Source organism: Festucalex cinctus, chromosome 6, assembly GCF_051991245.1.
Source record: "Festucalex cinctus isolate MCC-2025b chromosome 6, RoL_Fcin_1.0, whole genome shotgun sequence".
Lineage (NCBI taxonomy): Eukaryota > Metazoa > Chordata > Actinopteri > Syngnathiformes > Syngnathidae > Festucalex > Festucalex cinctus.
The window spans coordinates 18,864,753-19,008,238 of NC_135416.1; the positions used below are offsets into that span (position 1 = coordinate 18,864,753).

General features: G+C 39.4%; 8 protein-coding genes across 18 annotated transcripts in view; 5 read left to right on the forward strand and 3 right to left on the reverse strand.

Annotated features, from left to right (window-relative positions):
* Nucleotides 1-1,143, forward strand: part of cant1b (calcium activated nucleotidase 1b) — a 7,055-nt gene extending 5,912 nt beyond the window's left edge. For all 3 annotated transcript variants that reach the window (XM_077523882.1, XM_077523883.1, XM_077523884.1), the window contains exons 4-5: nt 52-255; nt 332-1,143. In XM_077523882.1, the coding sequence (XP_077380008.1) occupies nt 52-255; nt 332-702 (575 nt within the window). In that variant the 3' untranslated portion in view covers nt 703-1,143. The remainder of the gene's footprint in view (nt 1-51; nt 256-331) is intronic.
* A 937-nt stretch (nt 1,144-2,080) lies between these two features.
* ogal (O-GlcNAcase like) lies at nt 2,081-12,269 on the reverse strand. 3 transcript variants are annotated; one of them, XM_077525433.1, is made up of 17 exons: nt 11,888-12,269; nt 11,640-11,691; nt 11,328-11,425; nt 9,858-9,988; nt 9,399-9,570; nt 7,459-7,557; nt 7,057-7,196; nt 5,711-5,855; nt 5,529-5,627; nt 5,220-5,464; nt 4,967-5,141; nt 4,795-4,880; nt 3,255-3,347; nt 3,068-3,156; nt 2,705-2,825; nt 2,511-2,637; nt 2,081-2,394 (listed from the first exon to the last, which is right to left on the reverse strand). In XM_077525433.1, the coding sequence occupies exons 1-17, from the start codon at nt 11,958-11,960 to the stop codon at nt 2,258-2,260; spliced, it is 2,082 nt and encodes a 693-aa protein (XP_077381559.1). In that variant the 5' UTR covers nt 11,961-12,269; the 3' UTR covers nt 2,081-2,257. The 3 variants fall into 3 exon arrangements, with proteins under 3 accessions (XP_077381559.1, XP_077381558.1, XP_077381560.1); XM_077525432.1 differs by having other exon boundaries at nt 4,967-5,464; XM_077525434.1 differs by lacking the exon at nt 11,640-11,691 and having other exon boundaries at nt 4,967-5,464.
* A 2,298-nt stretch (nt 12,270-14,567) lies between these two features.
* LOC144021291 (uncharacterized) lies at nt 14,568-24,584 on the reverse strand. Its single transcript, XM_077525445.1, has 11 exons — nt 24,424-24,584; nt 21,936-22,034; nt 21,661-21,822; nt 19,707-21,072; nt 19,560-19,613; nt 17,269-17,902; nt 16,992-17,180; nt 16,118-16,175; nt 15,906-16,027; nt 15,674-15,825; nt 14,568-15,251 (listed from the first exon to the last, which is right to left on the reverse strand). Exons 1-11 carry the CDS (start codon nt 24,517-24,519, stop codon nt 15,154-15,156), a joined length of 3,030 nt encoding a protein of 1,009 aa, XP_077381571.1. The 5' UTR covers nt 24,520-24,584; the 3' UTR covers nt 14,568-15,153.
* A 5,810-nt stretch (nt 24,585-30,394) lies between these two features.
* ldb1b (LIM-domain binding 1b) lies at nt 30,395-58,103 on the forward strand. Of its 5 annotated transcripts, none has more exons than XM_077524812.1 (11): nt 30,395-31,012; nt 48,551-48,653; nt 52,897-52,941; nt 53,143-53,218; nt 53,305-53,407; nt 53,524-53,696; nt 53,790-53,912; nt 53,999-54,082; nt 54,980-55,103; nt 55,575-55,723; nt 56,239-58,103. In XM_077524812.1, the coding sequence occupies exons 1-11, from the start codon at nt 30,985-30,987 to the stop codon at nt 56,467-56,469; spliced, it is 1,239 nt and encodes a 412-aa protein (XP_077380938.1). In that variant the 5' UTR covers nt 30,395-30,984; the 3' UTR covers nt 56,470-58,103. The 5 variants fall into 5 exon arrangements, with proteins under 5 accessions (XP_077380938.1, XP_077380937.1, XP_077380941.1 ...); XM_077524811.1 differs by lacking the exon at nt 30,395-31,012 and adding an exon at nt 37,870-37,978; XM_077524815.1 differs by lacking the exon at nt 30,395-31,012 and adding an exon at nt 44,845-44,895.
* A 1,933-nt stretch (nt 58,104-60,036) lies between these two features.
* Nucleotides 60,037-81,912, forward strand: LOC144020543 (armadillo-like helical domain-containing protein 3). 3 transcript variants are annotated; one of them, XM_077524129.1, is made up of 26 exons: nt 60,037-60,176; nt 61,891-62,000; nt 62,075-62,131; nt 62,607-62,753; nt 62,849-62,956; nt 63,021-63,113; nt 63,204-63,278; nt 63,350-63,436; nt 63,622-63,678; nt 64,700-64,743; nt 65,121-65,181; nt 65,277-65,323; nt 66,454-66,529; nt 66,817-66,910; nt 68,147-68,248; nt 68,363-68,421; nt 68,511-68,576; nt 70,266-70,335; nt 70,563-70,623; nt 70,711-70,799; nt 71,666-71,748; nt 72,712-72,838; nt 73,238-73,313; nt 74,759-74,837; nt 81,131-81,247; nt 81,380-81,912. In XM_077524129.1, the coding sequence occupies exons 2-26, from the start codon at nt 61,899-61,901 to the stop codon at nt 81,470-81,472; spliced, it is 2,070 nt and encodes a 689-aa protein (XP_077380255.1). In that variant the 5' UTR covers nt 60,037-60,176; nt 61,891-61,898; the 3' UTR covers nt 81,473-81,912. The 3 variants fall into 3 exon arrangements, with proteins under 3 accessions (XP_077380255.1, XP_077380256.1, XP_077380254.1); XM_077524130.1 differs by having other exon boundaries at nt 60,061-60,171; XM_077524128.1 differs by lacking the exon at nt 60,037-60,176 and adding an exon at nt 60,277-60,438.
* A 1,226-nt stretch (nt 81,913-83,138) lies between these two features.
* Nucleotides 83,139-93,259, forward strand: LOC144021162 (Kv channel-interacting protein 4-like). Its single transcript, XM_077525227.1, has 10 exons — nt 83,139-83,245; nt 84,032-84,191; nt 90,240-90,338; nt 90,410-90,534; nt 90,617-90,686; nt 92,294-92,364; nt 92,570-92,677; nt 92,756-92,860; nt 92,940-93,002; nt 93,077-93,259. The coding sequence occupies exons 1-10, from the start codon at nt 83,192-83,194 to the stop codon at nt 93,122-93,124; spliced, it is 903 nt and encodes a 300-aa protein (XP_077381353.1). The 5' UTR covers nt 83,139-83,191; the 3' UTR covers nt 93,125-93,259.
* Nucleotides 93,260-94,179: 920 nt separating this feature from the next.
* Nucleotides 94,180-115,067, reverse strand: LOC144020735 (junction plakoglobin a-like). The gene is made up of 16 exons (XM_077524488.1): nt 114,850-115,067; nt 104,192-104,230; nt 103,714-103,875; nt 103,380-103,630; nt 102,128-102,366; nt 100,631-100,832; nt 100,109-100,253; nt 99,821-99,924; nt 97,790-98,128; nt 97,487-97,639; nt 97,297-97,416; nt 97,062-97,212; nt 96,596-96,717; nt 96,457-96,496; nt 96,086-96,224; nt 94,180-95,051 (listed from the first exon to the last, which is right to left on the reverse strand). The coding sequence occupies exons 2-15, from the start codon at nt 104,202-104,204 to the stop codon at nt 96,088-96,090; spliced, it is 2,178 nt and encodes a 725-aa protein (XP_077380614.1). The 5' UTR covers nt 104,205-104,230; nt 114,850-115,067; the 3' UTR covers nt 94,180-95,051; nt 96,086-96,087.
* Nucleotides 115,068-130,782: 15,715 nt separating this feature from the next.
* Nucleotides 130,783-143,486, forward strand: part of hap1 (huntingtin associated protein 1) — a 20,243-nt gene continuing 7,539 nt past the window's right edge. Inside the window, exons 1-10 of the mRNA XM_077523730.1 lie at nt 130,783-130,823; nt 131,006-131,325; nt 131,572-131,760; nt 140,945-141,021; nt 141,232-141,348; nt 141,442-141,536; nt 142,536-142,644; nt 142,899-142,977; nt 143,066-143,196; nt 143,297-143,371. Coding sequence (XP_077379856.1) covers nt 130,783-130,823; nt 131,006-131,325; nt 131,572-131,760; nt 140,945-141,021; nt 141,232-141,348; nt 141,442-141,536; nt 142,536-142,644; nt 142,899-142,977; nt 143,066-143,196; nt 143,297-143,371 — 1,233 coding nt within the window. The remainder of the gene's footprint in view (nt 130,824-131,005; nt 131,326-131,571; nt 131,761-140,944; nt 141,022-141,231; nt 141,349-141,441; nt 141,537-142,535; nt 142,645-142,898; nt 142,978-143,065; nt 143,197-143,296; nt 143,372-143,486) is intronic.

The following is a 143,486-nucleotide window of genomic DNA, read 5'->3' on the forward strand; positions in this document are numbered from 1 at the left end:
ACGCCCATTCTTGATCCAGTTCAATATTCTAACTTAAGTGTTCATTTGTAGGTTTCAAAGCAGAGTGGCTTGCAGTTAAAGATGAGCAACTATATGTTGGCGGTCTTGGCAAGGAGTGGACCACCACAACTGGAGAGGTAGTCAACCACCACCCAGAATGGGTGAAAGTCGTCGGTTACTATGGCGACGTCGAGCATAAAAACTGGGTGCCCTACTACAACGCCCTGCGGAGCGCCGTGGGGATCAAACCACCAGGTCCTGATAGTTCCCAGTTCCATCAATCTCGTTATTGATTCATTCATGCAAGGTGTGAATTGTTGGTCTACTGCAGGCTACCTTATCCACGAATCCGCAGCATGGAGCGAACGGCTTCAGCGTTGGTTCTTCCTCCCTCGCCGCGCCAGCCACGAGCGCTACGAAGAGAGTGCAGACGAGCGGCGCGCTACCAACTTGCTGCTGTCCTGCCGGGCTGATTTCAGCGACATAAGGAGGCGTCGCGTCGGACCTCTGAACCCCACGCACGGCTTCTCCTCGTTTAAATTTGTCCCCGACACAGACGATCAGATTGTTCTGGCCCTGAAATCCGAGGAGGACGCAGGCCGGATCGCCTCCTACATCATCGCGTTTACGCTCGACGGCCGGGTGCTGATGCCCGAGACAAAGATCGGAGATGAGAAGTATGAAGGCCTGGAGTTTATTTGAAGCTGACAAGGCTGCTTATTAGATTTTTTAAAACATGACCCCTGGTATTGTCATAATGAGGAATGAAAAGACTGACTTCACTAATATAGGCACACTGGTATGTTTGATCAATGTTATCATTATTTAATCAGAAAAAAGATGCAATTTGTCTCCTGTGTGTGAACTCTGCTGGTCAGACTCTCAGGGGAACATATTGATAGTCAAAACCTGTATAACATATGCACACTATTGAATGTTGATCAACTACTTGAAATGAATGGTCTTACTTGTAGCTTTGTCTTCAGAGGCTATTTTCATATTTATAACTGAGCAGATTTGAAATTTTTATTTTAAAGGAATTCATCCGTAAAGCAAATAAGCAGATTTTTTTTTTTTTAATAAACCATTAATATATTTCTTTTGTATCTAAGCCACACAACTGAATAAATGTATCCCCTATTAGTGATGTGTTTTGGCTTCCTTTGAACGCCTGTCGACTGGATTTGTGCCTAGTGTACTTTTTTTTTTTTTTGTAAACCTTTATACACATCAGAATTTATAAATATGAGAGAACAGATTTTCACGGTTCCATCTTCAGCTTTCTAAATAATACTATTTCTGTCAAATTGTACCTTTTGTATTTATAGTGGCCACACTTGATAACAATTTGGGTAAAATTGGGTGTCATTCTTGACGTTACAATTGAAAATGTGTTTTCTACCCGAAATCAAAATTTGGACGTAAATTTCATGCAATATTTTGTGAAATAGGCATTTAATATATCTGCACTCCAATGGAATAAATAAATGGGGTATATGCCACGGAGGTTGCGGGACTTCCGGGTTTTCACACCAGCTTTGGTTCCGGTTCCGGTTCGCGACGTGTGGGCCGCGTCCCACTTCTTGCGCTTGCGACTTTGTGCCCGCGTTCCCGTCGACAGGGTGCGAGTGTGTTGTGTGTCTGTCTCAGTTGTCCGAAGCATTTTTAGAGGGCTGAGGCGCCCTGCACTCTCCCGCTCATCGGCCGGAACGCTCGGTTTGGGGGCGCGAGTGTTGGAACGCGGCCAGCCCAGCAGCGGCCTCAAACGGCGCTGCTATGTGAAAACCCGGAAGTCCGTGGCATGTGTCGACCCCACTGACTTGATTTTAAGAAGTTGGAGATCGTCACCCTTTGCTTAGCATGGATAAGAACAAAATTTGTATTTAAGAAGTAGAAACTTTTTGGTGACGATTTATTTAGCACTGTAAGACAAAAATCTGAAGGCTTTAAAAATAATATTTTGTACTAATGGTAAACAGACACAAACAAAATCTTACAAATGACAAACCAGTGGCCAAAAGGGGCTACAAACAAGCTGAAAGGGCAGTAAAACACAAGGACTTAGTCCAACAAATATTAATGCAATGCAACAAATGATTAGTTTTATTGTGCTGAAAATTAAAAGAAAAAAAAGAAAAAGAGAGAAATTACAGCACTTTCATAGTTTATTATGCAAATGCAATTTTCGTAGCAGGCGTTGACTGCTTCTAAACATTACATTTGAACACAATAAGACCATTTCTGAAGCAATTTGAGATTACAGGCTTGTTCCCATGGCGATGACATCTGGTGGAAGACCACCCATTTTAATGGGTTGGAAGGAGCTACTTTCGGTGTAGAAGTCCAGCATCCGCCGGTCACTGTGTCTCAACATACAGAATACTCCTCTGGAACCTGAAACATCAACCCAAGTGTTTTCATTAACAAATGTGTTTTTTTTTTGTGTGTGTGTAGAAAGGCTTCCCAGTAGATTAAAAGTTGATCTACTCAAAAATCATGTGTCAACTTACCACAACTCCTCATAGTGGACAACAGCTGTCCAATCATACGCTTGACCGGAGAGGGGTCGGTGACCCTCGGCAGCACTTGTCCAGTGATTAATGAGGGGAAGTCCTCAAGTACACGACCACTTGTGTCCTTATGGAGGTAAAACAGAATAAATCATCTTGCTCTTTCATTGGATTTATTAACTCCAAAGTGTCACCTGAATGGAGGTTGCAGCTGCTTTGGCATCTGTGAGTGCCAGCATGTAGCCACACGGGCCAATGTCATCCTCCAGGACAAGCGCACACTGAGGGCTTGGTGGGATTTCACCAGTTGACAGGCTGCAACAGACATGCAAATTTATGTCGCAAATCAGCTTTCCCCATTCAAATGAATGGAAACGCCATTGATCCGTTCCAGCCCTCTTCTAAATGTTTTTTTGAGCTGTCAACTGAACATCAGCGGAACTTTTGTTTTTGCACTTGGGCACCAAAATGAAGTCATTCTGCATTCAATGAGTCTGCGTAACTTCTTGTGGATGTATTTCCTCACACATTACAATAATAATCTCATAGCAACTTACATATCACTAATAAGAGGTGGCTCCGTCATGGAGGCGTCTTCAATCTGTCTTTCCTGTTGCATCTTGACAAAAATTCTCTGCACGTCCATCTTGAAAAGTCAACAGAAGCAATGCAAGATTGACAAAAAAAAAAAATAAAAAAAAAAAAAAAATCTTGAGCTTATTTAAGCAGATTTAATAACCTCACCTTATCCTCGGTGCAGTAGGGCCGTATGCAGTATACCGACGTCTTGTGCGGATGTTTGTACAGGTCTCGATTTCCATGGCCCGGCAGCATTCTCTGCAAGGACATAAACGATGTGTCATGCAACTAGGGCTGTCACTATTGAATATTTTTAGAATCGACTAATCTGATTAATTTTAATTTTGCATTAAAGTGTATTACAAAAGTATTTTTTCTCTGATTACTGTTTATTAACCAGTGATTAGTGGTTAATTTGTACTTCATATTCGCGTAGCAAGTGAAAATAAAAGGGGGGATTGATGTTGTACTATGTTCCCGGTTCGGTCCTTGTTTTCCAAAGTCAAAACCGATGTTTGCAAATTTTTTACTTTGATAAAACACAGAATTCAAAAAAAAAAAACAATCACACAAAAAAAAAACACACACACTATTTGTCCCCGAGGGGCAATTCAATGGCATACGAGCAAGTTAAAAAAATCAGGCATTAAACCAATACATTAAAAATAACACATACATAATAAATACTATAGCTAAAAACCATTCCAGCTAACTAACAATAAAAACAAGAGAAAGAGCTCTGTGCTTCACACTAAAGTGCTACATGCGTTCCGTCTGTCGCAATTTGGGCAAATTGGGGTCACTGTTCAAGAAGATAATCAGTCTTCTTTCATGAAGGACTACAGAAATCAGTGAACTATTACTGTTGACATGCTGAACTCAGAGGATTTGGACAATTTATCATAGTTGGGGAAAAAAAAAAAAAGTCTCCAAATGATTACTCAATTGTTACAATAGTTGATGATTCATTTGATAATCAACTACTGTCGATTAATTGATTAATTTTGACAGCTCTACATGCAAGGATTTGACAATATGTTAAGCCAATCTGTCCCGGGCCCTCAGATTCAGTAGTACAGACTGCTGATATAATTATTATTATTATTTTTTAAACAATATGCTTTCAAAATATTTATTATTATATTATTTTAGTTTTTTTTTTTTACCAACATTCATTTTATATATATATATATATATATATATATATATATATTGAAATATCATGCGATACAGTTGCTGTATATAGCGATATTGATATTATTGCGATATTTAACATGTACTTAAAGAAATTACATTTCTATTATCTAAAGAATTAATTTTTTCACGCAACAAAATTTAGCAAACTCAATATATTCTTAGGAAATTAATTGTAATTACCTCTCAATAATGTCTAACTATTGGATGGCGGTGCACATTTTAGTTAGCGGTTGACTGGTCAAATTTAGATAAACATAAAATTCCATATGAAACTTGATTGCATGTCTGTGCGATATGCATATTGCATGTGCCAATATCGCAATATTGCTAATTTCTCGCCCTAATATATATAGTTTTATTACCTTTTTTTTCCAACCAATATGGTTTCAAATTAGTCCAGCAGGGCCAGAGAGAGAAGTCCTTGATGACGACATTTTTCCCCACAAATAAAAGAAAAAAGCCCCTTGACGTACATTCCTCTCAGGTGTCAACAAGCCGGTTAGCTCACCTGAAACTCTCCTGAGAGGCCTCCTCTGAATCCCCACGGTTCAGGATCATCGCTCATTAGCTGGGCCGATGGTTTGCCAAGCCCTCCTGTGGCGAGGAAACGTTCTTGTGAAGCCAGGAGAGTTCAAAACGAAACTCATTTTGTCTTTCCTGCGTGTAGCGAAATGCCTCACCTAGCGATTTGACGTAGGCTTGCGCCAGATTGACGCCGCTCTTGATATCACAGATGTAGTTGTAGAGGTCATAGAGAATGCGGCGGTTGGGCGCGTTGGACAAGCGGTTGAACATCCGCACCACCGCTTCGCACATGTCGTCGAAGTGCCGCGCTCTCGAACACCACTCGGCCGTCTGGCAACACGCAAACGGGCGACGCGCTTCAATCTCGGGGGGGTCAAACGGAACCAGTTTGTCGAAGTGAAATGTGACCTGGTCCGACTTGACGGCGGCAGCGTGACTGTGGCCTTTGAGCCAGTCCAGCTCATGCAGCATGCTCTTTGCCGTGGGGCCGTATTCGTAAGGCAGGTAGAAGAGGTCGGACAGCAGCTTCAGGTCGTCGAGGGTGAGGGGCTCGGCCGTGTAAAGCGGGTTCTCTCCCGGTCCGGGCACGTACGAGTGTTCGCCAAGGTCCGTCTGCATGGGTTCCTCGTCAGACGAGTCCTTCTTAACGCAAGCTGGAAGACAGATGGATGGAAAATTCCATATCTGTAAACGCTCACATTGAAAGAGATGGTCTACCTGTCAGCTGATCTGTAGACAGAAACTCCTCCAGCCAATCAGTGAGGGCCAGCGTCAGGGCTTTGTGGGGGCTATAGCAGGGGTCTTGCTCTTCATCGCCTCATGTTGGACACACAACAACGACAATAACAACGTGGCAAATCTTACATACAACTCCGTCACCGCCCAACAGGAGAGCTCACCCATTTCCACATCCTTGGTTGCTCCATCAGCAGAAGCTTTGCACCACGTAGCCAACGTATGGATTGCCACAAAGTTTGGATAAAACTCACAGTTGGGATTCGTGAGCACACCTCTCAGTTTGGGGATCAGTTCAGTTGGACGATCCTGAATGGAGAAGATAAACATAGTCAAAAGCTTTTTATATACAGTGTTCCCTTGTTTATCATGGGTTCATTTTTCGCCGTTTCACAGATATTTTTATTTTTTCTGTCTTTGCTGGGCAGTATCTCAATCTGGAACAATCTGGCATCCGCGGATTCGTCTCGATGAGACCTTTCCAACACCGTCTGTCCCGTTGCTCTACTTCATTGCATTCCGGAGATAGAAAATAGATACTGTGCTCCCTTAATCTGTTGGAATTTAGAGGTTTCTGGGGTTGGTGTAAGATTCTGGTTTTTGTAACCATGTGGGTGGCAGGTGGTGTTTAGTTGGTGCTGCATTTCACTTTGATTCATCTTTCTTTCCTTTGACCTTTCCTCTGGTCTCCTGACCTTCTGAACTTCACCACTCTGGTGAGACTCTGAAGTATCCAGTCAAGAAAATATATACTGTACTGTATAAACCATATATATATATATATATATATATATAAACAAACAAACATACTTTTAATAGAAAAAAGACTGTAAATGAAAAAAAACCCCCGAATGAAATAGCATTCATAATAAACTAAAAATCCTAAAAACGAAAAAAAAAAAAAAAAAAAAAATATGTACTGTGCTTTATACTGTAATAAGTAAATAAAAAAAATTTAATGGAAAAAATTAACGTAAATGAAAAAAAGAACATATGATAAATGAAAAAGCATTTATAATAAAGTAAAAATCTTACCAAACCAAAAAAAATAAAAAAAAAGGAAAAAAATGTACATAATGGGAGATATATATATACATACATATATATATATATATATATATATATATATATATATATATATATATATATATATATATATATATATATATATATGTACATACATATACACACACACACACACACACACATATTAACATTATTAATATTATTATTGTTATTATTATTTTTTTTAAATAAAGCGGATTTCCATTATTGCGTGTAGTTTTGGCACACAACACCCGCGATAAACGAGGGAACACTATTTTGTATTTGTGCGTGTGGATTAACCCTCCTCCTCCCCTAAATACAACCCTGTTGAAAATTATGAAATCGCCAGCCCTTAGCCATGTTTTTTGCTGTTCAATTTGAGTCAATCATAAAGCTTATAAATCAAGTTACATCTTCTTTTTTTTTAAATTGTGTATCATTTATTCAATCAATCAGTACTTACCTTATAGGGTCCCATGAAAATTCTTTGTGGGTCATAGTCATTGGCGTGTATATTGTCCCAAATGACTGGCGCCCTCTTGAGGATGGAGGACACCTCTTCTATGGACTCCACTGAGATTTTATGGGATACCACCTTAGGACCTAAAAGCAAATTTGATTTGTGTGAGGTTGTGTACTCTTTTGTGTAGATTTATTTTTATTTTTTTAAGCTTTGTACATTTTTTTTCCCCTGAAGTCAAATCACCATTTAAAAACAGCATTTTATGTTTACTTTGGTTGTCTTTATGTGATTTATGCATTTGTTTGATGATCTTAAACATTAAAATGGAGACACTATGCTAAGAGAGAGAATTTTAGCAGGGGTGAAAAACATTTTCACTGTTTTGTTTCTGCATGAGATTACCTGTCCATAACACATCTATCCCCGGTAGCAGCTCGTCTCCTACCGTGTGAAGGTAAGATGACTGCGTCACGGTTGGAGTGCAGAATGCAGCACAATAATCTGGAGTTTTGGGGAAGAACATTAGTTAGTGTGCAAAACGATGCATCCAAGACTTGATTGACTGTATCAAAATGTGTACAGTGAACCCCCGCTAATTCAGGATTTGAGCTGTTCCCAGTACAGTATTGCACTCTAGTTCTTCCTTCAGTGTTTGATGTTTCGCCATCTTTTTGCATTGCTATCATTCAGGACTGCTATATCTGTCACAACTGTTGTTTTCTGATGTTTATACACCATCAATATGTCTATGCCAGTATTGTCAGTCCAACCATTGATTTGTTTTCTCAATATCAGCCACTTCCTCCGTTTGTCGGTACATTCTATGCAGTGGTTTGTCTTTCCATGACAGCCCATCTGGCTCCTTCTTACTTGGCTTCTGTTGGCTGAGGCATTTAATAAGCAGCGAAGAGCAAAGCGTGATCACTAACAATTAGTGGTCCAACGGATCACAAAAGTCAGATTGTTTTTCTGATCAGCAAAAAAAAATAATAACAATAATAATTAAATAGTACTTTGTCTTCATTTATTTTGTAAAGTGCTTTTTCCATTAACAAAAAAAAAAAAAAGAACATTCAAAATGTCTAATGCAGCCGTATAGGTTTTAGCGTCTTCATTTATTTTTGTAAAACGACTTTTCCCATTAAAAAATAAATAAATTCAAAATGTCTCGTATAGCCATTTATGATTTAGGAACAACCTTTAAGTGTAATATGAGGCAGAAACATTCTTCTTTTTAATGGTTCATGTGTAAAATCAGGTACTAAAGGTTGAAAGTTGTGTTCCTATCATCTAAACTGCTAAGTTTGACATTTTGAGTTGAATGATTTTCTTTTTTTAATGGTCAAAAGTTTTTTTTAATAAAAATAAATGAAGACAAAATTCTATTTAGACCTTAACGTGCAATTTAAGGCACATTCCCTTGAATGTGTGCCGGTGTCGGTACCATATGTGTTCGGCCTGCCAGACGCGAAGGCCCCCGAATGGATCTGGCAGGCCGAACACATATGGTACCGACATCGGCAGCCAGACACTCGTTGGTCATGCTAACAGTTAGCAGCTAGCCACTTATGTCGGAGTATCATGCAATGACGGCGTAATTAGTTAGCGGTTTCTTTGCGTCCTAAATTAGCGATTGAACATGAATTTGGGATAGCATTGTGTTGATGTCGGTCGCAACTACAATGTCAATCAACTATGATAAATAAGTAAAAAAGGGAAGTCAAGTCAAGCTATCAATCCCGCAACGACGTGAGTGAATTTCAAAGTATAAGTGTACTAAGGTTATTTACATTGCTGTTATTGTATTAGTGCAGGGGTGGCGAGATCCGGTCCTCGAGGGCCGCAGTCCTGCTGGTTTTGGATATTTCCCTTCTTCAACACAGCTGATTCATGATCAGCTCATCAGCAAGCTCTGCAGAAACCTGATAACGAGCCTGTTAATTAGAATCAGCTGCGCTTCGAGTAGGGAAATCTATAAAACCTGCAGGACTCCGGCCCTCGAGGACCGCAGTTTGCCACCCCTGTATTAGTGTATTTGGTAAACTTTATTTTGAAGTTAGTCTTAGCGTTTTACGTTGAGTATGTTTCAGCTTCCTTGACATGTCAAAACGGTATCGACTGCAAATGTGCACTTTGTTTTTTGTTTTACCTAGGGTTCAAATTGTTAATATTAAAAAAAAATTAAAAAATAAAAAAAATAAAAAAATAAAAATAAATACTCTGCTTGGTCCCTAATTCTCATGAATAGCAGGGATTCACTGTAAAACAAATTTGACCAGTCACCAAAAACTAGATCTGGTCAGAATTTGACCAGTTGGTTTCAACAGTTTCTCGAGTGCAACCTGTGGGACAGAAGAGGAAGGTGCTCGGTTCTCCCAAATGCTGGAACACCTCGTTGGTGATGGCCACCTGCGCGTGGGCGAAGGAACTGAAGGCCTGCTTGTCGGCAGGACACATCTCCGTCTCGATGTCGTCAAACAGTAATGAGAAGGAGTTGCAGCCAAAGTCTCTCACCTGGAGAGGGAAGGGACAACATTTGGCACCCTTTTTTTTGTTACTAAGGCTGCCTTCAGAAAGAATCACTCCCATTCCACTATATAGTGTGCGCCATTTTGTAGTACTGTTGGAATGTGTAGTGAGTATAGGTTATCTCCGATAGGTAGGTTACATCTGAGATCTGAACTTGACTTCATTGCTGGAAAGAAGGCCGTGCCCCAGATACTACTCCCTCCTCATAAAATTTGCCAAATAAAAAGCAATAAACATGGCTCCGCCTTCTGATATTGCATCCAAAGTCCTACCTGATCCAGTTTCCGCTTTAGGGCAGCCACCTCTTTGCGGTTGGAAAAAGTGATGTCCAGGCCAGGAGAGATTGCATAGACAAAGTCAATGTTGTGCTGTTGCGCTGCCGATATCAGCGCTATGAGTTGCTCTGCACATGAGACAAAGATGAACATTTTTTAAATAAATGTACAAATACGGTCTCCAAGTGTTTAAAGGAATGGACGAATGTTGATTTGTTATGATTGTATTGTATTGGTGTTAATGTTTTATGTTATGTTATGTTTGTTTTTTGTGTTTCTGTAAAGCGCTTTGTGAGAGCTCAGGCTGTTTGAAAGCGCTATATGAATAAACTTGAGTTGAGTTGAGTTAAAGGAGACATGCCATGGAAATTTGACTTTTTAACCATGTCCTATAATTTCAATCACTATTATTATTAGAGACATTTAAAAACAGTACAAAACAAAAACATACCTTACTGAAATTCATAGGCATGTCTAGCCCATTTTTAGGGCTCATACAGTTTATATAGGCCTCTCTGTGCTCTCTTTGTAACATCAACCAAAAGGCGGATAATAACCAAGGAATGTTTATACCCAATAAGACGTATAAACTGACATATTGATCCAACTTGCATCATTCTTGAACACAGGTGTCGATCTTTTTTTTTTTTTTCCCAATCCCCTCTCAAAAGTAAATGAAATAAAATTTGAACTAAATGGCTTTAACTCTCATTTCAAAACGAGTAATTCATCACTTTCTTGACTTACCCTCTTTGAATTGAGCTAGTTTGTGCTTCTAGAATTGTTCAATCACCCAACGTTTGTTCCTATCTGGGATTAAGTCACATTTATATGCAACATCGACTTCAGCAGCTCAATATTGGCAATTACTCGGAAGCCCATTAAGTCCCGAATGTATCTACAAGCAGACAGCAGGTGGGCACAAAAAGTTTCACTTTGCACACAACCTGAATGCTTTTAATTCTCACTGGAAGCATTTCAAGTACCGTAGATGCCTCATTAGTCTTATTATGGCCTTGCAATCACTGCTCATGCTGATGTTGACAATCTTACTGGGCCACTCTTGGTATTAAATTCAGTTATCTACTATGTGTATCTACACTCTTGACACTTTGAAATGATATTGTCTTGTCTTTATCAGCACAAGTAAAAGAGATGGCTTGATAGACTCATTGGGTCAAAGTTTAAATGAACACCTTTCCGATGTCTCCGCAGAGATAATGATGACAGAGGTCATATTGATACTTTATCAATCTAGAATTTGAGAAACGCCCAGTAATTATAGTGACAGCTAGGGGATACAGTAAAGTAGTCATGGATGTCCACTAAATTAGTCAATATTTGCTGGTTAAGATTTTGCTCAAATTATAATAATCCTACTTACATCTAAGATCATATTTTAGGCTGTTAATGATGCATGCAACAAACAAATAATGCATTTAGTAATTGATGGTGGCACAGACTCACCTGCCTCCTCTGGGGAGTAAAGGTCACGCCAGTACATGCGGTGTTTGTAGTCATCCTTAGGGGCGTACAGGTATGTGTTCAAACCCCACTTCTGTTCCCTGAGAAAGTAGAAGCAACATTTACACAAACGTATTAAAAAGCATTGTCAGTCACTAAATACAGCAAAAATCAAAATCGACAAATATATGTTGACCACGTGATGTCACCATGGCAACATATACTCTTTTTGTGGAGGGGAAAAAACAGTTATTCATTGTATGGTGAAAATATTGTTCAAAGTTTGGAGACGTTCGTACTTTGGAGCCATTCTACCTTTTGAACAGCTCTGTTCTTTGCTCCATCGTCCAGGGTCGGCCATAAAATCCTGCAACCAGCAAAGGTCGGATTTAAATGAGAGTTAATAAAATAATAATAATCCTGTCAGTCATCATGCATTTGTAAATACTCGTGTTTGTTGATATTCGTTGGGGGAGGGAGCGGCGGCTGGTTCTCCATGCGCCCCCGCGGACAATAACCGTTTATTGTCGACGAGGACCACCGAACCCGGATTGAAAACTCACCTTCGACCACGCCGCCGATGAAGCGCTTGGCCCCACTCTGTGCTTTTTCGCTGACTTCGGTCGAAGTTGCCATCACTGACTGTCCGTCTGTTGGACTCGAGTTTATCTTGGCGTAGTCGAGGTGTCAAATCCTGAGACTGTCACTCATGGTTTGTTGTAAATCCAGAGTGCCACCCTTTAATTTGTCCTCTGAAGCTTGTGCGCGCGCATACACACACAGTTGCGTAATGCGGAGCTTGCCAAGCTCTAAAGTCTGCACTTGTAAATATGTAGCGCATAAACAACCACACGTGAAGATGAGTGAAGTTTACCACTAAATGGGCCGCGGCTCGCGACTCCCGCATGGACTCAACGTCACTTGCTGCCGGATGAACGTCTTAAAGTGACAGTGTATCAGCTTCTTAAAGGGACAGTACATAGGCTACTAGTACTATAAGACTTTGCCACTAAGCTCCTGTTTCTATTCCACAAATCATCCTTAAGAGGTTTCATTCAGTTGATTGTACAGTACATGATTTGGAGAGGCACACAACTTTGTATATGGACAATTCCGAACATCAGGCATTTCTGATATTTCCACACCCTGTGAAATAGGGGTGTGCTCAAAAATCGATACGGCAATACAGTGATACCTCGGCTCACGAACTTAATTGGTTCCCAGAGAGTGTGTGTAAGCCGAAAAGTTCTTCTTCCGAACATTTATTTCCCATAAGAAACCATTCAAATGAGAATAATCCGTTCCCAGGTCCCTATAAAACATAATTTTCTACTAAATAAGCCTTAAAACTACACAAAAATATACCTTATTTTATGTATAACAAATGTGCTATTGTATTGTAATTAAAGAAATAAATTGTACTGTATAATAAAGTCGTTTTATTTTACTTTGTGATGGTAGTTCTTAAGGATAGTAGCAATGGTAGACTTACTTCATTCGCGAGCGTTTCACCGTGTAGAGTGTTTATGGAACGGTTGTCGCTCATTCGCACTTTCGTGCTCACCGGAGCGGAGGAGGTGTGTCCCTTGGTGAACAAGGAAGTGGAGCACTTTAGCGAGTCAACAAAAAGTGAGCACCGCCAACTACTTTCACCTCTTTCCTGGCACTAAACAGTCGTGGCACGATTTTCTCCTTTTTTGAGGTACGTGATGCCACTTTCGCTTTTTTTAGTGGCGCGAACTCCATTGACTACAATGCAAACGCGCCGCCGAATCGCCGTCCCTCGCTGGTAAGCATTAGGCTTAACACTAGCCTGTGGTGGGGTCTTTTTCGGTCCCATAATAGCAAAAGTACACTCAAAATGTCTATCAAACACAAACCGCGTCCGCACTAAAAGAAAGGGGGTGACGAACTGGGACGCCGGGAGCGTGCGTCAGCTTCTTGTGGCCGCCACCGTAGTGCTGTTCGACCGCGTGGTTTGGTTCGTCCGCCGAAAAGTAGTTCGTCAGCAGAGACTAAATTCTCGCGAATTTAATGTTCGTGAGGCGAAAAGTTCGTGAGCTAAAGCGTTCGTCAGCCGAGGTATCACTGTATAGCTTTTCGAGCCGCAGGTATCAAAATCAATATTGCTCGTTAACTTTAAATAGGCAGTTAACGTTTGCCTTTGCAGCTTGTATTGTACTTAAAAAATCAAAAACAGCAGCGTCTTTGAAGTTAATTGCCTTCAATTAATGCAAAAATAGCTCACCAGTGATTGGACACTGTGTCTTGCTAAGGAAAATTAAAGCACAGGAAGAATGTCAACATTTATTTACTTATAAACTCAACAACGCACATGTGTCTTTAATGTACCAATATTCCTATATTTTGTTTAAAAATGAAATAAAATGTATTTTAAAATTTGCTGTTTTTATTTCTCCAAATAATAACCTTATTTATTGATTGAATTTAAAAAAAAAAAAGATTATTAATTCAATCTCTGGTGTAATAACCTTATTTATTGATTGATTGAATTCTTATTTTTCATTTTTATTATTATTAATTCAGTCTCTGGTGTAATATTTATTGATTGATTGAATTATTTTTTATTTTATTATCTGTTCTCATTGCTGCTGGACATGTAAACTTCCCAGGGGGAGTCATCGCAAAGGGATCAATAAAGTAAAGTCTAAGACTAAGTGTAATAAATTTTCCTTGCTCTGCAGTGTGTACACATTTAGACCAGGCGTGCCACTTGGTGGTAAACTAGAAGAGCTACTAACAAAAACATTTTTGTCGTCCAGCATAATAAACATGTCTTTAGGTATGCATGACTGTTATTATAAAATGCAAGTAAATTAATGTAAATATCAGGATACGTATCGCCTTGAAGATCATGTATTGGGATAGGTATCGTATCGTGACCCCTGTATCGTGATACGTATCGTATGTTGAGGTTGGCGGCAATACCCAGTCCTAATGTGAAAACAAATGGCGTATTGCATTGCTTTCCATGTGACTAGCATACAATCTAGGTACTGTATATTGTAACGGTAGTCAAATGACATTTCATCATATTTTGAAATCAAAATAATCCCCACAGTTTACAAATAAAATTACAATGATCCTAAATCCAATGCTTTTCAATGAGAAGAGAGATTCCTTTCACAAAATTAATGTTGCATTTGAGGAAGGTGGAAAGTTGGATTGATCCTACTCTGATTGTCCCACTTCAATGTGTAAACAAAAATTAATAACACAATAGAACACATAACAAAAGCTTTTATTTGTTTTTACATATAAACATTTTTCTGTTATGGAATGCAAGAAATATTTAATGGTTCTGCTATTGCATGCGGTGGTAAATGAGTACAACAACCGAAACAAGAGCTTAAACAAGGGCAAGACCGTACGTGTGCACGGCAGAGGCAGGCCTCACCACATACGAAGTGCAAAGAAAAAAAAAACAAAAGAAAAAAGAAAAGAGGAAAAAATACAAAGCAATAATTGCATTAAATTCTATTCCATTTTCATTCTGTTGTGTTGGCCATATTGATTTTCATTTTGACCTAAATTAAATTTATGCTTACTTTGTAATTAAAATTCTTATGACCAAATGTGCATGAAAAGAATGCTGATATAGTTCTGTAAACATTTTTTTTTAATGTCTAACAACTCATTTAAAGGCAAGTACAAAACTTATTTTGGCTTCTTTTTTAAACCTAATATCAGTGCCATGAATCTCACAGGACATCCCTGTTCGGAAAGTGGGGGGCGGTGGGGATCACGTAAGTAAACAAAAGATTGCTACATAAATGCAATGGCTTTCTCTCTCTTCTCCTCTCCAGTGCTACCTCAGTCCTCTTTGGGCTTGTTTCAGTAACGAATCAAAGTCAAGCTCCTGAAACTTGCTCTTGGTTGCAGACGGCTCTGGATCCAATTTTGCATCTGCGGGACACAGTTTGAAACATGTTCAGTGATCGAACTGTATCTAAGAACGAGTTAATGATAACAGCCAGCATGCATTCTAGAAAAAAATATACAGTACAATAGAACCTCTAAATTCAAATGTCCTTCAAGTCTTATATGCGAGTATTATTTATGGAAAAAAAATGCCTCTGAATATGCACAGGACTTTGGAGCTCAAACCACCGGTCACTTCAGCAGTCTCAATTCTTTCGTTCCTTACGTTTTATTATTTACATTGCTTTTTTTTTTTTTTAAGTCAGTTTATGGCAATAATACTTTAGATTCGTTTTTTTTATTTCCACTCTTTCCTATGGCAAATAGCAGTTCTGAAATCCAAGCAGCATCTATAAACACATTGTGCTAGAGGTTCCACTGTACTTGGCACGTAGTTACACTCTCACCTAGATCAGCATAGTCTGAATTACAAAACTGTCTTCTTCCTCCAAAGCAGATGTCAAAGGGCAGCTCATCAGGCCTTCTTAGTTTCCCACCATTGTCGATGGCCGCAAATGCATCATCCACGTGGTAGAATGTGACAAAGCCATAATGGTCACTTGAGGAAGCAAACACAGTCATTTCAATACTTCACAATATGTACTCAGAGTACACAGCAAATGTTCTCTTTGGATTTACCCTTTATCTCTAAAGTGCAGCGACACACATTCTACTTCTCCGAAATGAGAGAAGCGCTCTCTCAATTCATCGTGCGTCATGGATCTGCGGATGCGGCCGACATACACAACTCTGCGCTCATCCTTTAGCAAAAGATGTTAGACGCAATTTAGCACGTGTTGGACATCAATTACTAAGAGACACAAGGTGCTATACAGTACTTGTGGACTTACCATGGCTTTCAGCTTCTGAAGCCTCGCCTTGTGCTCCTTCTTGAGCTTCCAGGACTCTCTGCAGGTGAATAAGATTATATTTGAGTGATTAAAGAAAAAAAGGTTTTTTGGGTGACTGTAATGGTTTAATGGCATTTCTATGTAAAAGGATTAGAGCCAGCGAAGTGGGGGGAAAAAGCGGTGGCAGGATTCTCACTTTATACTCAGAAATCTGACTTTAAAGTGAGAATTTTGACTTTAATCTCAGAATTATAACTTTAAAAGTGAGAGCTCTCACTTTAATCTCAGAATCCTGACTTTAAAGTGACAATTCTTACTGTGACGTCACACTATGAATTGTGGGGGAAGACAGAAAATTAGAATTCTGAGAATAAAGTCAGAATTCTAAGATTAAAGTCACAATTCTCAATTTAAAATCAAAATCCTGAGATTAAAGTCAGAATCCTGAGATTAAAGTCATAAATCTCACTTTAAAGTCAGAATTCTGACTTTAAAATCAGAATCCTGAGGTTAAAGTCTGAACTCACATTTTAAAGTCATAATTCTGAGATTAAGGTCATAATTCTGAATTCTCACTAAAGTCAGAATTCTAACTTTAAGTCAGAATCTGAGATTAAAGTCATAATTCTCACTTTAAAGTCAGTATTCTGAGAATAAAGTGAGAATCCTGCCAATACTTTTTTTTTCTCTCACTTCACTGGCCATAATCCTCTTCCGTACATTTAAATTCATTTCAATGGTGAAAATGTGTTTGATAGACAAGCAAATACATGTATGGTCGTGTAATAAATTCAACTTGAATGTCAAGCTACCATTCGATTTTTATCACTACTGTGTTGTGTGGCTATTGAACACCCTTCATTTGCAGACTCACCTGTAAACGTTTCTCCTGCGAGTATGAAAAGTTGGCGAGGAGGGCGACGGTGACCGAGAGCGAGACCAGGATTGGGATCTCGATCTGTTACGCCTTAAACGTGTACAAGACAGGCGAGGCGGCGAACGAGAGAGAGAGCGAGAAGGGGACGAAGACCAAGACCTGCTTCGGGAACGCTCGTGATGGGACCTGCGCACACATATACGACTGCAAATTACAGTTGAATACAAAAATGCAAACTGAAGATCAAAAGTGGGCATAATATAAACATGACTACCGTCGTCTTTTTGGAGAGCGGGATTCCGAGCTGGAGGATGATGAAGACGAACGAAAGCTGTCTGCGAGGCGGGATCTTCTCAGGTATCTCCTCTTCTCTCGTCCTCTGCTTGGAGGGCTGGGTGGAGGTGTAAGTGGGGTACATGAAAGTGCAGAATCTGTGCTGGATGAGCTTGACTGGTGTTTCTCATCAGCTCTGATGGGAGAGTCACATTTCTTCTCCACCTCACGAGTGTTCTTGAAAAGAGGAGGAGCACTTGTATGCAAATAATCCACAGGCACACAATAATCATGATCCACGAACACCGATGAACACATATGAGTAGGTGCTGCCAGCTCTGAACCGTTTGTCTTCCTGGATGGCAGAGGGCGAGGATCAATGATCTGGATCCCCTTGGACGGTGTTTTCCGTCTTATACTGACAACTTCCTCAGTATCGAGAATGACTTCGGTGCCGACAGGCTCAGGAGTAACGTGCTCCGACTCCTCATCATTTTCGTTGATTTTTGGTCTGAGCGAGTACAAAGTTCTGTCAGGTTTGTGTTCTTTAGTGGAGGTCTGCATTAGCGTTGAGGTCCTTTCTGAGTCTTCGTGCAGATTTGGAGGTAACACATTTGAAAAGATAGCTGGTTCACCTGAAATAGAGACAACCCAACAGGTCATTAGTGCAGATACACAAATATACTGAGGGAGTTCACAATTAGGGGTTATGTGTTGCAGTCTATCGTCTTGACAAATGTGCTAAATACATTAAATATGTCTGAAGTGCAGAAAACGTGCCAAGACTGAGAACAATGTAGTATTGAACTGCTGTAACAGCGGTAAAACTTTTTTTTCTTTCTGACCAATAACCCTTGCAACAGCCTTACTTAATTTTTTGTATTCCTACAAATTTGGAAGGTATGTTACCAATCTCTGTATTGTGTCAAATTTACAAAACATCCCCACACAAAGATCCCTTGACAGACTACAAACTACATTAGGACAGAGGTCACATTTAGGCACTGTCCTATTGTTCCTTGTGTTTAAGGGAGGGGCGGGAGTTAAACATGTTTGTGGGTTCCAAGGGAGTGGCTGTTATATATGTTTCCAGGTTCATAGGGTTCAAGGGCGTAGCTGGCTGCTTAAGGCCCTGTTTACACGGAAGCAAATTCCTCAAACAAACCTTGTAGAGACAGAACCATCTCAAGACATGCGAGCGTCCAAAAGAAGACGCCTAGGACGTTTAACGACTGTAATTTATATGCCAAGTCTGGAGTGGCGCTGTAACACTGCCTTAGGGAGTTAAGGGAAAGCGTAGAAGAAGAATCTGTGAAGAAGACTGATCTCAATAGCCGGTTTATAGCCGGAGCCGCGAGGCCGCCATATTCCTCCTCCCAAGAAACGTTTCTCGGCATACCATCCTATAGATTTACAGTATCAAAATTAGAGACAGTACTTAGTAGAAACAACAAAGGTCTAGCAACTGAGTGATAAAAGAAAAGGGGTCTTCAAAGTAGTTTAAACGGCAGTATACTCGTGATGGGAGGAGTAAGATGGCTGTCCTACAGCTTCATCGGCTTGCACAGGCGTGTATGGGCTATCGGCTATCCAGTATCATATTACAGATCAGTGAGATGAACACAACACAGGAGACGTGACAATGCCAAGTGATTCAAGTACAACATCACGCAAAACATTTTGCTGTAAAAACATAAACAAGCTAAAGGAGGTTGCGCAAAACAAAGACACGGCTATCCGCCACCGTTGTTGACAGACTGTCGGTTCGTGCACAGTCACGGGAGAATTACGTCATCACCAGAGTAATAGCTATCCTGCTATGGTGTCCACATTAGAACGTACGGGGCGTTTTGCGATAGCGTTTTGAAATCTTTCCACTCTGGAGCCCGGTTTCAAAAGTGATCGGTTTCAAGCTCCGAAACCACGCCGGCGTGTGGACGAACTGTCTAAAGGGTAATAAATTTATGTCAACTAATGTGTCAGTTTTGTTTTGGAGCGTAAAAAGACACACAAAAAAGACTAGCCTTTGTCTCTTCATCTCCTTATTCGCTGCATCTCCACATTTGGGATCTTTAGACTTTTCATTAGTCACTGGTCACACTACGCAATATGTTAACGTGATATTGATTAGATACTGACAAATACACTTTTGGTTAATACTCTCTTAAGGACAACAGTGCAAAATTCGTCATCATATGCTGTTAATTGCTGTCAGTCAGTTAAGGAAAACACAATAAAAACTAAAATGACGAAAAATCTTTTCAACAAAAACATTATATGCCGGCGAATTACCTTGTTTCTCCTCAAACCGCTCCAACAAGCTGGTAAGATCACAGGCTTCAATCCCTTAAGCAGAATAAACAGACCACAATGTCAACAACCTGTTCATTTCTGTGCTATATGTGGATAAGAATTTATAAAAGTCTGTTTGTTGTGTACCTGACTCAGCTGCAGCACTTTGCTCGTCCAACGTGACAGAATCTGGCCTTTTTGGCAGAGAAGTCTTTGGCACTAGCGTGAGGTTTTGTGGTTTCCTGTGTTCTGAACTGGGTTTTGTTTGAGGTGTAACTAGGAATTGGCCATCCACTTCTTGACTCGTATGAGGGTCAGCACTGGACACTGGTGAAGAGTGACAATTTGCTGGGGTGGCTATCTGGCTAACAGGCAAATGAACGATGACAGGGTTTGGGGGATCAGTGCTGAGCAGTGGCGGGTTTTTTAATGGACTTTTCTTGCTTGTAGCTCCTTTGTGCTCGGAATTGGACTTTGGGCCATCAAGTGATGTGTATTTAGATTTAACTTGAAGAGATTTGAATCTGCAATTCCTACCAGCAAACAATGGCTTCTTCTCTTCTGGTTGGGAAGGATGACGACATGATGTCCTGCAAGTAGCTCTTTGAGGTGTATAAGTACTGTTTGTGGACTTCTCTATCAGATGGGGTGAAAGCTTTACCTCAGAGAGGTTTTGGCTCTGCCCATTTGAACAGAGAATGGGGGTCAGTTCTTTGGGGGGTTGGGGAACTGAAGGCCACTTGGTGGTGTTACTCCCCGTTTTCTCCACCAGAGGTTGCCTTTTCTGTCGTAGCTGTCTGTACTCTTGGAGGCTTAACGATTTGGCTTTGACTTTAGCTTTTGCCGGTGCATCGTCAGCCGCGTTATTCATTTCTAATGATATAGATGGGCCTACAAGTATTAGACCAGCTGGACCTTCGGGTGTGTCTGCAGATGCTACACCAGGGGGAGTCTTCTCGTTGAATTCAGCTTCCAACGACTGATCAAATGAAGCCACTTGAACAGAGCCAAAACTGACTCTTTTCTTTGCCTTGGGGAACAAACAACTGGATGATTTGCCAGTGAGCAAGGCGCTTTTTAGCAGTGGACTATTTTTTTTTGCAATGCCGTCTTTGTCCTCCTGTGTCTCTTTCAGGGGTGTTTCATCATCGTCAGATACAACATTTATATCTTCATCACTGTCTCCTGTGGGCTTCTCATATTTCCATATTTCTCCCTGAGAGAACATTGTGTTTTTCTTCTGTATTTTCTCCCATGGCGATTGTGATGGTCCATCTGTGCTCTGTTGGCCCTTCCCCTCTTCCTCCACACGCATCTTAAGGCAATAGGGGTGCATGAGTTTCACCAGGTTGACCAGAGAAGAGGAAGTGAAAATATTCACTTCAGTCTCTGCTTTCTTATTTGGGCCTTGAAACAATGTTTGTTGCTGAAACACCGGCTGAAGTCGGGCGACTTCTTTTCTTGCGTCATTCTTGGCTCTCGGTCGAAGTTTGGCAGCAAACGCTATTTTATCCTATAGACAGATGGACACAGGAAAGAGTACAAATGTTTTAACAAATCTGCTCCCTGGCATTGTTACCAGGAAATGACATTTTGCGATACGTATGCTATTTGATAAAACAACAAACAGCAAAGTGTGATTCTCAAGGAAAAGCTGACTGCGCTGGCCGCTGTAGCTATTTACAAAGAAAAGAAAGAAGAAACTGTCTGTCTCCAATTTCAGATCATGACAACCCCAAATATAACTGGTCATTATGATTGACCGTTGTCAACATCTGCGCTGTTGCAACACCATTTACGAGCGATTCAGCATTTGGAATCACAGCCTAACTAGTTGCAGATGGTCAGCAACTCATGAAAACTAGTTTCAGAACCCCGTACAGCGCACACGACTGAATAGTTTTCTGTTGTGTTTGGTTGCATCCCATGGTGTGCTTTAGGACCACTATTCTGGTGTTGCAACAAACCACCATTAAGAATTTTGAGTAGTTTTCATCGAAAGTAGTTGTCCAATGCAATGTATTAATTACGTCAGTTTGGAGGGGCAATTACGTTACTGAATGATTTGATGACGAAAAACCAAAATAATAGTTGCACTTACTGTAGTCATGCTGTTCCCAAGCTCCTGACAGTTGAGGAGCTTGCTATCTGGCAGGGTGTCAAAGGGAGAAATTGTGCTGCCGACATCATCCTCCACACATTCTAACATCTGAGTTAGAGCCGACAGCAAAGTCTCGTTCTCTTCCTCCGCTTGCCTTGTGTCCTGTAATGTGTAACAAAAGCTATTGACTATTTTGGCTCAGGCACTTTTAGCGAGAGCACATGAACACAAGGCTATTTCTCAGCGCTACTGCCATTCGTGACTTGCACTCTGACCTCTGATGAAACAGTGGAGTCCTCAAAAATGGCCAAGATGGAGTCTTCCATACTGGATTGCATGTCCTCCCCACCCATGTTGCCTCCACATGGGCTGATCTACAGAGACATGGACAAAAAACAAACAAAAATAGAAACCTATTCAATACTTCCAATTGCAAATGATTTGTGATCTACACTGAGTTAGAACTCTGCAATATTGTGAGATGGAACAGAACAATAGAGGGTTCGGAAGTGACCTGAAGTTTTGAAGCTTGCACTGTCTTTTGCCAGGCACAAATATAACTGGTTGAATTTGTGGAACGTGTCTCTAAGAACACTTGCCACAATAAAAAAAAAATATATATAAATAATAATAAATAAGCAAAAAAAATAAAAATGAATAAATAAATAAATAAATAAAACATGTAAAGACAAGGAGAAGGGATTGAAATTTCAATGTAGTTAGCGGATAACAATTAGCCAATTTATCCTATGATTTATTTTCTTCTGGGTTAGATTACCAGCTGGTATGTATACAATTAATAGGTGCATTTCTGCCCCCTAATGGACAGTTTTACAGGCTTTCTAGCATGTATTACAACTTTATTCTCTTTTCACAGCTCTACAGTTTCCATCAAAAAAAAAAAAAACGAATTTTTTTTTGTACTACTCTTTCTTCACCATTGTATTTTCCATCAGTTGTGATGCAATGACACCATACTGCCTCTACCACGTCAGTCTTTACCACAAACGTGGTTTGGGGAGGTGACTCACAATTGTAGGTTGAGATATGTGCGCAGTGTGCACTGTGCAGGTCTTGACATTTTTTGCTCACCAGACACTGTGGCTAATGATTTCCCAGAATTACTAGCCACTCAGCATTTTCACTAGTGATAAATTTGTGGTTGGATAATAGTGGTTATGTGCAACCAATTTCCGCATTTAGCAAAAAAAGTTCTTCCGGTAAAGAAGATTTGGCGAGGTATTCAACCAAAATTTAAAAAGGTTCACATTGAGAAATTTTCTTGAAGCAACGGTACGGAAGGTCATATACTATGTCAATTTATTGTAATCCATATTAACGGAGAAGTCAAGTAAAAAAAAAAAATATATATCTTTACAAAAACATTGTGTTGCTTTACATGTGTGCCCCCACTAGTCTGGGCTAAAGGTATTCTGATTAATATTGCATTTGTGGAATATGAATTGGCAGCAAAAATCCACCCACTTTAATCTATCTCAAGGGATTGCCCATTTTGTCACTTGCTGTCAACTGCAAGTGACATTGAGGTGCCTAAGGGCTCAGGTAATGACCAATCATATCTCACCTGTTTTCTGCGTTTGACCATTAGACATTCACAAGCTGAGTTCATTGGCACTGAGATGTCGAGTTCACTTGACAGAAAATGGCAACATTCGCCACCACTTGGTATGGATAAAAGTGGGTGGATTTTTCTGATAAATTCATTTTCCACATGCATAATATGAATTAGAATACTGTGATAAGACTAGTGGGTCTGCATAGAACACATTGTAAAGTAAATTTTCAAAAAAACTCACCTAATGACATTTTCCCCTGAAATCACAAGTTTAAAGTATTTTTAAAGTGAAAAATTATATGTTTAGGGATAATTGTCCATGGTAAATGTATGGCCTAAAACTAAAAAAATAGACAGTTATAAACACTCAAAATTCAGACAGTATTTAAGGGATTTGATTACTAAATCTTAGTAAAGTGCATTGCATAAGTTGACACAGATGAATTAGATACAATTTGCTGTCGAGTGTAGAATTATGTAAAGTTGTGAACCATTATACTGTAGCACAACAAAAGAGTGATGACAGCTAATATCAGGGATTCTGTTGCCAGTACCACCAACTGCTTTAATCACATTTGACACGCTACAGGTATTTGTAATCAGTTATCAAAAATAAGGTGGCCCTGGAAATTATATACCACAGTGGTGAACCAATACACACACACAAAAAACTTTTCTCTTCCGCTACATAATTACCCGTATTAAATGTGACGGTTTTAAATAGAAAGGGATTAAAATAAAACACAATGACGTGTTCAAAAAAGGACACCAAATGTCTCTTCTATGTCGTTAGTCTTGGAACGAAAAACGGTACGATACGCCTGATTCGGTGGATAGTAGTCAGCACCGGTTTGAATTAACCAGCGCAGTCATAAAATGCTACACTACTGCTTTCAGCACTCCATTGTTAATTCCAGTTGTAAGAAGAAAGACCAGAGCAGTATAGCCCGAGTGTTGATTATACGTGACATATAGCTGTTTCTGTACTTTTGGGGGCCAAAAAGCCTGTTCGAGGTCTAGCTAACAGTTGATCGCTAACCTTCTACCCTGCTGCCAACTCAAGCCCGGTCTCAGCCACGTGTCGCCACGCGCACATGTGCCGGTGAAAGAACCCCCTCTACGATCCCGAAAAACCTCTCCAAAATCCTACTTGATCAACATAGTAGCTTAATTAGCGAAATCGATACCTGGTAGGGGCTTCTGGTGCTCAGAAAATCTACGTTGCCGGCATTTAAAGCCCCGTCTATGGGCCTCCACTGCGCCGCCATCTTGCCGCTCCACATGGTCGACTTGGCAGTGGACACGTGGTCACCGGCAGCGCGCGAACAAGGTGGCTGACCTGAGACCAGTTTGGGACTCACAGCAGATTAGGAAAGACATGAAATCAGATCCGAGGTCGGATATCTCTTTTCCGCTCACAATGCCATGTTTGGTTCGGGATGTTTTTGTTTCATCATGTTGGCCCGTTTCTGACAACGTTTCTTAGTAGCTAGTACATTTGCGTCTTGGTTAAGAACGTTAAATTCACCAAATACGAGCTTCTCTAATGCAAGCGGCTTTGATTGCGCCGAAGCGACATCTATTGTTCAATCGACAAAATCACAGTTTCACCGACGGTACATGGCAGAGTGACTGAGACAAATCTATTTTTATTTACGGTATCTGTACTTGTACTTGAGTTAAGTATCTATTCTTTTATTCCACACATTTGAAATCAGATATCTGTTCTGTCTAATTCTTAGTACTTTGTCAAAAAGGCTTGTTACTTTTTTAGTATAAAGAGAAATTGAAAGTCAAAAGCGTTAAATATGTTACTTGAACGTGAGTATTTATTTATTTATTTATTTATTTATTTATTTATTTATTTAACTTAAGGTAAACGCGATGAATCAGATGGTCCATGTCTGTAGTAATTGGATATTACGTTTGGAAACAGGTATTAGAAATAGAAAAAACGACTATTATAAGAGCTCAGCTTGTCAACATCACATGAGCAGACCCAGAAAAGAGGTGAACCATGATTGGTTGTTACCTGAGCTCAACGGTACTGTGATGAGTGATGACTTACCTGAAGGAAACTCGAAAGCAACATTTAAAATGATCCCTTTTAACGTCTCGATGAATATTTGCCAATAAGAAATAGAACTCTACGTTACAATTCAGTGCTTCTAATATGGGTGTTTCTTAGTTTATCCACTAGATGGTAGTATTGACTTATACCATTGGCACTCCTTTCTATTACAGTATTAGCTCTCAAAAGTTGTGTTTGTTCATGGGATGATTGCCCTCGCCACCTATCCACAGAAAATACCAATCAGATAGTGGATACATAGCAAGTGCAATGCATAACAAAGTGAGGCTCATTGGCTCGTTATACTTGTGCTGTTATCTTGTATTATCTCCCCGTTTTTCATAGAGGACGTTGCATGTGTCTGGCCTGTTATCTCTTGCATACCAGCAAGGGGTTGACCTTTCTTCTGAATGTCATGCCGGTTTACAGAGTCAATGGCTGTGCAAGATTAATAGGAAATGAAATAAAGTCACATGAACCACTTGTATAACCTGGTGTACAAGCTTTCTCTTATTGTCTTCTGGTGGGTTGCTTGTTGTATGCCTCACCAGCCAGGATTACATTGCTGTTTGTTTAGAATTAGCGTACACAAAAACTGCATACACAATTTTCACAAATTTCTCCCCAATGTTTATTGCTGAATGGGAGAAGTCTGCAGAAGCTATTTGAAGGTGATTCTTATCCTCAACGTGGTATGGTTTTGTTTACTGCTGTTTTGTAATTTTAAACCCTTAAACTCCTCTGCTACTGTTATTCCCCAAGCTCTCACTCATACACCCACACATGCACATACACCGCACATCTCAAAACACATTCCCGTCTGAAATGGGGCCAAAGCCTCCGTCAGTCTCCTGCGGGTGCAGTATGTTCAGGAGTATGTGGAGACTTGTGTTGAGGAGGGGCAATCCGGTGTAAGTGGGTCACCTTACTGCAGCATTCCACACCAAAAACAACCACATCAATACCCACTCCACTGTCACATTCTGTATTTACCCCACTGGGACCAGTGTTTTTGTATGGCAATAAAATACACGCTAACTCTAAAATGGACACCTACCCAAAGTGTGAGTGCTTCTGGGACCCATCACAATGAGTAAAAGCCTGGTTACAGTATTTCCCATCGTGTTTCTCAATGCCTCACTCTTGACCTCCAAGGAGGTCTGTGAGCTTGTTTGAAGACTTCATGAAATATATGTGTGCACTTCAGTGACCTGCAAAAACACTCTGATCTTTAACTTGACACCTTTTCTGTCGGGAGAGCAGGACATCAAGCATTACTTGGTGCCTCTGCTGTCCTCATTGGACTCATCTTTGCCTCAAGTCCCTTTGCTTTCACAGCTGAGAAGAAGAACGCTCTCCCCCATGGCACAGAGAACATCTATTGAAAATAATTGAAGGTGTGAGAGAAACAGAAGAAGGGGGTTTGGTTAATAGAGAAAGAACAACCAAGAAATGATGACAGGGATGGTGAAAAGACTGGAGAAGACCCTGTCTACAGAACAACACAAGAGACAGAAGTGGGTATTCAACGGTGCACACATTCACTTACACACAAACACGGCATGGTTACAGAAGCGCGAAGACTTAAAAGAAACAAGATGCTCATTTTATATTACATAAGAGTTTGCATCACTGCATCCTTAAACTCAATGTACAATTACAAAACGCAGCATGTAAAGCAATAAAAAGCTTTTTAACTTGACTTTGCAGACATATCTTTCTGTAATTGAAATGATGTAACAGTATTCATGTAACAGGTGCACATAGAAAAATGTTCCAACATAATGACTGTGAGACATTGATGACTCGTTTATCTTTGCAATGGGAATACAGCTGTGGTCTGCATTTGTTGTGAATGTGCTGCATATGCAAATAAAATGTAGATAAAGATTACTGGTTTTTCCATGACATTTTAGGAAATGTTTCTACAATGGATATAAAAAGTTTACACAATTGCCATTTTTATATAAAAACATGAGACCAAGATAAATCATTTCCAAACTTATTACACCTTAATGTGACACATAACCTGAACAACACAATTGAAAAGTAAAAATCTTTTCAAAAGAAGATGTATTGAGCTTTTTGACTTGTACATGCAGGTAACATTGTAGGTTAGTGGAAACAGTTTTGAAATGATTTATTTTGGTCTCATTTTTTTTATCTCACAAAAACCTGGCATTTGAACAGGGGTGTGTACTTTGAAGACTTTTTTTGTTATTTTAATACCCGCAATAATTCATCTCCAAAAGCACACTAATACTCCGCAAAAGTGACGTCATCAACGGAACACATTAGCGCATGACCAACACATTCAATGTACATACAGTAGATCCAAGTACAGAAAAAAAGCAAACAATGAAACTTGGATAAAGGGAGTACAACTATGATACTCCTATCTTTTTCCACTGCTCTCCTTTATCATTGCATTCTCTGTAGTTTTTTCTTCCCCTCTTGCTTTGTGCTTAAATTTTTTTTCACATTCTGTGGCATCAATAGACTGTTATTTGTCTTTATTACTGGAGCGTTGATAGTTCATCAGTAAATGTTACAATGTGGTTTGATGTGCTTGTATGTGTGTTAGTAGAGCTTTCAGTCATGTACATAAGATCCTATGAACTTGTCAAAGCGTCTAAAGAGACCGTGTATATGGACAGATGACAATTTTTTTTACTGGCAAATGTGTGTGTATGTGGTCGTTGAGAAGCTGATCATGCTTGTGCTATCCTTTTTCTGCCACATTGCCATGGCGACAGTGCCCTCCCGGGGTAATGGGGGACGAGTGTGCTAGAGCTATTTATTCTCCCTCCCTCACCCTTGCATTTCCTCCATCTCTCGCTCACTCCATCTTTGCCCTCTCCCTTCTGCAACCTCTCCGTCGCTCTCCTCTCGCCATCTCCCTCCTTCCCTTGCTCTTTCTTCCATTCTCTGATTGGCTTAACACTCCCCTCCTCAAAATGAGATACTGCCTAATGAGACGAGGGTGAGGATGAGAGCAAGGGAGACAAAGAGCAAGTCTCTTGTAAAAAAGGAGAAAAAGAAAAAAAAACATGGGGGTGGTGATCTATGCAGACTTATGTTCTTCTTTGTATGTGAAGAAAGAACCTGTTTCAACACAACTCTGTGATATGAATTTGGAAGCAAACAGTGGACAATGATGATAACACTTGCCTAGATATGTGACCTCCTCTCTGCAACAACAATATTGAACAACATTCTTTTTCACAACTCTCTGACTTTCAAATGTTCAGTGTGTATGACATATTTGATTAACTTTTAATGTATGATTGTTCCTCCTCATCCATCCATCCATCCATTTTCTTGACCGCTTATTCCTCACAAGGGTCGCGGGGCTGCTGGCGCCTATCTCAGCTGGCTCTGGGCAGTAGGCAGGGGACACCCTGGACTGGTTGCCAACCAATCGCAGGGCACACAGAGACGAACAACCATCCACACTCACACGCACACCTAGAGACAATTCGGAGCGCCCAATTAACCTGCCATGCATGTCTTTGGAATGTGGGAGGAGACCGGAGTACCCGGAGAAGACCCACGCGGGCACGGGGAGAACATGCAAACTCCACCCAGGAAGGTCCGAGCCTGGACTCGAACCGGAGACCTCAGAACTGGGAAGCGGACGTGCTAACCACTCGACTATCGTGCCGCCAACCTAAAACATTTCTTGGTAATATGTTATATGTGACCTCACTAGTCTAAACGACATTCTGATTAATATTTCATTTGTAGAATATGAGTTTTGAAGCAATCTCAGAGGGCGGCCATTTTGCCACTTGTTGTCAACTAAAGATGACATCACAGTTGCTCAGGGCTCAGGCAATGACCAATCACAGCTCACCTGATTTCTGAAGCTGAGCTGTGATTGGCTGTTACCTGAGACCTGAGCAACTGTGATGTTATTTTGGCCGCCTTCTGATATTGATTTAAAAAAAAAAAAAACTGCTGGAGTTCGCTGCTTAACTCATATTCTACTAATGCAATGTTAACCAGAATACTGTATTTACACTACTAGAGACCACATAGAACATATTTTTGCCAAAAAAAATTTCCCCTGGGGGGTTCAATCCCCTTTAAAAAGAGGAACATCCAATCTTTAATTCAAGTGCATTTATTCAGTGGGGGGGGGATCCTACATTCTGAAATAATTATTTTTCGTCACAATTATTAGCACCCCTGGTGTTACTTTATACAACTCCCGTTTGCCATGAGCAAAACAGCACCTGATCTTCTCCTGTAATCGTTCACAAGATGAGAGAATACAGAAAGAGTAATCTTCGACCATTACACTTTGCATGACAATTCTCGAAATCATCCACTGGCCTGGGTCCTCTTCTCTGCACTCTCTTCTTTAGCCCCCTTCCACAGGTTTTCAATGGGGTTGAGGTCTGGAGCTCATAACTTGGAAGTTATAATCATTGGTTTGTTCATTCATTTGCTGAACCGCATACCCTCATTTATGTGCTAATTTTGCTGGATTCCTTCATGTGACTTTATGATATTCAAAACTATACACATGAGCAGACAAAATTGTGAGCACTTAATTTGTGTCATGTGATTACCTGGTTCAACAACTGTGAACTTCTGACACAGATGGACCACCACATGCAAAGTTGCACATCTATATCTGGGAGACACAAATGCCATACATAGTGATAGGAGACAGATTATAAACAGTGGGAGGGAAAAGAGAGGCAGCGAGTGAAGGAGATAAATGGCGGAGGAGGAGAGAAAAAAACGATGAGTGAAGTGAGAGAGCAACACTGTGTGACATACTGCAGACAGAAAGACTAACGGAGCGAGAAAGGGAGATGACAGAGAGGAGAGAGAGAAAGGAAAGAGCTGAGGCACGTCAATCGCCCCAACCTCCCTGCTCCTCCCCCCCCTTTTTTTTTTTTGCCTCCCCCTACCCTCCCTGCCGTGTAGCAGACCTTTGCTAGATGGTAACAAGCCACTCAGACGGCTGCAGCACGTACACAAACAAACATCATGTGAAGGAACATGCGTGTGCACGTTCTTGCATGCGTATGTGTGTCATTGAAACAGCACACTCGCTACATATTTAAAGGGGTGAAAGGACCCACATCACGTGGTTGTTTTCGCTCAAATCTTTCAGGTCACTTTGACACACTCTTATACACACACCATATACACACATACGCACACTGGCGCTCGGCCTCATTCCCTCCCTCGCTCTCCTTCTCTCCTCCCACCTGAGCTGTAATTTGCAGGGCTGATGAGGGCAGAGCAGAGGCAGGACTGAATTCTGCTCACTCTATATAACATTCACACACTCACACATCCACAGTGTTCTCTCTCTTACTACTGAGAGAATCTGATCCTTTGTGTCTGTGTGTGGAGGGGTGAGTGCGTGCGTGAGTGTGTGCGTAAGCTCTCTTTTTAACCTCTTCTTCTCGTCTGTTGCTTTTTGTCACTCTTGTCCTCCCTCCACACTCTCCCTCCATCTCTCTCTGCTCCCCGGCTGTGTGTGTGAGTGTCTATGTGTGCGCGTGTACGTGTGTGTGAGAACCGTGGGGAAAACAGACGCTCATGTGAGCAGCAGCAGTGACTGGTGAGAGACAGGAAAGAGGAGAGGAAGAGAGCAGGGATAACAGAGCCAACACCGTCATTCTCATCGGATTCCCACCAGACATGTGAGAAGATGTCGGTGGGCGGCTGCGCGTGTCCCGGTAAGTAGCCGCCGTTGGATGTGGTGATGCTCGCCGTTGACAACAGCTGCGGCGGCCGCCGCTGCCATTGTCAGCCGATGACTTTTCCACATCATTTGTTGATGTATTTTGAGTTGGAGAGCGCCGTTCCTGCTGTGGCGTGACTGAGGCACAGAGAAACAGGGAGCCGGGCGCCCTCGGGCCCTGGGCTGAGTTTGCAAAGGCTCATGGGATATTGCCTTGTGTGCTGGCCTGAGAGGAGGAACAGAATAGATGGGTCAACGCATATCTGCTTCTTTTTCACTTTGAACTTCAACATAACTTTTTGCAGGATGTTGTTGGAGTTACAAGATTGATTATGAACAGATGTTTGTGACACACACACACAGCCAAGAAGTTGTTGCTATGGTGCTGCTAATATTCCTGTTGTTGTTGATAATAATCATTTGTGAGTGATGAAGTCTTAACATGTACTACAGACAGACCCAATAGATTGCAGTAAGGAAGCTGAATGTGCTGTTAGAGGTCAAAGGTCACCGATTGCAAGAGTTGCTCTGCTTGGGTAAATAAAGACCGCTGCATTTCTATTATATGAGGATGCATGTACAAAAAAAATCACATTGATGAATCACTTCATTTGTTTGGCCTTCAGAAGCTCACAGCCTTGCCCAAACTTTCCCTAAAGTTTTTATTTATTTATTTATTTAATTGCTGGTGGTGGGGTTGGTAGTTAGTAGGGATATAAGATGTATTCAAATATCCCAATATATTATCACGATATGAAGGTCACGATACGATAATTATCACAATATTGTGGGGAGGTTGGAAATATTTAAAAAAGGTCACAATATTGCACAAAAAAAAAGAGCTCATACAAAAAAAAAACAATATTGTGCTTTTGTACATAACAGCAATACAAATAAACTACCTTCAATCTCTAATAACACTTAATATTGAGGCACTTAATTGCTAATGCAAGCCCACACTGAGTTCCTCCACATATTGACTCAGTTCAAAGCATATTACAATCCCCTCCATCTGACAATTAGTGTATTTTAAACATAGAAGGGCCAAAATATACCTAATGAAATTTAAACTGCACTAATAATCTAGCCACCAGAGGGTGCTATAACTGCACAAATAGAAATCAACCTGAATTTTTTAACACGTGTAGGTTTTAAATATCGTGAACATGACGACAACGATATTGTGGCAGTTTTAACATCACGATATGACGATATTGCTGGTATCCTTACATCCCTAGTAATTAGCATAATAAAAGGCTGTAAATTTATTGCATATTTATGTGAAAGGAGCCTTTAGTTAATGTTTGTAGTGAAAAACAACCATCTTTATCTTGACTCTATCATTTACAATCAAACTTTGTGTTGTGGTGAAAAAAAATTACACCAAAACTCCAACTCTCTTGTATTACTTTGCAAAATGGCTTAGTTTCTACCCAGAATTCCTTTCTTCCCGAGGTCATGAAAGAGGTCACGTATGCATGTATTTACATGCATACGTGACTATGTAGAAAACTGGCATTTGTGTGTTGTTTAATCATGCATTAATTTTATTGTCCTCCTTATTAAGCCTAAAACAATGTGAGAATTAAAAAAAAAATCATTTCAGATGGTTGCTTCTTACCTATTTGAATGTGGTTCATTAAGTAATAGCTGGTTGGTTTGTGGGAGTTCAGTCACAGACAGTAAGTTGGTGGAAGGAGTATCCATCATACTTGTATTAATGTGCATACATGACTGTGTTGAAACATTGCAAATTTGCGGGACTCTGTTTTATTTGTGTCTTTTTAACCCATGGATTTATGTTTCTTGTTGTCTTTGCTTTAATCTTAAAACAATGTGGCAGTGTTGCTTTTTGACTATTTAAATATTTTTTTTCTTTTTAATTAAGTAACAGCTGCTTGGTTTCCTGCAGTTCAGTCACAGACAGCAACTTGGTGGAAGGAACATCCATCATATTAAAGTACTATATTGGAAAGTGTATGATTTGTCCACTGTCTTTGAAGGATGAGGAACTCCCTGCAGGCTACATATGGTTGTATTTGGGTTCGGAGAGTCTGACAGCAAACAGATAACTCCACTCATTTTTATTGACTCTAATCACACATGCTAGGGAAGAAAAGAGGAATCAAGGTCTAGAAATAAACCCTGTGCTGGTGCGCCCAGGGCAATATATTATTAAGTGTTAGCGCGATTTATGTCCCACTGCTCATAGCACGTGTAGACATGAAATATAATCCTGTAGCTGAAAACGTATTACTACATATTACTTGTACTGTCATGCAATATTCAGCCGCGGGGGAGTGCAAGTCAGTGTGTTTTCAGTCTTTTGGAGGGTTCAGTATCACCCTGACATGGCCTCTCGTCTCCCCTCCTGACTTAACAGACCACAGTGACTGCGGTGGTCAACAGCCTGGATGACGACTGAGACGTGTGGCCAGCCACAGACTTTAATCATGAGAAGGATCGTAACACTAAATACTCTCATGTTTTGTGGTTTGGAAACTATTTAACTGGTAAGTTATTCTAGAGCCAGACACTTCAGAAGGGGCAACCAAGTTCAGACTCACAGACATTGGCTTTATCATCCCAATGGATGAACAAATAGCCAGCATTGTTGGGGAGATGCAGTAGATGCAGAAATGTGTCCGGCTGTGTGATTAAGCCTCTGTGTGATTAAACCTGCACGTGTGTTTCCAATCTCTGGGCCCTGTGCTCCACAAGGCAAATAGTGCTGCCACTTCAGCCGTTAAACAAGCTTGCACAGCCGAGGCTGGAGCTCTTGTTTAGAATGGGTCCTTAGCTATCTTGCGGTCAGATTGCATACTTAATCAACATGGTCATGGAAATTTCCAAAAAGACTTATGACTGCCCCGTGGCGAACCTCCCCTTTTGCTCTCATTTTCTTTTCAACAGTGCTTCAAATAATTTCTTTCCACAGCATATTATTGATTTTATGTCCATTCGCATAGCAAATTATTATAGACACTCATTGAAGTTGCTCCATGTAACAATTTGCCCCAAAATATCTTTACAATAGCTTTTTTATTTGACTATTTATGACTGAAACATTTTCTGATTAGTAGATTAACATCTGTCCTGCAAACCAATAGTTTTCAGACTGGATTCGGGTTCAAATTTTCCACCCTCTGTATGTGGAGGTTACGTCATGTGTGTCTTGTGTATGTAAAGAAACAAGGCACGTGTAGTTTCATTTTTAGGCCACAGGTGGCAGTAGTGATTCGAAATTTAGTGATACATGACTTATTTAACCATTTTCAGCAGTAAAAAGTTTATTTTTTGTCCAGAATTAATTCGATAACTTCATTATTTTTCATGTACAATTAATACCTTCAAAAAATAATTTTCCACTTGCTGTCTACTGAATATGACATCACCTGTGCTGAGGATGTAGGTAACAACCAATCATGGCTCAGTTTGCTGACCATACCCAGAAAACAGGTGAGCCATGATTAGTCGTTAACTAATTCCTCAGAACAGGTGATGTCATCTTCAGTCGACAAGTGGCAATATTTGTTTTAAAAGTATTAATTGTTCATGAATAATAATGAAGTTATCACATTAATTATAGACAAAATATTATCTTTTTACTGCTGTAAATGGCTCAATGAGTCAAGTATCCCTTTCAGCAGTTAAAGTAAGGTCATGATTTAAAAAAAAAAAAAAAACACTTGTTATCTGTAATTCACATTGGGGACTGCCTCGCAGTTCTGAGGTTTGACTCGCCTGAGTTCAGGTCAGGTGTGATAGGCTCTACATCCCCGTGACCTTGAACTGGATGATGATGGTTGAACTTGAAACAAAATGGAGTGCACTGCGACTTTAGCTTGTGGTCCAGAGAAGAAGAACACAACATCACCTATATGAGCTACATTTAACCTGGACTTATGACAACATTATTCTGCTCAGATACAGCCATCGAAACCGGAGCTCAGAACATTCAAATAGGACTGGACTTATCACATCATCACAATTCCATTTAATGAAATGTTTGTGATTTTTTGCCAACAAAGCTCAAACCAATGGTGGCTCGTTTCACCAGATGCCGCATTAGCTGTGGCAGAAATCATCAAACTGCAGTCACCCAATAGTTGGTCCCCTCTCTGTCTCCCCTTCTGGCTTGTTTACATTCCAGTGCCATGTTCAACAGCAAAGGGTCCTCCCCTCCTTCTTGTGTGGGCTCAGCGTTTGTGCTGGAGTGTGTGCGTGCATGTGGATGTACACGCAGCATGTGCCCCAGCATGTGGATGACATCAACACTGGAGCAGAGTGTGTGGGGATGTGGTCCAAGCTGTGACAAGAGAAAGAGAGGATGTGTTATTGTTTCTGAACTCGCAGATGCTCGGATAATTACATGAAATGACCCCCCCCCTCCCCACTTGACAGTGTAGACTAACCCATTTGTTCTCAACTTTATTTGTCACCCCCCTCACCTTTTTCATCCTCCTCTTTTCTTTTTGATGCCCCTGATTGCTAGCGTATGTTGCCTGGCTTGTTGGCAAGATGAGGGGAGAGGAGGGAGAGAAAGAGAGAGAGAGAGAGGGGGTGGGAGGGACTGTGCCCTCTCATGCAGGGAGTCACATGGTGTCCCTGATTGGAGGAAAATGAGTAAAGACTGCAGCCTGGCTGAAATGGCAAGAGACAAAAAGGCACAAAGGCTTAGCTGTTTGGAAACGGGTTGCACAACAAGAGAGCCTGAAGAGGAGGGAGGGAGGATTATGAAGGAAAAAAGAAAGCGAGAGTCGAAAGATGTGATTTGCGAAAGGAAGAGTTAGAGGGAGGGCTGAGATAAGAGAAAACAGGAGAGGGTGATGGAGGAGGGAGAAGTAAGAGGGATGAGGAGCAAATGGGAGATGAAGGCTGCGGGAGTGCATGAGGAGTGGGGAGGGAGGGAGGTTGAGACTGAGAGAAATCAGACTGTTTCTATGTTTTCTGCAAGGCTGAGCGCTGACGTGATTGGCTGGAGGGGGATGGGTGTGTGGCGGGGGGTAGACCTGACTCGGAGATCAGAGACAGACAAAATGGCTCCCAGAGAACAGAGAACGCAGCATCAGGCCACTGTCACATCCCCTCACACAGCTGTCAGCTGACTCTAGTCTCTGACACACACACGCGCGCGCGCACGCACGAAGAACAGTGACAATGATTGATAACGATGACGATCAGAGAGCACCCCATCGGCTACTTTTTTTCTTCAAATTTACATTTTTATTTAAATACAGGTGTACAATCACCCACCACAACGTTATAACCTCTTGCACACATACACTAGCTAATACACGAGATTTATTAAATAATTTGCTTTGACAAAAACAGTATAAGTTCTGTTTGAGAGTACTGCATGAGGGCCTAATATTCCAAATATTTTGATTCATTACCTCTTCTCATTACAGTGGAGTACAGTCCATTGCAAACCACACATGAACATATTCAATTTGCACTTTCGGAGTCACAATTTTGCAAAAACAAAAACTTTGATACACATCTTGTTAGAATTATATTGAGAATGAAAAAGTGGTCATAATGTTGTGGCTGGTTGGTTTGACTATACAGGGTGCCTTAAATTCACTGACATGTGACAGTGACACATGCCATTGACTTTGTTGTGGTGGTATGTCGTTGCTCACCTGAAATTCTACGCATGGGTTCGAGAGAGAGGCAAAGAGAGGCTATTCATGTTAGATTGAAACACATTTATACAATGCGGCCACAAGAGTGCGCTGCTACCAAAGGTCCGACAGACAAGACATGCGCTGCCTCTTGACAGTGTTAAGTCGACCCTGCAGGTTGCAGTGATGTAAGTTCTTTAATGCTTATCCTGTTTATGGTCATGGGTAGCTGGAGCCCTTTTGCTTTTTGGAAAAGGGCAGACAGCACCCTGGATTTGGCCCCATAGTCAATCAAAGGGCACATAGACTGTATACTGCTGGCAAATTTATTGAGTCACTTTTATCATATGGCATTCTTTAAATGGTGCTGGTTTTTGTTAAATTTTTCATATCACAAGTGCAAGTGGTATTGGTGGCTACTCAAGATTTGAGTAGTACTTGTTATGAAAAAAAAAAAAGGTACGCCACTTGAACGTCCCTAATTATTATTATTAGGAGTAGTCTTAATATTACTAGTATTACTAACATTGTTAGTAATTTTATTCACACTTACATGCACACCAAAGTCATGTGAATGAACGTTGCTACAAAAGTAGTATGATCCCATCCCCCGCGGCATCATTGTCACACATAATTTAGGCTGTAATGCTCATTTGTAAAACATTTCTTCTCTGTATTTAAGTAAGATAGTCATATCAGCAATATAAAATTCTGAACGCTTGACTGAGTAAAAGTTGCATTGTAAGCATGGCTTTTTAATCACTGAATACTTTACAAAAGAAATTTAAAAATACATTGTGATTAAAGTTTAATCTACAAACTTGTGCAATATGCCAACATCCTTCCATTTTCTATTGCGCTTGTCGGGTCACAGGTGAGCTAAAATCTTCCCAATTGATTTTGGTTGAGAGACCTTGAGCTAGTTGCCAGTCAATCAGGGCACATAATGTTGAGACAATGAGTATACTATTAGAGAAATCAAGTTTTTTCATCATAATGTTGTACAAAATATAGAAAGCAAAATGTGTATATTTAATGGAGAAAACATCCATTTGGATTAGTCAGCTGACTTAAGATGAGTGCGGAAGGAGGGTAAATGGGATGGTTGTTATCAGAACTGAGGCAGACGTTCAGTTTCCTGTTGACTCGTGAGGGGAAGTGCCCCCTCCTCACCCCCCAATGCCTCTGAGCTGACAGTCTGGACACTGGAGATATCACAGAGAGGGAGAGGCATGAACACACGACACAGGGTGTAGGAGTTTGAGCAGTGTATCGCAATCAGCCTGACTTTATGGGTGACAAAATGGCCATGTCACAGCTCGACACCGAGGGAGGTAAGATGACCTTTTCCTTCTGGCCTCTCGCACAGCTGATTCAGCAGCACATGACTAAGGAACGTTCAAGCCAGACTGCTTTTGCTGTGGCTTTTCGCAGCTCTGGGTCATTTAAATCTGCTTTTTCCCCACATTGTTCTTGCTTTGATTAAATTGGATTAAAGTTAGAGGTCAACTTCACTCAGCGCACATGAGAGAGTTTACTCACTGTGAGCCCCCTTTAATCACTTATGAAAAAAAAAAAAGGTTGCACACACACCACTTTAAGTAGACGTCACATTAAATGTTTGCTTGGCCACTTGTTGCTTTAGATGAATTCATAGGAGTTAATCACACCGTCCCCTGAAGAAAAAGAAAACTAGTTTATGCCATCCATGGCCACTTGGTTGTGTTAATGGCAAACTCGGGTCTGACAGAAAGTCAAGGACGTAAATCAGATAGACAGACAGACAGACAGGCACAAGGGAATTGCTTCATTAACATCCTGATCATCATGAGAAATATTTGTGTAAGCATAATTCCATAATGGGATCACTGTTCTGTATTATATACAAACTATAGAGGTATCTTTAGCTACGATGTGAAAGTGCCACCAAGAAGTTTTCTTGATGCCTTCACTGGATTTAATTATTATTTATGCTTTATACTGTCTTTTTAACACAATTGATGTCTGTGGTCAATATAACATTTGTTATAAATGAGATGCTATATTTGAGTTATGACATAATATTTCATTTTAACTAAACTAAGGCAAGTGTTCATATTCTATTGTGGTACATTTTCTACACCTTTGGCAGTATTTTCGTACATCGTAAATTGCTCGCTGGGATATAACATGCTCCATGGTCCTCTATATATCTCAAGGTTAAGTTGAATTATATTGTGTTTTAATTAGAATTGAGTGGCTGTTAGTGGAACAGTTAACATATCTTTTGCATGAGTTGACTTCATCACACTAAAGGCCGTTAGCTGTCATCATTTACTACCCATTCTTGACAGAGCACAAGCTGTTGCTTGCAGAAGCCACTAGTGTCTACAGTGAAGTCTGGCAAGCAAACACAAATAGAACTTGTAATCTTTTTTCTTTTTTTTTTCATTAAATGATAAATTATGTCAACATAGTACATAGTAGTGGATTTCTGACTTCAGCTGTGAGGCTAGCCGGTGCAAGGGAGGTTCGGCAGCATTTGTGCATCTATGTGTAAGTGTGCATGTGTGTCACTGGTTAGGGTGCTGCTTGAAGATAAGGTTTGCCCTGTGCCTCACAGCGAAAGAGACGGTGTGTGTAAGCCCTCAAAGCCTTATCCTGATACACCTCCCACCCCCACTGCCTCTCCATCACCCGACACATACACTTGCTCTATGGATTAACCCAGTCATGTAGCATTTCAATGGCAAAGCTTACAACACACACACACGCACATGCACACGCACAAAGGATTAACCCCTGTGTGCCCATAGATGATTCTTAGTCACTCTCCAGTTGTGAAAACTTGCTTGTGTTACCATGGCTACTGTGGCCACAGTGTAAATTAGACAAATCCACATCGGTCACACACGCACACACACAAACTGCCATGACACTTTAACCCAGCTGGTACTACACGGAAATGGATGTTGCCAAAAAGACTGACAGAAGCTATAATAATGACATAATAAATTATTTTTTAAAATAATCTCACCCAGTCTGCGGCTGTGACGTCATGTGTGTGTTATGTACGTGAGGAAGAGAAAACGCGGTTGGTCCCTGGGTGGAGATCGTGGAACCGTCATTTCCCTTCGGTGCCGGTGGCGTGGGTTAGCTTCCCCGCCTGGGAGACCACGTTTGTTTGTGTGCGTGTTTGTGTAAGTGAGTGGGAAAAAAAGAAGCATATATTGAAAAAAAAGAGAGAAAATGCAGTTTCATTTTTCAGCCACAGGTGTCAGCAGCTATTCGAAATCCAAAATACATTGATTAAATACAAACACTGCGATTGGCTGGCAACCAGTCCAGGGTGTCCCCCGCCTACTGCAGAGCCAGCTGAGATAGGCGCCAGCACCCCCCGCGACCCTTGTGAGGAATAAGCGGTCAAGAAAATGGATGGATGGGTGGATGGATAAATACAAACACCAATTCAAATGAAGTTGGGAGGTTGTGTCAAATGTAAATAATATAGGTGAATATACAACAAAGACAAGATATTTAATGTTCAAACTGTTACATGTTATTGATTATTTAATTTTGGATTTGTTGCTGCGACATGTTCAAAAAAGTTGGTACGTGAACAAAAAGACTGGTAAAGTTGAGGAATTCTACAAAAAGCTGTTTTGGAGCATTCCACAAGCATGTAGGCAAATGGTCTAGTAGTTTAAGAATGTTTCTCAGTGTACAATTTTAAGGAATGGAGGGATTTCATAATCTACGGTCCACGATATCATCCGTGACCTCAACAACCTGAGGTAGCACTTTATGAATCAATGTGTAAATCAGTGTTTCTCAGCCCTGGTCCTCAGTAAACACTATACTGCCTGTTTTCCATCCATCCATCTATTCATTCATTTTCTTGACCGCTTACTTCTCACAAAGGTCGCGGGGGGTGGTGGAGCCTATCTTAGCTGGCTTTGGGCAGGGTACATCCTAGACTGGTTGCCAGCCAATCGCAAGGCACACAGAGACGAACAACCATCCACACTCACAAGCACACCTAGGGACAATTCGGAGTATATATATATGTATATATATATGTGTGTATATATATATATATGTATATATATATGTATATATATATGTATATATAGTGCCCAATTAACCTGCCATGCATGTCTTTGGAATGTGAGAGGGGACCGAAGAAGACCCACACAGGCATGGGGAGAACATGCAAACTCCACCGAGGAAGGCCGGAGCCTGGACTCGAACCCGAGTCCTCAGAACTGGGAGGCGGACGTGCTAACCAGTCAACCACCGTGCCGCCCACTTCATCTACAAATGCAAGTTAAAAGTCTACTATGCAAAGTGAAAGCCTCTTCTAAGATGAACCGACGCAAAGTGGAACAATGTGCTGTGGTCTGACGAGTCCAGATTTCAAATAGATTTTGAAAAAAAAAGGGCCAAAGAGGAAAAGGACCATTTGGATTGTTCTCATTGCATAATGTTCAAAAGCCAGCATCTGTGATGTTCGTGTCCCAGATTTTTTTTTTTTGAATGTGTTGCAGGTGGGCGGCACGGTAGTCGAGTGGTTAGCACGTCCGCTTCCCAGTTCTGAGGTCTCCGGTTCGAGTCCAGGCTCGGACCTTCCTGGGTGGAGTTTGCATGTTCTCCCCGTGCCCGCGTGTGTCTTCTCCGGGTACTCCGGTCTCGTCCCACATTCCAAAGACATGCATGGCAGGTTAATTGGGCGCTCCGAATTGTCCCTAGGTGTGCGTGTGAGTGTGGATGGTTGTTCGTCTCTGTGTGCCCTGTGATTGGTTGGCAACCAGTCCAGGGTGTCCCCCGCCTACTGCCCAGAGCCAGCTGAGATAGGCGCCAGCAGCCCCCGCGACCCTTGTGAGGAATAAGCGGTCAAGAGAATGGATGGATGGATGTGTTGCAGGTATCAAATTTAAAATGAATGAATATTTGCAAAACAAAATAAAAACAAAAACTGTTCTGTTTCAACATTAGGTATATTGTTTTTGTTGCGGATTCAATCAATTATAAGTTGAAGAGTATTTGTAAATAATTGTATTCTATTTTAATTGATATTTTACAAATCTCAACTTCATTGGAACTGGAGTTTGTACAAGTTGTCCCACACCGGCTTCCTCCCACATCCTACAAACATGCTTCTTAGGTTCATTGCAGACTAAATTGTCCGTACTGTGGGTCTGAATGTGAATGTGGATGGTTGTTGTACCCCACCTGTCACTTAATATCAACTGATAAGCCCTAGATCGAAAATGGATGGATGGAAAAGTTGTTTCAGGTCAGGGTAATCCACCAAGTTATGAAACACACTTTAATTAAGTCTGTAACGTAAGACTGATATATTAATATGTATGTGAACCCTTAATCACTGGAGTCGCCTGACTTAATACGACTGCCTAATTATTGTCTTTATCCCAGACTACAATAGATGGAAATTATGCTACCATAATACAATTACTGTTAGATTTGTGCGACGTGCGCTAGACTTTAATTTAGTGCAGATGTTGGGTGTTCTAATCCGGGCTTTCTTCCTGTGTAGAGTTGACACCTTCTGTTCGTGCTTGCGTGGGTTTCCAACAGGTACTGCTGCTTCCTCCCGGCAAACTGTCCCTAGGTGTGAATGGTTGTTTGTCTGTAAGTGTTTTGCAATTGGCAGACGACTAGTCCAGGGTGTAAATATTCAGGTTCCCGCCTGAAGTCAGCTAGATTCCAGCTCACCCATGAAACCCAATGAGGGCTAGCGGTGCAGAAAATGGATAAATGGATGGATGGATGGATGGATGGATGGATGGATGGATGGATGGATGGATGGATGGATGGATGGATGGATGGATGTGTTTTCATTTTCTGTGTACCTGCAAAAATCTGAGCCCTGTTTGTTCTGTTGGGTCACGGTTCACACATGACAGACACACTAATGCGTGGTCTTTTGTTTATTTCCAACTTTATCCGTATGGGTGAATCCTTCTGGCTGTGATCTGAATATCTGATTATATTTTGAGGCGATTTAAGCAGATTTAGAGGCCATGGGATTCTCCTTTAGGGATAATGCTTTGTGTTCGTGTGCATGCGTGCTTGTGTATGCGTGGGTTGCTGTGTGGAAAAGAGAGAGGGAGAAAAGCGATACCTTTCTAATACTTTGCTGGTTCTAGTTCTGATTAAATCAAGAATCACACAGCCTGATGAATACAATATGTCACCATATTTTTACTGTTCTATTAGAAATAAGATTAGGAAAAGAGGTTTTAGTGTGAGCGAGAGGGAAAAAAAAGTAAGAGACAAAGAGAGAGAGAGAGAGCAGGAGTTTGCTAACTCCTAAAAACCAATTAACTAACATTTTCAATGAATATGAGACTCATACTGCCATGCAAACTTAATACTACAATTCTTGAGTTTAACAATGAGAAACTTCACAGAAAGCAAGGCACACTTAATCATGAAACTGTAGTACAATATGCATACACTGTACTATTTTTTCCGTCCAAACAATATATTTATGGAAAAATACAAAGTAAACACAACCCTGTTAAAATGCCAGGCTTTTGTAATATAACAGGTGAGATTAAAAATATTTTCAAAACTTTTCCCGTCATTAATGTGACCTATGACCTGTACATCTTAACTGAATAGTTTTCGATAGGGGAAGTACAAAATAACCGAAATAGTGTGGTTGGATAAGTGCGCACACCCTCTTATAACCAGGGATGTGACTGTGTTCAGCACCAATCACATTCAAACGCAGAAAAACACCAATTCATGTTATCTCAGCTGACTTATGGCAAGAGGCAGGGTCCACCATGGACTGGTCAACAATGAGTCACAGGGTGCATAATGGACATTCACTCTATAAACAATTTAGACAAGTCAATGAGCCTAGCATGAATGTTTTTAGAATGCAGCAGGAAGCTGAAGTACTTTATTAAGAAAAAAAAAACCACACAAGCACATGGGGGGGACATATAAAGTCAAGCCAAGACTTGGACCAGGAGACTCAGAACTGTTGCCCCAATAAATGTTAATATTTATTTTTCAAAGCTGAACACAAATATTGTGGTCAAACTGACTTATTTTCTTCGCAGAGCAGTTTTGCTATTCAGTGACTTCGTTTGAGGAAAAACTTTCCAATTTTGAGGTGCATTTTTACTTTTATTTTTTTTTTATTTGCATGTTAATTCTAGAGACCTGAAGCAATGGTTTTATCAAACAATAAAAATACAACAAACTGTATTTCCGTGTCTAGAAACATTTTTAAATTTTGACACCTATAAATTTCTGTTTAAACTTAGTATTTCTGAATGTGTTGTACTACTGTAATGTAATTTTGAGGCCTCAAAAGTTACATTAAAAACAAACAAATAAAAATTACTGATATTATGAATATTTTATACTTATTACTTTAAAGCTTATAGGCCATCGTTGGATGGTTCTGTTGAGTATAACTTTCTCTCCTGAGTCCAGTTAGTTATTTTCCTGCTAGTTTACTGTTCAAAGATGGATATGGCCCGCTTTAACGCAGTTCGAGCTAGACTTCTGTGATAACTGTCACACAAGCACTTCCTGTATTGTAATTTAATGTTAGCTGAGCAATTCCCTATGTGAGAACAATGTCAGAAGGGTAGCTTTTTCGCCACCATAGAGGCGATAATTGATTTCGGAGCAACTCCACGTGTAAGCTAGTAGGCACTAACCAGACAAACGTTTGTTGTTAGCTAGCTGGTGTGGCATACATAGCACCAACTTGCTTGGACCACAAGGTATATAAGGTTCTTATACAGGTCTGTGCTCGTCAAGCCCAGTGAAGAAAAACATAAATATCTGTGATTCTTAGTTTTGCTATTGAATGAGTTGTGATTGGGTGCAACATGGTTATTTTGACTTGCTAATGGCAATGCAAAACAGCTTTTTTTCGAGCCTTGGTATCTGTGATTTCCAACCATTGTGCCAGGTGTTCTGCAGGAATTATACAATTTCACTGGGCTTGCGACAGTGGACTCAGCTGGGAAAGCCAAGCCACACCCATGACAAGGACGTTGTGCAGAAGATGGATTATAAGAGATACAAAATGTGTTCAACTAGCTGGGGTGTCCAAGCTCGGTCCTCGACGGCCGGAGTCCTGCATGTTTTGGATGTTTCGCTGTTCCAACGCACCTGTTCCAATAAACAGGATCGTTATCAGGCCTATGCAGAGCTTCTTGATGAGCTTCAAGTGTGCTGGAGAAGAGAAACATCCAAAATCTGCAGGACATAGCAAAAGGTGCATCAACCTTTGTGTCCACTTTTTGTGACATAACATTTTTGTATGAAATTTAACAACTTTTCTTTCTTTCTTTCTTTCTTTCTTTCTTTCACTGACACGTCTCAGTTGTATGCAGCAAGCTGCTGTGCGTTAATTAGGTGAATATGAACAATAATTTCCACACGTACTTCCACTTGCCATACATTAGGCCAATTCTCATCTATGTCACTTAGCAGGAAGGCAGGGGATGAAGAAGGAGGAGGAGTGGAAGAGGGAAAAAATGCTTAGCAGACAACCTTTATGAGCATTGGAGTGGGGTGGAGGGGGTGACTGACGGTGGCGGTCAGGGGAAAGAAGAGCAAATGTACTGCGGAGAGAGAGGAGGAGGAAGAGGCGAAGGAGGAGGGCCTAGAGCTATTGTTCATGTCCTCCCGTGAACAAAGGGCTCATCGGGGTCCGTATGTAAACCCACAACAGGCTTCAGCCCTCTGACAAGGCCTCATGCGGGACAAAACATAGCGGTCGCACTCCCGCTATTTGGGCCGTATCGCTTCTTCGGCCTAACAGTTCGCGGAGAACTGCATCGATCGCGTTCATTGGGACGTGTTGTGTAGGCACGTTGCGCGGAGCCGTCCATTCAGCGGGCCTATCGGAGCGTACGCACGGACTCTACCACGGATCTGTAAACATTCGTTGTCTCATTGGACTTCAGCGCAGGTAAAACGCTCGCTTTTCCCGTCTTCAAGCGTCACATCTTTTCCGCTGCCGGTGCCACGCTTAGTTGTGGCTGACCAGCTGACGCGCCTCCGATTTCGTTGGTTATTTTTGCTGGCTCTTGGTTTAAAAGGGGATTTAATGCTAAGGTGTTAGCAGACAAGCTAGCGGTATGGTACCAGCTGGCATTTGGGCTCGCTAATGTTAGCTTGGCCACTAACGGATAATTCCTCGACCTGGTTTGATTTCATACACTGGCGATGGAGACCAGTGGGAGTATTTGTTCTGAATGTTTATAGTTTGTCTGATTTTTGTATTGTTTACTTACATGCGCGCTTGAATCGTCTTTTGCCTCGAAATGTGCAAAGCTAACGTTTCACCTAGATAAGAGCTAACGGTTAGCATGGTGCGCTTGGTGCCTTTCTAATTGCCTTTGTAACCTCTCAGTCCTCATAAAATGTGTATAGATGTATTTAGTTGGGGGAAAACATGCGTATCCACATTGCCTTTTACAAACGTTACGTGGAACTTTTGACAAATTCCCCTTTTCACAGCAGGTTTTGTTTTTCGGGAAAGTTTATGATTTGTTTGTGTTTCGGGGCAAGCTGCGTAACTGCTATTGTTATTAGTGAATAGTTGATGTTGTGTAGAGTTTTGTGCAGTCAGATTTTTAGTGATCTGGTCTCATACAACGTAGTGAGTTAATGCATGTTCAATGTGTGTGTTTGGACAGTGCAGCGTCTGCTTGTTGGATAGGCACGAACCAATTTCCCAATGGAGGAAGTGGAATCCTGCTGATGTGATTGGGACTGCCTGTCATTAACCACTAACAGGGGATGAGAGGAGCTAATGGAGCTCTCACCAACTAATGGACACATAACATCGATTATTTATTTATTTATTTATCAACTCCATTTGTGTTGTTTTTCTCCTCCCTCTTGTTGTTGCACTCAGCCCATTGCACACTGCTGCTTGCTTGTATGGTAAACAGCTTCTGTTGACCATGAAAGGAAGTCATAGTTTTCTGGTTGAAATTGTGAAACTTGTTTTAGTTCTTGACAGAACAAATCTTGCGTTATTTCAGCCAACCCCCTCCTATGGGTTATACATTTGGAATTGAAGCAATAACATGGCACTGGCAGTGTTTTTTTTTTATTTTTTATTTTATTTTTATTTTTTGATAGGCTCCAGTATGCCCGTGATCCAAGTAAAGATAAGAGATTCAGAAAATGGATGGATGGATGGATCTATCCATCACATGAATCTACTAGTGTTGTTCTTATCATTGAGTTTGGCATGTATTACGTTAACGCAATTGAAACGTCTTAGACATGAAATGAGTTTTTAGTTTTGGTTGTTTTTCCACAAGCACGAAGTTAATTTACATGTGCTTGAAAATCTGTCACACAAAGACACAGCCATATGTTTATTATGTTGAGACAAGACATTTTGAGGCGGGGTTTCACCATGGTAACGGCTGGGGTCATGACCTGGCGACTGCTACTCTGGATATCCTTTAGAGAGCTGGCCAATTAGAGTAATATAAGGGCAGGAGGCATTTGCGAGATGGCACGAGACTTGGGACCTTCTCAGATGCTTGTTTTCACCAAGAACCTTTTCTATCCTATCCGAGCAACATGACCCAGAAGTGTTTGGAGTTGGAGGATAGGTCATTTGGCCATTTTTTCATTCTAAAAAATGTTTAGGGAAGGTGGCTAGATGCAAGCTTTAAGCCACCTTTCGCAAAGGTGTTACTACTATTGACCAACCTTTATGGATATTACCCACAATTCTCTACATCAGCAATATTTTAAAGCAGCAGGGCACCAATGTAGTTGACACGTGGAGGCGCTTGAGCCAAGATTTAAAAAATAATTAAAAAGAAGTTAATTAAATGAAATGAAGAACAGTATATTACAAACATACATCTAGAAGCCTCAATCATTATAGGGACTAACATTTCTATCCATACAGAAAGAAACGGTTGTAAACAAAAATATTGTAAGAAACAAAGTCATTAAGTTTGAGTGGGAAGAGAAACGACAGGAAAAAAAAGGCAAACTTATATTTATTCAGAAAACAGCACCTCCAAACACAATTGTTATGAGTGACATAAGGTCAGTGGCAAAAAGACAGACTATCCCATTACGAAAATTTATATAGAGCACATAAATAAATAAATAAATAAATAAAAGGTTTTAATACTGTTTGGATTTGTGGAGGGTCTCATGGTCCTAATATATTGGTTGATTTAATTTTCAAAAATGCAAATGAGTTTTTCGATGTTCAAAGAAAAAAGTGCAATGTGGTTCAGAAATAATGTTATAAACATCTTTCCGAAAATGATAGAGGTTGGCAATTCCAAAATCAATTAAAATATATTCAGGGGATCCTTCACAAAAAGTATTTTATTTATTTATTTATTTATTTATTTATTTATTTTAATCGTTGTAGAAATGCTTTTCATGGGTAACATCTGAATTATTTTTAAAAGGTACTTCTTACCTGTTTTTTTATTAAGCAAACTGTTTTGCAGGTAAAGTCCTCAAGCCACACTTAACGTCAGCAATATTTACCATCGCGCAATCACATCAGTTAGGAAAAGTGGAGTCGATTGATTTGAAACAGTGCTGTCCTTTCCTGTTTTTGAAAGAAGCACCTTTTTATTGCTCCTTGACCCAATGACACAGTCCAACAAAGGGTAAGGAAAGGTGGCATAAAAGTTTAGCAGATTTGACTTTCCGACAAGGCCCATGGTGTTTAGCCATGTCTGTTGGTACTTGTGGCCTGTATTATTTGGATTATAAAAAAAAAGCCATGCATTTCAGTGGATCCACTGTACAGGAACTTCTTTTTCTCCTTAAAATGTAGACCATAATAGCCCCAATTGTGTCTGTCTCCATGAAGTGTTGAACATGTGCATGATGTTCATGCTATACCCTTCTGCTTTCCCTTCCAGGCTGTTCCTCCAAGTCGTTCAAGCTGTACTCCCCCAAGGAGCCTCCCAACGGTAGCACTTTCCCACCCTTCCATCCCGGTACCATGCTGGACAGAGACGTGGGGTGAGTTTTGTGACTGTGAGTCCATTTTGCTTATGATAAAAGCTAAGCAGGGTCAGGACTGGTTTGTACTTGGATGGGATAGCGACTGGGAATACCAGCTACCATAATTTTACTTGCCTCTGGCCCAACTCAGTGCCAATCTCAGTGCATAGATAAATAGGGAGTGTTTGAGTCGGGAAAGGCATCAGTCCATTAAAAAAAAATAAAAAATGTTGAAACGTCATCCAAAAACAGTGATCCCAATTAGGGAAAATTCTGGGAGAATTACATTTTGGGTGAGTTTGCCTTGTAGCAACAGACATTTTGCTCCAATTCAAAAAAGCCAAAGGAGCAATTTAGTTTAGTTTCTGAAACATATTTATCTCCCTAAAGGATATAGGTTGGAATAAATCATCCTCCGTTAATGATGTAACAGCTTGTGGTAGGGCTGGGCAATAAATCGAATTAATTCGATACATCGTCATTTTAAAAAATCGAATGATTGAAAGTTTGCTAAATCGTGAAATCGAATTTTGTCTTCTGGATGATTAAAAGCTGTTGTTCTTATATTCTGTTACATCAAAATGCATTTATGTAATGTAATTTTGTGTTAAAACTGATCTAGAATCAGTATACGTTACTGGTGTCTAAATTTTGCACAGGAATTATTTTTGAATAAATGAAACCTTTAAGTAAACGTCTGTTGGATTTATTAGGTTAAAATCGTAATCGTCCTGAATGACTGCAAAAATCGAGATTTTATTTTTTGGCCATATCGCCCAGCCCTAGCTTGTGGTGCATTTAATAATGTGAAACACGCAATTACTTCAATTGGCCAACACTTCTTTGGACAACACTTGGACTGAGTTATGATAGCGGACTAGCGATGCATTAAGTTTTACAATAAGAGGAGCTACTCTTCTCTACTGTAATTCACTACTTGGTGTCAAATATGATGGCTGTACACTCAAGCTTAGTCAACAGGTCACAACTATGTCAACGATCAAAATCGACAGTTGACAAGTATTGACAAGTAATTTAATTGTCGACTACTAGTAATGTTTTTACTATTTCACGCTTTACTTTTGAAGCTGTCTTGACTCCCACTTCTCTCGCTGTCTATGGCACACTTGCGCAATAATGGTAATCAGGGTCATCCGTGACATAAACAGAAGCATTGAGGGCAATGCATTGTCATGGCTAAGTGCCTGAAAGTTACGGCGCATTTCACCAAAAATACATAATACGACAGTGTTTCCTCTAGGAATTTTTTTTTCCAACAGTTTACGTCATGGTCGTTCCTGTGGACATTTAGTGTTAGCCCATTAAGACCGGGAGCGCAGGAATGCATTTCTACCGTTAGCTGGGAGCGCTGCTCTTCTCATTTTAAACCGGGGGCGGATACGTAATTGTTTTGTTTTGAACTATTCTTGGTCTCTTAAAGATTAAGTGCGTAAGAATATACATGAGAGGGTGACGTCGGCCTCGTAGCATCCTGGAATATTATGCGAGCATTTATGGTTGACGGAGATTCGCGGGAGTTATGAAATAACGTGATTGACGACGGCGTGGGAGGAATTCGAATCAGTGTAACGAGTCGCCAGTGACCAAGTGTTCAATATATTTGTAGACAATGAGGATGTTGAAAATATTGTCAGCTTTGTAACTGAATGGACGACGAATAATTACCCCTCGATCCCCTGAGGTTATTACAACTGCGCTCCACTGTTGAAGGAAAATATACCCACAGATGCAACACAGGTGTTGATTTATAAAAAAATATATATATTGAAGGTTTATAATAATAAACGTAGGTATGTGTGAACGCTATATGTGTAAGCTCTGAAATGTTTTTTGAATTATGTTTCTCTATCTGCTTCAGGAGCTGAGATATCAATAATTTAGTAAGTAGGCATTGACAATATTGTTGAATTTCCAGGAAAACTTCAGGTTTCCGGGGTGACTTTAGGTTTTAAAGGGATGTTTTGGCAGGTGCTTTAGGGGATAATATTTTGGTCTTTATAGGTTAGGCTGATGGTACAATTAAGGAAATTGGAACATTAATTAATGAGTTTATTCATATACTTCAATTAGTTATTAGTTTATCATACGCTTTGACATATAGTCTTTAGTGGTCACTTAAACTCAACAAAATTCATCAATGTTTCATAAAGCAATGATATGCAAACATGGGCTGTACTTTTTGACATACATGTATGTATAAAATAAAACGGACCAACCAAAATGAGGCATTTTCCCATCCCCCAAAAACTGGAGCCTTTGCAATTTGAAAATTGCATCCTACTACATTGTGATGTTGATTTGAACTTGATTCATTGCTCAGCCCTAGTTTAAATGTCAATATTAATATTATTAAACCTCTGTTTGTGTAGTTTTTCGGTAACAGTGCCCTGGAGAAGAATTTTATGCTGGTGAAGTGAACAGTTTGAGAATGAGGAAAATCCTGCAGGCACTTATCGCTTCTCTGGGAGAAATATTTCACATAGGTGGTTAGTCGGTTTCAGCAGAGTGCAACTTGAACCTTTGGAACAAAGTTGAAATGACCACATAGTCATTGCAGCTTCATTTTTATGGCACATAAATGTTTTATTTGCCATAAAAATGATGCTAAAGTTGGTGCCAGTGTTCTCTGTTTTTTGGTTTATAGATCAATTGTATTAGCACTGTGACACGATTTCCAAAAAATGAAAATCTGTCAAAATATAAAGTCTGGAAATGCCACATCAATCTGAGTACAACAAAGCAAGAGTTTTGAAAACTGGATGGTATTTGTGTGAGGAGAAAAAATGGCCGTTCTGGGAACACTTTTGTTTTATATTGTCAATATTGTTATATTGAATTGGATTAACTCAACTCAACTTTATTTATAAAGCGCTTTAAGAACAGGCGTTGCTGTATACAAAGTGCTGTACATAAATATCAGTTTTTCAGTAAACAAGAACAAAGCAAACATTAAAACTGTATAACTTCATTATTTATTCTATTATTATTATTATTATTATTATATTATTATTCTACTTTTCCATACAAAACTTAACACATGAATGTACTTGGCCATGCTGAATTAAATTTTAACAGATTTTTTTATTTTTTATTTTTTTGTGAAAATGCTAATTTAAAAACCCCACTTAGCATAAATTGACAAAAAGTTTACTTTTTTTTTTTTTTAATTATTATTATTAAACTCATTCACTGCCAGTCATTATAGAAAATTTTTACATTTCCAATACTCACGTGATATTACATTCAATAATTATATATAAACCGAATCTACCAAATAACAGAATAGACTCCCTACTTTTTGTCCCGTCCCGTTCTTTTATAATTGACAGCAGAAAAATGTAGGTTTGCCAAAATACAGCCATTTCTCCCATGGACTCTGAAACTGTGTTTATTTCCTATAAAATGGGGCAATGATGTCATCTACCGGTGGTTGGGCATCAGTAAAGTTGTTTCCAAGTTTGATATTTACAGTGGAGCATGCTCAGATTCGCCCCCATTTAGCACCGCTCTAAAAAATACAATTGACAATATACTTGTCAAAGGCAGTGAATGAGTTAAAGGGATAAGCTATTTTTCCAGAAGGAAAATAATGAGGCTGAGCTTGTCAAACTTTGACATAACCTAATATATGAACCCACAATGTAACTGCATGTTTTGTTTTACTCGTTCAAAGTTTGGCGAGTTGCGTCTGCTTGCAAAATCACTCGTTTCTATTTTCAACTGATCTAAAATCTCAGTGATAAATTACATTTTGGATCTAAGCAATTGCTATATTGAAACTGAAGTCAATACCAGTACTTGCCTATAAAGGCTAAATTTTCCATCAACTTTGTTTGACATTGTTGTACGGCTGTGCAATTAATATTGATCCTTTCGTTTTGTCTGCTACAAGGAGAACCCCTTATCAATTAGCTGACAAGTTTCAGCCAAAAATATCCACAAAACACTCATATGGGCCAAAATTCCTGGGTGTGCTTCAAGTGGGCTTCTTAAAATTAATTTGTACTTGTATGCTTGATATTATTTCAGTTGTGCAAATGAAAATTTTTGGTGGGCGATATATTGGTGCATCCTGATTCCCTACCCTGCATCGAATAGTTCTTGTGAGCACTGTTAGGTAACTCAGCAATAGTATTGCATGTAGCGTAGCTACACTCTCATCCTATTTGTTAAAGTTTGTGTGATTTGGTTTAGTTGCAGTATATGTGATTAATAAGATCTCTCTTTCTCACTTCTCCAGTCCAACCCCAATGTATCCTCCCACATACCTGGAACCAGGCATAGGGTAAGACAACATTAAACCGCTATACAGATAATGTTGCACTCTCTTCTCGCATCCAATTGAGCATTAAACTCTGACCAGGGCTAAATGAGGTTGTTTAACTGCTTTGATAGTGCTGCAGTTCAGAATTTCCCTTCTGTTTTATTACCACAAGCCAACTGTTCTACTTCTTTTGTTTTCACCTCCTGTCTTTTTATGGTGTAGGAGGCACACACCATATGGCAACCAGACAGACTACAGAATATTTGAACTAAACAAACGGCTACAGAACTGGACAGAGGTTTGTAAACAGTCACTAAGTCTTTCACACTACATTAGCACTATGTGTGTCGGTAACGGAATATTTGTTGCTTCTCCAAACTGTAGGAGTGTGATAATCTATGGTGGGATGCATTTACTACAGAGTTTTTTGAAGATGATGCCATGTTAACCATTACTTTCTGTCTGGAAGATGGGCCGAAGCGTTACAGTAAGGATGAATACCATATAAACACCCTGCAGACATGCTGCCTATTTAGCATCCTCTGTATGTGTAATGTAATTTGTTTTTTTCCCTTCCCCTTTGTTTCCTTTCCACTCGTCAAGCAATTGGTCGGACGTTGATTCCAAGGTACTTTCGGAGTATATTTGAAGGTGGTGCCACTGAGCTCTACTATGTCCTGAAACACCCCAAGGAGTCATTTCACAACAACTTTGTTTCACTTGACTGCGATCAGTGCACCATGGTCTCCCAGAATGGTAAACCAATGTTCACACAGGTGAGTGACCCTTCTCACATAACCGTTTTCCGATCAAACTCTGAATGAATATACACATTCTAATCCTCCTCTGACCCGACTTCCCTTCTGTAGGTGTGTGTTGAGGGCCGCTTGTACTTGGAGTTCATGTTTGATGACATGATGAGGATAAAAACGTGGCACTTTAGCATCCGACAACACCGCGAACTCATCCCTCGCAGTATACTGGCCATGCATGTGAGCAAGCCGGAATCTTTTGCATGATGTTATTGTCTGTGTGTCTCACTTATTTATTACTCTGTGTCCTGTTGATAATGTCTCAGGCCCAGGACCCACAAATGCTGGACCAGCTGGCCAAAAATATTACAAGATGTGGCCTGTCAAACTCTACTCTAAACTACCTCCGAGTAAGTCAAAAACAAAACATCAGACACTCCACTTGGTGTTACGTAGTTTTTCCTTCAATAATAATTTATTTTAAATTTGACCATATACCGAGAGAACATCTTGCTTGCAAGTGTTATGTGTAGACTTCACAAAAGGCTTAAAGGGTACTATATACTGACAAGTGTCTGTGTGTCTTAGTTTCAAATATGTGTACAAGTTGGACTGGGTCTTTAGTTTAGTGCCTTTTAACAATGTTTACTGCATGCGTCACAGTCACGTCCTCTCTTTTCTTATCTGGTAGAGCTACCAACTAATGCTTCTTGTCTGAATATTCTTAATTGGGTGAGAAAACATATTCTCAGTTATTTGATATTTTGCATTTTTGATGATGGGAAATTAAAAAAAAAAAGCAAATTCATGTTGAAAGAGAAAATTATCTTACCACAATTCCTCACAACAGCTAAACTCCAATGTCAGTTTTAAATAAAAGGAAATGCAGAATACCAGTTGATGAAAAAACAGCAGATCCCCCATTGGGATCGAAATAACTTGTGCAGCTTTATTTTTGCCCTCTGCTGGTTTCAACAAGTAATTGAATCGATGTGAAGCCCCCCCCATAATGAGGGACCATATTGAGTATAATGTATAAAGAATATACATGGAGTATATACATTTTTAAAGCTGGAGAATGCTCTGGCAGTGATGTTCAGCTCAAGTTGTGAAGGAAGCTTAACTGCGTTAGTGATATTTTGATTTTCTTGTGTGTCTATATTGAAATGGTTGTCATACCAAAATTGTACCTGTAGTTTACCTGCACTCATATTACCATCTTGAAAAGTTGGCAATAAAATATGGACCTTTGGTGAATATATATATTTTTTTCAACACCATCCTTTTACCCATGTTCTGTGCTCCAGCTGTGTGTGATCCTGGAGCCCATGCAGGAACTGATGTCCAGACACAAGACGTACAGCCTCAGCCCCAGAGACTGCCTCAAGACCTGCCTCTTCCAGAAATGGCAACGAATGGTGGCACCCCCAGGTATGTATGTGAACACAGTACACACAAATACCAACAATTGACAATACAGTCTCCTCCAAAAGCATTGGTACGGCAAGGTCAACAATGGCTTTGTTTTTGTTGTACATTGAAGATGTTTAGGATTCAGATCAAAACTCAACTATGGGGGTTGACAGTGATGTCACTGATTGTCTACATGTTTGCTTAGCATCAAATTCAGCTTTCACAGTTGAAACCCAAAGCCAAAAACAAGCACTATTTAATGTATATGCAATCAATTGAAAAGGTAGCACCGGAGCTACTACAGACTCCCATTAGTCACATGTTCCAATACTTTTGGTCACTTTAAAAACAAAACAAATAAAATGACACAAAACAAAAGCTGGAATTCTAAACTTTTATCTCATATTCACCTCTTGATCTCATGATCTGGAGCCCAAATACTTTTTCTACATTTTCTTACATATAACTCTCCCTGCTTCACGTGTGTAGCCGAGCCATCAAGACAGGCCCCGAACAAACGGCGGAAGCGGAAGATGTCAGGTGGCAGCACCATCAGCGGAGGAGGTGGAACTAATAACAACAACAATAACAAGAAGAAGAGTCCTGGCAGTGGCTTCCCTCTCTCTAGCCAGGTTCCAGTAAGTACATTAGTGGAATTGTGTAGGTCCAGAATCCAATATTACAACTGTTGAGGTAGTATTAGAGTCAGACTTTTGTATCGATATCAGTGCTAGTATCGGTATTGTGATGGTGGCTGAAACCCTCTAGTGGCCGTTTTAAAATCAGGTACTATAAAATGGAAATGACAGGAATTGAAAATTGCCATTAATTTTGTGCAATTTTAAGGAAAATAAATACTATATGGGGGATTTATAGATCTTTTTTTGTTTGTTTGTTTTTAAATATCTTTTTTTATTTTTTATTTTTTTTGGTGGAGGAATTTTATGTACTAGCATTATGCTATGTATAGCATCAGTGACTACTGAAGAGTTGAGAATTGATGTTGGAACAGAAGCTATGTTGCCATCGGATACCGGCGAATTGCAATCCAAACAAACAGAGATATTCTACATGATTTCTTTCTTAATAAATCGATTTCGACTTTTAATTTATCCACTTGCCACCATTTAACATTTTCCCTTTGTCTGTACAGGATGTGATGGTGGTGGGAGAGCCCACGCTGATGGGAGGGGAGTTTGGTGACGAGGACGAGCGTTTGATCACGCGGCTGGAGAACACCCAGTTTGACGCAGCCAACGGCATCGACGACGAGGACAGCTTCAACAACTCCCCGGCTCTGGGATCCAACTCGCCCTGGAACAACAAGGCACCCTCCAGCCAGGAGAGCAAGAGCGACAACCCCACCTCACAGGCATCGCAATAGAGTGCGGGCTCCTCCTCCACAACACAATCCCCTCATGCCCTCCTCTGAGCCTTCCCAAAGCCAAAAGTCACGAGAGCAACAGGTTTCTTAGCAGCCCCCCCTCCCCCGACATGCGTTTTGAGCTCTGACTCTCGGTGGTGCCTGGCGGAGCGCAAGTTGGACTTCCTGCCAGAAGCTTCATCATGACTGTGACTTCCCGACTTCAAGGCATCCTGGCCCCTCAACCCCCCCTCCCCTTTTTTTTTTTCTTTTTTTCCCCGCGTTTCATACTGAAAATGTCCTGTCTGCTCTTGCTAATTTCCACTTTGGACAAGCAACATGATGGTTGTGATGAAGGAGATGTGGTGATTGAATCCAGGAGTGTTCTAACCCACACTAAACCCAAGAAGAACGCTACAAAGCAGTGTGGCATGGCCATGGTGGCAAGTAGCTTCGGGAGAGCTTGTCCACCGACCTCTAGACGACTCAATTCTGGTCTGTTCTGATGCGTCAAGGCACGAGAAACCCTTGTTGGAGTATCTGCGTGCGTGCGTGCGTGCGTGCGTGAGAGTGTGATTGAGCGAGAAAAGTTAGTGTCTTTGCCAAATCGAGCAGACCAGAATTTAGAGATGTTGTGCAAAATTGTTGAAATTGTCACACTTCTCGTGTGGGACACAGCAATTCACAATAAACATACACACTTAATACACACATGCGCATACACACAATGATGGAAGGAGTTTTAGTCCCTTTGGTGCATGAGCCATCTCTGAATAGACTCCAGCGTAAGCAACATACACACTTACACATTTTAAGAGTTTTTATACAGTATATATTTCCCTAGAATGTTTTTTTTTATTTCTATTAAACAATCTTCAGTTCAATAGTTACTTTTATTTTTTATTTTTACCAATACTGAAAAGCTACAGACCAAGGAGCACCACAGGACTTTTATTCCTCCCCTAAAATATATTGTTTTTATCTTTTTGTGTTTATAAAAGAAAAATTATTTAGTGTGGATGTTTTATTTTGTCTTTACGTTGCTTTTGGAAATTTGAAATTTTGTGTATTTGTGCTTGTATATTTAAGGTAGTAGCAAAAGTTCTGTCTGACTGTAATAAGATGTATTCTTACTTAGATATACCTAAAGCCATCCTGATCTAATGTAAAGAAACAAAATAGGAGAAATGAGGAAGAAGAAAAAAACACACCCAGCGCTTTCCTCCTCCCTCTTTTTTTTTTTTTTTTTTTAAAGGGTAGTGTAAATGAAATGACAGAAGCCCTAAGGGTACAAATGGCACCATAGGAAGGTGTATCCTAAGTCTTTTGTTTTTCTTATGTATTTATTTAGGACATTCAGAAATTCACTCAGTTGTTCATGTCGACATAAATTGTTAGTTCTTTTCCCTCTCCACTATCAGAAGTATTGCATAACCTTGACTCAACCCGAGGTCATGTGAATGTGCTGAAATGTTTGACTGTCACTTCAATCACTGGCTTTAAAAGTTGTTGAAATGACTGAACCCCCCCATTGTTTTAATTTGTGCCATCTTCAAACATGTTCTAAAACCAGCTTAACATTATGTTCATCCTGCATAGTTTGTAACAGTTTAGTCTATAAATTGCATTCATGAGTCATAAAAAGCCTGAAAGTCCTGTTGTTCTTCATTTGGCCCTTCTGGTATTCATCACGTCCATAAGTGAAGTGGAATCTTCTAACTCTTTGTACATTTCTATTTTGTTACACTTTCAACCCATTTAAAATTGAGTTCGAATGGTGATTTGTACCTTCCTCAAATCCTGTAGAAGCATTGTTTGGTATCTCTTTTTTTTTTTCTTCTTCTTTTTTTTTTTTTTTGGTTAGTTTCTGCCCTTGCTAATTAATGTATGGTACCAATAAAAAAAAATACATTTTCACTTTAAGAGATTGCTTCGGATGTTATTGATAAACTATCAAATTGGTACTTAACATTATGATATTTAACCACTTCGATTTTAATAGCATACATACCTGTAGGTGATATATAATACTACTACTACTAGTGATGATGAAAACAAAACGTGTGATAAGGAGCCAATAGAATTAGATAGGATATATATATATATATATATATATATATATTAGGGGTGTGAATTGCCTAGTACCTGACGATTCGATTCGTATCACGATTCACAGGTCACGATTCGATTCGATACCGATTAATCCCGATACGAATTTATAAGTCGATTGTTGCGATTTTTTTTCATTCAAATTTAGAAAATACTAATCAGTAAGCTTGTAGAGTGTAAGATTTATATGAAAATGTATTATTTATTTATCTGAAATTTCAGTCTTATAGAGGTTGTAATCTGTTTCATGTTTGAACAGCATTAAAATAAAATATTAAGGCTTAATGTTCCGTTAATATAACATTCTTCCATGCTCAAGGTGTGAATCCTAACCCGAAGTCAGACGTTTTGTTGAATATTTTTCCATTAAAAATGGAAGTTTAAAAATCGATTCACACACACAAAAAAAAAAAAAGAAAAAAAAAAGGCAATGATGATAAGACGTTGAATCGGTAAGACTACCGAATGAACAATTCTGAGCTCTTTAAAAAAAAAAATTGATTTTTTTTTTATTGAATCGATTCGAGAATCGCGCGATGTAGTATCGCGATATATCGCCGAATCGATTTTTTTAGCACCCCTAATATATATATATATATATATATATATATATATATATATATATATATATATATATAATCAATTTGTCACAGCAGCAGGTGTTACACATGCGATCAATGACATACACAACCAAGAAAACAGCATTGGCAGGATTAATATAAAATTTTAGTCTAATCTAAGAATGAGAACATGATTAAGATGCTGCATGTTAGAATATGTAAGATTAATCATAAATTATATATTAGTATTTGTACAGTTGGGTACAAAGGAAGTATGTTGGCAGTGATATACAATATTTGCCGATTGCCCTAAGTGATGCATTACAGTATACCCAATGTGTACAATACCGTCCAAATTAAGGGGTAACAGATAATGTAACTATTGACAATTGCTCGTGTACGTCATAAGGTCTTACTCGGTGAAAGGACGCTCTCCGCTCACTGAAAAGCATTGGACCTTATTTCAAAATGTGATCAAATGTTTGACTACTATAACAATTGCGTTGCGTTGCAGAAATATCAGAAATGTCCGGATGCTCTGAATTGTCCATACAGGGTAGTAGTTGTAGCAGTATACGAACATTTATATAGGAATCGCGAACACAATGGAGTTGTTATAGAAATTAAGTGAATGCTTAATCCTTATAGGGTTACCAGGCTATATAATAATTACTTTAACAATAATAATTTATAATAACAGTCAGTAATGGTTCACAGGTTAAAGAGCACATTTAATTTGAAATGATCTGTTGCTTACGTTTCTAAATGCATACTGAAGTCCATCGATATTGATCATTTCGAACAAAAACATTTAACAAGTTTACAGGTTGTCTTGCAGGGCTGCAGGTTTCTTCCTCAATAATAAATTATAAACCACGTTAGAACGAGTTTATTTTGTTTTATTATTAGGCAAAATGTTCAGCACTGTACTATATGTGTGTATCTGAGTGTAGTGACACTATGGACCGGTAGAAGGCGCCACACGAGTTAGCGGTATGCTAGCTGAAGAGCAACTGTTGTGTCAAGGATTCATGAGCTACATCATACATTCAAAGTGAGGTGAGAACGAACACTGTCTTATCTTTGCAGAAACGTGGCCAAATAATGCAACACAATAATGACGTAAATTTCCACGACCACACGTTTCTTGTAAAAGCTCGTTAAATGGATGCTAACGTCGCATTCCTGTCAGACTTAAGCTAGGCAGCGTTAGGTGTAGATTCGCTAACCGAGAATTCAGAAGCAGGGTGTTACTTGAGCATGTGGGGAAAAAATGCCCTCACTAACCCGATGAACAGATTGTGCTTTATTCACATATCAGGTAAAGTCTAGAAGACGGGTTAACAAACATTTATGTCTTCTTAGCTAACGCAAGCTGATTAGCTGCTCATCTTGTGCATCATGAGCGATTCCTTTGAGCCAGCATTAGCTGGTAAACAAGTAACAATACGTAATAAAGGAACACAATTGCGAATTTCGGTGCGAAAATCCTGCCGTACATTTTTTTAAACAGCAAACTGACTGACAGAACGAGTCAGAGGCGGCGGAAACGTTAGGGGCAAAGTCACCCCACCTTTTTGGTCTGCCGTTGATGTGCCCCATTGCCCCTTTTTCACATCACATCACATCCCTTATTTCTGGCACTGATGGTGCTTAAATGAACACATATTGCCTATCAGTAGCATAATTAGGTGTAGCAACGCATCAAAGACTAAAACACTTTTCAAAATTGACAAAGAAATCAGTAAACTATCAATGTAACAGACAGCTCACATCACTTGCATCCTAAATAATTTGGACAGTCTAATTTTCTCACCAACTACGACAACGTGCATTCTACACTTGTCACTGATAGCCTAGCATAAATACTGTGTTGCAGGTTGCCCTCTTCCCTTCCTCTACCTCTGGTACGAGCTGTTAAATTTCATAGTAGCACTGGTTCAAACTTTTAAGAGTTGCTAACATCAGTGCTCTGCTATTCAATATACTGTTCAAGAAATAATTGACGTTCAAATAAAGTTCACTATTGTATTAGAATTGCATAGTAATATACTAAGATAAGACACCACAACTGTGTATTTATACTCTATAGTGGGCTTAGCTGCTACCCCACATTATCAAGAAATAAAGTCCGTAATTAAAAGTCCAAACAATTTGTACTGAACTATATAACATTCTAGATGATGATTAGTGTTGTCTATCCATTACTCTTAGTCAGTGTCTACTAGGGGTGTGAATTGCCTAGTACCTGACGATTCGATTCGTATCACGATTCACAGGTCACGATTCGATTCGATACCGATTAATCCCGATACGAATGGTCACGATTCGATACCGATTAATCCCGATACGAATTTATAAGTCGATTGTTGCGATTTTTTTCCATTCAAATTTAGAAAATACTATCAGTAAATTTGTACATGTACACTGTAAGATTTGTATGAATATATTTATCTAAAACTTGAGGCTTATAACCGTGAGCCACTGTACACAAACAGTTTGCAATCTGTTTCACATTTGAACAGCATTAAAATAAAAATATTAAGGCTTAATGTGCCGTTCATATAACATTCTTTCCATGCTCAAGGTGTGAATCCTAAAAAAAAAAAAAAAATCGATTCTGCCGATTATTGAATCGATTCGAGAATCGCGCGATGTAGTATCGCGATATATCGCCGAATCGATTTTTTTTAACACCCCTAGTGTCTACCATATACTATATGACATAACTGTTTATATTCATCTGTATTTATTTATGTGTCTATATCCTTAGACCTCGTAATGTCTCAAGTGGAGAAGAAGGCAGGTTTGCTGAGGAGGACGTCATCCTCCAAGAAACCACTGAAGGAGAAAGTGGTGTTGATGTATGATGAGATCTTTGCAGTGAGTATCAAGCATATCAATATCAATGTTTATAGTCATATTATTTTTGTAAATATGTCATATGTTTGTTTTAGAAAGAGGACCCAGCTAAGAACAATCCTCGCTTCTGGGATGAGCTTTTTCTGATGAAGGTACAATATAGAGTCAATACTTTTAAGTGTAATAATGTATGAATGTGATCTTTATAAAATTAGCTAAATGATTGTATTGTATTAATTAATTGTATTAATAGCTCATTATATTGTCTTTCACATAAGTAATAATGTTAAGGTTGTGCTCTTTAAATAAAGGTAAGTGATAAGTTGAGTTAATTTTAGGATATTAAACACCTTAAATAAGGCAACTATACCAGTCTTATTAAAAACATAATTTATACAGAAATCAATTAGAGGTCATAATTCCTGTATGGTCCTAAAGGTCCAGAATAAGATTAATAGTGAAACATGAACTAAAAACACAAGTGACTGTCCTATAGGACTAATTGTATAATTGTGGGAAAACATGCCATACAGTTCAGAAAATCACAGAAATGTTGCCCAAAATAAGCCGCCAAAAGTGCATTTTTAATCCATATCAAAACCGCATCCCTCATTTTCCACTTTCCAGGTGAACTTGGAGTACTTGGAGTCGAAGCTGGAGAGTGTAGATGGCGAGGAGGTGCAGCGGATTCAGGACAACATCAATTCTCTCTTCCATCACAGTGTTCAGGCTCTCGGGGAGGAACATCAGATCAAAGTGGTCAATGCTCTGCAGGTGACTAACATTTTTTGGACTGTATTTTGTGCTGTATGGTTAATCTCTAACCAAATTCTCACTTTGCCTGACATTGTTCTCCCTTTCTCTCCCAGACTCTATGTGCTCTTTTCAGGGGAGTTCATCAAAAGAACAAGTCAGCGTCTGGCTTTGACATCATTAATATGCTGATGGGCTTTGACAAGGCGGAGCAAAGGATGAAGGTATGAAGAAAATCTGACGCTTATGCATGGAAAAGAGGTTTAATCAATGGTGTGTTTGTGACAGGACCTGATGGAAAGACTGGACAGCCTCCTTTGTGGAGATGGCTCAGAGAGTCTGAAGAGCCTTTGTCTCAAACTTCTGCTGTGTCTAGTGACGGTGAGACATCACAACATTGTGGAAGAGTCCAGTTTCCACTATTACTGTTAGGGGAGATTTTTAACTTGATAAACCTTTGTGTGTTTGCAGGTAACCGATAATATTAGTCAAAACACCATCTTGGAGTATGTGATGATCAATAGCATCTTTGAAGCTATTCTGCAGGTAAGGATAGATTACCTCAATGGGTATTAATTGGGTGTTAATTTTGTGTAATTGTAAAATTCTGTCTGCAGATTCTTTCTGATGCATCCAGTAGAGGGCAGCATGGTTATGACACTGTCGTTCTTCTGGCCCTTTTGGTCAATTACAGAAAGTATGAGGTTTGTTGTTTGACTGACTTGATGAACCAATACTAGTAATGTAACAAATACAGAACATTGGTTGGTCTTGGGCTGATCTTCTGCCCTTCAGTGCATATGTTAGTGTACCGGTAGTTTACAAAATGTTTTTAAAGTCCTTCAAGGCATCTAATTTCACTTTTTTTTTTTCTCTCTCTCTCTGTCAGTCTGTAAATCCATATATCGTGAAGCTCTCCATCGTGGATGATGAGCCAACACTAGATGTAAGTACCCGATATGTTAAATAAGTACAATTCACATAACAATTTGGAAATAGACAAACAAAAAAAATGAAAGGACATCCCTCTAATGGTGTTATGAAAAACAAAAAAAAACAAAAAATAAATCTTTGTAGTGTGACAGTACACGTAAAGGAGAAACGATTCATTCAATTTAAATTTTTTTTTTTTTTTTTGTGGGGTTTGAGATAAAGATACACATGCAGCTGTGCATTTATTTATTTTCAGTTGGTGGAAAGTCCACTCTTGGGAATATAATAATAATAATAATAATAATAAAGAATCAAATACCCTTTTGTTAGTTATTTTCAATGTGCCAAAAATTGGACACAAGCAGACGAACATAAGCGCGATGCACCTTGATTTTTCATTTTCATTTCAGCCATGGTGTAGTTTGCGCTAACCTGGCAATATGATTAATGTGATTCACTCAAGGGAGTTCTCCACAATATCAATCTGGGACTGCTCTATGGTGTATTGCTCAGGAAAGGCGGGACATTCTGTACAATACTTGGAGCTGATTGGCCGACTAGGTGCCCATCTACCTAACTTTTGTTTTGACCAATCACGTCAACGGATGTGGATGTCATTGCCGTCGTAGGGGGAGAGAAAAAAAACAAAAAACACAAAGCATCACAAAGCTAAAAATGCATGAAGCGCCTCTTGCTTGTCCATGTTGGGTTTGTTTGTTTCACCCGGCCTCGGTGCTTCTTGATTTCATCACAGCTGCATAATCCCGCCCCAAAATGCACTAGTGCTTTGTGATTGGTCCGTACAAAAAAAGTTAGCCGATGGGTGAAAATCAGCGGGATTGGTACAAGATGTGTTCTCGGAAGTTTGTAAACTCAAAATAACCGTGCAGAGCAGGGTTAGGTTTGCCCGCCACAGAGTGATATTTTAGTCTTAAAGAATTGCTCAAACATAACATCTGTATATCATCATGACTAAAATTGTAGTTAATACATCAATCTAATGTGTGTTGCTTGTTTCGGTTTTTGTCTCTCAGGGAATGGGCCTCGTTGTCCATCATGCTCTCACAGAATATAACAGGTAAGATGTAACCCTTTCCATGTATAAATCAAAAACAATGGTCTAAAATGATGATGTGTTATAAATAAATGCTCTATTTCTACAAGTCTAAAGCAAATAGTGAAAAAAGTTATTTATAGCTTGCTGTCCTTTGTCGGTCAGAAATCTTTTTATGTGCAGCAAGGTTTGGAATAAAAATGCTGTTTCTAAAGTAAGTGCTTGTGTCAGTTGTGTTGACAAATGCATCCAAGTAATGAGTGACCTGTATAGTCCATTGTTGTGCATATAATACAAAAACATCATTATTAATTAGTCTTTGTTTGAGTCTGCCTATCATTCTGTAAGCGTCATTGCTTGATTCTTCCTTTTAATTGTCCCTATTCATTCTCTTGCTACAGGCAGTATAAAGACAAAGAGGAAGAGCACCAGGGTGGCTTCTTCTCCACACTCACTAGCATGGTAGGTATTTACTTCTTACAATTTATTGAAAGGAACGATGTACAGATTTATATTGATGTTCATTGAGCAAAGCTATGTTCTACATTCATCCACAGGTGGGCAGTATGTTTATAGCAGATGCGGACGAGAAGCTCTCTGTTCAGTACGTGACAAGTCATCTCACTTTTTAGCAATCAACTTTTTGTTCGTTTTAGTGGTTTCAACAATTTCTCTTTTGTGTGGTTTGACCATCCTTGTAGATTACAAAACAAATAATTTTATATTACTGCCTCAAAGGCAGCTACAACATGTGACACTCGATTATAAAGAACTAGATGGAATTCAAATGGCGGATTTTTGGTGTTGCTGGCTCGGACTTAAATTGTTTTTAGCCAAACCAATTTAAAGTCGAAAGGGTCACCAACTGTGGGCACCAGGTGGCTACCAAGTACCACATGAATAGGCCATGGGCCTGTTCTAAAAATAGCTTACCAGTGATGTAACATTGTGACTTCCTAGAAATGCTGTACAAGTGATTATTTGAAAATAGGAACACTGGCAGAGATTTATAGAAACGTGTTGCACATTGATATTTGTCTATTTTCTAATTATTGTGAGAAATGCTTCAGAACAATCAGTGTTTTCACATAAGTGAAAATCAAACTGGTAGCCTTCACTTTAATCAGTACCCAAGAAGTAGCTATTAACTCATTCACTCCCAGTCATTTTCACTGAAGCAACCCCTTTCGCTCCTGTTTTACTGGATTTTGACTGATTTTGCAAGGCCAACAGAATATTGTGTTCTATTGCTATAAAAACATGGAACCTACCAAAAGAAAGATTAGAGTCTATTCTTTCATCAGGAAAAAAAATTCTAGCGGTTTCAGTTTAGAACTGTGGTGAAATCAGCTTATTTTCAACATGGACCTGGTCGATCTATTATACTCTTCTGCCACCTGCTGGCCGTTTTTGTAATAACTACCATTGCGTCTGCAGGTCAGAGGCTGCAGCAAAACCTTCTGTATGCTCTAGCATAAAACAAAGAAGAAAAGCAAAAACGTATGCATACGTTTTTGGGACACTTAATACATTTTGAATAGAACGTATTTATACATTTTTGAGTTAACCTTCAAAAAGGTTAGTGGCACCTGCGCTAGCCTTATCTCAGTTTGTTTTGAACTTTACTGGAACAAATTGATCATTTTTAATGGCAAAGTTGTTGCTTATGTTTGACCATTTCTCTCTTTCATTGAATCTGCTGGCTCTGACTTTGAATTTGGATTTTGTTTGTAGGACCAATGAAGCAATTTTGCTGGCACTGTATGAGGCCGTGCACCTCAACCGCAACTTCATCACTGTATTAGCACAGGTAACATTCAAACCTTTTCTCGTGGTTTGAACATCTGTCCACACACATTGTTTTGCTCTGTGTTAACTGATATTGGTCTGTGCTCTTGATGAAGAAATCATTTAGTGAGTCGTAACCTTTGAGATGATGGCGTTGTTTTTTTGGGACAATTTACAGTTAACTTCAAGTCTGAGTAGTCATTTCTCATGGCAATTGTTTTTCTCAGTACGCTGATGGAAACATGAGTCTGTTGTTCACTGAGTGACACTTTTATAATAACATCTTCTATGTTTTTGGTCTTTTCACAGAGCCATCCTGAGATTGACATTGTAGCAACGCCGAGCAGCCAACCTCAGACCACACCAACAACGCCGCTTGGCACGACACCACCCTCTCTAGACAGTATGTCATTCTCTTTTTTTCGTTTTCTTTTTTCTTTCATGTCCTTACAGCCGTGGAGCTGTTTTTTTGCCAATTAGTTGGGGAGATATACCATAAGGAACAGCATGCTAGATTACTTTTAGCGCCCTAAAACATTTGAATTTCTAGGATGAAAAAGTAATTTCCCCTCTAGTGCCCCGAGCAAACTCTCCTGCTTTCCAATTTTAAGTATCTCAGAGCCTCCAAGGGAACTATGTATTTACAAAAGCTTGAAACCACAACTTGCACTTTAAGCAATTTGGACGTACCTGAAGGGGGACATAAAATGGAATAAAGCATTTTGAAAGCTTTTTTTAACATTAAGGTTCTCTGCCTCTTTGCCTCTTTTTGAGCTGTGTTGCAACATTCATTTTTCATAGCTAGCTACCTTACCAAACATTGTGACTTTCTCCTGTCGTTAACCAAAAACTCTTGAATACACAAATGCACCTACACTAGCAGCCTTTTCAAATATTTACTAGTTTGTTTTAGAAAGTGGAGTTGGTTCAGTTAACGGCCCTGCCAAGACAACTGGAAGACACCTTTTTATTTATGTTTCTCATCGAACCAAATCGCTTCATGTTTTGTGTTTCCATGTGTGGTTCATTTGGGATACACACACTGTTACTCCTAATTGGTACGTTTCTATCACAGGCTAGTTTTCCCTTGGCTGTATGAAATATTAACTCCTCTGTTAAAATTAACGTGTTACATGAAGCATGCATTAAAATCTGATCATACTTAGTATGCTTGAAGTCAGGAATATAGTATACAAGCGCATTAGAATTGTACAGAGAGAGTGGGATATGGTCCTGTGAGCGTGCAGTGATCGGAGGAAGCTGTAAACAAACAAGAATTTGAGCGACGTGGGCAAATAGAAATGACTGATTCGTCATTACTGAAACAAGCAGTTGTGAGCAGAGTTTCACTGTCTCGAGATACTTGTCTAGACAACACAGCAGCTTCAGCGATGGATCTGAGATGTTCCTTCGCTTATCCGTGTTTGCTTGAATGAATACAGCCACAACAAGGCGGCGCTCTTACTTTTAGACGGCCAAGTCAAGGCTCAGGGATTTTTTGAAGAGGTTATCAAGGGAATAACTGACCTGGAACTGACTTGTGGTGAATAGTTGGTCAGATTTAAAGTCATTCAATAGAAGTTTTCCATACACGTACACCCAAATTGGCTGAAGTTTTAATTGTTCATGCTCTGTGTAGTGATGAACAACCCAGAGCTGCCACTGGATCCCAATCTGCAGACAAGCAACCTTCTCATCACCTTCCTCAAATACGCCTCTATCGTAATGCAGGATACTAAAGGTAAAAATGTTTCATTTCCAATCTATCCCCTTTCTTTTGATGCTTCATTTATCCCTTATCTTACACATACATATTATAATTTTCATGGATCTCTTTCTCATAAAATGTCTTCAGATGAGCATCGACTCAACAGTGCCAGACTTTGCCTAATCATCCTCACATGTATAGCCGAGGTATGAGCAGCGTGCATACTTTGACATCCTTCAGTCACCTGGGCCCTGGATTTCACTCGTGTTTACCACATAATATATGTGTGTGATAGGACCAATATGCTGATGCCTTTCTGCACGATGACAATATGAACTTCAGAGTCAGTCTGCATAAAATGGTGAGTCTATAGTATGAAAATGTTGAATGGTTTATTGTGTGTTCCTGTGCTATCATATCATCTTGTGCGTCACAATGGTCATAGGTTTTGAAATAATTACTTAAATCTGGTCCAAATGAAGCATAGAGGTATTGTCATAAAGCAAAACAAACATTTCTTGACAGTTGGACATGTTAGTTGGGGTGATGGTCTTGTGAATATTTAATAATTGGTGGTTGCAGTTTGCTAGAGGTTTTAACTTTATATTGAATTTCTGCATAATACATGGTTTAATAACAATCAATACTATTTTAGTGGCAATTTTAATGGACAATTCCAGAGATGTGAGTGATTAATGCAATTAATGATAGGCCACTGGCACACCCACGGTGGTGTGGAGGTGTTAGAACAACTTTTATTATTAAAAAAAACTACAACAACAATCTGAGAGAGTTTTATTGATTATTGTAATTCTCATAACAGCCTCATGGTGAATCTGTTTTATGGTCAAACCTGAACCAATTGTTCACCACTGGGCATTAATTCAGAAAATATTTAAATAAAATCAAACTATTTATATAGCACCTTTCATACATTCAAATGCAACTCAAAGTGCCGAACAATTAAAACATCTATAATACAATAAAAAGAAAAGCCATCCCTCCCCCCATATCCCTATGATCGTACCCACAGACACGCATGTAAACCACAACATGGCAGGGCACAGAAGAACCCTGTGAGGAAAGGCCGTTTTGTCCCCAATATACTACTGATACTTATATTTATGTTCACCTAATGTGTCATGAGGTTTTCAATTTTATCATTTATGTTCACACTAGAGTAACAAAAAGACTTAAGACAAGGAAGTATGTTGTCTATTATTATCATCGTTATTATTATTATTATTATTATTACTATTATTATTATTATTATTATTAGTATTATTATTATTATTTTATTATTTATAATATACAGTACAGACCAAAAGTTTGGACACACACACACATCTCATTCAATATTTCTGCTTTATTCTCATGACTATTTACATTGTAGATTCTCACTGAGGGCATCAAAACTAAGAATGAATACGTGGAGATATGTACATAAAAAAAAGGTGTAATAACTGAAAACATGCTTTAGATTCTAGTTTTTTCAAAATAGCCACTTTTTGCTCTGATGGCTGCTTTGCATACTCTTGGTATTATCACCTCTGGAAACTCCTTCAAGACTGTTGAAAAACCATTTCAGGTGACTACTCTTGAAGGTCATCGAGGCAATGCCAAGAGTGTGCAAAATATAATCAGAGCAAAGAGTGAGTATTTTGAAGGAACTAGAATATAAAAAATGTTTTAATTACAGTATTCCACTTTTTCTTAAAGTACATAACTCCACGTGTTCATTCATTTGATACCTTCAGTGAGAATCTACAATGTAAATAGTCATGAAAATAAAGAAAATGCATTGCATGAGAAGGTGTGTCCAAACTTTTGGCCTGTAGTGTACTGTGCATATATTTATATATTATTATTTATTATTGTTTAATTTGCTATTTAATGCAGTGGTCCCCACTGACTGCTTCATCCAAGTATGTTGCCTTTGGTGCCCTACAAACATCCATGTGTAGTGTTTCATCAACCATCAGACAATAAAACTATAAGAAGGCATGTCCTTGTTCATGTTAGTACAGTTAAATGTATTTTCCTTTTGCAGCCCATGAGGCACAGAAAGAAAGCTGTGGAAAAGAACATCCCTTGTCTGCCGCTGGTATGTGCGGTTCTAGGTAAGATGATGTTTTACATTAATTATCACTTTTGCCTCATCTTTGAGGCTTCATTTAATTCCTGATAATAATTACACGCTGTAATTTTTGGGAGTTGTATGTGTTACGGTAATATTACTGACAAACTCACTTAAACATGTTTTGTCGCCTGGGTGTTGCGGGCATTTTGCAAACGAGATATCAGCTTTTACAATTAAGTTTTCAACTGCTTTCCAAACTTTCCATAGATCTGATGGTAGAATTTATCGTCACACACATGATGAAGGATTTCCCCATGGATTTGTATTTGTGAGTAAAGCGTGCACACTCAACGGCACTCAAAATTACAGACACATTCTTCACCTTTATTTATTTTTTTGTTTATGTCCCGATCAGGCGCTGTGTTCAGATCATTCACAAACTTCTCTGCTACCAGAAGAAGTGCAGAATCAGGTTACACTACACTTGGAGGGAGCTATGGTCAGGTATGTACTTTAATGTACTTTATCACAATTAAGTTATGCTAGCAGCATAGCAGCCATGGCTTGTTTACAGTGCTTGTTCGTCTCGTTAGTTGGGCCATGGCTTTGGTCAGTGACTCGAAGGGAAGACGGATTAGTGAAGTAGGATACATTCTAATTTTACTAGCAGCCTAAGAACTGCAACCCCCACCCCCCTTTAAAATACTTTTTTTTTTTTTTTTTTTAACTCAAGGTCACAATTTTGCTGTCTTTTATCTCCACCCCCTTAGCTATGTTGCGAAATACTGTTTTTTCAGATTTGAGTTGTAAATCTCTTGATGCTTTAATTTGTTGTGCGGCAATGTTTAAGAGTTTACACCCCTTGCAAGCAAAACGCAATTTGGCTCTGAAGTCATTGCCATGTGCATTTGGAAATAAATTGCACCATTGAGTTTGGATAATGAGTCTCTAAAGAAAGCACAATCCATCGTGGTGGCCTTGGTTTCAGCCTGGTCAACACAACACAGGATCACATTCCACTTTTTAATGGTCCCATTGCGCTGTGTCTCATTAGAATACTGATTCCTCTAATCAGACCAATAATCAGCTTCATTCTCTGGATGGCGTCGCATTCCCTGCTTGTGGTAATGATAATAGAGTGAAAAGAAAAGAATGAGTCAAATTGAACCGGCAGATGCTTGTTAACGTTAAGTGTGTTTTAAAACTCATGTTTCTTTATGCTTTTTTTTTTTTTTTTTTTACATAGGTTTCTCTCTGCCCTACGTTATGTCTTAATCACAATGTACAGTATACTGAACAAAGCTTGGTGCCACTGTCTTTCTTTCTCCGGATTTTTTCCAATTAATGACTTCTGGTCTCTCTCTGCATAGCTCTTATCAACCTGCTCAAGTTCCTACTGTCAAATGAAACCACGCTGCTGGCTAAGCACAACATCTTTCATCTGGCGCTACTGGTAAGAAACACGTGTGTAGGGTTGCATGATTTTGGGGGGAAAAAAAATTATAATAATTGGGGTTTTTCAGACCAACATTGTGATTGAGCTTCGAGTTGCGATTTTTGTATTTTACACATTAAATTGCATGAAAATGCTACAATTGTGAGTCAGTTTATATTCAGACAAATAATGTTATCAATATTATAACAATGCAATACTATAATGTCACTATATGATTAAAAGTACATGTAAAGTACTTCTGGTGAATGTGCAAAGGGGAGGCTTTGACCTACATTATGCTTCTGAAACAAATAACTTACCAATAAAAACAATACAGAGAGAAAGAGAGAGAAAACCCATACGGTTTTGCAATTAGATTATTGGACTAGGTAAAACCTCAATGTTGATTATATTTAGTTTTATCGTGCAGCCCTAGTGTTAAAAAGAAAAGGCTACCTTCTGTGTGAGTAAAGTGCACAAGATTGAATTAAGAGTTTTGTCAGAAATCCTCCAAGACTGATTTCACAACAGATATATTTCCTTGTGGAGTGGCGAGAATTGTAGCAGGACAACTCGCGATTCCTTCTTCACCATGACAATGCATCTGCTCAGAACGCCTTGAGTTCCTGGCCGAGAAGAACATCGCCATGCTGGAGCAATCTCCCGTCCTTACGCAACCTGGCTCTGCGTGATTTTTTTTCCACCCCTCTCTTTCCAAGCTCAAGGGGTTCATTAAAGACCTGTTTTTGAAGACGAGTAAGACATCAAATTCCCAGAAAAAAAAAAAAAAGATCCAATCCCTGAGTGCATGACATGACAGAGGAGGCTCAGAACGTGTGGTAGACTCTAGGGGGATTATTACTTCAAAACCTTTGAGTTTGGATTTGAAATGTTATAGAACTTATTTGATACACCTTGTATTGTTGTAGGATGACGATGAAGTTAATTACTTATTGTCTGCCTTACTGTTTCTCTATCCAGGTGGTGAACCTGTTCAACATGTTCATCACATATGGAGACACATTTCTGCCCACATCGAACAGCTATGATGAGCTCTACTATGAGATTGTACGAATGCATCAAGTGTTTGACAACCTCTACTGTATGGGTACGTTTACATTCTTAATTATAAACCCAAGTCCACTTGCTCTTGTTTTTGTATGACTTCAAGCTTTAATTCAGTGACCATCCACTTCTTCTCAGTACTCACTGTCTGAGAACATTTAAAGAAAAATAATGGCCAAATATCTGTACATTAATCAGTACACGTGAGCACAAAATGCCATCGACCAACAGCAAAGTAACAGATGAAATGATAGTGCCGATGTGTCTCATGCTCACTCATTAGTCGGATTTTTGCTTGCATCTTAAAGCGGACAACTGAGTGAGAGCTCATAACTAAAAAAAATAAATAAATAAATAAAAAATTAAAAAAATACATAAAAAAAAGTGGAAAGGTTAACAAGGCACCACTATATAACGTAATTTGCAACTTGTTGTTTTTCAGTGCTGAGAGTGTCAACAAACACTGGCCAGTGGAAGGAGCCTGCGAGTAAAGTCACACATGCCCTTGTTAATGTTCGGTAATAACACACATGCATACACAAACACTCTTGACCACCTAAAATGTATGCAAAAGGAAAGAATCCGATTGTGTGGCGTGTTGAACGTATTGCAAAGAACAATGTGCGGGTGGCGGGCTAAGGTCATAATGAAGTGACTTATTTGTATTTAATTTTATTCCTCTCTCCCAACCTAATCCCTGTTTGAACTTCTTCCACCTCTCCCCAGTGTCCTTCAGTAGGATTCAAACGTATACTGTCTTTTCCCAGTCGTAAAGTAATTCCTCATTCGTGATCCTCTTGGGTCACCCTGGCTTTGAGGTCCTTTTGGTGCTCATATGAGCTGGTTTCTCCCGGCGGTTTCGTTCACCTAATCAGTTGCATTCTCCGCAAAGCCTCGGCTGTTTAAATTGGCACTTGTAAAGGTTGAAGGGAAGGCAGGTGGATGTGAGCGTCAAGGAATCATTTACCAAAGCATAGCTAAATGAAGGCATGGAGGAATAAAGTAGTCAGATAGTCGATGATGAAGTTAAACCTCAGACCAAACGTAAATGACAGCAGAAAAAAACATGGCGCATAATTTGGCTACTTTGCTGTCAGGAGAATTTATTTGCTATTTAATGCCAGTACAAGCTGAACCATTGCAAGCGCACGCTTGTGCTTATGGCATCAATTTATATTTGGCCTATAAAACTGTTCATTCCATAGAATTGAATGCTAATGTAGGAAAATATTGCCTTTTTTTCCCCTTCAATGTGCTCCCTAAATAAAAAGCAGCCAATTAAATCCAGTCAAATAGAAATGAGGTGCAGAGCAGGTCAACTTTTGCAAAGCTGCTTTGTTGTCAAACCTGCACATTGTAATGTCTTACCTGGATGCACATTAGGTGTGAGCCTAAGTCATTTTCCCCCAGATTTTTTAGGAAACACAAAAAAATTAACCATTTGCACCACGAAGATATGATTTTAGAAAAAATAAATAAATAATAAAATATATGTATATATATATATATATGTATTTATTTATTTTATTTTATTTTATTTTTTTATAAAAAAAAATGACTTGGACAGTTATTTTAAGGGGCTGACGGTATGTGATTGATGTACAACATTGCGAATGCTGCCAAATCAAAAAACCTCTCCTAAACGTATTTAGTTTATAAAACGTTTTCATCTCAATGCGATTAGCCAGTCGTTGGTGTGCCTTGTGCCCACTCTGCTGCAATCTTGTGAGCCTTGACCTCATCTCCCTCCTCTGGGATGAATTGGACTCAGACTGTGAGCCAGGTCTTCATCAGCGCCTCGTGGCCCTAATGCTCTTGCGGATGTTTGGGAGCAAATCCCCACAGCCTGCTTCCAAAATGGTGATGAAAGCTTTCGCAGCAGACTGGAGCAGCAGATTTCATTTGTGTAACTTGTGAATGAGGTGTACAGTCACAAGTGTAACACGTTCGTTTTGTCTTTCAGGGCAATCATCAACCATTTTAACCCCAAGATTGAGTCATATGCTGCTGTGAACCACATCTCGCAACTGTCAGAGGAGCAGGTAACAGAACACATTCACACCAATGCATCATCGGGTATAATTTAGACTAATTCATATTATACAATGCAGGGTAAATTTCATCCATAACATATCCATTGTTGTCACTAATTATGTAGTGGTTTACTCTGTCCATTTCCATGCAGGCAGTGTGGGTTCAATTCCCACTCGGATGGTGTGAATATGAGAGTGGACAGTTCTTTGTCTAGATTGTCTCAAACGTACAGCAACCTCCTATGTCCAAATTTGGCCAATTCAAACTTTTCCGCAAACCCATATTATTGTTTTGTCACAATGTGGTTCTGTTGTTTTTAACAATTTTTGACCAATCTAGACTGTTGAGAATGGCTTGCTCACTTTGACAATGCGAAATTAACAGCTCAACATTTTTTATTATTATTATTATTATTATTATTATTTTCCCCTGAAGTGATAGTTTTGGGGATGTCAGGATTCTGCCCGACACCATCAATATATGTCCGGCTAGAGCTAACAAATATTTTGGTATTAGAGTATCATACTAAAAAATTTGATGGCATAAGCGAGTATTGATGAGCGTATTTTTGCTTTGTTAAAAAAAAAAAAAGTTCTGAATACACAAGAGAAAAAAAACATTTCATTTAGTTGCCCCTTTTTTTTTTAAATTCACATAGTTTATAGCAGCAAACTCATCTTGGAACATTTCCAGTGAGGCAATTTTAAACACAAACTCGGCAAAGTGGATTTTTTTTGCAGAAATTCCTTGGGAATGCTGAAAGCTGAATTGTTGCACTTACATATTTCCGTAACACCAGGCAAGTATTTAACATGTGAGCCAACTTGGCTTGTTGAAAATCATGGCTAATGTCCTATAAAAGTGTTATCTGAAAGTACCCTCCATACATTTAGATGGAAAAGTCGAACTAAGATCGTTGGTATACATGTAATCACTTAGCATAATTGCCATGGATACATTTGCAATGTACAGTTGGAGGTGGGTTTCGAACCCGCGACCTCCTGGTTACTGGACAATGCATTTTACCAAGTGCTCCACTGAGCAGTATCAGAGAGCTGGTAATGATGAGAAGTTGTATGTATGGAAGTGAGCGTGGAAACTTGGGACTTAGAAAAAGTTCAACGTCAGTCTCATTGAAAATGAATGGGGAAAAGTTGATATTTAACATTAAATTGTGCGAATACTGTAAGTACTGTGAAATCAGATGTTATATTTCCAAGATGGCATGAATTTTTGAAGGAAGTTGAAATTTGAATGGTGTAAATCGTATTATGTGGAAGTTATTACACGGCAAAAAAGTGGAGAATAAAAAATCGAATTACATATGTGGGTATGCTGCAATAAACATAAATACAATAAAAATAGATAAATAATACAGTTAAACTACTTAAAAAACATAAAGCAATGATTAAAAATAAAGGAATTAACAAATTGTAGTAGTAGTTGTGTATTTCTGATCTTAGATCAGCTGAATAGAAATTAAGACCAGTATTACTCATAGAAGTTTTGAAAGTGTTCAAGCTAAAATGGAGACGACATCATCATCATCACCACCAGATGCTGACTGCTCAGTTAACTTTATCATAGTTATGTTTTTATTTTCATCTTCTTCACTCAACAGCTGTGTTCTTAAACACCTAAAAAAAATCCTGTCTTACGGAGAAACGTTTTGTCGTGGGCATACTTGTCATCATTGTAATAATGCCAACAAATTCGACAGTGTTCCTAAATAACATAAACTTGCGTTATGTTATCAAGGTTCATGAAAGTTAATCTCCCTTACATTGTGTAAGGGCTGTTTTGCAATTATTACACGTCACAGTGCCTTGAGGCATTAACATTTCATCAAGCAATTTTTTTTTTTCTTCCTTTTTTACAGGAGGTACTCAAATTACTTGCGTACTCGTTTCAGCCCTAGATACTTTATGCGCTTGTGATTGAGCGAGGGTGACTACTCGCCCACGACCCAAATGAGGGCAGGTTCTATAGAAAATGGGATGGAAGGATATATAGTCGAGGCCAAGAAAATATCCATTACATCACCAGCAGCCGGAATCAAACATTTATGCATCAGACTACTCCTCTTAATGATGCAGCAGAAATGAGAGACAAGCAAGGTTCCTTTCATCTTGTACCAGCTCACATTTAAGATCAGCCTGTGTGAAATGACATGTTTTTACCTCACACCTGGTGTGGTCTTCCCCTGGAGCTCGTCTTCTGAAAAAAAACTTTTATGTTTATTGTTTGTGGTTATTAATGTTGCTGACTTGTGGCTGCCATCAACTGACTTTCTTACTAAATCCTACTAATTGTTGTGACAATCCTTGTAGATTTTCCGCAATAATTATTAGCCCATCTGGCTCCTTCCTAAATCAGCTCTCTTGTGTATTATGATGCTTAGTTTGGCAGTAGGCAATCTAAGTGTTGAAATAGTGTGACTTGCTGCCATGTCATTGCCGGATGTGTTTTCAGTTTACTAGTGATAGACCGATACATTTTTTCATTATTATTATTCATAGTCAAGGAGACCGATAACTGATATCTCAAGCCAATATTCAATTGCAGTAAAAGAGAAAATATTAGCAAATTTTTTAAAATGACATTTTCTTTTAATTTTAAAAATGAGGAATTGACAGCTTTTTAAAAATAAACAAATTGCAGAGAGATTGCAGGGTCATCAGCATGTGTTTAATAAATAAATAAATAGCTAAAGTTTTCTAAAATGTCAACATAATTTCTTAATTTTATTTTAAAAAAAAAGTGTAGGGAGGTCCCAGTGTCAAGTATTAATTTTATAAAGTGGAAATTTGAATAAATCCATAAATGAAAGAGATAAATGCATGCAATTGTAACTTTTTTTTTTTTTTGTCAGGGTTTGTAAAAAGGTTTCAAAAGAAAGAAAAGAAGTAGACAATGAAAAATTGTGATGAAGAGCCTAAATTTGCTATGTTCGCAAGCATTCAATGCTCAGTGAGATACCGGCTTCAGATTCGTAAAACGGCTTATGCCAATATTTGTCAAAATGCCAAATATCGGCGCCGATAATCGGTCTATCCCTACACTTTACCTACAGCTGTGGCTCTGGTATACTAAACACACCCGGACTTATTTATTTAGTCTTAGAACATCAAATGAAATCTTTTGCAGGCACCCATAAAGACGAAATGACTTCTTTTTTTTTTTTTTGTCATTAAGGAAGAGCTGCATGTACTGATGACTAGACAAGCTCATTAAAGTCAGAGAGCACAGCGAGGATAAACAAAAGAGCATTTATCAAAATGATAAGAGTGATGGATGTGATCATTATAATCCCACTATACTCTTATCTGCTTGACTTAATCACAACAAGCAAGCAAGCAAGGAAATGGAAGTTTGGTGAAGACTGAGCTGCTCGATTCACACTGTGTTCCAAATTCGACTAAAGAAGCCTAATGGCCTCGTGCTTCAATATTGTCTCACTGACTGCAGGCTGTTGAATCTCTTCTGATATCGGCTGCTTGTGGGGCTCATTTCAACCGCGGATCTTGAATTTCCCAACTCTGCCAACTCACACCAAGATGTACAGCATCTCCTTGCCATCTTCATTCCCGATTGTGACACAAGAAGATTGATGATGTCCACAACCGCAAATCCACATTCAAATGCAAACACAGCCCAGTACTAGGCCGGTTACATTGTTTGTGGTTTAAGATGAAGAAAAGGTGCAACAGTGACGACGCGCCTGCTCCATGATGCAGAGCGTCGCTTCGGCAGAGAGTTGTAGCCTCTTGGCTCAAGCGTCTCTGGATTCCTTTTTCATGCTCTGTTTACTTTCCTTCCATTTTTCATTTTTCTCTGCTTCCAGCCTGTTTGTCACAGCTGACGCTTCTCCTCTGACTGTCCCACCTCCCGCCAGCTTCAACTCGTCCATGCTTTTCCTTTCTTTGCCTGGGAGGCACGTTAACTGAGGTCATCATCCAAACATGCCTCACACAGACATGGGGTGAATTATTCATCGCAGTGCTATTTTAACAATACAAATGTGTGGAGAGCTTCTGGTTAAAGTGAAATTAGTGAAAGACTGATTTTTTTTTATTTATTTTTTTTAAGGCCGATACTGATTATTAGTGGACAAGGAGATAACAGATATTTCAAGGCGATACTCATTTGCAAAAAAAGTAAAATATTAGCATAAAAAAAACATTCTTTTAATTTTAAACCTATAAAGAATTGACAGCATTATTTAAAAATTACAAGAAAAATTAAAGGGAGCTTCCAATGTCATCAACATGTGTTAAGCTAAATTAAGAATTAAGCAAGTAAATAGTTCCCTCAAGTTTACTACTTTAAAATTTTCAACATAATTTGCTCCCAAAAACGTATAAATACGTTCTATTTTAAAACTCCCAAAGACGTGTTTATACGTTTTGTTTTTTTATGCTAGAGCAAAGGCTTTGATGCAGTCTCTCAACTGCAAAGAACGGTTGAAGAAATGGTAGTTATTACACAAACGGCCAGCAGGTGGCAGCAGAGCAAAGGAGATCAACCAGGACCATGTTGAAAAAAAAAAAAAAAAAAGCTCATTTACTCACAATTCTCAATAGATTTGTGAATAATGATGAAACTTAGCTATATTCTAATACTAATTGCTGCAAAACGGAAACATAGAAATACTTTTTTTTTTTTCCTGATGAAAGAAGACTTTAAAACTTTGACTGCCGAAGACGATTAGTAATGATTAGTAAAATTACGATGAATGGAATGCGATCTTTTATTTAGTACCCACATTGTCTATGTAGTAAAGGCAAACAATATTCTTTTTGCCTTGAAAGATGAGTTAAAATGCTCGAAATCGGCTGGCACTGTGTTTTGTTTTGTTTTTTGATAATGTGTGGCAGTCAAAGAGTTAAAGGCAAAGTCTTCCGTTTTCACTCAGGAAAATGCACTATATAAATACAGGATATATACACATGAACTCCTTCTCAAACTACATCTCTGGGCTTCTGATAATGTGTGGTGGTGATTTTTTTTCCTAACCCCCCTCCAGCCCAGCCTGTATTTTGCCATTTTGTGCTTGTTTTGTCAACAGCGGGAGATTTCTGTGGACAGACAGTTGTTTACACCTCCAGCCAATCTCATGGGGGGGTCACAGAGTGTGACTTTGTTTTTTTTTTCCCACTCTTTAAGTGAGTGGACCACACCACACCACCACACATTAACAGAAGCCCAGAGGTGTAGTTTGGGAAGGAGTTCATGTGTATACATCCTGTATTTATATAAGTGCATTTTCCTGAGTGAAAACAGAAGACCCCGCCTTTAATCTTTCTTTTGGTAGGTTCCATGTTTTTATAGCAATAGAACACAAAATTTTGTCGGCCTTGCAAAATCAGTCAAAATCCAGTAAAACTGCCGGGAGTGAAGGAGATTGCTTCTGGAAAATTGGCTGGGAGTTTAGTGTAGGGAGCTCCCAGTGTCGACATCATTTTTATAAAGTGGAAATTTCAATAAATCCATCAAATAAAAGTTCCCTGTATCACTGAACGACAAATGCATGTGAATGGAGCTAATTTTGTGTTTTCGTCAGGGTTCATAAAAGGTTTCAAAAGACCTTCGCAGACAGCGAAAAATTGTCCGAATATGTTTGAAATGTCTTTGCGACAAGTCAAAACTGTCTGAGAACATTTTACAAATCCTGATGAAAAGCAAAAATTGGCTACATTCGCAAGCATGAGATGCTCGCCGATACTGATATTTGTCAAAATGCCAGATATAGTCAGCGATAATCAGTCTATCCCTAAGTAAAATGTCTAAAACTGCTGAGGTGTCACTTTTAGACACACTGCACGTCATATGGTGAGTGCATACGGTAAATGAATCAACACTTAACATCAATATGTTTCCATTTGTCCACATCAGCGGCATTTTTGTTTGTGGAGGAAAACGTTCCAGTGTGAACGTTTCATGCTGTGTTCGGGGGGGTCATTAATAAAATCATGAAAAAATGTGCGCATTAGTGCCTATTTCATGGATGACAGGGTAACTGTCAGTGGTGGAGCTGTGGCAAATCTTTGCACAATTACCTCTGATTCTCATCTCAGCTGGACAAACACACACACGTCGAGTTTTATCATTTGGAATCAAAGAGCTGAGAGCAACACATCGATGCAGAAGAGTGGGAAAAAAAAGGTGAAGAGCTTGAAATAGCTTTTAGAGGGAGCCAGCGGACGATGATGATGATGATAATGATGCAGCATGTGAACCCTCATGAATAAAATGTTAAGCTGAAGTATTCAACCCTAATGAATATTTGACTGTGCGTTAGGTGTTGGAGGTGGTGCGCTCCAACTACGACACCCTGACACTCAAACTGCAGGACGGTTTGGACCAGTTTGAGAGATACTCGGAGCAGCCCAAAGAGGCGGCCTTCTTTAAGGAGCTGGTAAGACAACAAAAAAAGTGCACCTCCCATTTCCCGCCATCAGTAATGCTTCCTTCCATTTGTTGTGTTATTTCAAAATGACTTGCGTCCCATCAACTTCTCCGAAAAGACGTGTCCCGTGTATGTCCTCAGGTGCGCTCCATCAGCCTGAATGTGAGGAAAAATGTGTCTTTGAACACCCTGAGTCAGGATGTGCTTCTCAAAGAGTTCTCCAGCATCTCGTGAGAAGCATCCTCGCCGCTCACACCAACTTGAACATGTCCTCTTCGTTCCTCTTGGATTGTTGAAACTTCTCTCGCGGGTCGGAAGCACTTTCTCTCCAGGATGGCTGTAACCGTGCATGTGGGTGTGTGTGGGTGCAGGTGCGGGTGCGGCTCCTTGCGGCTGGACTGTAATTCCAGATAGTTTGAAGAAGAATTTTCAAAAGAGTTCTAGTGCCGCCTGCTGTGATTGGGTGTGTCTAACTTATTTCTCTACTTTGCGCTTTCAAGTTCTGTACGCGTTCAATTACATTTCAAGTATTTTCATGTGGCGCATTTTGCTGATAGAAGACTAGTAATGAAGTTGATGCGCTGAGTTACCAAAAGGAAGCCATGACTAACTACTGTATATCTCATCAGGCATTTCTTACTTACACTAAGTTGAATTAAATTGAGTATGGTGTGTTTTTTCTGTCTTTTTTTTTTCTAAAAGGTATATCTTTTTTCCCCACATGGATTGATTTTTGCTTCAAGTCTTACAAATAAAAAAAATAAAAAAAAGACACATTGGTTTGTCATGGATTCATTGTCATTTACAGTACTGTATTTGTTGTTTATAGAATTCGTATTTCATGCTTGTATTTGTTCCTGTTTATTGTGTAAACAGAAGATGCAGCAAAAGTTTTTACTTAATGTGGTTATGGTCTTTCTGATAGTGCAGTGTTTCACTTTGGCTGACTTGATCTCACTAAATGAAGATGTGAATGCAAGTCAAAGGTGTCGTCCGCTTTTGCCAAGCTAACCTGAATCTCGATCCAGATAAGAGGCTTAAGCGAATGGAATGGATGAGTGTTTAAGTGCATACCAAGCCAGACATTTTTACCGCGACAATGCATTAATGCTGCTGAGTATTTGGATTGTTGCATTTAGGCATATCGGCTTTCTCATCAAATTTTCATCCGGATGGAGATTGCCTACTTTGTCTCTGCTGATCCTCCAACATTGCCCCCTCATTTGCTTCACTTTGTGTGTCCTGGAATGTAACTCTGTGTGCACAACACAAGAGCAAAAACTTCTCCGGAAGATGAGCTGTACAGAATTGTTTTCTTTTTCTTTTTTTCTTTTTTTTTTCCATCATCCATGTATAACAGTCAAGCTGTGTTTACTCACTCATTTGTGCACAGGGACTGAATCTGCCTCCAACTTCTCATGGAACCCAAAAAGAGCACAACAAATACTGAGGGATGTGTAAATGTCCTGAAAACAGTACAAATACAAGCACTATGGTGGAACTTTTAAGCAACCCAATAGCCTACACTTTACAGTAAGCAGCAGTTTGGCAAATAAAAAAAATAAAAATAAAAGTCTTCAATCTGTATTGCCGCTCCCGTTTGGCATTTGCTTTCAATTAATTAATTAAACTAGACATTAAACAAAGACAATTGCAAACAGCCTATAGATGCCCCGCTGTCCTCATGCTATTTAGTGTCTATTTTTCTGTGCTTGAACCCTTTATGTGCAAAGATTAACCTTGCTCTCGCAAGATGAATTCTCGCGGTATTGGTGAGTTTACAAACCCCAAAGTATGCATCTTGTACCGCTCCCGCTGATAACCGCCGTCCCAGAACCACTGGTGGTTCGGACCGATCACAGAGCGACATTGTGTTTGGGGGCGGAATATGCAACTGTGACGAAACCAGGAAGCCAGCGCCGACGCAGGGGCTAACAAACAAACAAACCTAACATGGACGAATGGACGCTTCAATTAATTCGGTTCTCGCAGAATGACTCACCGGCGGTTCGTGCATTTCACTTCCCTTGGCAAAAAATATACACGAGATTTTCATCCGCGGTCGTTGATTGGTTAAAACAAACGTGTAGAATGGTGCATCGTCCAATCAGCTCGAATTATTCCTCTGTTTAACTAATTTCCTTGTCTTTACGATAGGCTACACTATTTACAAAAAGGAGAAGGCATTAGGTGAATTTTCAAGATTAACCTAAATTGCGCTACATATAACCTAAAATTGTATACATATGTCCAAATGTTTCATTGCTATTTGCACAACAATTTATTCTCTAATACGGAAGTGTGGAACTACAGGTGAGTAAACAGTTTTGACTGGGCTATGTCGTTCAAGCGTACTGGTAAAATGTAGGCTAAATCCAGTACTAAATAGCGAGCATTTGTTTTTGTCTCCATAATGCCGCGGGGTATTGACCTGCGCATGCGCAATTGTGGCACTTTGTTTGTTTACATTTGTATAATCAGAATCCTATTAACCATTGAGTCATTAATAATAAATTATTAATACTTTGTGTTTTCCAGTTTATAGCGTGAAGTGGCCATATGTGCCATATGTAACAAGATGCTAATGAATCATGAAGTTCGTCTTGTTGCGTGTTCCGCCTCCTTCTCCACATGTGACATTAATGGTCCCCTGTGGTCGGACGAGGCGAGCAAACGGTGTTTTGAAAGTTTGTGCAGAAAGAGGAGCAGCTGGAGATTGGATGAGCAAGGAGGGGGTGGGGGGGGGAATAATCGACATAATCACGCTCCTCCACGCTCCTGCACACTTTGCAGCCTTGGCGATGTTTGGGAGATGAACACACACGCAGATCGCGTGCAGGTCCAGCAGTGCCACCGGACCTGGAAAGTCGAGGGACAACCATGAAATCCAGAAGTCAGGACCACAGCTTGTCCGAGTCCACGGAACTGGATCGATCTTACGACCCGCTCACAGGTACGTGGACGTCATCTTATCTTGCCACTTCTGATTAATCGTTGATGTCTAAATTAATTAGACAATTATTCCACTCAGTTCACTTCCAGTGAAGAGGGAGGAGGCAACAACATATACACACAAAAAGTGCTCATATTTTTCATTCATTGTTATTGTATTAAACGCGGCACAAATAGTTGTAATCTTATTTTAACTATAATTCAAACTTGATGCATTACAGCATTTTTTCTGACCCATTTGTTGAGTCAAGGCACGTTTTACAAAAATGCCAGAAAAAGTGGATGCACAGGTCGTTTATGTATATTCTGCCATTTATTGTTCTGCCTGTCAATATACGTTGCTGGCATAGATAGTCGAACTACCGGTACATTTTTATTTATTTATTTATTGTTTGGTAAAACAACAACAAATAATACCCCCCCCCCTCAAAAATAATAATAATAAATGTTTGTTAATTTAAATAATTTTTTATTATTATTATTATTATTATTAAATACACATTTTTGGGCCAATTATATGTAATGATTTTGCATGAATTTTTCAAAGTGGATCAACTTTGTATAATGTCACATTAAAGATGTCATTTATTAACATTAAGTGAATAAACTATTATTAAAAATAGTGTCTCTTTCGTGTCTGTCCATACTTGAGAGACACAGTAAACTTAAAATGAACTTTGACAGTGTCAAGCAAAACTTTTGGTTGTAAAGTTTTGGACGTTTTAAGTACATCTCACAGATCTGACCTTCAAGATTGGATCTGGGCTTTGGTCTTCCTGTGTGGAGTTTGCATGTGGGCCTCTCAAGAATGTTTTTATCCAGTGTGCAATAAAAAAAAAAAAAAAAAAAAAGTCTGCAGCATCTCTTGTCATCTGCAGTCATTTCCCTCAGTGTGTTTGGAGTGTAATTAGATCAGTAGATTCTCTTCTCCCTGCACCCTCCTTCTTTTTAAGCATACTTGCAAAGACAAGCACACTTAATCATTCCGCTTAGATCGTCCCAAAAATAGACTTTGTCACCAAAAATAACTGAGTGCCTGCTCTCATACTAAATCTTTGAATAGAAGTATGCACAGCTGGCTGGTTTACAGACAATTAGAATGGAGGTTTCATTTCAGGTTGGTCGGTTTCTTTTGCTGGTGTGATGGCCAATCAATGGTCACTAACCAAACAGTCAACAGGTGCATCAACACAAGCGGCATTTTGTATGAATAGAGCAACCATGGCAGGGATTATAACAATATGCTGAGAGTCATATCAGGCAAATGGGAATAGGTGATATGGCGACACAAAGTTCAAACTCCTAAATTGAGTCAAACTCCAAATTGTACTACTTATTTTTAGTGTATAAGTATTCGTAAGGCAGAAGAGCAGCAAACAATATTGATGAGGCGCAAGCTAGCAGATTGGACGGGCAGTATTTAAAATATGCATGAGCTATGTGTCAGAAACGTTGATGCATTAGAGATGCTGGAACTTTGCTGAGTCATCATTTCCCTCCCCAGACTAAACATGTCTCAGCATCATTCATTTTATTTTTATGTGGTTTGATAGTCAAAGCTCATCCTTCTTACGAGACGTCGGTGACGTCTGTTACAAACCATACACTGGCAGCGGTGTGTGTGTGTTGTAAGAAATGGTCATCCAGAATGTTAGTGGAGTTTCTGTGAGGATTACTGTAAGCACGGAGGCGACATGATTGATTTAGTTGGGCCGAACCCTTCTTAAGCTGCCGTGACGTCTCAGAGGAAAGTCAGTGTGAGCTCAAACAGGAATTTGGAAAGTGATTGGAAAAATCGTGACGTGAGAGGAGATGTCAGTCAAGCACAAGTGGACATGTTTGGAGAGTCCTAAAAGATTCTGTGCAGTGTGTCCTTAAGAAATTGATTTTCCAGATATCTGTACTTCACTTGAGAGTTCATTTTATGAGATGTTTCACTATTGCGCTGTTAAGGGGGGGGACATTTGTACTGCAGCTACTCCTTACTTTTTGTAAATAGGTTTGATACTTTGTCCGCCCACCCCCACCCCCATTTTTGTGGATGTCCACACGACATAAAAAAGACCTTAAACTGAAGTTCAAAGTTGACAGGTGTGACATGGAAGAACATCAACCACAGACAATCAACACATTAATGACAATGGCAACAGATATCCCCCATCCTAATTCTTGTTTCAGAGATGTATTTGATGTTGACAGTGTTAAATATCTTGTGTCAACATAAAAATATTTTAGCAACCCTCGTGGGTCGTAGTTTGGGTTTCCCATGGCCTGGATGGGCCGTAGAGTAGTGATGGGATTTTCGGGTTTTTTCGGTGGGCTGGTTCATTTGGATCGGCTCAGTTTTTGGCTCTCAAACGGCTCTTTTAACTTTAGCTTTTCTTTTAAATAATTACGACAAATTTACCATACATTTTGATGAATGACTTGGTGAACTAAATATTGCACTCTACTGACTGCAAATAGCAACAATTATCAAGCAAAGAAAATGATTTTATTTAACATTAAAAAGGCTCCAAGCAATAAACAAGGAACAAAATAAAAAATTCAACCAACAACAATCAAAATAACAATCAAACAACAACAATAGTGAGTAGTAATTTAACTGCAACAGCAGCAGCAAACAAAAACATTAGCTACTTACCCGGTCCAGGATAAAAGACCTTGCTTTATTTTAAATTTGCATTAAACAACAACAACAACAACAACTAAATATATCAACTTGGACGGGCTGATCCGGCTCCTTCTCTCATCTGACTTTAACCAATTAAAATGTCTCCAAATTCGGCTCATCTTGTACAAACCATGTTTGTGTCCTCCTTTCCTCTCCTGTTTTCTCCTCCTCGTGTCTCTCTCTGGGACTGCGCAGATGAGGCGAAGCATGTGCTTCGCATGCAGTACCATGACCCCCCCACACCCCCATCTCCCTCTCTGAGCACGGTAGCTGAGCCACTACCAAACCTTGCTTCAGATGCGAGAGAGAGAGAGTGAGAGAGAGTGTGAGAGTGAGAGAGTGTGTGTGTGTGTGTGTGTGTGTGTGTGTGGGTGTGTGGGTGTGTGTGTGTGTGTGTGTGTGTGTGTGTGTGTGTGTGTGTGTGTGTGTGTGGGTGTAAGTGACCGACACACCGTGTTACCGTGAAGGCAACACAGACGTTTGCTTTTGGTAAGCTATACGCGTTAGCAGGCTGTTGTACTACGGCCAACAGCGACTTGAAAGTTGATTAAAAAGAGTTGTTAGTTCCACACTTGGCTTGATTATTTAACACTAAAATATTAATAACAGACAGCTTCATCATCTTGTAAGGTGAAGTTTTTCACTAGTTATCATTAACTATAACCTGGCAACAGCAATATCCATCTGGTACCTCTCCACAGTAATTTCGTCGGGAAAAGACGGGACATTCTGTACAATAATTCGAGCTGATTGGACGATGCGACATTCTACACGTTTGTTTGAACCAATCACGGCCACGGGTGAAAATTTCATGTTCGTTCTTGTCGAAGGGGGGAAAAGCACAAACATCTTACCAGCTACAAATGCACAAAGCGCCTCTCGCTGTTCAACATTCAACAATTAAACGGTGAGTAATTCTGCGAGAACAGAATTAATTGTAGCGTCCATTCGTCCATGTTAGGGTTTATTTGTTAGCTCCGGCGTCGGCGCTGGCTTCCTGGTTTCGTCACAGTTGCATATCCCGCCCCCAAACACAATGTCGCTCTGTGATTGGTCCGAACCACCAATTCATTTTGCGAGAGCAAGGTTACGCGAGCGGGCTGTTGTGCTACATGCTCGGCCAACAGTGACTTGAAAGTTGATTAAAAAGAGTTTTTAGTTCCACACCTGGCTTAATTATTTAATGCTAAAATATTAATAACAGACAGCTTCTGGTGTTCATCATCATGTAAGGTGCAGTTTTTAAAATTGAGTGAAATGAGTGAAATTGCTAATTAGCAATTACAAATGTTGGTGTGGTTCTCAAATGAGGTACTTTTGTCATGTATTTACATTGTTTATATTTCATTTCCTATAATTCAACTTCACTCTCACTTTGTACTCTCATTTCTCTTGTCTGAGTGTCTCATCCTTTGCTGTTAAAAGAGTGGCTAAGAGTCTTTTAATAGTGTTAGCAGCAGCAAAAAAAAGGTGTATTGATTTTCCTCAGAGAGCCGCGTACAATGAAATTGATTGAAACAATCAAAGTCAGCCCGAGGGCGTGCACAAGTTCAATCTTTGAGGGAGATGTCGTTTGGAAACACATCGAACCACTTTATGGACGTGAACATGTCTAAATGTGCTTGTATTGTTAATTGTGTCCAGCCACAAGGTGCACTGTTAGACACATGGTGACCTGCAACCCTTGTGTGTTTGTGTGATGTCATCAAATTCCAGTGTGATCAATTTTTTCTTCTAAAAATAGTGCCAGGAGAAAGGATGAAGTAAACTTTTTCTCCTCTCTCCGCGCTCAATAGGCAGCAAAAAAAAGATAAAAGATTGCATCATTTTGGCCCTTCTGCATCATGAGGATAAGTGTCGTAATTTTTTTTCCTTCCACCCGGCTGCAGCTGCCGTATTTAAATGTTTGATTGACATCCCATCAGCAAACATCATCGCTGCATGAAGCTCTTGATGAATAATAGCGCCATGCACATGTGCAATCAGCAAGTAGGCTCAGAAAAGCTACTTAGCCTTCTACTAGTACAAAGAAAAATACAGTGATTCATTGTTTTAATAGTGGGTACGGGTAGCATGGTGGAGTAATTGGTCAGTCATTTATGTTGGAACTTCACTATGTGGAGTGTTGCCAATCCTGAATATGAGTCTGTTAGATTGTTTTTGTTGTTGTTGTTGTCCAATCAGATTTCAGCTTTTTGTGTTGTCACGCATGTTGAATCTGCCGTGTTGGTTGGTCTAACTTATAGAGATACTGTATTGGTAATGACGTTTTCTGTAACCAATCATGTTTAAATTCGTCCTCACATGGCCAGCACGTAATGTCAACATTTGTCTTTTCTTTTCCTTGAGGTTAGTCAGAGCAAAACTTTGTTGGAGCTAACTTGGACTAGCAAAACGATATAGTGACGCCCGGCCCCTGCTCTGACTTCTTCCATTTCGGTTGAAAGCAGGTGAACTCACCTGATGTGTTTTTGTTGTGCTCAAACCTGATTGGCGTGTCCACAATAAAGGAATCGTGTTTGCACACCTAACGTGTGTTTTTAATCAACTGTATCACGGGTGTGGTGATTTGTCAGTTAGTGCTTTAGAATTGCAAGGAACTGACACCATGATATACTTCTGGATTAAGGTATTGAAAATTATGTCATTCTTTTGTTTGGAGTGTTTATGCAATCATTAAAAAAAAAAAAAAAAGTGTATTGGAGATGGTTCCGCTTATTCAGCTATGGAGTAACAATGCCCTCTGCTGGCAGTATTTATAAATTATTGGTCGTGTTTGCTAGAAAACAGGTGCTCATGTGACGTTTGCGTTTTACTTACCGTTACCGGAAGTAACAAAAATAAATTCCTAGGTTAGTAATACTACACACATTTTATTGAAAAAAGAAAAAAAAGTTATTTGTGATTTAATTATACTATAATGTAAATTCTGAACCCACTTGCTAAAAACAAACAAAGTTGAAAGAACTCAAATTTAATTGAAACACAACTCAAAGATTCACTTAAAAACAGCTGCAATTGGTTCTTATTGTTGTGATTTTTCTGCCTCAGAGCTGAGTGGTTCTAACTTCTGGGTTCACATCTTGGCGTCCTGTGCTGAGTTACAAGCTTCCTCCCACATACCAAAAACATGCTGATCGATTCATTGAAAACCCTAAATTGTGTGAATGGTTGTTTTCTTATTTATCATTTATTGGCTTTGAATCATTTCCAGTGTGTTTATTTCTCTGTCCAAATCTAGTTCTGATTTTTTAATCGATAGCATAAGGGTCTATGAATGTGTGTCAATTTCATACAACAAAATACGAGCTTTGAGTTAAAAAAAACAAACAAAAAAAAACAGGAAACTCCATTCTATTCTTGTGTTCCTTCCAGGTAACCCACCAAATAAAGCCACCAAAAGGACCATCAAGCAGCGCTTCCTCAAACTGCTGCCCTGCTACCATTCTGGCTCCAGCCGCTCCATCAATCAAAGTCAGTGTCCCTCCGCATCCTGTCATTCATGCAGTGCACGTAACGCGTTTTCAATCTCCCTGCTCATGCAGATAGCGTGAGCGACGAGGCCGAGCTGTCGGCAGTGCGTTACCGACCCGAGGGCCTCGAACATCTCGCGGGGCAGACCAGCTTCAGCAAGAAAGAGCTGCAGATCCTCTACAGAGGATTCAAAAATGTGAGTCACGTTGGCAACATTCGCTCTTGCCTGTAACCAGTTTGCGTGCGCGGGAGCGAGGATCTTTATCTTCTCATTCCAGGAGTGTCCCAGTGGTGCAGTGAATGAAGAGACGTTTAAAAACATCTACTCGCAGTTCTTCCCTCAGGGAGGTCAGTCCTTCTTAAAATACGACTACCGTTTTCACCAAAGTCTACATTTAAAGACAGTAATTACAAAGATGTGCAAAGAAAAGAACTAGACAAGTACCACAAAAAACAAACAAACCACAGGAGTATACGCAAAAGCGCCAGTCCATTGTCATTTTTAGCGTGGGAATTTGTACATTCGACATGAGTGGGAGGACATTTTTTACTTTTAGAACTACTGGGTCTTTTTCAGCTCCACGCCAAATTCAACATCATCGATACTGTGAGGAAAACAACTAACCACCATCATTCGTTACAACAAACAATGTTTGTTGTGTGCAGTATGTTAAAAAAAAAAAAAAAAAAAGGTTACACCTTTAATTTGAATTGAAAACGAATCCTGGAGTTTAGCAAACTCCATCTTGGTACAAGGGTTAAGATGTAAAAACAAAACAAAAAACCCCCCAAAAAACAATTACCGGTATGTGTGTACCCTACCAAGGTTATTTTAGTTAACTAAAACTAACGAAAAAACTAAAACTAAAATTCAAAAAACAATTTTGTTTAGAAAATAAAATAAAAACGAAAACTAACTCAAACTACATTTTATGTTTACAAGACTAACTACAACTCTCATTATAGCAAAACTGTCCTTTGTTTTAGTCTTTGGTAATTAATTTAAATGCATGAGCATTTGGGGATGAATTTAAATGTGATTTTAAGTATATTTATTTTAATATTAACCGGAATAAGGACGTTTAAAAGTTTGTCACACAGAAGTGACGTCATCGAGCAGCAGCCAATAGAAAAGCAACTTCAGATGATGTCGCTCCCATGCTGGTTTTTAAATATTGCGCACAACTAATACACATTTTTTTTAAACTAAAACTAATACTGAAACTAACTAAAAGTAAGCATTTATTTAATAACTAAAACTAATAAAAACTAACTCAATTTAAAAAACAAAACTCAAAACGAAATAAAAGTCAGCATGGCAACGACAAGGCGTCCATATATCATGACCAGCAGCTGACCAATCACAGCGTAGTAGTTCTTAAACGAGTTGGGCAAACTCTCTCTCAATACAGCGCTGATTCAACAGCGCCCCCTGCTGTAAAGATTACTGGCTTTGCGCGTGTGGATCATGGGTTTTCAGTACGTAGAGCAGAATATAATTTCCAAAAATTAAGTGAGTTTTATCCGTTGTAGAATTGCTTTTCACATAGGCAAAACATTTTTTTTTCCACTGGAAAGATTTATTTATTTTTTTGTAATTGAAGATATGCTTTTTTTCTGTACGTAGATCAGGTTTTGTGTACATAGAACAGGTTTTGTGTACGTAGATCACGTGTTTCGCCAGATTACTTCCTGTTCATCTGTGCAACACTTTGTTTCTCGTCTAGTCAAGTTTGTTCTACGCCTTTCGATGTGAATAAATAGTTAAAATCTTATTTGTGTCTGCGCTTTGGGATCCAATCCTTCAGCACGACATAATCACCTCCCCAACTATCCACGAATCTGGATAGTCTGCATGAATGCTAATGCTAACACAAAGGAGTTGTTTCCTGCCTTCTCCACTGTTAATACAATCCAGCTTTAAGTGCGTGATACATTAAGTGTTTCTTTTCCAGATACAAGTATGTATGCACATTTCCTGTTTGAAGCTTTCGACACTCACAACAGCGGATCTGTCAGCTTTGAGGTAAAACAGAACTAAAGTGCTTATGCGTGTTAAATGCGTCACAACATTTCAACACATCTAGTTTGTGTGGTTTTATATGCAGGATGTGGTTTAGAAGAGAAACAAAAGTAAAGGCCAAGTAGGTTGAATGTGTAACAGCAATATAGCCTTCACTTCTCTCTTTTATGTCCCATTTTGTTTTTGTTTTGTTTTTACTTGGCTGTAGGACTTTGTCCTAAGTCTGTCCATCATTCTCAGAGGCTCCATCACAGATAAACTCAACTGGGCCTTCAACCTGTACGACCTCAACAAAGATGGCTGCATCACTCGAGAGGTGCTGGCACCCTTCAGGAAATGTTTGTGTTTTTAAGTAGTTTACTAACAGCTTGTGGCAATGACTTGTTTTGGTCAGGAGATGACAGACATCATGCACTCCATTTATGACATGATGGGCAAGTATACGTACCCCTGCATGAGGGACAGCGCTCCCAAGGACCACGTGGAACGCTTCTTCCAGGTTGGGAAAAATTGAAGTAGTTCAATGTATGTGCAAACACGTGAATATAGATTAATACTGATTGTGTGTCACCTTGTAGAAAATGGATACGAACAAGGACGGCGTCATCACCATCGAGGAGTTCTTGGAGACGTGCCAAAAGGTGGATATTTTTTTGGAAACCTTATTTCCAAGTTGAGTCAACATATTAAGACATTACATGTGGCTCCCATCTAGGACGAGAACATCATACAGTCCATGCACATGTTCGATAACGTCATCTAAAGGTGGAGACAACCGTTCGACTGCTCCTACAATTAAGAGCGGCACCTCACTGCTGCAGTGTCACACAAGCCATGTGTTTTTCTACACGAATGTGATGATGGAAGACAATAAAACCTCACAGTTATGATGTAACAACTGTTCTTCTCTCATTTAGCCAACTTTGCTAAAGAGGATTTTGGCTTTGAACACTAGCCTTCCTATGTGGGGTAAGCATGCTCGTCCCGTCCACTCCAGCTTCCTCCCATGCCAGGTGTATTGAAGTGAAGACACTGAAATGTCGTTAGATGTGAATGTTGGTGTGATGTCCACACGTACAGTCCTCAACGAGGAAGTCAAGCCCAAAATTTCCTTTACAATATGTATTCAGCGCAAAATCCACGCTTAAATCAATTTTGTGTGCTGGGTACCTCATTTGTCAACTGTATTTTCACAATTTACAACAAACAAAAAGCATGTATATGATATATGTATGTATGTATTTTGCCCAGCAACAAGAAAAATCTACTTTTTTGGCGCTTTTAGCCGTGTTAAACTTCTTACCAAAAACATACGTAAGTGGTGTTTTCCTCCATTTGCCACTATCTGAGAAATTCTAGTTGATTCTGCTCTCCAAGCACCAGCCCCTCCAAACCTGAGAAAACGAGCGAGTGCTCACTTTATGACATCATAAACTGCGGACCCACCCCCGCCTGCCTCTGCGGACTAATCGCACGCCCACTTTCTCTGTCAATCACATGGGGAGAGGCAGGGTTTTACTGAACCGGGCATTTTACTTCCGCGTTACGAATCTAACCAGCAAAACACCTAATATTTAATATAAAAAAATTACATCGCCATTGTGTCAAAGGTAAGATTTAATCATTACATGCCTCTAGTTAACTTTTGGAAGGGCTTCAAATACTGTGGTGTAACCCCGGTAAAACTGAGTTGGCAGTGTTTGATAGAGAATTAAAGTTGTTTTCATTGCATCATTGTCGGTGAAAAAGCTGTTGATCAAAAGCCATTCAGTTCATTCAAACTCCCCACAAAACAAAATCAAACAAAACGTGGACAGCTAAGTTTAATATATCCTTTAACTTTATTTAACAAAATTTCAGTAAAAACTCTTTAGTACAAATTTCCCTGTCAGTAGTGTTTCTCCAGCTGGCGTCCCGACTATAATAAATCCACAAAAAAAAAAAAAAAAAAATCAGTCAATCCGTTGAACTAATGCGTCAAGCAGAGTTTTGACATCAAATCGTAAATAGTTACAGATACACACAAGCTTCTTCTTTTCGGTTAAATCAGAAAGACACGTGTTAAGCAAAGTATGCAATCCTTTTCCCATAAAATATAAAAAGAATAAAATGTGAGAAACAAATGATTAAAAAAAAAAAAAAAAACATCTCGTTGAGCAACATTTGCTCCGCTCTCTAAAGGCGTGTCTCCTTTCCCGTTTGTTCTCTGCATGTGTGGCAAACTCGGGCACCATTGTGTCTTACAGCGGGAGAAAGTTGGCGCTATATTGTCAAAACGACTCTTTTTAAAGGCATTGAACAGAAAAATGAGCAGGTTCACACGTCCACCTGCGGCAGTGTTGTCAACGAGTCCTCTTTTGAAGAAGAAACAAAGCAATCTATGTGCTGTTGACAAAACAAAATCTCTTTGGCATAGATTACCCACCCAAAAGCAGAAACACGCACACACAAACAAACGCACTTGAACTATGAACTCTTGAACTACGCACACGTACTTGGAACTTCTTCAAGCGTGTGTAAATGATCCTCAGCAATGTTAGCATATAAAACATATGTAAGCCCTGTTAAGATTAGGAGTCCCGTACTCAATGATTATTGCATATTTTTTACAAACAAAAAGGAATCAAGATGTTTGTTCCATTCTCGCCCAACGGCTCGACGCTTTTCTGCACGGTTCTCCTCTCTTGGATCTGTGGAAAGGAAACAATAAGATAAGAATATTAAGGAAAATGTTTTGGGAGGTTATTTAAGAGAAGCGTTTTCCATCATCTTCAACACAGTTTGCGATATTTCACTATTTGTCTTGTTGCGAGATGGATTTTGGTACGAAAAAAAGTGAATGAAAATATTAATTAATTAAGTACTGTCATTTGGAAATTATGTAAATAGTGCTGTGGGGGATATGATCAAATATTGCTTTAATTTTTTTTACTAATATTATATTAATATTATTTTAATATATATTATAATAATATTAATAATAAAATATATATAAAAAAATTACTTGTTTGTATAGTTGAGTCTATGGAGTATCTAACCATGTAAAGTAGGGCTGTGCAATTAATCAAAATTAAATTACAATTACTACATTCCACAATTATAAAATCAGCATAATCGTAAACAAAAAATAAAAAGATTATTAATACTAATTTTAAGTTGTTTAAATTGATATGTTTCCACTTTTTTTTTTTTTTTTTTTTTAAATGACTAATTAAATAAATCTTGTTTGGTCCAAAATAAACTTGCATAATTATAGTGTTTCAAAGAAATTTATTTGGCTTAATATTTTTTACGTTTAAACATTTTCTTATGTAACAAAATAAATAAATAAATAAATAGATTGTCCTAATCATCATTTCATTTATTACCAAATTAATCCTGCTTAATATTTTCTTCATATTCGAGCAGCCCTAATGTAATCTTTTGTTATCTGCATTATTACAATTTGTCAAATTTACATAACACATTCAAACTAATTTTCTCTGTCTATTCTGGCACGTTTCTGGGGGCTCAAAGCCAAAAGGTAAGCAGAACTGCAGTGTTAGCAGAGAACTTCTACTCTACTGAAATCTGTTGCTATGTTTAATTCCTTGTTTATGTCTCAAAAGATGATTTCTAATCAAACTGAGTCCACGTGTACAATACAGCAGTGCAGTTATGTAACGACAAGCACATTTATGGCATACGCTTTCAGCTGTATTCTTGTTTTGTGAGACGAGCTGACCTTTAATAAGGCTCAAACTGCTGCTGCCTGTCGTAGACCATGTTGGGGGCAAAATCATCGTGGATCAAGTTGGCGTCCACGGCGTCCATGGGAATGTCACCTGCGTAGCCGCCAAAATTTTGGAAGGGAGCGTCCAGCTCTGCAAAGACATGAGCACATTTTCCATCTTGATATTGACACCAGCTGCTGCTGTTTTTGTGACGGTGGGGGGAAAAAAAAAGTTTGTGCGGTTGCAACGGGGAAGAGAGACGCGAGTGTTTACTGGAAGATCGCCCCTTGTGTTGATGATGTCACAGCGTATGTGTGGGCTGATCTTGTGGTGAATGCTGAGCAATATGTTGTGTGTGCAAATTCCAGTCACACGTGCTCACCATCTTGGTAGGGCGCTTCCATGGTGACGCTGTTGTGGGCCTGCAGAGAGGTCAGGTAAGGTCAGGTAAGACAATTTGTCCACGAGCAATCCAAAAGTCACCATGTGACTGCTGATGATGGCGACAGCTGGACACTCACCATCTCCCAGGCGACAGGATCGTTCTTGAACATGGAGTGGGTGAGCTCCCGGGAAACTCTCTTCTTGTGCTCGGCGCTCTTGTCCTCCGAGATGCGGAAGAGGACCGCGGCAGCGTATGTGGCTGAAGAGGAAATCAACAAGTAGTAGTTCAGAGAGGAACAATGGAAATGACACAGCCAGCTATCTTCCACTGGGACCGAGCAAAGGCAGCAAAAGATAGCATTTAGCATTAGCCAAAGTAATAACACAACCACCGGTCCCAGATGTAATGTTCTTATTAATTAATTTAATTAATAATTAAATTTAAAAAAAATATATAATTAATTTAAATTAAATTAAATAAACATTAAAATTACATTTTCCCTTTACCAGGAGAGTATTAGATTAAGCAGGTTATGCCCTCTTAGCTAAAGCAGCATCATCAACAAACGCTACATGCGCGACGTTCAATGCTAAGCGTCCTACCGATGCCCTCGTTGTCTGAGTGCAGCAGCTCCATCAGCGGAGAAGACGCTCCCTCGCCGTCGATGGCCTCAGCTGATTGTTTGTCCAGAGCCAGCTCGCACAGAACGCCTGCCGCCACACGCTTCACGTTGTCCACTGGCGAGTAGAGAAGCTGGCCAGCAGGAAGGAGAGTTTAAAATAACAGAACGGAGCCTTTCAAAATAAACGTTTTTTTGTTATTTTTGGCTTGTGGTACCTGAACAAAAAGAGGAATGGTCTGCAGGTTGGCAATCTCCGCTCTGTTGACAGGATCTCTGGCCAGGATGTGCAGGGCTCCCGTGCAGCCCTCCACTATCTCCTCCATCCTCACTCCGTCCTGACAACACCACGAGATGAATATTCATGCGCATCATGTGGAGCTGCTAAAGGTTTTCGGGCTCGTGTACCTGGTATGTCTGCTGGTTGGACGTGCCGTGTTTCTGGGCATCCTGGTGGGCTTTGAGCAACAGGTTGACCAGGCGGGGGATGGCGCCCGCATCCCTCAGCGGGGCCTGGTTGTCCGGGCACAGGGCCAGGTTACGGATCAGGCCAACCGCAGCCTTCACGACAGGAAAACGTGAAAATTACATGGCTGCTCATTGTGGGAAAGACAAGGCTTTAATGTATAGCATTTCCACTTGGTCCTCCAAATTCCATCCCTCAAAACGTTTTACACCAACGTTTTTTTTTTACTCCCAGTGCTCCGCTACCTTAATAACAGGCCAGTAGTAGGGCTGGTTGAGGAGCTTGACGATGGCCGGGATGCCGTAGTGCCTCCGCACTGCGTTCTGGGCCACCTCAGCCTGCTGGTGGCGCGACGTCAGGTGACGCAAAGCGCAGATGGCCGGCTCGGTCACGTCCTCTTTCTCACCGGCGCGCAGTATGGCGTGGATCAGCGCCTCAATGCCGTTGCTCTGGGTGACCAGGGTTTTGTTGTAGGCGTTGTTGCACGTGAGATTGGACAAGATCCCGGTGGCGCAGGTCAGCATGTTGATGTCATCGGAGCTCAGCAGGTTGACCAAAACCTGCAGCAGGCCGTCCATTCCCTCCTGAAAAAACCATTGAGAGAAATATTAATAATCTAATGGTGGGGGTTCTTGGACTCATCTTCCCTCATCTATTTTTAATGGAAATTGCAAATTCTCATTTCAGAATCTCTCAAGTAGTACTTAATTTTTATTTTAGAGGACTTCTATGTCCATATGTCAATAATAATACTGATTATTGATCATGAAATGGTTGAATTTCCCCTTACAAATTACACAATATTCCAGGTAATAAAGTTCTAAGTGGGAGAGTGAATATATCAACAAGACCTAAGATAAATAATAAAATGTCAGAGACTGTCATAATGATGTAACCGAACAAAGAGATGAATCAAGGTGACAAGACAGTTTAAAAACAAATGGACTTTACACAGATTTTCTTCTCCATTTTCTGTGTCTTGAATTTTTATCAGCATTTTTGAGAGGATTTTTAGAGTTTGTTACGTTTTATATTTGCAGGCCATGCCGGTCAATCTCCATATATAGTTGGGGTGGACTTTTTCTTTTCTTTTTTTTAATAACTTGCTGATTGGCCACGGGCTCCAAAATCCTGATTGTGTTAATAATAATAATAATAATAATAAAAGCCAAAAAATGTAAAGTTGAGCCCTAAAACTAGAGGTGTGAATTGCCTAGTAGCTGGCGATTCGATCCGTATCACGAGTCATAGGTCACAATTTGATTTGATACAGATTAATCCCGATACGAATCTATAAATCGATTATTGTGCTTTTTTTAAACTCAAATTTAGAAAATACTAATTAGTAAGCTTGTACATGTACAGTGTAAGATTTGTATGACAATGTATTCAACTTCAACACTGTATTTAACAAACATGTTTCAATCTGTTTCATGTTTGAACAGCATCAAAATAAAACATTACGGCTTAATGTTCCATTAATATAACATTCTTCCATACTTAAAGTGTGAACTAGTGTTGTTCCGATACCGTTTTTTTGGCTCCCGATACCGATACCCAGCTTTGCAGTATCGGCCGATACCGATACCATACCGATACTTACGTTTTTTTTTTTTTCTCAACATGAAAAAGCTGTCCTGCCATTGGTTCAGAGCATTCAAGGGCCAATAGGATATCTTAGATCGGCATGCAGTGAACATGTCACATACCAGTGAATGTCGTGCACCAGCAAGACACAAGATGCTGCATCCAAAATCCTATATTAGCGTTGGAATTAATGGTATCGGCATGTTACTTGTGAGTAGTCACCGATACCGATACCACTGTTTTAATGCAGTATCGGCACCTCTGCCGATACCAGTATCGGTATCGGAACAACACTAGTGTGAACCCTAACCCCAAGTAAGACTTTGTTGAATATTTCCATCAAAAATTGATGTTTAATTATCGATTCAGCCGCATATTGAATCGATACAACAATTATGCGCTGTAATATTGTGATATATTGCTATTATCGATTTTTATTAACACCCCTACCTAAAACAATGTAAAAATTAGCAAAAGCTTTAATCTATAAACAACCTTAATCCAAACATGTACTTTTATGTTACTCCATTCTTCCTTAACACTCTTCCAGAAAGTAAAAATGAAAACAATACTACTCTAGTTTTTGCTGACTGTTAATTGCTGGTGAAAACACTTGGCAGGTGCTTAGTTTTCTTATGCCTCAGTCGGCTTCTGTAAAGGGGAACATCACACTAAAAGAGAAACCGCACCTGCTTGGTGGCAGCATCAGACAGGTTCCTGAGTGTCCAGAGGCAATTCTGCATCAGACGCTGGCTGCCGCCAGTCAGGTGCTTCCCCAGAGCCTGCATCCCACCTGGAGGCAACACAGCCATGTGTCAGCTCACAACCACACCATCTCATAAAACGTGACGTCGCGGAACGCTGCGGTTCACGACGAGCCATTAGCCGCGTCTCCGTTAACAAAGAGTCGCCACACCTGCATGACTGGCTTACGCGCACAGGTGTGTGCGTACACTGAATAGATATTTCTCACACACCGGCTTCGACAATGGCAGGCTTGTTGCTGGGGCACACAGAGAGGACTTTGAGGACACGACTTGTGGTCCACAGCAGCTTTTCATAGTTGTAGTTCCTCATGATGTGAACAAGCCCCTCGGGACCCCCGTTGGCGAGGATGATGAGCTGTGACAAAGACATATATGGATATATATATATATATATATATATATATAGAGAGAGAGAGAGAGAGATATATACAAATGCATGAAGAGACATGAAGTGCATGGTTTTGAAATAAAATTTTGAATGGCTTTTTGACAATGCTGTTTAAGTATTACAGTGTGTAGACATGGAAAGAAAAAAAAAGCTGTGACCTGTCCAAGCATGCACAATAAATTCACACAACACATTTGATTCTCAGAACCACACCCTAACCTGACTGAACCTGAACCATGTACAGTTGCCACACCCAAATCAAACCATGCATACCCAAGCATGCCAAAGTACAGTATTCGTACAGGTTTAGTGTTTGTACAATGTGCACTTGCACACAAACACACCTTGCTCTCCTGATTGCCGTACGACAGCAGCTGCAGACAGTCGGTAGTGATGGCCAAAAACTTGGGGTTGCTTTTCTTGAGAAGGGGGACCATCCTCTGCAGGCCGTCAGCCAAACGGACGGCCATTTTGGCTCCCTCCTGGTGCAGGAGCAGGTTATGGAGGGTTGTGATGGCATAGAAAAGCACTGATTCCATGGGAGAGCTGAGGGGGATCACGGAGGGATAAAGTACCAGTAAGGAACAAAATACAAATTTCAGCGATAATCATACATTTCGACAGTAAAAACAGAGTGAGAAGTTAAATATGCCAAGCAAATCCCTGAAACAGGGGTTAGCAACCTTTCCTGTCAAAAGAGCCATTTGGGGCCAAATAAATAACCAAAAATGTGTCTGGAGCCACAAAACATTTGAAGACTATAGTGAAAAAAAAACAGTGTGTTAGTCAAATACTGTAGAGTTAATTAGAGCTGCACCATAAACAACACAAAAATATGTAGCATCCAGTACTTGTTTTCTTCTACTTTTCGTTTTTGGATTTTTGTGAGTGTGTGATTTTTCTTTATACATTTTTAGACTTTTCTGCTTTTCTCTAAAATGTCTGACATTTCTGGCAATTTTATGAGATATTATGGTAATTTTCTTTCTCTAATTCCTTTGTTGGTCATTTTATGGCTGTTTTTTTTAATACATTTTTTCTGCCATTTTTTGCCAGCAAATTTCTGACATTTTTGGCAATTATGTGGACATTTTATGGTAATTTTCGTGATTTTGTTTTGAAACATTTTATAGTTATTTTTCTTCTCTGTTTTTTTTTAAATAATTTTCTGCCGTTTTTGGTAATAAAAAAAAAAATGTTTTATAGTAATTTTCTGCCTTTCTTCTGTTTTTTTTTTTTTTTTTTTTTTACATTTTATGGTTACTTTTTGGACATTTTCTTTTCTGCTTTTTTATTCAGTTCTTTGAGATTTTTAGCAATTTTAAAGACAGTTTGTGGTAAATTTCTGCTGTTCCTCTTCCTTTTTGGACATTTCATTTCTTTTTGGATATTTTGAGGTAATAAAAACTTAATAATTTGGACTCTTGTAATATTTAATTATTCATTTTTTATCTAAATCATTTCATTTGAAGAACATTTTATCTAAAAATACAATAAATATGTAAAGACAAAAAATCTACAATTGTTTTTCGAGATCCACAGGAGTCACAGGAGAAGGACTAAATAGGCACATGTGGCTCCAGAGCCGCAATTTGCAGACCACTGCTCAAACAGAACGCAATGTTACAACATCCAGCCCAAAAATAAACATTGTCCAATCACTTTAACGCGAAAGGAAAGTTTGTATATGCGCTACACAAGTCTATACACAAACCTTTGAACAGCAAAGATCAAAAAACAGGAAATGATTGAGCGGTTCTGCTAATGGTTTCATATACAAGTATTATAATGCTGCTAGTGTAAGTGCAGGTGAAAGTGAGTGAAAGACATGCATCGAGTACCTGAGCATGCGGACAAGTGCGGGGATGCCACCAGACTTGAAAATGGAGAGCAGGCCCTCTCTTTTGTGAGAGAGGTTGTGGAGGATGCTGGCTGTGGCCTTGGCCGTTTCCATGTCGTTGGTGTTCTGCATGGCTCGCACCACCGCAGCCACCACTTGGGGCGACTGCATCAGCGCATGGCGGGACGCCTCCTTGCGAGTTAGCTGGTTGACAATCTGCGCTGCCTTGCTGACCACCACCTGGTGGAACATTTCCATTTGTTGACATAAGAATTTAAGATGTTGCAAAGTGGACATTTTCAAACCCGGACCCATGGTCAATTGCCGTTAAAGAAAATACAGTTTTTGTTCTACCACTGTTTTTAAGAATGATAAACAGACTACTTTTCTGTTCTTCTGTAAGCTGGCTCAAATGTTATGTCACATACATTGTGAGACGTTCATAGGAAGCAGGAACTTTCAGAACAGAACTCAACTCAACGCAAATGACCTAATGCTTGCCCTGAATATGTGCATTTGGGGGCAACGGAAATGTTACATTTCGATCATAAAGGAACGTCAGTCAAGTAAGTGTCGAGATGGTAAGCTCGAAGGTAAACTTGAAATGTGCATCTACCTGTTTGGATTTAACTGAACTACTTGATATTGAATGCGAACTTCTTATTAAGAGTTTAGATGCATGTTTAAAAGCACTTTGTATTTCTGTGTTTACATTCTTGATGTTGTAATGACTGTACTTGGCGACGAGCTGAAAGTCACTGCAACAATTGCAGTGTTGCTGAATGTTTGCCTTTAGCGCTAGCCAAAACACAGTACTCTGATTAATATTGCATTTCTGTAATACGAATTAAACCAAATAACCATTTTGGGCGAAATCATTATCAGCTGCAAACCGGAAGTGACGTCAAAGCTACGGGAGCGGGATGAAAGCTAACAGTGTGCTATTGAACCGTGTCAGCTAACTGTGCACATCAAGTCAGAGATGGAAAACATGCAGTATTAATGAGAGGCAGCATTGCAAAAAGTAAAAGTGTCGGTGTAACAACTCCTTAACTGCTCCACTTCTTTTTCATTTCACTTGAGTGTATATGTTTCTCAAGCTCGTTCATACATTAAATTTTGGCTGGCAGTCCTCCCTCCCACACGCGCCAAAAAAACGAAATTGACCAAACGATGGCTCGTAAATTACTGTCCACGCAGAAGATCTGAACAGTTACAGAATTTGAGCAATACACTTGGCCAGTAACATGTACCTGATCTTCATCATTGAGCAGTTTGGTGAGCTCAGGCACAGCACGTGTGGCGAGCTCAGCGTCATCCTGGTAGTTGATCAGATGAATGATTGCGGCCTTCAGCATCTGGGAGGGTTCCGCCAGCCGCTGGACGTTGGTCAACTGGGACGGATCCGTTTGGGTTGTAGCCAAGATGGTCATGCTGTCCTCCAGCGTCTCTGGGAACATGGCTGCCCGCACCCGCTGGCCTCTAGTCAGCACATACTGGGAGTCTGCAAATGGATGATGATGCTTGCCATGTCACGTAAATACCCAAAAGGCTGCACACCAAATGCTTGGACATTTTGTGTCATACCTGCCGGTTCTGTTGTGACAGTGGTGGTCATGGTGTACTGCTTGGATGTGCTGAAGTCGCCATCATCATCTCTGATAGTGTTGGCTCCAGACTGGATCCCCGAGTCGATTCCGTACCTCGTCTCCTGCCACTCCGTCACCTTCGTGACCCCGCTATCACCCACTGTCACGTACACAGAAAGAAGCCACCCATGTCACAACAAATCACATGAAATATCATTTATTGTGCTGCACGTAGTTCGATTTTGTTTCGCCTTTAAACTGAAATCCACCCAATCACAAACTGACATTTTATGATGGCAGCTTTTATTCTTAGCTGCTTTTAAGAAACTAAACAAATGACAACATGACTTGGAGCATCATTATCACCATCATCAATATCTGTTATCCTCATCAAATAATTGACACAAAAGACACAAAAATGAATGAAACATTGAACCACAAAAAAGATAAGAATAAGAATTAAAAATTAGACTTACTTTGCATAGACATCCTTGCCTCGTGTTGTAGTCAACAACCTGAAAGAAAAAAACAGGCCAAAATTATTGGATATTAAGTACTTGCTCTGCATGAATGACGACACACTTCAGCTTATCCGTGTTGCAAGCACACGAATGAACAAGCTCTTACTTTTTTTCATGCCAGAAAGATGTGCTCACCACTTCAGCTAACGAAAACAAATCATGGGGGAGTAGAGTGAAGTAGGCGAGATTGTGATTACAGGCTTCTGCAAATTAGGAATGCTAGTTAGCCCTGCTGACCTTTCACCCCAGGCCTACGCCCAAAGAAGTTGTGGGAGCAGCCTATTGCTGACACATCGTAAACTGGAACCTGCCCGACTTGTTTTGGGTCAGAGAGCGTGTGTGTGTGTGTGTGTGTGTGTGTGTGTGTGTGTGTGTGTGTGTGTGTGTGTGTGTGTGTGTGTGTGTGAGACAGCGTGTGCATGTGAAAAGACAGTAAGTGAAATGCGTGTTGTCAACGTCGCACCCATGCTTGTTTCACCAATGCCTGCAACATACTGTTCAGAAACTATTTACTAATATAAAGGAATCGCGCAACAAGAGATACATCCCTCGGATTTTTGGAAATGTTGAAATTATCTTTTATAAGCATTCCAGTTGATGTCACGACATTTGTCAGAGCACGTCTGATGTAAAGACTTCCCGTCTTTAGAAATCAGATCCTTGTAGCAGCGTACGATAAGAACATTAACACATTTGTACTCTTACTCCATTTCTGGAGTTCTCTGCTTACACAAGATTCTTATTTTACCCCATTGTTTTCTTTAATCAAATAAAAAAGCCTGAAGAAAAAAATTGCAGGCTTGAAGGAATGTTTTTTTCCTGCCCATTTCTGCAGCTGTGACATTACCCACCACAGAATCTTTCCTCATCACAGAAACATCTGCATTTTTAATAGCAGTCTGTCTCAGCCTTCTGACTGATAACACAATGCCTCCACTGTGCTGTTTTGTCTTTGACTCTTCAGCTTTGCACGTTAGCATGTGCAAAGTAGGGCTGTGAAATTTATCGAAATCCAATTACAATTTCAATTATTACACTCCACAATTACAACATTGGCACAATCGTAAAACAAAAAAAACAAAAAAGATTATTAATACACATTTTGAGTTGTTTAAATTTTCACCTTTTTTAAATATGAAAATGTCTAATAAATCTTGCATGCTCCAAAAGCAACTTTCATTATAATTATGTTTAAAATAATTTTATTTGTCTTCATATTTTTAAATGTTTAAAGATTTTCTTGTTTTGTATAAAAAAAATAATCGTTTGAATGATCGCGATTTCAATTATTACCAAAATAATAGGAATTATTATTTTTCCATAATCGAACAACCCTAATGCAAACTGCTAAGAATAAAGCAGCCGCTTGAATGGAAACAGAAGAGTGACTTTGGATGTTTTCATAAACCTTTACTAAGATAAAAAAACAAACAAACATTAAAATGCTTCCCCAATCCCCACAATTTGAAAAACAAATAAATGAAAATAACACCACCGCGCGTGCAATACATCTGCTGACAAGTTCACACTGAATCTCGGAAGGGGTGTGTCGGCCATGTTTCTCCCAACTTGACATGGGTTTTGCAGTACTCATGCAGAGGCTCATAATAATTACAATGTTTTTAGTTTAGAAACAAACACATTCTGTATTAAGCCATTTTGTTTTCTCTCTGCCTGGAGCACTGTCTCAGCAGTTGTGTCGAGCTGTAGATCCTGCCTAACCAGGCCCCGCAACTACTTGCAGTAACATGCTACATGATAAGGCAATGACTCATATGCGTCTAAATCATTCTTACTGGGTGTGGTCTCTTGCCTATTAGGTGGTAAGTGACCAAAGTCTGTTTATCAACCCTGAGATATTCATCCACAGAAACATTTTACTGATAAACCACACTGGAAACAACATAAGTTTCCTGTAAATCCGGGCCAGCCTTTTGTAGTTTTTTTTTTGTGTGTGTGTGTGTGTGTGTGTTTTTTCCCAGGGCGAGTCAGTAGGTTCAATGAACTGTTGCAATGCTGCGACACACCCGCATATCACCTAGGTAACCAAAACTTAGAATGGCCAGTGGATCCACTGTGGGGATTTTATCTGCTAACCCATCTGATGTCAAAAGAAGTGCTTCCTTGCATGTGCACAACACCAACGAAGTGGCCCAAGCTAAAAACATTAATAACATAATAAAATCAAAGGTCAAGTTTATTCATGTGTACTTCTGAGTGGAGTCAATGGACTTTGGCCTCTTCCAGTTAATAAGTGATGCATCATTTCACTCTGGCTCTACATTGCTCCATCAGTGCAATTACCAAAATGCAAAATTGCTCAGTAATCCACAAGCCCTACAATAAAGGAAAACTCCCACTGTCATGTTCAGCAATGTCCTCCAAGTACAGTACAAGATGAGGGGCTTCTTTTCAGTGGAACGTAAAAGCAGGCCAGATGTTGAGTGAAAGCTGCAGGTGAACAAGTTGCAACAGAGATGTTTGGCTTGCGCTGTTCAGCAGCGCTGCTAAAACGCTACCGTGACATTCCACACAGACATAACACATTCGGACCGCGCAGTACTCATGTACTTCATCCTCCTCAAACCTCACTTGCTAAATTTATCGCAACCACTTGCTCATTAATTTATGAAGACACTTCAGTAACAATGGAAATGCTCATGATGTGCTTAATCATGACAAACGTATTGCTCCCCCTCACTCAGGCACGCTAGACAGGGAGTGTCTGCACACTCCCCAGCGGTGAACAAGCTCTAAACAGGGGTGTGGCATCAGTGTGTGTGGAATGATCGGGAATAATACACCTAATATCTTGCTAGAAGGCCTCACTCAAGCACTGACAATTAGTCATAAAGTTTCATAGATAGGGAAAAAAAATGTGTGCATTTCTACACTGAGTGCACTTATAAAAGACATTCCAGTGAGCCAGATTTGGACTTTGCTGGCCTAAGCGCTTCTTTCTGTCACAGCAGGAATGAATCAGCTCAGGCAGGAGGCCCAGTGGGTTGGAGATGAACGCTGGTTTGACTTCAGAGTGGATCCCAGCATACATGCTGCTATGATTTGCGATTCACACTCCTACGGTTTTGGCAAAAATGTGCGAAAATAACATGGCACTTGACCATTATTGTCTCATCTGTTCCAAGCTTTTTTTCCCCGGCATGCTTTAGATTTGGTTTTAAGTTGAACATGCTGGGAGATATATTGCTTGCTATTGGCTTGAGAAACCAATTTATGTCAAGCTAAATATATAGTGAAATAGTTTCATTTTAGCTTAGCATAAAAATAGCATCCAGCTTTGTTTTGTTTTTCCAAATGAGTAAAATACAACAAAGCATAAAGGTACTCACCAATTTTAGAGCAATCAATCTACATTTAAACTGCTATTATATTAATATTAGCATGCACAAACTTTAAAAAAAAAAAAAAAAAAAAAAAAAAAAAAAAAAAAGTCTAGTTCAAAACAACAATGTTCTCCTTTGCGTTATTGATTACATACAGAAAGTTCATGAGGCCCTGCAAAAAAGCAACATTGAAATACTAAATGTTTTAACATGCATGCCATGGCTACAATCAAAGAAATACCCATTAACATGGGATTTGGAATTCTCTTTGTGGGATTCTACGTGGGTTTAGAATTTTACACGGTAGCAGCAAGGCCTGCCATTTTTGTTTTTGGTATGAAGAATGCCGGCATGCACATTTTTGTTTGTACGTTCTGTTTAACTACTCTCAATTTTCATTCAACAAGGTGTTTCAGTTTCACTTTCATTTCTTTGCATTTCAGGCCCCAAAATATTTGTGTAAATAACTTAACAAAAAAGTACAGCTTTTCCCTGACCACCACCACAACAACAAATCATATATTAAACGTAATATTAACCAATGAGTTGCCTCATTTGGTCTTGATATTTAACAGGCTTGCTAATGTCATGTTTAGACTGACATGCAAATAAAGCAGATTATGTTGCCACACATCTGTAATGCTTGCACCATCTGCACAAAAACAGATCAAGTATTAGATATATCGTCTGGCTCCACAAACACGCAACTCCTGTACCCCCTGACATGCAACACAAAGATCTCTTACTTTAAACAGTTTCCACGATGACTTAGCCACAACACCAAACACTCACACAGTCCAGTCCTCTTGACATAGCAACAGGCTGGAGGCGGAGCACATCAACTTTTATCTGTATCAGCTCTCCAGAGAGGACAGATCTTAACACACCATAAACCTTCCTGGTCCCAAAGCCGCACATGCCCAACTTATGCACAACAACAGCTTCAGCAATATAATGGACCTAGAAGGGGTTAACTGGATAGATGCTTGTTATTGATCAATATGGGAGGACGTGAAGTGATGCACAGCTAATGGATCCATTGTGGCGGGTGACAGGAAGCGGTCGAAATTACCTAACAGCAGTGTTGGAGCCAAGAAAATACATTTATTCGAACAAAAGTGTACTTTAGCAAATATTGATAGACACAAAATTATAGACAGATATTTTCAGAGAAATTATGTGATGAGCTTTTATCATATGAAACACTGTGAGAGTGTTTTTGTAAATTGACTATAACAAACAGATGATGGAAACCAGATGACAGCAACAGCAAGATGCCAAGAGCTCAACGAAAGAATGGAAAATGACATTCTGATGCACGGTTGTGCAACACACAAATTAAACGCGTTGAAAAGTGGCAGTTAGAGCAACGCTCTCTCCCCTTCTTTGGCTGATCTGGAAACATTCCCAGCAACACAGTCAAGCAGAGCATGCACACCAATGAATAAAGTAAGCAGCCCCTTCTGTCACTTAATTCACTGCTATTTAAAATTGTCTGACTGTGGCCAATAGAAGCAGTTTGGTGGCTGGGAAATAGTGTGGAGTGCAATCTATTGTGAATCAAAGGAAATGCAAGTTGTCTCAGAGGAGGGGCCCATGTGTTGTGCAGTATCAGATTACATGAGGGTGATAAACAACGACAGAAATGGTGAGAAGGAATATATTTGGCCTGATTTGCACGGCTCATGCGAGGGTTCCGGAAACAGTCACATAATATATATCCGTGGGCTACTGTTGTGCTCCAGTTTGTTTCAAAGTTTGCATTTGAAAAAAAAAAAAAAAAAAGCAACAAGAACACCCTCTGAAGTCAGTTTCAAGACCCATCCATCTATTACCACTCCAGCCACATTTCCACAAAGTTCAGTTCAGTTCACCACAGTACGGTATGGATCATCAGGAAAATTCTGAGCTGGCTTGCCCATTTCAGCATTGTATCTCCAATACCATTGTAACTGTCCGGATCTCATGTGAATTAATACTGAAAAGTAGGGAAGTTTATATTGGTCATTTTGGGGCCCTTCACAATGATAATGCAATAAAATGCTATTGCCTGCCATACCAAATTATATGGTGGAAAAGCAGGCACGAGTGAAACAGACTAAGCACTGCTGATTGTTTTGAAGTGGAGACAAATCATCGATTAGTTAGACGATCCAGCTTTATCAGCGCATATGTTGCGATGAATGTATACAAAACATTGAAGGTTCTAGAATCAATAAAACAATACATGAACTCGCTAGAGTTGGGAGATAGGTAGCTTAGTCTAAGAATTGGCTGGAGAGAGGTTCAAGACCTTCCATGACCAAACCCAAGAACTGCTTGAGAAATGCCAGCTTGCCTTTTTGATACTACAATTCCCCCTGTCAGGCACCACTTCTCTAAACTGCTTAGGGGTGTGACAGCTTTCCCAGTCCGTCTACCTAGTCTGTCTTATCCAGAGAGCCCACAAAATGGCCAGAGAACCATAAATGCTAGAATTTGCCCAAACAGGCTACAACTGTGTGCTTTCACTAGAACTAGACCGATATGTTTTCTGCAACGTCCCAGGGTCTTTACTATAGCATGTATTAAAAAGCGAAAAATATTTAAACAAGTAATAGCTCCCTATTGTTTTCTAGAGCAAATAAAGTTTTCCAAAATTTCAAAATATCTGAAACGTTAAGTTTTTACTGATCTAAATTCAAACAATAACAGAAGATGCAGAAAGTTCCCAGGGTCTGCAGCATCTCTTACAAAGTTAACTAAGTGAAAATTGAAATAAATAATCTCACTGAAGATAACAGTTGTAAATTGATCTAACATCGGCTGTAAGATTCTTCAAAAAGGCTGATGCCAATGTTTGTTAAAATGCTGAATATCTGTGCCGATCATCGGTCTCTCTCTAGCTTTCACAAAGCTTACAATCAGATATTACGATTTTCTGACTTTCACAGCTGCAGCATCTGGTGTGACGTATAAAATACTCAATTTGTGTGACACAGAAGAAAGGACAAAAAAGGGAATCTTTTACAGGAAGTGTAAAAGAGACGCCGAACACCTACAACGGTCCTAACACTAACAATATTAATAAAGAAAACAAGATGTTGTGGAGATGAGGTAAATAATATGAGACAAAGGCAAGTCGTTTCGCTATTACTCTCCAAGTCAAAACTTTTCACATCAGGCAGTCAGCCACTCCCTTTTAACTCTTTCATGTATATCAAACACTCCCCTTTGAACAAAAAAAATGTGTAACTCCTCCCTAACCTACCATAAAGTATAAGATAGTACATGTCTCTTTTATGTCTTTGAAGTTAACAGTCATGGTGCCCATGACATCCAAGGAACATTTTCATGTGTGTGATGTTTTAACGATGGATTTCCTATAAATGTACATCTCATAAAAATACAATACTACAATGATATCACTTCACCAGCCTGAAATAGAGCTTACAGGTAGTAGCCATGTCAGACATAAAGGTAAACATGGATGACAACACGTTGAGCCGACTGCAAGTTCTTCTCCACAAACTGGGTGATGATTTTTGCTCTGTGAGTTGCAACAGCTGGCTGTTCACCAAGGAAAGAGGTTCTCTAGTACCCCCTCTGCTCTGCGCTGCTCAGTGCTAGCCAGACAGCCACGGTGGAGTTTTGGCAAGGCACCTCTGCCGCCATGCCCGTCCCCACACCAATGGCTCCTCCATTTTTGCCAGATCTAACCATTTCATTTTAGACCCACTACATTTGTTAGAAACCAATTTGGATTGCTATAAAATCTTTATGGAAATATATTGTTGAGAATATGGGATTATTTCAATTGTGCAAGAAGTGTATTCCTTGAATCATTCATTTATGACGTCTCACTTATTAACTGGAAAGCTGACAACTCAGTGAAGTTGCAAGTTTTTCTTCTTTATCAGGAAGCAGTGCATCATCAAATGACTAAATTCCACAACACTTAAAGAGTTTTAAGCTGAAGAATATGTTTGTGAAATTTAGCATTTGGAGCAATGTCCCGCGCCAACCAATTGTTTGGCTGCAGGTCAGAAGGAATAGAGGAGGAACAAAGTATTTGATTGAACACAGAGAGTTACTTTGTTAAAGAATGGAAAAAGAGTAGCGGTATTGTCCCAGTACTGCTGTCACACAGTGAAAAACAACCTGGGATTCAAGTGTCTCTATTGGTTGCAACCAAAGAAGCAGAAACGTTTGTATTCACAGGCCAAGTATGGTGGCCAGAGCCATGTAGTGGGAATGGACAAGCACTTTGAGCTCAAACCATCACCACTGTTGTCCATCAGTGTGTGGTTGCACACTGAGGCGATCTGACAGATGATGAATTTTTCAGGGAGAATACAATCTCAATAGAGCCGGACGGGGGATGTCTGGGAGGACAGAGTGAAAGTGTAACGGCAGCCTAAAGAATGCAATGCTGGAGTCCAGTTCAGACCAGCTGATAAGTACAAAGCTTGCTAGAAACCACTAATTAATTTTACAGAAAATACAATTAATTTTACATTAAATCAATTACATCACTGGAAATCTTGAGGTGACTGATCTTAATGAAATTGGGAGACTAAAAAATACTAATTTAATCAGGCATTCCTCCCTCTGTATTTTACTTTGATGTCGATAAAACCACCTGCAGTTGAGTCAAGCCTGGAAGCCATCCAGAAACTTTATCTCTCTGCGTTCCTTCTCTATGGGAACAGCAAAGGCAAGGTGATATGCAAACTCAGAACAGGCCACGCGACATGTACGCTTGGCTGCAACTGAGCCCATGGAACGTACTCACTCAGGCACTATTGTTGTACACCAACTAGGTAGGGAGAGGGAATGCCACGGAATCCACAGGAAAATGAATGATTCCAAGCAACAAAGAGGTTAGGCTACATGCCATATAGTAATCCCCTTTGCAAAGTGTAGCCCTATTTATAAACCCAAGGATCTCCTGGCCTCTTGCTCTGCTAATGTAGGACAGTATGAGGGAATTAAGCAGGAGGGGAGAGATTATACTGTTCCGCCACAGCTGTATCTGTGAAATCTAAAGCAAGTCACCCCCTACTGCGCCCCCAGCACCCATCTACCCCCTCTTCTTCCTCTTTGAGGGCAGACGGGTGTAGCTTTCAGACCGGGGGCTTGTCTGCTGCTGCACCACTTGGCCAAGGGTTGGCTTGTAGAGGAGAAACATACTGAAACATATTGGCACTCAAAAATATTCGTCCAGATGATGTTTTTTATAACTTAATTTGTGGTGGTGTCGCTTGTAAACATTGTGAACAAAAGGACAACAGTACTGCTTGGCTTGTGTTTCACGCCACTAAAGATGATATGATTTGATAAAACTAGTATAATAATCTAATTATACGGCAAACTGTGGCAGAGTTTCCTTCGAGGGATGTTAAAAAGTTGGATGCTGCATGACTTAATCGCATCGAAAAAGGTGGATGAGATGAAAGAATTTTGGCTCAATGCTGATTTCAGTGGAATTACTCACAAAGCTAAATGAAAGGAATGTGCACTCCTGTGGCTACCGCTAAGCAGGATTGGAAAAATGTTTTCTTGTCAAGCCTGGAGCAACAATATCAAGGACAGTTTGGTAGCAGCTGGCGACGTTTGGGTGGGTAGGAGTTGTAGTATGACCATTTAAGGGATGATTCATTATTTAGTGTCAGGCATTAGTGACGTGTCACGCTCCCGATATGGACGGAATTAGCTGCTCAGGTCAAATGTGGGGGGTTTTAATTTAGCGGCTCCCATTATTTTGAAAACAAGTTAATCTCAGACTATTGTCCTTACTGTGGCTTGTGTCAGTGGTTAAAATGGCCATCACAGTTTCCATGAGCCACAAAACAACAAGAAAAAGGAAAATATATTCTTCGCCAAAGTGGTGCTTTTGTTCCTGAATTCACTTTCACTCCAAGAGTAGAGTTGTTAAATATCACCAAGCTGGCATCAATTCATCATTTCAGTTTCGATGGCAAAATTTGGTGAGAATATTCATGTTACATCCACAAAATGACATCATAATATAGTCGAATGTAATTTCAAATGCATCTGCTTCACTTTGGTTAGTCGGTAGTAAAACCTACCTTTTTATACACGGTGAAATTATTTATTTAGTCTCTAATAAATAAGGTCAGTGCTAAGTAGTGCAGTCCACGTTTATTGTTGTACATATCAACGTTTCATCAAACATGGTGGTAAAATGAAGTGATAAAGCCAGACTTGTTTGCATTATTGCTGTAATCTGAATTATGGCTGACTCTGAGCGGTTCAGATGATGGATGGATGGATGGTTGGATTTCCGTTTACGCCACACTTGTCTGGTATGTGACGTTGTCGTAGTGAATATTTAAAAGACTACATCAAAGTGTTTACTTAGTAAGTTATCTATAATTAATTACGATAAATAAACTGTCATATTAATTAATGTTTAATTTGCCTTTATTTTAGCATAAGACTAAAAAAAAAAAAAGACTAAAACATTTGATATTATTGTCATACATATGTTTCTAGTCTACAAAATGGAACCTCAACCTGTAACGTTACAGTAATCAATAATCATAAAATTTGTTGTACTGCTATAGATCTGTGTTGTTTTTAGTTTTCGCTCAGTTCATTATTGTTCTCTTTTCTTTTTTTTTTCCTCCCAAACCTCGTTCTGTCCAATGGCATTCCCCCAAGATACCTATTAGCATTACAAATCCAAGTACATAGGAGTACATCCAATTCTTTGGCTGCACAGAAAAACTGTTCAGACATAAAAATGCATACAGCTCAGCTCCACTATTCTGAATGATAAAGCAGAAAGACAAGATTAAAAAAAAAAAAAAAAAAAAAAAAAAAATGAAACCATTACGTTCACCTGCCTCGTGCAAGCCCGCAGACTGAACTTTGCCAGTGCTGACTATGGTGAGATTTTATTGACAAGTTACGTCAGGTACAAATCGATACTAAACCCTAACATAAAACAATTTAATAAAAAAAAAAAAAAAAAAAAAGATTTAACAGAGAGAAGTCTGGAACACCGTGACAGGAGAAAAACAATAGTAAAGTGTCGAAGACTGCAGCTCAAACAGTAGCCAGTGCGAGCCATGCGGAAATGAAAGGAAGGTTCCAGAACATAATAGTTTCATTTGATATATACTGTATATACATGTGGAAATGCATTGTTCGGACAGACAAAAGTGCATGATAAGGTATCACGTAGTTGCGAGGTACCCACTCACAGAGAGGGGAAAAACAACAGAACAACAGCGGGAGAAATGTCCATTTGGCGAAACTCACCTGCCAAGTTTTACTGACGAGCGTTCGAGAGTATTCCAACAACTGTTTATTTTTTTTCCCCGTCGAGATGGCACACTTGCTTGTATTCTCCGCAACTTTCCGCCACTCTTTCTTTCTTCCGCGCAGCTCTACCGTTGGAAGCCAACGTCCTCACTCTCACTCACTCCAACTCACGCACCAAAGACCAAGCGGCGGCGTCACCTCCAAGCAGACTCCGCCCACTTCACAACGACCCCACCCTAGTTGCTAGTATAGGACCTCTGCTCGCGCAATGCGTTGCGCCGCCTCCATTGTTCACTGGAACGGTTGGATAGGAGTGTTTACAGTACTACCTCGGCAAAACGATATTGGTCGCGTCATTTCATGTTAATTACACCCACATCCCTTTTTGATAACTGTTCATCTTTGTGACTTGACGAGACACAAATGAACGACCTCAAATGAAACAGTAGCTGAATTGTGTCGATCTAAACCACTAACTTCCATCTTTTAACATGCCACAAAAAACAAAAAAAAGTTCAGGTTAAGGGGAAGTCAACCCAAAAATATTCTGAGAATATGTTCTATATGCGCCTTCACTAGTCAAAACATTCTGATAAATATTGCATGTGTGGAATATTAATTAATAATCCACCTGTTTTTAACTAATTTAGAGGGCGGCCATTTTGCCACTTGCTGTCAACTGAACAATTACATCACAGTTCCTCAACGTTCAGGTAATGACCAATCACGGCTCACCTGTTGCCTGAGTTTGGTGATGTGATGTTCTCAAACTGAGCCGTGACTGGTCGCTACCTAAGTCATGAGCAACAGTCATTTTCATTCCACAGCAAGGGGCAAAATGGCCTCCCCCCTGAGATGGATTAAAAACAAAAACAAAACAAAAACAAAACAAAACAAAAAAAACAGGTGGAATTTGTGCCTCAATTCATATTCCACAAACACAATATTGATCAGAATGCTGTGTCTAGACTAGTAGGGTCGCATAGAACCTATTATTGTAAAGAAAACTGTTTTGGGTTGACTTTCCCTTTTTTAACTACATTTCAGACTCTGAACCAGAGTATATGTTTATACAAATACCAATATTTGTACTGCACATAGTGTCCTTTTGCCACCTCAGGGGTTCCCAAGTCTGACCCCTATCCAGCATGTTTTAGATGTTTCACTCCTCCAACACACTTGCTTCATACAGTATGATCAGGATCAGTGTCAGTCTTCTGCAAAGTTTGCTGATGAGCTGATCATTTGATTCAGGTGTGTTGGAGGGAGACATTGAAAACCCTAGATAGGGGATCACAATGATTGAAATTGGGCACCCCTGCGCTAGAGTCTCGTTTACAATAGACAACAGAGCACACAGATGCAGTGCTGACACGGTGTGTGATGCACTAGTGTGCTCGTCATCATCAGGCCACACCTCAATGGAGTAACAACGAAACCAGACAAGCAAAGTGACTCACTACAGTCAGGAAAGGAATTACTCATGCACTGCATAGTGATACCATTGATTTTTGTCATGTGTTTTGTAGCGATGGCAAAGCCAAACACTTAATCCAAGAATGCTTGTAAAGTGTCGTACATAATTGTGTACAAGTGAAAATATGCTCTTTGGTGACATCTTAGAGATGGAAGACAACAGGAACAGAGGATCAAAGAGTCACAGGAACAAAGACACATATCGGATGTAAGGGTAGGAGTACAACAGTACAATTTTGTTGGAGTGATACTTGAATAAACCTAGCCTACATTTTTTTTCCACTCAGAAATTCTAAGTCAGTTTTATAAGGAGAGTTCTTGACTAAATTTTACTTTCATTTTAGTTTAGAGTGTTGGCTTCTTCATTAGTATTTTCAACTAACTGGCTTCCACAAAACCCTCTTTCACACAGTCCTTCCTCTTCAACATGGTCACGAGATTTGAAGATTAAACCCTCAACCTTTGGGTTGGGAGATTAAACACACGCCCACTTTGGTCATGCACCCCTATAGTCCTACAACCTGAAGGTTGTGGTTTCATTCCTCAACACTCGTGGCCATGTTGAAGAAGAGTAGCGAGTGTTAAAGTGCTACAAAAGAAAACCTGTTTACAATTTATTTCATTATTAGTAGAAAATAATAATGAAGAGAAAGTAAAATTCAATGAAAATAGCCTATTTATCCTCCTGACTACCAGCAATTCAGATTTGTCCTCTGTAGTGGACATTTTTCAAATCTGAATATCTCCCACCCAGTTCATACGATTGAATTAACTCCTTTTGTGCTCTATAGAGGACATTCAGAGCTCTCCAATAATACCAAATGTGTAGGGGTGGGGCTTTGCTACCTTTGATTGCATCATAAAAGAAAATGGCTTCCCTCAGTGCAAGCACTTTTAAGGGAAGAGGAAAAGTAATTGTATTACACTTTTTATTGAATAAATTTAGGCTTAAATGTTGCTGGCATGTTTTCTAAAAGACTCTTTAAAACACATTCAAGTATTGTTTGAATTATTTTAACTGTATTTGAGCCTAGCATTTAAGTTTTTAAAAATGTCCTCTGCAGTGGACATATCATAGGTTAAAAATAAAAACTTTTTTTTCAAAAAATTATTTGCAGTATTCCAGTTTACTTCACAAAGATTGGGTAATATCAAAATAAATATGATTGTACAATATTGTTTTTCCTGGTAGTCAGGAGGTTAATAGATAATTGCAAGTAAATTTTACTTGAGTATTTTTTTTAACAAAATGCAAGTAAAATAAGTAATAATAATAATAATAATAATAATAATAATAATAATAATAATAATAATAATAATAATAATGATTTACTGTTAAATAAAATTCATGAGACTCCTAAAATGCACACAGAATTTCTGATTTAAAAAAAAAAACTGCACAGTTTTGTTTCAAGTAAATATCACTTCAATTTCCTTTTTTTCTTTTTTTTTTCTTTCTTTTTTTTTTTTTTTAAGTGCAGGTTGACTTAACGGGAAGCAGTCAGTGTGCGGAGTGACTGGGCGGCCAATAGCAGCTCTTGAATGAATATGCATTCTATTACCGCTTGCGGGAATAAAGCTTAAGAGCATCAGCAACTGTGTCATGCTTCACCCACATATGAGAGGCTGTTACAATATAATGCAGTAGTATGTTTCACTCACATATGATTGGCTGTATGGATTGGGTGGGGTTGGGGGGGGGGGGGGGGGTATGCTTTCCTGTTGTGCTTCGTGGCAGTAATCTTCAAAGACATGAATTGAGGAGTCACTCTTTATGTGGGTCAGTAGAATGGGTACGTATGTGAATTTACAGGCTTTGTAAAAATTAGCCTTTACATGGAAAAGAGGCTCCCCAGTTTTTGATTGTGTGGTCATTCTATCGATGTGTAAATTGTGTCAGCTGCAGTGCAGTCTTGCAGATGATATATAAATATAAAAAATAAGCGGTTGGGCGGATGGATGGACATAGATAAAAAAATAATAATAAAATACTGTTAACTGTAATTTAACAGTGATTGCTCAAACAGACCATAAACAAATCATGTTTGTCTCATTAGACAGTGGACACCCACCCACATAAAACTGGCCTGTTTTGCCCCTTCTACTCTTCTGCCTCACACCCGCAGGAAATGGTTCCATTGTCCTTGGGAAAGGAAGTGGCCTGAAGCCACTAGCGAGATCTATGGAGACTGTGGTGAATTATTAATCATTACTTACAAAGTGACCACACACAAGGGTGGCTATGTTGCCTCCTCACTGTGAACCATTTAGACAGCTGACCTCTGGAGATGCTCCCCATAGTTCATTGATGCTTGCAGTGTTGATTGACTAAGTCTCGATTCAAGATAAAAATAAAAAAATAAAAAAATAAAAAATAAAATAAATAAATAAATAAATAAAAATTATATGCAAAAAAGTTAGAAGCTTTGCACAGCAATTCATTTTAATGTTAGCCGTAAATGCATTAAGAAAATCTATACATTTTATTTGTCCCTCACACTGAATACATAAATATTAACTTTAATATCTACTCAGACATTAAGTTTAAATTATTGTTAATTGCTCAGAACTAGGTAACTCAATTCATCTTTATTTATATCGCACTTCGACAACAGCTACACTGCTACAGGCTACAACCACGCCTTTTCCAGTACACTTGAAGTAAAAAACAAAAAAAAAAACAAACAAACCAAAAACTTGGTTAAGTTGTCATTCCGATTAGCAACACTAGAGGTCGACAGAGGAGGAAAGAAGGATTCCTTATCCTGATGTTTTTTCATCCATCCATCCATCCATCTATCTATCCATCTATCTATCTATCTATCTATCTATCTATCTATCTATCTATCTATCTATCTATCTATCTATCTATCTATCTATCTATCTATCTATCTATCTATCTATCTATCTATCTATCTATCTATCTATCCATCCATCCATCCATCCATCCATCCATCCATCCATCCAGCCAGCCAGCCAGCCAGCCAGCCAGCCAGCCAGCCAGCCAGCCAGCCAGCCATGCACCTATGTAGCTACCAGCCAGCCAGCCATGCACCTATGTAGCTATCTAACTGCAGTTTCCTTTGAAGTTGACTTGTCGTGCTGCGTAAAAAACTACACTACCCATAATGCCCCCGACAGTGACCGAATGGAATACAATACAAAGCAAACCCGCCGCAGTGACAGCTGAGCGTTTACTGAAGGAAACTTCAACGCAGACTGTCAACACTACAACAGGCGCGAATTAAAGAAACATGTAAGTATGACATTGGCATCCTTCTGTTTTTAGTCACCTAGACATTTTACAAACTGAGCAAGTTTTGACTCGCTGTAACTCACTTTCTTACTCTCGACTAACTTTGTGAGGGGGAAATTTCCATATAAGTGCTGGGTGGGTGTAAGAGACACAGTACATGCTAGCGTCCAAAACGGTCTTCTTTCTTGCAACATTAATGAAAGTGAATTACCAACATGTCGGTCGTACGTTATGCTGCTGCTGCTGCTGTTGTTGTTTTGTAGAATTGAAGGCTAACGGCTGTATCCACGTAAGCGTAAGCTAGTTCTTGTTGATTGCACACCACAGTTTCTGTTGCCACTTGTCTTGTCTTGAGGTACTGTACTGAGCACACTGAGTTGCCTTGTGCATGAAATGTGGTGTGGAAATAAAAAAATAAATAATAATAATAGTAAAAAAAAAACACACACAAAAAAAACCCTGTTTAACTTGCTGTTGTATTATGGTTTTGTTTGTGTGCGTGAGTGTGTTTATACTTTACTGCCGTAGTTCTGTACCTGGATGCTATCATTTGACAAGAAAAGCGTTTTCATTAAAGCAGCGATTTGTATTTTTATAACATAGCAATCCTCGTGAGGATAAGTGGGTTGGAAAATGGATGGATGGACAATATTATAATAATATTATACTATATAATAATAATCATGCATTGAACCACAATCTATAACTATTTGCGAATAGCAGTGATTCACAAATGACTGCACATAAAATATGAACAATCATGAAAAAAGACTAACAACAAAACTATTAAAACATTTTCTAGTTATTATTCTTATCCTTAGTATCTGGAGTTTTTAGCATTCATAATTACCAAAGCCACCATTTCATCAAATGTATGGTTAAAGTAATTGTTAAATTATTTCATTGAAATGGAAATGAAAGTTAATATGTGTATGCCCTGGATTGGCTTGCAACCGGTTCAGGGTGTACCCCGCCTACTAAAGACAGATTAATCCATTCATAAAAAATAGACCGATATCAGCGCCCTCCTGTATGAGTCAGTGGCCCAGACCACTGGCTACAGTATCAAAAAGCACCAGGATTAATATGATGCAAATGCCATTTACAGTAACTTGGATACAGTATGCATAGAGCACACAAAGCAAGCCTTCTCCATCTAGCTAGAAACCTCTAAATCAAGAATGGCAAAAGCAAACTAAGGCGCTCCCGCTGCATGCAGAATGAGTGGTGGGCCTCTAATTAAGAAATGAAGAACTACTGTGCCGATAAGTATGACATGACAACTTCTATAAGGTCATAAAAAACATCTATGGGTCAAGAAACGGCTGTGTCTGGCCGGTTAAAATTGCGGATGGATCCATCCTCATCAAGCACCAGTTTAAGCTCACTGAACTATGGAGAGAACACTGTGAGACACTCCTCAATCATACCATCATTGACCAGCTTCCATTGCTGCCCACCATCACAGCTCTTGATGATCCTCCAACTTTCAGTAAGGTCCTTTTCAGCCATCAGATTCCTGCGACACAACAAAAGCCCTGGTTCTGGTTCTGCTGAAATCCTATAGCAGGGTGGACTACCTCTGCACACAAGCAATTCATTTGTTCAATGTGGAAATTTGGATGCAGGAAAGTGTCCCCCATCAATGGGGGGATGCAAGCATCATCGCCATCTAAGAACAAGGGCAATAAATCTGTATGTGGGAACAGCTGAAGAATATCGCTTCTTGCAGCGGCCGGTAAGGTACTGTACTTACAAGAGTTATCCTCTGCAAACTGGTCCACGACATCCCTGAGGGGTTTCTCCTAGACTTCCAGTGTTGGCTTCAGGAAGAACAGGAGTTTTGTAGAATCTGGACATAGTTTTCACCTGAAGACAGTTGCAAGAGAAGTGTCGTGAACAAAAGCAAGACCTATTTCTTCCTTTTGTGGATATTTCAAAGGCCTTTGACATAGTAGACCACTAGACCGAGAAGGAGGTCCACTAGCTCCTATGGCTGCTCCAGATAATTCACAAACATCCTGTGCCAATTTCATGAAGGCATAACCGCCAAGCTTATTGTGCGCTGCAACACACACCCTAGCTACTATCGCAGCTGCTGCGATGGCTTACAACCGAATGGAATTGTCTGTTATAATATCGCTGAAACAGAAATCCTCTGCCAATGGTAATCTAATCCCCCACTCTAACTTCCCAACTTTCTAATCTCGGACACCTCTCTTGCCATTGTTCCACATTTCAAATACCTTGGGAGCGTCCTCTCGTATGACTGCAGCAGGACATACAGAACAGGCTACAACAGGCTTCATGTTCCTTTGGGTGTCTTAGGGAGCGAGACTTCACAAAAAACAGCTTGCAACTCACGACAAAGACTGCAGTGTGCATATCCCACACTTTTGTACAGTTGTGAAACATGTACACTTTGCAGTCGCCATCTTAAACAACTTGAAGCTTTTCACATAAAATGTCAGCAGTACATACTGAAAGTAACCTGGCAGGATTATGGCAATGACGTTGCACCCGACAGCAAGAGCATACAGCCCACAATTTCTCGTTATCATCATCATCATCATCATCTATGGCTTAGTCACCTCATCAAGATGCCAGAGGACCGTATCCCACGTAAGGTCCTCTATGGCCAGCTGAGGTTAGGGCATCGCTCAGCTGGAGGTCCAAAAAAGACGCTTAAGAAAGTGGGGGCTCCACCCTAGCAAACTGGAGACAACGGACGCTGATAGAACCAACTGTCAAACGTCTAAATCAGGAGTGGGCAATCTTGGTCTTCGAGGGCCGGAGTCCTGCAGGTTTTGGATGTTTCATTTCCCCAACACACCTGATTCATATGATCAGTTCATCAGCAAGCTCTGCATAAACCTAATACCGATCTTGTTTATAGGAATCAGGTGTGCTGGAGGAGGGAAACCTCTAAAACCTGCAGGACTCCAGCGCTCAAGGACCGGAAATGCCCACCCTTGCTCTAAATGCTGCTAAGGTTTAATTCACAATTCTCATAAAATATTTTGGTAAAATACATCTCAAAAGTCAAAACTTAAAATCACTGTCCCGCTAATCAGCATACCTTATATCAGTAATCAGTGGATTAGCTGCACGTTTTACTTTGTCTTTTATAACATATCAAAGGTCAAGTTACATTTTACTTCTTATCACCTTCTCAAATGTTTCAAAATGGTAAGACAGTGGTGTAGTTATTAGCACAGTTTCCTCAGGGTTCTGGGTTTGAATCTTTGCTCATTGTCTCCTGTGCGGAATTTGAAAGGAAGGAATGTCCGGGCATCCGGTACACAAACTGTGCAAATCAATCAATTAACTGACTAGGTAGGGCAATGCCCGAAATATAGGAGTCAAAATTCAACTAACAGTTTTCTACTTATTTTAATGTTAAAAAGACACTTAAAAATATACTGTAGTACAGGGTTTATGATGGTGAACAATTTCAATTTCACTTATTTTCTATAGAATATTTTTTTAAGGTGAAAATAATGCATTTTCGCCTTCTTGGTTCTCCTGCACTCTGATACTGATATTAAACTTAATAATGATGAAATATTGGCCTGGATGACGTTACTCAGATAACTGCGTTGCATTCACTGATACAACCTAGGCTCGGAAATCTAAAACAACTTACTAACCTGTGGTCATAGGTTTATTAACAGTTCAACTGCATTACAATATTGTACTGTACCATATTTTTGTTGTAATCAATGTAGGCCAATGGACTAAAAGTTTCAAGTTTCCACCAAACTCCAGATTATGATTACACACGTCTGCTGTCCTATACAGCATAACATGTGCCTCATTATCTGGAGTTCTGAAGAAGCAATAACCAGGGCGGCAACACTTACATTTAAAGTTTTTTTTCTTCTGGAATTAAAAACTGTTGGCCAGTTGTGCTCAGTTCACTGTTGCCTTCCTGTCAGTATTGGGTCAATTGATCCTCTAGTTTTATGAGTTCTTGTGCTAGCTCCCGCCTTTGTAAAGCACAAAACCAGCTATCAGCTATATCAGTGGTGTCAAACATACGGCCCGCGGGCCGGATCAGGCCCGCAAAGGGGTTTAATCCGGCCCGTGAGATGATTTTGTAAAGTTAAAAACAAAAAAATACATTTTAATGTCAGACAAATTAATTAATCAGCCGGCCACAATCAAAATGTATAAAATTTGTAATTACACAATTATTATAGTAATTATAATAATTACACGGGGGAATCGTCCTGGATGTTATTATTTTATACACAACTTAAAGTTACGATTTGTTTAATTATTATTATTATTATTATGTATTATTTATTTTTTTAAATCATAGACATAGGCCGGCATAAACGTGTTAAATACGACACAAATTCGATTTACTGCTAACACAGATAGATGACAAGGATTAGCGATTAGCGTCCTTATAACGTCATTAACTGCGTCACGCAATGCATTCTGGGAACACTATATATAAATATATGCAAAACAGGTCGATTTAATACGTCCAGAACGTATACCGGCAAAGTGTTGCTGCGTTCCATTTGCAATTGTGTTATTTTTCGGAACAACATGATTACAGTTGAGCTCCATAATTTAGGACTGGTCCACAAAACTGCGTTTAAATGATGGTAGTTATATACCGTTATTTTCCCGATGCGGCCCACTTGGTAATATATTTTCCTCCATGCGGCCCCTGAGCCAACATGAGTTTGACACCCCTGAGCTATATACTTATTTTTTTAAATCACTTTTTTATTCAGCCACTCAAGACATTTTAATTCCATCCATACTGTCAAAATACAATCATATTCAGACAATATAACACATTTTCAACCTTTTGACAGTACACAACATCAGTATCCTTTTCATTCTGGCCTTTTCTTGCATTTATCCTCAACTAGATTCAAGAATTATGTTATACTTAGCATTTTGGATTTTCTGAATAATGACCTCAGTTCATAATGAAGAATACCTGGAAGCTTGGAGTCAGTGGTGCTGAAAATCATTCTGTGTTATGATAAACCTGATGTGAAATATATATGGTATACTGTAATTTGAATTTTAGATAGATTTAAAGGAAGTGAATACCTCTCCTTCGCGTTTACTCTGTTTTTTTATGTTGATCAGGTGTACATTATGATATATGCCAGGATAAAGGATCTTGCATATCCCTGCACGCCTCTCCTATCTCAATCTACCTCTTTGCCCCACCTCCGACTTTCCTCACTGTTTCTCTCTTCTCTCTTACAGGACACACACTTTGCACAGCACCACATCAGTAGGCCGGTAAAAGAGCTTCAGGAACAGGGAATGTTGAACTCGATGCGCTCCCATTAAAGAAGATTGTGTGCTAACTACTACACAGTCTTACAACAAGAGCACAGTAAGTCCTGTTAACTGTTTTCATATTTAGAAAAATAAAACGGTGGAGGGTTGGTGTGAGTTGTGGGGGTGTGTGTGGGGGTGTGTTTGTTTTTAGTACGTTGACGTGCTATTTCATTGCTGTGCTCAATCTGCTAAGGAGTTCTGATGCAGCACAGGGCTTTTTCCTGGTCTTTCTCTTGTCAACCTGTCATCTTAAGTAAATTGAAATGCCTTTCCAACTGTGCCATTTTAATGAACAGCCTACAACCAATTGCTATTCAAGTTACAAGCTGTTCATGTTAACTACCATCACAAGTTTTGTTATTTCTGTTTCCATTCAATATACTTATGTAGACACGTGACAATGAGAGGGAGACTTCCCACTTTGTCTGAACTTCTTGTCTTGTGTGTTCAGTTGTGTTTGCGTTACAACCTTAGGATTCTTTGAGGTTAACATATATTCACGCTGACATATTATTGTGGAAACCAGCAGGTGATTTTTCGTCTGGATTGATGATCAGTTATCTGCACAAAAATTTAAGTAATTAATGTCTATTGAATGTGTTTGTGGATCATTTTTACAGTGATTGAACATTTTGCCTGGAACAACTGTGTGTGCTGTGATTCTTGTACAGTGATTTGTCTCAGATACACTTTTACCCGCAACACCACTGAAGTATAGCCATACAAATTGGTGAAGATCATTTGGTTTCTAAAAACATGATTGTCTTTGTTTTCATCCTTTGGGACTTGTAGGACACTTGGTTTTGAGCCAAAGTTACTTAGATGAGTCCAGAGCAGATTGCCTTTTATAGAATAAATAAAATGGTACTTGGGGCTGTTTTGTGAGCACTTTCTTTTCACATGAATTTTCTGTCTATATATAGCTCTCACAGTTGTTTGGGTGACATTCTTGTTAACATTAAGGCCCTTCTATGCTACCTCCTGTTTCGCCGCTGTCTTTTACTCCATATTTAATTTTTTTTCAACTCTAGAAAATAACGACAAGTTAGTTTAAATTAGTTTCTTTAATTTTTTGTTTTTGTTTTAATTAATCTTACTTTTTTGTTTCTTTAGTTATACAAGTATTAGTGTTGACCTGGCATTCCCTCCTGTCTTTTGCTACATTTAGGCTTTATGCATGGATTGGACTGTCATTTATTAGCATAATTAAAACAAATTTTTGTTGAATCAAAGTTTGGTTGGGAGCACATTGTATTGTATTGAATACAGACACGTGCAATCTTGTAGGGAAATTAAATAAACAAATGTGGAGTTATTGAGGACGTGTTAGCCTGAAAGTGTTAGTCTTATCTTCAGAATTGGCCTTTATATAGAACAATTTTTTTTTCCATATTTATATCAACTTTGAAAAGAAAATAGTTTGCCAACTCTTTTAGTTCAAGCTTCCAAAGCTACAAAATAATCACATGCCGTTTTGTAGTACAGTACGTTTATATCAAGGTTCTAATTATTTGGAATTCTTTTCACATTTTACAAGCATAAAACTCATGCCGTGTTTACACATACTTGTTTTGAACTTGAAAAAAAAAAAAGTATTAAATACAGTAACCCTTTTGTAACTAAGAAACATCCATTGGGTTCTGACAACCAAACTTTGAAAACAATACTACAATATTTCTATGAAATTATTATTGTGTTATGGCAAAGAATTAACTAAATGTCCAAGTTGAAAATGCACCCCAGAATGTTAGTGTGCAAAGATTTTCTATGTTTCATCAGCAGAACATTGCTGGCATATTGTTGCAGGTTTCTTGTTAGTGAATATAAAAAGTCTGCACACCCTTGAAAAAAATTAAAACACTTTTATGTGATCTAGATGGCCACGTTAACGCTGCAACTGATTTTGTGTCTAGACTCTTAACTGATGCATAACACGAGATTGGCAGTTTGCAATACTGAACGTCAAAGGGACCATGATGCTAGATAGTGAACTGGAGTTCATACTAGAAATTGTAGGCCTTTGTGAAATGTTTTGTGTGTGGTTTGAATGTGCTTGATCTTGCAGAAATGTAAGTAAAAATTTACCAGTTAGATTTTATTTAGACTATCCTGCTCATTCTGACAACCCTGGAAAACACTTGCTCACCGCATGGTGTAAAAGTTCCTCTTCAGATTTTTTTTTTTTTCTTGAAGTTTTTTTTTTCTTAAGTTTTCTCGTCTTTGTCATTTTCTTTTAAGCTTCTATAACATCTGCAAACAATTCACTTCAAGACACATTCAAAATTGCACTTAGGGGCGTATTTATCAATTTTCGCTGAAGTCAATTTCTTATGTGCCTTTCTAGTGCATTTTCAAGATCATGGATGTGTCGAATTTTCCCATCTATGGTCAAGCTCTGACACTGAGTTCTAAGTCATAACTCATTGTTAATTTCTTTAATGAAAACTAAATTAAAATGTTTATGTCAACACTCATATTTCACTGGACGAAAACTAACTGAAAGCAATTTAATCACAATACCATGCATAACTGAATGCTAAGGAAACTGTGAAAATTGAGAGTTGACCAGGTAGCGAAGCAACACAATGCATACATGGCGCATCAAATACGAAACAAATCAAGAACTCATGGCTGATGACTGTACTGTTTGTTTGTGGAGCACATAAGAGAAAACAAACAATGCTTAAACCCTATGAGGAGCCAAGCATAACCCAACCTTCAGTCTCTGGGAGAATGTGCGTACTGACAGATATGTTAGGGGAACACCCTCGTTTCATGGTCGCTCCACTCAGAGAGGGTATATTTCATGAAGGTGCATAAGTGACACACTTACTGTAAATTGATGGGAGAATCTGGACAACCAAAAAAAAGTCTTGCATTTGAACAGGATGTGTAGATTTATTATTATTATTATTATTATTATAATTATTTACATATATATATTCCACTGTAGGCCTATGTGGTTTACTGAGGATCAAACATTCTTGCTTGGCATTTTTACATGGCATCTATGTTGTGCTGCCAGTAGTTTGCATGTCCTTTGGTCATAAATATGCAGAGTTGTACAAGCTTTACTTATTAAAGGAGATGCCAGCAAAATCTCTCATGCATGTACTGTGTATGTTTTTTTTTTGTTTTTTTTTCCAGGCTGTTAATCAATATCAATGTGGCCGCTTCTTTCCCGTCCTCTCTCCTTGCCATGCACTGCTCCGTCACTCCCCCCTTGCAAAGCTGTGTGCCTTCACTCACGTACACGCACACCATTCTTTGCACAGAGTGCCATTGAGGATCTTGTTGAGTTAAACTCAGTCAGGTCCAGTCCAAGCTCCAAGGACACGGGCTGTTTGCACCACCTGGTGAAATGCATAAGTCACAAGCCCTTTTGTGGAATAATGATTTATTAATCGGCATTAATTAATGATGAAAGTTTTTTTTTTTTTTTTTTGCTTTTTTGCAACTATGTCAAGGAGAATATAAAGAAGTTGACTCCATGATGTTTTCCATGGATAATAATATCCCTGCTGAGTGTTGTAGAATTCCATGTTGCACACTTTGACGGTTTGGTTATAAACACCGACTCGTAGATGGTTAATAAACATGTCTACCCAAAGTGGACAACCTAGTCTTACTTGGCTCTGGTCCGACAATTCAGCAGCGTGTTTTGCTTTACTGCCAAGTTACAATAGTCAGAGCTTGGACATAGCTTTTATGTGAAGCTAGAATATTCCCATGTACATGTGACTGTCATGAAGAAATATACAGTAGTGCTGTACGTGTGAGAAGCAGGCAGACCAACAGGGATAAAGGGAACTAAAGGGCTTGTGCTAGTCATTGTGCTGGCAGCGGGGTGTGGGCTCTGTGTGTGTGTGTTTGGGCATAGGGGTGGTGCAGATTATTTATGATGTGCAATTAGGTGAGTGCTTTGTGCACCAGTGGCTGCGCTCTGCTCAGCCTGGCAGTAGAGCCTAACCCTTTGCCCTCTAAAAGTATTCAATAACGGGATTTAGGTATAGGGTGTCCTGTTGTTTCCGCAAGTGCAGAGAGATCAAGTTATGTCATATTAATAGCACCGTATATACTACCAAGTGTTTATTCTGTGCCAAACTGGAAGAACTTGAATATTACTTAAACTTTTTCCATTGGCAACAGTGCTCTCTGCTGTCAGAAGTTGTAAATACAACACACTCAGTTGAACAACAATAGCTGCTCTGTCTAATCATTTGTACAATGTCCTACGTGGGGATGCATCTACAAAGCACCATTCGGAAATACCAGTGCAATTAAATGAACTCATTTTAATAGTGAACAGGTTTAGATGTTCTCATTTATTGTAGTGTGCTGGAGTTGTGGCTTTTGAATGGATCCAATGGTTTGCGATGTTGGAAAATAATCAAATAGAAACAAAACCCTTCCATAAATCGCTAATTTATTTTAATTATGCCTATTTTAACGTGTGTTTTTTTTTATTTTTTATTTTATTTTAACTGATAATGTGTTACTTTCAACTGTACTTAAAATCCCAAACAAAAATTACTATTACACTTCAGAATAATTGTATTTGGAGCACATAGTGATGAAGCTTGTTCAGTGTACTGTCAATAATTCAGAAGCTTTTATGGAATCACTTAATGTTTGTGTCAAACTATTTGTGTTGTCCTGATACCAGAATTTTGATTTTCCTACCATACCTCCACAGGGTTCCCCCCAGAAAACCTGCTTAGCCTGGTGGTCTGGGTTAGCCTGGGAACAAAATTCTGCCTGGGAAAATAGTTGTCAACTTGGGGGTTGCCATGCGCCGAATCATATTTGTCAACAGGAGTGGGTGGGGTTTGCTGGGGTGACGAAAGACGTGCCCAATCCTATTTGTCGACGGAAGGGAGTGCGCACGCCAGCTGACGACATACTGGCACCTATTCCGAAGAGGAATATATATGGACGAGGGGCCATGATAGTTAACCTGGTGGTAGGGAGGGCAGGTAAAAGGACTGGGGGAACACTGCGGAATAAAATACCATGATACCGTGCTGAAACGTTACCATGGAAAAACTTCACTAAAAGTGCTGAAATAATGGCTGATAGCAGCTTCAAATTCATTTTATTTGTATTAATTAAAATATTACAGTAACAATACTGATTAGAATACTTTTGATGAAATAAAGAATACATTTTAAACACTTTAGAATTGAGACATTGAATTATAGATTGTTAAAAAGTCCACATTGTTGAGGAGCTATTTGTAGTTAACGTTTAATGCATTGATGTAGTTGTTTTTCTGTCTTGAGTTTGGTATCGTCCTACTGTGTTAATGGTTTTGAATGCACCCCATATCTCGAGCGGAACGCGAGTGACAAATGTTTACTTATGATCCACATTTTAACCAAAATGGTTGCATATATTAAAAAACTATAACAAAAATATCCAATGACAAGCATTTTTCTGTTGCATGGAGTGGCAGAGGTACGTGCTAGCCAGGGGTGGTCAGGAGTCACAACTGCCTGCCTGAAAGCCTAAGTTAAAATGCTTGGGCCCATTTTGTTTTTATTTTTTTGAATGCCAGTTCAGACCTGCATGGCACAAGAGATCAGCCCACTTTTGCCTTCGCAACCAATCAATATGTTTCCGGGGTTTAAGCTTGCGATCACTTGATAGTTCGAGACCCAACAGACAGGCTTCCACCTTCTGTGCCACGGCAGGTGCGCCGCGGCCTATCTAGGTCACCTACAGAAAATAGGCTTTAAGTATGTGGAACAAAACAATTGTTAACTGAAGTTTGCAAGTAGCATGTATGTACAAGCTCTTTCTGCACAGTGTGTCCATGGGTGTGGTACAGCTATGCTGAAGAACCTGATCTGTGCAGCTTGAGGCGGTTGTAACTCTATATGAGTGACACAGCCCAGCCCTCCTGCAAACCCAGTGGAAGGTTCTTTTGATTTAAACAAAGGTCTTATTTTGAGTTTGCTGTCGAGTCTTTTGAAAAGTATGATAAATCCTAGATATGACTGCAATCACCAACATGGGAGTTTATGACTGTAAAAATACTTTACAACCACATTTTAATGGTTTTCCACTCTTTCCTTTCCCCCTTTCTTTTACTCCTTTTAGTTGTTGCCTTCTTCCCTCATCCAATCCCAGTGTCCTGTGCTCTCTCTGTGTGAGCCACCAGGGGACAGAGTTGGCCTTTACTTTCCAGCTTCTGTCGAACTGTCATCCCACTCTTTCCCCTATTGCCTTTTCTCCTGCTCCTCTTTCTCCTCCCTCCTGGCTCACACAGGCCCACCTGGACTCCCAGTCAGCCCTCTCCCTCCATGGGGGTTGGGGGGAGGTGCCGGGGTCCCAAGATGTGGACCCCCAACCTGTTGACCTTGGCTCAGCTGTTGACGAAGTGCATCCAACATCTTGCCTTGATGCATCCACTCTAACAGGTAGGTCAAATACAAATTGTTACTTTGTTTAGAAACAATTGATTTGAAAAGTAGCTTCTTTGTAGATAAATACCAATACATACATTTATTTGAATCAAAACATTAAGCAGTTTCAAGTGTTTTAATGTGTAGTTTAGCCTTTGTCTTTTTATGTGTTTTGCTTCCACAAGTCCATATCACTTACATTTGACTGCACTTAAAATGCCCCTCAGTGTTCACACTAACATAGACACTTCTTTTGTTCAGACCTCTGTGCAGACCTGCCAGAGTTGGAGATAGTGAGCCTCCTGTCAGAGGGTCAGCCCAACTACACTCTACGAGCAGACTGTGTGTTCGGCTACGACAATGATGACTGGCTGCACACTCCTCTGCTGCAGCCAGAGGTCGTCCTGGGCCTCACACACCAGCAAATTGAAGAGACCTTCAAATACTTCTGTGAGTATTTTCGCTTGACATACAGTTTGGGGAATTAAGAGGTCTAAAGTTTGTCTGCTGTGCGTGTGAGTGTGGATGGTTGTTCGTCTCTGTGTGCCCTGCGATTGGCTGGCAACCAGTCCAGGGTGTCCCCCGCCTACTGCCTAGAGCCAGCTGAGATAGGCGCCAGCACCCCCCGCGACCCTTGTGAGGAATAAGCGGTCAAGAAAATGGATGGATGGATGGATGGAAGTTTGTCTGCATTTCATAAAACACATGCAGGACTTACTGTCCACGGTGTATGCATGAGGTGTTCTGTAGTTTCTGTTTCTTCAGGGCAGCTTGTTTAACTTGTTGTGACCCCACCTTGTATCTAGTTTGAGACTTAGATTCTTTTAGCGTCATATGCTTTAATATGGTGATTACCATGACCAAAGGGAAGAGATTGACTTACCTCAAAAACAATTTGTCAGTAGTGTCATGTCTCAAAATGTACCCTCATTCTGTCTACGAATCACTAAGTTTTTTTTTCGTGCTTTGTCTGTAAGATTGTGCTTCAATTGATGTCCTCTCTTCCACATATTGCCATTTCAGTGAACCACATAGGTCTGCAATGTCACAAAGCTGATTAACCTTCTGTCATTTGGCTTTCTGAACTGTTTCCACTATAGCAGTGCAGACACAAGAGCCAAGTGACCATGCTGACACCCTCATGGCATGTTTGACATCTATGACATGCGTAGTATTGATTCTCTTATAGAATGATGAAATGTTGTATGCATTATATTATACTGATGGAATTTTCTGGTGTAATTTAGGATATTTTGCAATTATAACTTGGTGTGGCCCAGCCAGTGGCACCAGTGTCATATTACTGAGAAAGGTTTTACTCTAATATGACCATTTCTTTCAGTAATGAGTAATTGAATGCATTGCTTTCCATTATAGTATATTAAAGTTACTTATCCTTGTTGCTGTGTGTTACTATTGTGGCGAGGATGAGTGTCATAAGAAAAGTTAAAGCATTTCAATTTGTTGAATGCTTTGAATGAGCAACCAGCAGAAAGGCACAGTCACTTGGTCTGTAATTTGTCTAGTAACTGGAATGACTGGGAGAGCACGACACCAAACATATAATGTTGCAGTTAGAGTTAAATAAAAATAAATACAGCTGCAACACAAATACAACCAGACAAGAAAGTGGGCAACACAAACATCAAGGAAACAATAACCCTTAACATCATTTACTGTGTAAAGAAAGACTACAATTTGAAAGCATGCACAGATTTTTTTTTCACTCACTCACTCACTCACTCACTCACTCACAAACACACGTGTGAATGAGTGAGTGAAAAAAAAAAAATCTGTGCGTGCTTTCAAATTGCCGCGGTCGTAGTGTCACACAGCCGGCAAATTCGCCCGGCGCCGTTTGCGACACGCCACCCCCCACTCTGCGATTGGCTGGAGGGGTGTAAACACTTTGTCTTTCCACAGAAACGTCCCGCTGTTTACAAAACAAACACAAAATGGCAAAATACAGGCTGGGGGCGGGGGGGTGGGGGGGTTTTAGGGGGGGGGGGGGGGGTTAGGACAAAATCACCACCATAAATGAAGACAAGCCCTGATCTGTAAATTGAGAAGTAGTTTGTTTGTTTGTTTAAATCCTGTATTTAAAAAGTGCCTTTTCCAGAGTGAAACCGGCAGACTGAGCCTTTAAGTTAAGGAGATAGCAGTACTTCACGTATTACTGAAGATCGTTTTATGTTATAGTTAAGTTAGCGACATTTAGTCCGTTTTGTTCCTACCCTGTTATGTGGTACACAAAATTTGGTGCTATGCTAACCTTGCAAGTGCTTGTGTTATTGTGTCTACTTTTAAGTTGTGTATGATAATAAGTACCTTATAGGGGTGTTAAAAAAAATTGATTCGGCAATATATTGCGATACTACAGCACGCAATTCTCGAATCGATTCAATAGGCAGCCGAATCGATTTTTTAACATCCACTTTTGATGAAAAAATATTCAACAAAACATCTAACTTTCACATCTTTAGCATGGAAGAATGTTATATTAATAGAACATTAAGCCTTAATATTTTATTTCAATGCTTTTCTAACATGAAAAAGGTTACAACCTGTTTGTTAAATACAGTGGCTCATAGTTATAACACTGAAGTTTGAGATCAATAAATAATACATTTTCATACAAATCTTACAGTGTACATGTACAAGTTTACTGAATGGTATTTTCTAAATTGAGTAAAAAAAATCGTAACAATCGACTTGTAAATTCACATCGGGATTAATCGGTATCGAATCGAATCGGGACCTATGAATCGTGATACGGATCGAATCGTCAGGTACTAGGCAATTCACACCCCTAGTACCTTATGCATACTGCTTAATGTAAAAACACGATCTTTTTCCTCCCAGTCCAATCATCTGACTAATGACACAGTTGGACCGATTTCCGATTTTAGGATCGGAACGTCCCTAATATTCAAATTACTTTTTCAAAGTGCATGCATCTCACGATAACATACAAAGTTGCTTGACTTAACTATTACTTGGGCTTTCTTGGATCTTGTATTTGTTGGTCTTGCTAAGAGAAAACAATCTTGACATCCGATACTGTTTATACTGAGTGCCACCATCTTGAAACTCTTGATGACCCTTTGTTTGGAGGGATAGGAACTCATGAGCTTATGTGGCTTTGTCCTCATAATGCTAGTTAGGCTGTACTTGAGTGATGCCAAGCCACATGTTCTTATGTGGCGCAGGACAGACTAACCTGCTAACCCTATGTTTGGCTTTTTGTCAGTTGGCATATGGTGTTGTTGATTTTCTGTGTACCCCTCTGTTACAGCTTCAATGCAGCCAACCTTTGGGATGATCGGTGAATTAGATTACCGTATTTCATCAAAATAGACTCCTCTGTTTTCCCCTGTTCTGTTTTGGGAAAACAAAAAAGTGATGGATTCCGTTATTGCATCAGTTCATGTCATTCACACACAAGCTTAACTGCTGGTTGACTACTGAGCCCGGGAGAACTCGGGAACCTGTTCTGCAGTGTTGTGTATTGTGTGCGTCATTTGTTATTTTCGGGGGGGGCTATGTGCCTTCAGATTAGTTGTTTAGTGAACCTCCATCCAGCCTGCATCGTCCCCGCTTTGAATCAATGATGGGGCCTTCTCTCAAACCACCTGTACGTTTTTATCCCTTGACGTTGATAGTTTAGATATTCATGTGAAATTGTGTAATACATAGCTTCAAAAGTTAAAATCCAAAATGATCTACAGGTATTTATGCAGTAGATGGTTAAACTTAATCTCCTATGCTTTCCTCTGAAAATTTTGGAGAAATTGTGATGCGAAAAGATTCTACTGAGTCTTGTGTGATACATTTGACCTGGAGAAGTCACTTTTGTATGTGAAAAATTTATGTGGAGGTTAATATTTCTAAAGCAGCAGTGTCTGGGTTAGCAACTGTCAGGACGAACAGGAGAAATTTATGTCAGGTAGCAGTTGGTTTCAGATGTGTAACAAGAAAACGAAAGACCGGATATGGACGGTCAATGGTTTTACTCATCACCAGTGAATGTCAAGCGGCCAGTACTATAACATTTATTCCAAAGGGATGAAGAAGGGAACCCCAGAAGACGACAAAGAAAAGAAAACCTCAGACATTTAGGTTATATTGATACCAGGCTTGACGGAAGTGGAAGGTGGTTTCAGCAAACTATTTGTACTTAGAAAGAAGACTATGGCAGTTGCATGAGTGTATTTCGCTTTTTTTAAGAGACTGCAGATAGAAATAAGGTTACAGTGAAAGGGGGCGACACTTTTGAGACATATTCATCTTAAACTTCATCTCTCTTGCGTGCATGAAAATTCCTTTTGGTTGTTGCTGTTTAAAATTTCTAATGTACAAAAAGGACATGGGTTGCTGCTGCTTTTATATATTTTTTTGTCTTTAAAATAAAAGTTTCATTGTGTTAGGTGTGTGTATCTGTAAGTTTTTTTTTTAAATTATGATTGTTATAAATTTTTATATAAATAAAGAAAAAGAAATCTCTGCAAAACATTTCCTCCCACCACAGTCAGATGCCATCTGAATGTATTCCCTCTGTATCCATCAGCCCAATGTAAAGTGGGTGTGGCTTTGTCTGCACCAGTCTTGCAGAGCCCTCTCTCTATCATGCTGGCATTACGGCTATGTGGTGAATCAGAGCAGCGATTGACGTGGTTGGAGCCTACCATCTAGTGTTGCAGGGGTGGGTGGGCTTAATACAATTTCATTATCACTGTACTAGCATTCCTATTTTTTTCCCGAATTTTGCAGCATTATAGAAGATGTGACACAAATGTTTTTATAACTGGTTGAGGCCAGTGGGATCGACATGAGCTCTTCTGGCTTGTGAATTAGATCTTGCTTCATCCATGACCCCTCCTCCACTTTCTCCCTTCTCTCCTTGCCCAGCAGTCCAACGTGGCCAGGTGAACGTAGGCAGGAATGACGACAGATGGGCCTTACAGACTGACGGATTATCTATTAGCACCAAGAAGCTCAGAGTCTTTGCCACAAACACACACAGGTGTATACTCCCTCGGAGTCAAGGGGATCTTGTTTTTACCGTACACACGAGCCAACAGCATGATGCTGGGGAAACGGCAAGTGTGCACTGGGGGCCAACAGTAGAGTGTGGAGGATTTAACTGATGGATGACAAGACTGAGGACAGTTTTTCTGTGGTTACCATGGAGGTGTGGAGCTCCTCTGCATCCGAAGAGGAGGAAGAAGAGAGGAGCACTGTCGCTATTGGGCTGGAAGACAAAACATGCCACAACAGCAACAACAACAACAATAACAACAACAATAATAACATCCTTTGCAGGGAGGTGAAGCAAGGTGAGATAAGGCATGATGACGAGCATGATGAAATTGATATTAGGGACTCGTGGAGGAGAAGCTTTAAGATGTTTAGAGCTTGTTCAGTAGATGTAGTTTGTTGGCTCGAATGCTGATGTTGTGTTATCTAAGAGCTTTAATACTTAACTATGTGCGACGTGTACTGCACAGTGCAAGCTGTTGAGTCATGTCTTTGAGGGTCATGCAATGGTTAACAGTTGCAAAAATGATTGATTTCAAGTCTCTTCTGAATACTGCATTGTGGTGCATTCAGTGTGTGAAGGTCATTGCTTTTGAAATATAAAACAATACTATTGTATGTAATTCTAAGATTAATTTGTATTCTTAGTCTTTTGAGATTGTCCTAAGTAGCGTGAAAGCAAATTTCCCCACAAATTAACTTTTTTTTTTAAAGGAATTTCATTGAAATGCAGAGGTGTGTGTGCGTGCGTGTGTGCGTGTGTTACATATACTAGGGTTACATTATCCGCTACCCTAGATTTTAGCTCAGTGATAGTAAATGTCATTCAATGAAACTCATCTATAGTTAGAACCACTTGGATTTTTAATCACATATTATAGCACAGTTGCACTATTATTGTTATCAAAGCTCATCCACTGAACAGACTAAATGTGAGTGGAGCATCTCCTTTATTGTCCTCTATGTGGGTACTTCCCTAAATTGGCATGCTACTGGCGTCAAACCCCAGCACTGCGACACCCTTCCGAAAAACAGTACAATAAAGATACATTTCTGTTGTGTGATTTTGAGATATTCTCATCATGTTCATGTCTTTTTAAAAATCCCTCAACAAATTCAAAAGGCTGTATACTCTCTTCCAGTCTGGCACAACTTCACATTCTAACAACAGTCAACAATAGACAGTGTAACAATGTGAATCTTAAGCATTGAGTTTATCCTTGCCTGTCTGATCCCTGCACGCCAACAGACGTCATAAGTACGGCTAAGTCAGCAATGCTCATCCTTACGAGAACAGTACTGTATTAGGCTATTGGTTTATGTAGCTACCAAGTATTAGCACCATTGAATCCCTAAAACCTTTAGCTGTCATAGCAAATCTCTTATGTTGATCTCGCTGCACTTTCTGTCTGCCAGGTCAAGAGGCAGTAGTGTGTGTGTGTGTGTGTGTGTGTGTGTGTGTGTGTGTTTCATGTTAAATACAAAATATTCACTGATCAACACTGTTCTCCCAATTGTTTATTTATTTATTTATTTTTACTTCTCATTAAAAAACTAAACTTTTTATTGGATTGTTGGATTGTACAGGTTATAAGTCACATAAAGGGTGCAAAATGGTTTAAACTGAATTATGTTGGTCAAATTTTTTAGGATCACAAAAACTTGGCATTCGAACAGGATTTTGTAGATCCACTGCACAGTATAACAGGTTATGAATTGCTATTGAATTGTTCTGGAGCACAATGACATTGGATAGAATGTCTTCACATTTGCAGCACATGATGAGGTAACCGATAACATTGGTTGTATATTGTCTAATGTGCTCTTTTTTAGTAAGCAATGTATGAAACCTGACTTTTCTGCTTAGATAAAGTTAACATTGATCAATGACTATTATTACTGTTTTTGGAAGAAATAAACATTTGTGTCTTGCGCTGTATATTTTAATTTAAATATGGCCACACTAACTTTTTTTTTTTTTTTTGCCCCTTTTTGCTATCTCGTCCTGTTTGAAACCCCCGGTCTAGTGAATGAGACCTGGGCCATGGAAACTTTATCCAAATGGAATTAGGCTTGAGATATCAAAATATTTTTTGATACCAAGCATGAAGCTTTGTAGAAATATTTACCAGGTGTGGTTCTAGCTTTGACTATTGTTTATATATACAGTGTGTAAAAGTACATGTTCCTCTGTCCACAATTAGAGTACCTAAAAATTTAGTGAAACTAATCTTCTCCTCTTTGACCTCCTGCTCCTGAGGAAGTCCAGTCAGCCAAATTGTTACATAGTGACTACATCTATTGCCAAGTCTTTTAAAACTTCCTGCTGTTAGTTTACTTCTAAAACATTATGGCCGTGCTTTTGTTGTCCTATGTACAATGTGTTCATGCCATTGCTGTCTGTATGTTGGAAGCTGTTGTATGCTGCAGTAATAAGACTCAGTGTGAATCTAGGTCACTTGTCTACTATTATTTATGGGCAGCAATTGATTATAGTGCCCCTTGATTCAAAAGCCTTTAGATGTTCTCCATTAGCCTTATTAGATATAGTGACATCTACTCTAGCAAAGTGTTTGGTAGCTGAATCCAAGGAGCCCAATCTAATTACTGTGTTGCATGACAAATCACTGTTAAGATTAAAATGTCACGCCTCATTCTGGTTATTCAGACTTATTGTATGTGCTTGTCCAGTCAAATTCTGTACTCAACAACGGGAGATTGATATTCAAATGGACTAAAGTATTATTTTTTAAAACAGTTATTGTTTCATTTAATTTACTGGATTTGATGACATTCAAATTCCTCATGCTGCTCTTGTGCTTTGCATATTACAAAGGGTTACAACGTTGCCGTTGTTTAATAATGTAATTGTTCTTTTAAATGGGACATATTATGGAAAATGTACTTTTTTAGTGTTTGTAGTGGTGAGTACAAATTAGCGTTTAGCTAACAGTGTTACCATTAGTAATGTGATAATGATCGGCTAAGTTGTTGACACGGGGATGGGTTGTATTTGCGTTTGGTGATGTCATGCAGCACACTGCTACATTAATTAAGTGTAGTTTGGCCATTTGGTGATGAAATGATGCCTGTGGTGATGTGCAAATCCACCACAGTTTGACCGAGTGTTGACCGGTGGACAGATTAACGTTCCAACATTGCTTCGTACCGTTTACCGAAACATAAATAAATAAAATAATAATAATAATAATAATAATAATAATAATAATTAATCAATAATAATGATAATGATAATAATAATAATAATAATAATAATAACAATTTTGGGCACCTGTGCGGCAAACCTAACACTGGATGATAGTCTAATAAAATTGTTATGCATGACTTGGTCATGGATCTGAACAGACAATACTGTACTAGTCTCCAAGTAAAAATAATCCAAAAGCCAGCCTCTCTTAACCCCTCTGTGCTGTACATGTCCTGTGTCCAATTTATTCTTGGCAGACTCCACCAGTGAGCTATATCAGTATCCAGGCGAACCAGGTCTTTAGAGGTGTCTTATCTCGGCTAAAAAGGATCAAGCTAAGAGGATCACTATCTGATTGACCACATGGAGTTGTTATGGTCTGTTGAAAGTGGCTCCACTTTAATGAATCGGTTAATTTTTGTTGTTTATTTAGAAGTGAAGTTCATTTCAAAATATGTAAGTGTATATATTTATTTTTTACACACCAACTCAGGCTGGTCAATATTTTGGCAGACTGACTGAAACAAATGAGCACAATATTAAAGCTACAACTAACTCACCATTAAGTTGAACACAGTTATTTAAATAAGTGGGAGCCTTGCTTTTGTTTATCTTCAACGAGCCAATCCTATCTTGGGGTAATGAGAGGTGATGGTACCAGAGTGTGTTACTTGTGCCTCTAGTCTACCCTGTAATTTTGTTTTTGTTTCTGTCATTACAGAAAATCGTACTTTAGAAAGATAAGATGCTGGAAATGGAAGCATTGTATTCATTGCTTTTTTTTGAGGCACTTTTGAAAACTTAATTGCTATGTTTGAATCACATACTACGCAGAACGGGTTTGAATAAAAATCACTTGTAGGAATAAACCTGTATTTTAAGTCGATCTGCCGATATTGTATCTTAATGCAGGTTTCTTTTCATTGGAAGTTGTTGGTTTTTCATTTTCTGCCTGGTCAGTTGGCCTTATCTCCTTTCCGAAAAAGCTCCACATTTGTGTGTGTTTTTTTATTTTATTTTATTTATTTTTGTTAACTCATTTTGGCCAGCTTGTGGGCTTACCTTTTTATTACTTTATCACATGACGAGATGAGCAGTTTGACGTGTACAAAGGCATAGCCATATGCAACTGATTTTCAAAATAAAACTTATTTCAGACTGATGATTAATAACTTCTTTTGTTCAGTCTCTGTTGTTGTCAGTCCATAGCCTGGTTGTTTGGGACCACTGATGTACATGACATTACGGCAATTGGGAAGGTGTTTTATTGCCGGATGCTGGTTCACATCTCCTTGTATGAAAAACGTGTGAAGATAAAGAGGTACTACTGGGTATGGATCACATTCTCCATTAATGAACTCTCTTTGCCACCCTCCCTCCCTCTCTCAGTGCTGTGCTCAGACAGAGTTGGCCAGGTTACCAAGACATATCATGACATTAAGGCAGTCACACACCTGCTGGAGGAGGTAAGACACACAAGACGCACGCACCCACACACCCACACACACGCATTCACAACAGGATAAGCAGGACTTTAAAGGAGATTAAACTCCTACCACTTTTAGCATACAGTACTTCTTCCTGTGAATAAATGCGCAAATGACATTTGGGTCAAGAAAGAGCATCTCCCTTGGTGTGCTATATTCACATTTTGTATGGATGCAATGTTTTTCCAGAAAGAGCGTGATCTTGAGTTAGCAGCACGGATTGGTCAGTCGCTCCTAAAACAAAACCAAGAACTGACAACCCGAAATGGAATACTGGATGAACAGCTAGAGAGTGCAAAGGAGGAGGTACAACCAAGCCCAATATGTGTCTGTTAAATCACATTTCAGATTTGATTCTTTTACTAAGACAAACTCAAGTTATTGTGGCCCATTTCCCAGATTGCTCAACTGCGTCATGAGCTTTCAATGCGAGATGACCTCCTTCAGTTCTACGCAAGCACAGAGGAGACAGAGAATGCTGAGTCACACTCACCGTGAGTACAATGTACACACAGAGAGATGCTTGACAAAAAGCATTGTTCAAGAAATTCCTTTGCTGCATAACCATCATCATGAAAACATGATCTTTTGGTAGAACAGTGATTATTCTGCAGCGTTTTAGCATCCACACAAAAACCTATGGACGCTAAACTGGTGATTTTTGGTCAATGCAAGCTTTTTTTTCAATGTTTGTATCATAAGATGTTTATATTTTATGCCATTATCTCACAAAACAAATTGAACGATAATTAAACTATACTCCTTGACTTTTAATTTAAAATCAAGTTATGCATCATTTTTTGGTGTAGATGCAAAAATACAATATGATGAGGCAGTCATGCTTTGACGGAAATCATGACTACAATGTGGCCTGCAACAAAAAGTTTAACATCTCTGTACGCAGGATAAACTGATTCATTGAGGTTTAATTATTACGGTTTAGAAACTAACACGATCTGATAAATGGGGCTTAAACCAATTTAAGTTACTTCCTCTAATGCTAACTATCAATCTCTGTGTAAGGATGTGATTGGCAGTGGTGTCAAAAGTAGCACAAGCGTCTAACGTGAGAAGTATAGACACAGATCCTTTGCTCGGATGTAATTAAGAGAGTGTTACCTCTCACTAAGGCTGGAATTGCATTTTAGGTCACAGTTCTGATTGTTGTTTACAGTCGACTACTGCATTCTCGTTGTTGGGCACCTTCAGATTTGCATATTTGCGGATCCCCCGCCCCCTCAAATTTTTTTCAATATTTTTTCCAATATTTTATTTTATTTTATTATTTTATTTTTTTTATTGATTTTTTTTAAATTTATACCTAATTAATCGTGTTGGGAATTAAAAAAATGTTTTAAATATTTTGTTGCCTCACTTGATATAAATGAGGAACCACGTTTTACTTATTCATTGATCAACACACATTCATGTTTAAGCTGTATATAACAACTACTGAATGTATTTCTCATGTGATAACATTTTCTTCTTTGTAGAATAAAAAGGAATGAATCAAGCAGTTCTCTCAGCAACTTTGTCCACTATGACTTCATGCAGCAGAAAATGAAATGTTTAGAGGAAGAGAACCGCAAACTTCGACTGGAGGTAACCATATTTCAGTATGCACTATAAAGTATGAATTAATGAGACATTTTCCTTCCATTCATTTGTTCCCTGGTAACAATAATTCAATTGCAGATTCTTTTTAAAAATATTGTTTGAAAAAGAATGTGACACTGCCAATGGTACATTTTTTGTTAGCTCTTTTCCAAAAATGTTGTCCATAACTAAATGTACTGTAATGTATTTATTGAGAACAAATTGAGTGTAAATCATGAGACCCAACATTGTTTGCGCAGGCCAGTGAGCTCTGCGCAGAGACAACCAACTATGAGGAACAAGAGCAGGAGCTGATGATGGTGTGTGTGGAGGAATTGTGTAAGTCATCTCACTGGAATTGCAATATGTAATTGCATAAAACCCCATTTTATTCAAGGGCAGTAATGGCACCTGTGCATTTTTTAAGCCTCTGTCAACAAGCAAGTAGTCGACCTATCAGAAGAGCTAGCGCGCAAAGTAGAAGACTCCTTTCGGCAACAAGAGGAAATCAGCACACTTCTTGCCCAGATTGTTGACCTGCAGGCTCGCTGCAAACGTGTGAGTAAAAAATTTTGAAACTCACTACAATATTTAAACTAAAACAGAGATCATGAATGACAACAATTTCCCTGCTTCCATATTCTTTTGGTCCCTGTAGCTTACGAATGAGAACGAGGAGCTGAATCAACATCTGATTGCCTCCCGTGAGAATAACCTGGAACTGCACTCTGAGGCAAGATATCCAAACTCACTTAAAGACATTGAATCTGGCTTTTTGTATTATCATAGTTGAGAAAAACTTAAAGGAAAACTTGGCTCATTTAGCCACTTTCAGCAGTAAGAATAAT

Excerpts from the sequence above, each read along its gene's own strand:
- ogal (XM_077525432.1), bottom strand. The coding sequence starts at position 11,960 with ATGGCAACTTCGACCGAAGTCAGCGAAAAAGCACAGAGTGGGGCCAAG. Across the intron at positions 5,628-5,710 it reads AACCAAGGATGTGGAAATGG|GCGATGAAGAGCAAGACCCC; the intron begins GTGAGCTCTCCT and ends GTCCAACATGAG. Across the intron at positions 4,881-4,966 it reads AGCCTACGTCAAATCGCTAG|GAGGGCTTGGCAAACCATCG; the intron begins GTGAGGCATTTC and ends TCCTCGCCACAG.
- LOC144021291 (XM_077525445.1), bottom strand. The coding sequence starts at position 24,519 with ATGTGGAGCGGCAAGATGGCGGCGCAGTGGAGGCCCATAGACGGGGCT. Across the intron at positions 21,073-21,660 it reads TTGGGAACAGCATGACTACA|GATAAAATAGCGTTTGCTGC; the intron begins GTAAGTGCAACT and ends ATCTGTCTATAG. Across the intron at positions 15,826-15,905 it reads CTGCACTTTAGAGATAAAGG|TGACCATTATGGCTTTGTCA; the intron begins GTAAATCCAAAG and ends TGCTTCCTCAAG.
- ldb1b (XM_077524811.1), top strand. The coding sequence starts at position 37,936 with ATGGGTGACAAAATGGCCATGTCACAGCTCGACACCGAGGGAG. Across the intron at positions 53,219-53,304 it reads GGCTACAGAACTGGACAGAG|GAGTGTGATAATCTATGGTG; the intron begins GTTTGTAAACAG and ends TCCAAACTGTAG. Across the intron at positions 53,913-53,998 it reads GCAGTATACTGGCCATGCAT|GCCCAGGACCCACAAATGCT; the intron begins GTGAGCAAGCCG and ends ATAATGTCTCAG.
- LOC144020543 (XM_077524128.1), top strand. The coding sequence starts at position 60,378 with ATGTGGGGAAAAAATGCCCTCACTAACCCGATGAACAGATTGTGCTTT. Across the intron at positions 63,679-64,699 it reads ATGATGAGCCAACACTAGAT|GGAATGGGCCTCGTTGTCCA; the intron begins GTAAGTACCCGA and ends TTTGTCTCTCAG. Across the intron at positions 70,624-70,710 it reads TTCCCCATGGATTTGTATTT|GCGCTGTGTTCAGATCATTC; the intron begins GTGAGTAAAGCG and ends TGTCCCGATCAG.
- LOC144021162 (XM_077525227.1), top strand. The coding sequence starts at position 83,192 with ATGGACGAATGGACGCTTCAATTAATTCGGTTCTCGCAGAATGACTCA. Across the intron at positions 84,192-90,239 it reads ATCTTACGACCCGCTCACAG|GTAACCCACCAAATAAAGCC; the intron begins GTACGTGGACGT and ends TGTTCCTTCCAG. Across the intron at positions 92,365-92,569 it reads GCGGATCTGTCAGCTTTGAG|GACTTTGTCCTAAGTCTGTC; the intron begins GTAAAACAGAAC and ends ACTTGGCTGTAG.
- LOC144020735 (XM_077524488.1), bottom strand. Across the intron at positions 96,718-97,061 it reads CTCAGACAACGAGGGCATCG|CCACATACGCTGCCGCGGTC; the intron begins GTAGGACGCTTA and ends TTTCCTCTTCAG. Across the intron at positions 96,225-96,456 it reads GGAAGCGCCCTACCAAGATG|AGCTGGACGCTCCCTTCCAA; the intron begins GTGAGCACGTGT and ends ATGTCTTTGCAG.